This window comes from Pimephales promelas, chromosome 21, assembly GCF_988280905.1.
Source record: "Pimephales promelas chromosome 21, fPimPro1.hap1.1, whole genome shotgun sequence".
Classification (NCBI taxonomy): Eukaryota; Metazoa; Chordata; class Actinopteri; order Cypriniformes; family Leuciscidae; genus Pimephales; species Pimephales promelas.
The window spans coordinates 4,208,789-4,347,214 of NC_142789.1; the positions used below are offsets into that span (position 1 = coordinate 4,208,789).

Genomic DNA, 138,426 nt, shown 5'->3' on the forward strand with positions numbered 1-138,426 from the left:
TGTCCATTCTCTGAGATCGTTAGTTCTTGGATCATCCATCCTATGAAGAGAGAGAGGTGAGTTGATTAATTGCTGTGATGATAGAGTGAGTGTGCAGTGTCTGAAAGAGTGGAATAAACACGTGTGAAGATTTGCAAGAGTGATTTATGCGATGGATGAGATTGACCCATAACTTTGAAGATTCTTTCAAACTGATCTGTTCTCCTGCCTGTGCTCAAGTATATCAGAGCTGCTGAACTGAGTATTTCCTTCTGCTGTTGTCCAGTCCTGTGAGCGCAGAATGCAGAGTTAATGTTGACATCTTCGTCTGTGCTGAAGTATATCGGAGCTGCTGAACTGAGTATTTCCTCCTGCTGTTATCCATCCCTGTGAGTACACAATACAGAGTGAACATTGACATCTTCGTCTGTCCCCTCAGCTGTGTCCAGGTTTCTGAGATTGTGTGCATGGTGCGGAGGAGAAAAGCTCAATGCACCTTTATCTCCACCGTCCACGAGCACTGTCTCCCACACCAAAGAAAGTCCAGTCCCACTATTCCTCCCAACGACGCCATTCTATTACACACAGAACGAGAGCGAAGGCTGGTAAAGCACCCCGTTTCTGCTTCCCTCACTACCGACCGTCTCACCGTCAAATTCTGTTCCTTACAGGACGAAGGGAAGTCACTCTCTGTCTCACGAGTAGGGTTGGGTATCGGTTGGGTTTTATCCGATACCAGTACCTACTCTGTATTTTTTTAAACGGTTCCGGGGCCTAAACGGTTCTTGAAACGGTACTTAAGAAAACGAAACCGCACACACTTTGTCAAAAAAAATAATAATACCCCTTTATTTACAGGGCCAAACTGGACACAATATTAACTTACAATATAAATACAAGTAACATTTGGTAATAATAAATAAACCAATATAAAATAAAAGTTCATATTTACATAATATCAAATAAAACAATATTATATTAAACAATGTAATTATACTGGAGATTAATAGAGATTACTACCAAGGTAATATAATATCGACATGGCTACAGGTTTCCATGTTTTGTCTGCTTTAATTAAGTTATCTTGTCACTTACTATTTAAGCTCTTAGCCAGTTTGATATTTCGTTCCCACTGCGTCTTATAAGCAGCTTTGAGTATATGAAAGAGAACGTCTCTGTGTAACCCATGCTCTCTGAATAGGGAACGAGACGCTGCGTTCGCTGCCAAATATCTCGTGCTGCCGACAAGCTTCCTTTTTCGGCAGAGAACTCTGAGGAGCAGATGATGCGCGCGCTAATATAATATGACGACGTGAGCGTCAACACGGCACGAATGGTGATTCTTCTATATCCATAGACAATCGTTATTCTGACACGTAATTTTACACGTGAAATGCCAAACATTTCACGTGTACATTTCACGTGTGTTTAATCTCCTCGCTATCAGCAGACGTTCCGGGAGTCTCCCGCATATTGATAACTGCTCCCGGATGATCGCAAATTAGTTCAAATCTCCCGGAATCTAAGACAAAGAGAAGTCACTGTCTGTCCCACGAGCTTATGCGACGAGTCTGTTGACGAGGAAAGTCCTGGCCTGCCCCACGAGTCCACCCAGGGAGGGAGGTACTTACCTGAAGATCGGAACCATACCTACCAGGAATCCCTCCTCCTCATCCCTGTCTCTATCCCCTTTTAAATGTAATAAAAACTTACCTTTTAACCCCACTTCGGTTGTCCGCCTCTTGGTGTCCTCTGGTGTCTGCTCCTCCAGAGTGTGGTAAATAACCCTTGGCCTTAACCCCGGTGACATATGGACAAAGGATTACATGAAGGGAATGGATTAAATAAGGAGTTTAGAAGACAGCAAAAAAGCAGGAACAGAATGGAATATCTAAAAGAAGCAACAGTGGTCATGGATACTGGGCAATAAGGATATTGTTGAGGATTTTATCAAAGGAGTAACAGAGAAAGTGGACGTTGGAAAATTACTGGCAGTGAGGCCTAAACATGGCTTTAAGTATGAACTGACAATGACTGGTGTTGATGTCTGTGATATATTAATGGTTTGGAAATTAAAGCACAACTCTGCGAAGTAAGGAGGTAAGAGGCAAAAGAATTTACAGTTTCTTTCCTTCACCTGCCTGCGTATGTTGAGGATAAAACAATTGAGGACAAACTGAAAGCATGGGTTGTCACACCCATAGCAAAACTGAAGAGGAGGCTATATCCGGGGACATCGATTGCAGACGGCACAAGGAATGTCAAAGCCACTAGATGGTGCTCGACATGTAATTTTCACGTCCAGCGTCCCCAGAGGCCACAAGCTCCGCAGCACTTTCGCAAATTAAAGTCAACAAACAGTCAACCGGTCAGCCTCCCGTGTCTTTAGATTGTGTGTGCTTGTGCTTTTACTGTCTATAGTGCTTGCAGTGTATGAGGCGGGCCGGGCAACCTTGCCGCGCTTGATTCCCTCATAGCAGCCGGCTGAGAGAGAGCAAGCGGGGTGATCCCCGTGGGGATTATCATGTCTGTGAGTGAATGTGGGCGTGGGACAGCGGACACATTCACTGCACTGAAAACACCGTCGGCCAGAGCTGACTGTAACGTTATGTGTGTTGGTTTATTTTTACAGAAACCGTGGGACATGTGGTGTGTAATGTTAGTGTTGTGGGTACTACTGAGTCGTGGGCACGTTCACTACATTTAATGTAACGTTAACGTTATATTTGACATGAGCCGATTTTATTAGTGCGAGCCCTGCACTGAGGCGGGCTGTGTTTGTGTGTAGAAATGAACACTGGGCTGTGTGCATTTTATTACACTCATAACACCATCGGCTGTGGCCGGAATACCAGAAAATACTACACTGCTTATATGAATTTATCTGGGTTACCTTAGAAACGGCATTTGTGTGCAGGCAAGCGTCCGCATCGGTCGAGCACTCTTCCTCCTCCGTTAGCTCACGCCAGCGAGCGAAGCGAAAGCTGGACCAATGTGTTAATCCTCGTCGTGGCTTTTAATTTGTTACTCTCCCCTTTTCTTTTAATTTGTTACTCTCCCCTTTTCTTTTTTAGTTTCCTCTGATAAAACCGTTGCCTTCTTCCTTGTAGCTGTTGTTCGGCATGACGAAAACATACAGACGGCAATCAAACGCGAGTTGAGCACTAACGTTAGATTCTGAGGAAGTTGTGGGTGGTGGGGGAAGAGACGTATGCCGTAAAGCGGTCGAATTTTGTAGTTCTTTTTGTGCTCGGGTTCCTACCGGAAATCCGAAGATACAAAGTGCAAGTAAAAGCGATACAGACACCTTCAGGAGACGGCAGACCTCATTCAACCTATTGTAAGTCGATCTACCATCTCAATGGGTTTTGTTAATATATTATAAAGGTTGAAGAGTTCCACAGTGTGGCTTTAAAAAATATATTAAAGGGGTGATGAACTGAGAAATCTAATTTTCCTTGAGCTTTTGACATCTAAGAGGTCATCATATTATAAGAATATCCTGTAAGTTTCAGAACTGAAACGTCCTTGTTAGTCCAATAAAAGCTTTTATTGACACCAGGCTCAGCAAACGACTCGTTTTTCAAAGTGGGGAACTGTGATGTCAAAGAGGATAAAACACCACCCCCACAGAAGATGATCAACGCCTACTTCAACACGGCCGGTTTAGAACCGCCCGCTGATTCGCACATTACACACATAGCTAAATAATATAGGCCTACCAGAGTGAAACTCATTATAATATGCAAAACTGTTATCCACTCACAGCAGTGGGTGTTTACTTTCAAGTCTTCAATGCGAGACGCCCATAAAAACCGAGCGTTTTTGAGCTGGGATCAAAACTAGAAAATAGCCTATTACTTATTCATTTGAATGTTTTTTTAATGTAAAAACCAAGCGAACGTCATAAGTTGACCTCAGACAACAATATAAAAAAATTAAAAAGCCAGTTCAGACCCCTTTAATTTAATTAAACTGCATGACTGCAGACCAAGAGGTCCCCGGTTCAAATCCAGGTGCTCCTTTATCTTGTCCAAATCTGAATGTGGTCTTTGGTCCTGTTATGCTAGTCAAACACTACTTGACGGGTTCAAACTGTTTTTTTTTTTTTTTTTTTGGTTTTTGGCCATCTTTAGCAAATCCCAAAAGATTTCTCTGATCCTATAGGCTAAAATCTGAAGTCTTTCTTCGTTATTTTGACACGTTCACTAGTTACGTCTGACGAAATTCTGGTGGTTTTTAAATCTTATGTCAGAAGATTTGACTCGCAGTCCTGCAGTGTGAATTATTGTATGTGTCAAATTTTCTGTTTTTCAAGAAAAGCATGACCAAAATTAACATTAAAGATTTCTTTGTAGCCACCATTCAATTCTGTGTGTAATGCAGCTCACTGTGAACGTACATATTATTGATTGATGATGTAAAACTCCAGACAAGTTTTCTTGCATGCGTTCTTTTTAGCGTCTTTTGACTGTCGTGTCTGACATTAATGACTGAGATATTACAGTGTAACATGGCTTACATCGGGAATCATGTTCATACAGTCTAACAAGAAACAATTGTAAAGGACTATTATAAAACATACAGTGTGCACCCAGCTTTAGTTAAGGAAACAAGTTAATTTTATTATATTTTTCAAATAAAAGGTTTTAAGAGGTATTGAACAGTCATTGTAGGTATAGTTCAGTGGTTTGAATGCAGATAAAGAGGTCCTAGTTCAAATCTATTAGATCAAGAGTCATGATTCTTGTATGCTGTTAGGTACTGTATGATATGAACATGTATTTTCGCCCACAGGACTGCCGCTTACTAGATATTTTTCCCTTTTCACACCATTCTTTGTAAACCCTAGAAATGGTTGTGCGTGAAAATACCAGTAACTGAGCAGATTGTGAAATACTCAGACCGGCCCGTCTTACACCAACAACCATGCCACGCTCAAAATTGCTTAAATCACCTTTCTTTCCCATTCTGACATTCAGTTTGGATTTCAGGAGATTGTCTTGACCAGGACCACACCCCTAAATGCATTGAAGCAACTGTCATGAGATTGGTTGATTAGATCATTGCATTAATGAGAAATTGAACAGGTGTTCATACGGTGAGTGTGAGTGTATATGAACATGTATGTCCAAAAGATTGTAAGTTTGATCATATAAAAAAAAAGATATGTTGTGTTTTTTATGCAAATTATACGTCATTTCATTATGCACCATTTGCCCATGTTAACAAACAATTCAAAAAAGAAAAAAAAAACTTGTAATACATTTTTTGTTTGTCTTCTTGATGTCAGTAATTTTCATGGGCATATCTAAAAGTTAAAAATGTTACCCTTTCACAGTATGAAAAGGGAATATTTGGGTCTTTTTCGAAAATTTCCCCTAATGGGATTCTTTTTTATTTTTTGTGCCTTACTCAGGACATATTGAGGATACAAAATCCGTTGAATTTGCTTCTGTTGCAATTTGTTCTAGGTTGACCCCCATCTTGGCTTAAAGACTAATAGCCTATTCGAAATTAGAAAATATATTCGAAATATATTTTTAACAAAAATAATTACACCAGTAGATATGCAAGCCGCATTCTCTTCATCTTTTGGTTTAAATAGCTTACATAATTTGAGAATTTGACTCTCAAATAAAAACAAACGAACAAAAAATGAGCTGACTACTGTGGTAGTTCATTATACTGTCTCATGTATGCATTGAAGCGAAACGATGATAAGAAAGTATCTCTAAACGTCGAAATGACACCGGTTAAAGCAAAGAATCCTATTGGCCGAGAGAAAGGGATACGTTTCTCGATTGGTCCATCGCCCCCACCGCTTTGACTGACTCCGTCCTTTCTGTTCATCAAGTTTGGTTGAGTTGTTTGAGAGTTCATGTCAGACTTAAAGAAGCGTGAAAAACTCGCGCCTTCACACACATTATGAGCGGTGAGTTCATTTTATCCTATCTGAGTGTGTTAATCCGCTTTAATCATCATGCAGGACTACTGTTACTTGTTGGATTTTAATGCGATATTTATGTTGTCAAACACTGACATCGATTCGCCCAAAACACTAAATCATGTTGTTCGTAAGTGATCGTAAACAGCAACGGTCACCTCGTAATAGCTAACGTTAACGTTAATAGGAGCCATCTGAATGAGTTCGTCGTGAATTTGTTTGATTTTTTTGTTTTTGTTTTTTTTTTCTAGAGTGAGTGACCGTAATCTTGAGCTTGTTTGCTAAGTTTGGAAGTTGAGTTGATCATTACAGCGACCTACATTGAGTTATATAACACGACCGATGCTAAACAACGCTTAAAAGATCACGAAAGCTTGCGAATGGACGTTAGCGATTATGATGACGATGTTGATGACGATTTGGCGAATGATGAGTATTAAAGTTGTTTTAGTAAAGGAATATGGCCACTGGACGCGTGTCAGGACTCGTCGGCTAACTCATCTGATGATCCGTGAACACACTAGATAAAGACATGCAGCTTTGATGAGTTTGCACTGAGTTTGTTTATGTTGACTGTGTGTCAGATCAACAGCAGAATCAAATGGCCGCGCTGGTGGAGAACGACACGAGCTTCATTCAGAAGAGAAACTCCAGCACGTCTCAAGTAAGTGCTCAAGTTTGCCCTCGTGTAAGTTATTTCACAGCGTTATAACTGTTGACTTTGGAGTCAGCTGTGTTTGCTCGCTTGTTATAAATGTGCCTGTCCTCTATATCATGCAGTTTGTAAAGTTTGTAAATGAAGGCAGGTCTGATTGTGAAGTAATGCATTTCTGCCACTTCCTGCTGTGAAGGTTCACGGTGGATTGTGGGAGGGAAATGGGTGGATCAGGAAGAGAATCTACTTTTAAAACTGTCACTGAAAGTAAAACAAAAGCAATGCTTCTGCTCTGTGATTGGAGGTGAGATCAAGGACCCGTTCTTCGTACGTTGCTTTGAGACATCCAAGATAATATCATCGTGCTCATCATGATCCGGCTAATTGGGTTCTTCGAACTCTCCTGCCGGTTATGATTAGTATAGCTGGATTGAGTCATCTGAGATAACTGCGCGTTCTCGCGTTGGTTTAAAAGGGGACATGTATCGATAGCAGAAACAGTGATCAGAAACGCTGCTATTGGCTGTTCAGCATGGCCAAAGAACACGCCCAGTTTTTCTCCCAAGCAGAGCAAGCGCTTTTAATGGAAGGTTATACCGAATTTCAGTCTTTAATTAAAATGCCAGGGAACACCTCAAGGCGTGCAAAAGCCAGGAGAGAGTGCTGGCAAAAGTAGAAGACAAATTAAATGCGTTTGTGGTGCCCATGTTAGATGTTTTAATAACTTATTATTATTTTATTTTTATTTTCATAATTTCATAATTACTTTGTTCATTGTAATGTCAGAGTCACCACACTATTATAATGGACATGGTGAAAGTGAAGTACAATTTAAGTGATGGCCTTTAATTGATTTATACTTGCCTATGCCTATTATTTCTGACAGGAGTCCACATGTACAGAAAGGCCTACAGAAGAGTCTGCACACAGCAGTGATACAGGGGTGGGCAGTGTAGAGACAACTTTTCCTTTTTATTTGTTGCATGAGGCATGTGTGACACAAACGACACAGGATGAAATGCCTTCCCTAAATGAGTCTTCAACAGAAAATAGAGTATTTTGAAAACTAAAATCAGGGGGAGAAATAAAACTTGACTAAGAAAAAAAATGCACTAGAAATTTCAAAATAAAATTCAGAGTAAAATACACTATAACACAGAGTACTATTGCTGACCTTGCATAATATCTCTTTTAAAAAGATGACTGAATAACTGGCTTTTATTTACAAAGAACTATTGAAATAAAATATACATTTTTTAAATAATTATACATATTTTTTTTTTTCTTTTTCTGATGTTGGCAATGTTGTGTAATCTGGCACATGCAATGTCAGAGGCCCTGTCAGGTGCAACCCTCAGGCTTTTCAGACCCTGAAATCTTCCTGAAATCTAGTTGGCCAAAGGTCATTTCATTGTGTGCCCTTGTCCTAGAGCTGCATTGTAACTGGTCTGGGGTTTGGGTCAGGGAATGGGGACATAAAACACCTGTCTCCATGCAGGATCCTGTTGTAATCACCTGTATAATGGAAAAATGCAGTTCTCAGCATAAAGCCCCTTTCACACAGCGTGTTGATCCCGGGAAATTGCCAGAACGCCTTCTGTGTGAACGCAAACACGACCCGGGATTGATACCACGACTGATCCCGGGTTGGGGATCTAGTAACATTGCTGGGATCAGTCCCGGAACACGCGCTGTGTGAACAAAAGCCAGGACCAATGCCGTAAAGGGTGTGTCATTGTGATGACGCTCGTGCCATCGCGCGACTCTGTTGCTCTTAGAAGAAAGTTTGTGTTCGTCATCAACAAAGAAAGGACGAACAAATACCTGCAAACTGGAGCGAAACAGAGACCAGGAGCTCCTCACTATCCGCGCTGAAGCTGAGATCGCTCACCAGCTTTGTGGAACGGTATGAGCGTGTACATGTTTTCAACGCGTCCGTTATACGCCTCATCCTGACGTCATGTGTCTTCCCGGGATTTTCAACTACCTAATATTGATCTGTTTGATCTTCAGAAATGCGCTCTCCTCTCTGGAGGAAATATCACCACTCCGCTCACATTCTCTGGTGTGAGACAATGTGCATCTCCTGTTTTCTAATAGTTGATTGACAGCTTTTAGATGCATTATTGGAATCGACACTCTCTGGTTGAATGTGTCACCATGTGTGATGCCGTCTGAGCCTTGTCTCTAATTAGTCACGCGGTAATACCATATACCGCGGTAAAATAGGGAGGAGGTTTGACGGTATCAAAATTTGGATACCGCCCAAGCCTACTACTGATGCAGCCTCTGCAGTGCAGAAAAAATTGATTTGTTGATGCCGATTTCAATTAATTGGCAAGCAACACGCTTATTAAGGCTGTGGGATCGTGATAGTATTTTTTTTATATCCCTAATGTCTTATTCAAACAAAATTTATGGATTTTTTTTATTTTATTTCTTTGTTTTTTTTGTTAAAAAAAAAGTTTGCAATCAAATAAGCTACCTACACTGCATAAAGAATCTCTTATTTAAATGGTTTCTCCACTATTTGTGTACGTGCAGAACTCAATGAGCTTGTGCTGCACCAAAACTCCAGCAGTTTGAGTGGATTCTGACTTCATGTACTCAACAGACAAGTTTTATAAATGTTCGTTGTTGGACTTCAATTTTACCTTGAATTCTTCTTGTTTGAATGTCATTATGATAACGATTATTTTACATTTACAGGTAAAAGAAACAACAATAACATGTTTTCTGCATACAGAATGTTCTTCCTCTGAACATACAACCTTAACACTTGTTTCTTTGCTTTTTGTTTCTCTTTGTCAAAAATTATAGATGCAAATGATATATACCTTCATACCGCCCAGCTCTACATACATGGTTACAACATTTTATTTGTAATTATTGAAGTTCTGTTATTTAAAAAAAAAAAAGCTTGAGATGATGATAATATGAATGCATTGTAAATGTATAAATAAACTGAACTAGGTGACTTTAATTAAAAAAAAAAAACATTTTTAAACGGGCAATAACAATGATCTCCTAAATGGCTCAAAAGCATGTTTACCTCCCCAGGACTCGCAGCAGCCTTCACCTTTAGCGCTGTTAGCAGCCACCTGCAGTCGGATTGATGAAAATGACACTGTGGAACAACAGACACGGCAAAGCCAGGCACAGGACACACAGATCGAGCTCCAGCACCCTCATCTGTCACATGCCTCCAACGGCTGGCACATCATACCCGCAAGCTCTCAGCCTGCCACTAGCGCAACCTCTCCCTCGGAGGACAAAAGCAGACAGACTGGAGCTGTGGTGCAACCCCAGTATGTGATGGCGTCCTCACAAAACCTACAAAGTCAACAGGTGCTCACTGCCCTCTCTGGTGTGATGCCAAATATCCAGTATCAGGTGATCCCACAGTTTCAGACTGTAGATGGACAGCAGCTCCAGTTTGCTCAGACAGCTCAGGATGCGTCAAACCCAGCATCTGGGCAGTTTCAGCTCGTGTCCTCGCCTAATGGTAACCAGCAGCTCATCGCTGCCCCAGCTAACCGAGGTACTGGTGCTGGAAACATATTAACCGTCCCGGGCCTTTTCCAGCAAGCAATACCTCTGCAGAACATCAGTCTGGGTGGGGCTGTGCTTCCCAATCAGACACAGTTCCTCACCAACATGCCTGTTCCTCTGAATGCTAACATCACTCTTCTCCCGGTTAGCTCTGGTACACCTGTCGGACCTGGAGGTGATCCGAACGCTGGAGGAAATTTAGGAACATCTCAACAGCTTCTCCAGTGCACGTCGTCTACAACTCCAGTGGAGTATTGCACTACTTCTACCAGCACACGAACGGCCACGTCAGGCATCGTAACACTAACCCAGAGTAGCAAAGGAGACGCGGGAAAGCCCTTCCAGAACACGTCCGCCGCATCTGATAATCGGGACGGGCAGAAACAGTGTCAGGCACAGATCCTCATTCAGCCACAGCAGGTCCTGCAGACCGTTCAGCCCGGCTCGGTCTCGGCCGGAGGTCAGATGTTCGCAACACAGACTTTGTCTCAGGATGGAGTGCAAAATGTTCAGATCCAGACCATCGCAAACGGAAGCCCCATCCTGATCCGTACCGTGGGTCCGAACGGCCAGGTTAGCTGGCAGACCCTTCAGTTGCAGAGCCCCGCTAACGCCCAGATCACACTGGCTCAGGCTGGCGCACCAGGAACCATGCAGCTCTCTGGTCTTCAGACCATCAACTTGAACACGCTTGGCAGTGCAGGACTAATGCATCAGCTGCAAGGGGTTCCCATCACCATCTCCAATACAACAGGTTAGTCTGCTTTGCTTTTATTCGATTCTTTTTAGGGCTGCACGATTAATCGCAATGAAACCGCACACGATTTGGCAAAGGATGCGATTTATTTTATGCACAGCTTGTCAGTGTAGTACAGCTGATCAGTAGTAAATGCTGCTCCATCTGAACCCCAGAGGTCGTCTCACACACACACATATGCCAAATCATCTGAACACCAGAGGGCGTCTCTCTCTCACACGGCTCACACACACACACACCAAATTTGCCCCGCAGAAGTACAATAGTGCACATCATTCCATGAAAACTCTGTGGGCATCGTACTATCGCAGAAGATATAAATGCTTCGATTTATTTATTAAATGTTGTCTTGTTGGACAAAGAAGTTCATAAATAGGGTTGGGTATCGAGAATCGAGTATCGATTGGAACCGGGACTAACTTTTCATTTTTCCCGGAATCGTTCAAAAGTTAAAATTTCAATTCCTAGTTTCGATATTCACAGTCCGCCAAGCGGAAGAAGAAACAGCTGAACAACACCAAAGAAGAAGCGTCTTCCGGAAGTGTTGGCATAACCGCGCGAGTCGAACATGAGTAGCTTACGTTGGTGGTCCTAAGTGTGGCTTCACTTTTCTACAAATAACGAAATCTCGGCAAAATGCTAAATTTGTGACAGAAGGAGTATTTCCTTCAGAAATACCATTGGTTAGCAAGGTTAGCTAAACTTTTTTGACCCTGCCTCTTAAAAGAATCGGAACCGGAATCGAAACAAGGAATCGGAATCAGAATCGTTCAAATTCGAACGATACCCAACCCTATTCATAAATGCGTCTTATGTTTTGAAAGATGTTTGACGCGTGATGCTTGTGTAAATGCACATTATAAGTGACTCAAACTCGCAGTGCTTTCAGATGGAGCAGCGTTTTACAGAGCCGTACGTCACTGACTAGCTGAGCATAAAAAAATAATCGCAATCACATGAAATCGCGCTTAAACCGATTTGGATTAAACTCGTGCAGCCCTAATTCTTATGACAGGAACGCTGAGTGTCATTAAAATAGTACATTTCATTAAAAAGTCTAATATACAATTATAAAAAAGCTAATTTGAAATAAGACATAAAAAATGTGTTAATTAAAATGTGGTTTCGGTTTTCAGCCAAGTGCATCCAAAATTTTCCGTTTCGACCCAGAATGTTTTATTTTTCATTTAGGGGTGCAGCCTAGCAGAGGTCATGTTAGACTTCCGCTTTGTCCGTCATTTTGACGTAATCTGTTGTTACCAGTCATTTTAATTTTCATATTTTAATGATTATAAGAAATTGAATAGGCTCTGTTCACATTTTCAGTTTTATTCACAAACTTACAGGACAATAGGGTAGATTATGCATTTATTTATTTATTAAGAGAAAGTTGAACAGAGACTGTGGGTTTTCAGGTTCCATTTTGAATGTTTGTCCAATAAATAGCAAAAAGGTTTTTGATTGTTACTTTTGATATGAAACAAAGTCCCAGCTTTTAAATTCTGGCAATTTCATCACAAAATTCAAACAATACCATTTTGGCGGTAATGTGGTGTGAGATATCACTTTGGCACCTCAGTTCAAGCGAAGCAGAACGCAAGTATCCTTTCCTTTTTACTACGTTACAGAACAAAAAAAAAACATGAATGTACATCAGAAAATACATTGAAGTTTAACTTGCCGAAATCCGTATCATGTCTCTTGTGTAGAGTTTCAGCCGAAGAAAGACGTCAATAAACAGCGTGTAAACAATGTCTCACAACTCAGAAAAGCCGTTCGCTGTGTTTGTCATGTGTAGAGGTGTAATTTTTGCCGTTTGTTCCGCAGGTGAAGTGAGTGGTGCGGGTGGAGACGGTCTGGAGGACAACAATGTGATGGATGAGAATGTGGAGGGCAGCCCAACCGCCACCAGCAGACGCACGCGCAGGGAAGCCTGCACCTGCCCGTACTGCAAAGACGGAGAGGGACGGTACGGCTCAAGCTAACAATACTTTTATAACATCAAAGGCTTGTTCGCTTGCACAAAGTTTCAACATCCACTCCAATGGACCCTTCACTGGGAGTTTGATTGACAGGCAATCTGACTTATCATAATCTGCCATTTTTGTCTGACAAAGCAGTCACAGCGTTCCCGCAGATCCTTAAAAAGCCTTAAAAAGTCTTAAATTAGATTTTTTTTTTAAAAATAAGACCATAAAAAGTCTTATTTTTTCTTATGAAATGTCTTAAATTTTACTTTTAAGTCAAATGACACTTCGACTTAGTCATATCTAAATGTGTTCCAAATTAAAACTATCTAATTTGCGTACATATAATCTTTTTATTATTCTATTTTTGGATTTGCTTGTTCACGTGACAATTCGCATCACATTCGCGGCAGAATAACGTCTGTGTCCACCTGCACGCGAAAGAAGAAGAAAGTTGGGAAATGTCAGTTCAGTCGTAAGTTAAAGGGTTAGTTCACCCAAAAATGAAAATTAAGTCATTAATTATTCACCCCCATGCTGTACCAACCCCGTAAGATCTTCGTTCATCTTCGGAACACAAATGAAGATATTTTTGAATAAATTTGAGAGCTGGATAACTACCACATAGGCTCCTAAGATAATGACACTTGACAGCCCAGAAAGTCAATGAAGAAAATGTTTAAATATTCCATGTGACTGCAGTGGCTCAACTATAAGTTTATCAAGCGACAAGAATACTTTTTGTGCGAAAAAAACAAACAAAAATAACGACTTCATTCGACTATTCCTTTTCTTCCTTGTTGGCCAGAAACGAGACTTCAATAGATTTCCACGACGCATGCGTGAGAATTGCGATCTCCTTCAACTACTTCAGTTCAGTTCTCGCGCATGCGTCGTGGAAATGTAAAGTTTGTAATGTAGTGTAGAAATGTAGTTTCAAATGTAAAGTAAAACGTTAAAATTAGAAATAATTTCATATTTAAATATTGAATATTGATTTAAAAAAAAATCTCATAGCTTTATTTAAGGTGGCAAATATTGCACATTAATTAATCATTTCTGTCACTGCTGTGAACTGACCACTGCATAGAACATTAAAAATATGAATATCTTCGCGAGTCTGCTGTCAATCACAGGCCTAAACCAGCCATGGCACCAGCACAAAAACACAATCAGTAAAATATCATCTAATTATTATCAACAAAACGTTGAAAATATCGAGATATCTTTTTGTCAATATTGCACTCCCCTAATGTATGGTATTAATTTTGATTTCTTTAGGTCTTAAAGAGGTCTTAAAAAGCCTTAAATTCTTTTTTAAAAAGTGTGCAGGAACCCTGAGTGAGGAGAGTTTGTAGATTAACATTGGAGGATTTGAACTCATAAAACAATACTGATGTCTTTCCACGGTTAAACACATTCCTTCTTCTGCTCATCCATGTTTATTTGATGCTATAAATTAACTAGAAGGGCGAGGTGATCGTTTCACGAGGCTGTAGCGTTCTGTCAGAGACATTAATTAAACAGCCTCAAGATGGTATTTATTATTTAAATTTCATTAAAAAAATTACCAAATTTGAAAGTTGAGATTTTGTTTCGTATCAAAAGTAAGCTGGTCTGTCAGCGCATTGTCAGAGTTTCTAAATGTGTCCCTTTTTTTCTCTCTTATTGCAGCAATGACCCCACTAAGAAGAAACAGCACATCTGCCATATTCCTGGGTGTGCCAAGGTTTATGGGAAAACATCTCATCTACGGGCACACTTACGCTGGCACACAGGAGAGAGACCCTTCGTTTGTTCCTGGTCCTTCTGTGGGAAACGTTTCACACGCTCTGATGAGCTGCAGAGACACAAGAGGACACACACAGGTGAGTTTAGGATGATCCTGACACTGCTGTGTAATGAAGTTTGCTGTGCGTTTCGGTTCAAACATATTTTTGAATGTTTAACTGAGCGTGGAATACTGGACGGTATGACAATATATATTGATCTACAATATATATCGTCAATTAACTTTCCCCAGCAGCGTTTACTAAAAAAGTGCCCGCCAAAATTTTCTGATCTTGCTCAGAAAACTTCTGCAGCCCCTAAAATATATTCTTGTATTAATATGTAAATCTCTATTTATGTGGTTTATGTGGATTTTTGCTTGTTATTGGATTCAGAGATGCTGTGTTATTTCAGAAGATCTGTCACAGCGTCCCCTGTTGTATGATTGCTGGAAAAACGTATTAATGTCACATAAATGACAGAAAATCTCATCAATGGCATGCTAAAGTAAATGGAGATTGGGCTGTATTGTTACTGTATGTAAATATAGCCTTGGAGCTTGTAGGACAACTAAATTTTTATGCATTAGTGCAATAAAGAAATGGGGGATATGCTTAATATTAAAAATAGTCATTTAAAAAACTCATTAAGCCATGAAAGAAAGTTTCTGTACTAGCACACTCTCTGACAGGCATATGTGTCCTTCATAACCTAGCTGCCTGAACGGTCAAATACACACAATATTATCAATGTCCATCTTGACGAGTATTCAAATAATACAATTCTTTATTAGGTTAAAAGAAAAAAACTTAATCTGTGCTGTGCATTCTTAACATGGAAATGCTGTATAGCTGGAAATGTAAACTACCAGTCATTTTGGAATAATTACGTTTTTGAAAAATCTCTTCTCCCCCATGCTGCATTTATTCAAAAATACAGTAATACTTTGAAATATTTCAATTTGACACACAAAATTCTGTCATTATTTAAAATGTAAACTTGTTAAATGTGTTTTGCGGCTTTTTGTTTGAGCTTGGCTCATGATGTGATCTAGTTTATGGAGTTAATAAAGTAGGCAGGTGTGGATCGTGATATTGTCTTGATTTCAATAAAAAGCATTTGCATTTATCTTGGTTTATTATGGGCTTGTTTTCTGGCAATACGAATGAGCCGAGGCTTGTGCTGCTTTCCTTCTGGTTTTCCTACACAGCACACGTACAGAACAGAGACGCATCTCTGATGTGCATTTAAATACGTTAACAACTAGTTATTCTACAGTTTGGAGCTGTAGACCTCTAATGGTATTTTTGGTAATAAGTTTGTGACTACCTGAATTTTTCAAGAGTTAATTCGGGTCTAGAATGCAATTGTCAAACTACTAAACTTTGTGTACAGATTAGAATGAGATTAAGCTTTAAAAGGTGAACTGGCATCAGGGATGTATAATGAGTCGTTTGGCAGCTTGGTATCAATAAAAGATGATTTTAAATGCCATCAAGGAACTTTAGAGTTCTGAAACTTTCAGTATTTTTTATAGCAAAATGACCTCTTATATAAATGCATATATACAGTCAATTAAAAAAAATAATTCATACACCAGATATAATTTTAATATTTATTACAAGTGGCTGCCAGGACACTATAGTTAATTCATGTAAGTGAGGAGAGCAAAATAAAGTTAACTGTCAGTGACATTATATCAAAACATTCTTCATACAGTGACTACCAGTAAAATCTATAAAGAATTAGGACCAAAAATTATTCAGTCACTTTGAACTGATCATGTTTTGATGAGTGTGTTGTTTTTGTTTTTTTAACTGTTAATGCTCCTTTTTAAACCACACACTGAACAACATTAAGCATTGCTTGGTAATTGGTTAAGCTAAATTGGTTTTATCTAATTTAACAGTGGACAGATATTCAACTTAATTCATTTGTGAGAGTCTAACAGAAGGACGGACAAAACCAGTGAAATATCAACTGATTTGATAGCTCTGTGCATTTACTAAACCATAGTGAATAAACTGATAATATGAGAAATATTGAAGGTGTCTGAATAAATGTTGGTTTGACTATATTCCTGACCCCTTTAATGCTTTTATTTCACAAAGTAAGACTCAAGCCTGGCAAAAACCATGGTTTTGCACAGGTTCTTATTATAAACAAGGTGATTCAAAACCGTTAAACTTGCCCTTTGTCTGTTTACAGGTGAAAAGAAGTTCTCGTGCCCGGAGTGTCCCAAGCGGTTCATGCGCAGCGATCACTTGTCCAAGCACATCAAGACCCATATGAATAAGAAAGGATCTGCTGGCGCAGTGAGCGCCGCTGACACCACAGTCACGACCGCGAGCTCGGCTGACAGCTGTGCCACAGGTGACATGACCACCGACCAGCAGACGCTAGTTACTATGGGCACGCTGTCATCCGAGGGGTTCACGCGGTTAGAGCCCAGTGGCATCAATGTCATGCAAGTCACAGATCTGCACTCCATCAATCTGAATAGCAATGGCTATTAAGCACTTTGGGTGGCGCGAGTGCAGTGAGCATGTTGAGAGATCTGACTGGGAAGAATGAATGCACTGCAGTTTTTAGGCATTAAAACGGCGGTTCAGGCGCGGAGCCTCCAGTGAGCGACAGCCATGAAAAATGGTTTCACAGGGGATAGAAAGAGGTGTGATAGTGCACCTTAAAGGTGCTTGTTTACCTCGTCCTCTCTGAGACTCCAGCCTTTTTTGCATCCCTTCCGTGTATATTCTGAATCCAAGTTTTTTCAGCTTTCTTTTCCCTGGTTTTACCGATTCCCTGAACTGAAATTGTGGTGTGTCACGGTAAGCATCACTCCACAGGTCCACTTAACGTCATGATGTCAGGATATATTGGGTTACAATGCAACAACATAAACAGAAAGATTAAAAAAAAAAAAAAACTGTGTGAAAGTGATATCATAGTCATCTTTTTAATCTTTAATACCTTACTTACAAGCCATCATGCTTCCGTGTATTAATCACCGTAAATAAGATAAAAACAAAAAGATTTGAAGCTTTTTGTACATAAGTTATATTTTTTCTAAGTATGGAAAACTGCATATTCTGAAATTACCTTTGTTTTGTGAATGTATGAATTATGCAGTCTTAAATATCAGCATTTTTATATTATGTAGATGTTCCATAACTTTTTTTTTTTTTTGTATTGCTTTAGTTCTTTTGTCTTGATATACAAAACACATTTAAGTTACAGTAAATACATGCAGTTGAGTTGCTTAATGCTAATTGTCCCAGTTTTCTTGGTCACTGTGGTCTTAAACAGTCATGCTTTGTTTATAGGGAAAATGTTAACCAGTTAAAATACAAATGCCTTAAACCCTTTATTTAGAGAGGGCTCTTTTATGAGTTGGAGTTCAAGCCAAAGCTCTTCACTTTCCATTACATGTTAACTCAGGTGAATGTTACTCTTTTGGTGTTAAGCATTCATAATTATTAAATTAAGATGAACTTCATGAAGACTCCCAGCAGTTTTTTAATGCTTGCTTATTAAACGTTTAGTTCTAGTCCTTGATTCTGATTGGTCTATAGCCGTGTTTATTGATAACCACGGCTATAACCACTTCATCCAATGGTTCTATGTATCACTACACATCACCTCTAGCTAGCAACCGCTCTTGTCAACGTAAACTTATGTTTTCTCTATTTGATATTCTTCATTGAAGCTTCTTGTGTTGTGTGAGAGAGAGATCGAGTGAGCGAGTTTATTACCTGCATTTTGACATAGCATTTTCATTCAGGTCAGTCCTATGTTCATAATAAAAAAAATCCATTTGAATGTCCACTGCGATTTATATTGTCCTTTTAACAGTTAAGGGGTTTGACTTGCGCTGTCAGGCATGGGAAAGCATTTGTCAGTTGTCCGTGTTCAAGTTTCAGTCCTTTCTATATAAAAGTCTTTGCTACTGAGAGACTCACTGATAAAGACAATCTTTGCCGCCATCTAACGGCATAATAATTTGGTGTACTGTTTACGGTCAGAGACTATTTTTTTTTGTCAGTGGAAGGAAGGCTTTTAGTGATATTACTGAAGCATAACTGCATTCTACATTTGAAAATCCTCCCAGTACAAAGTCTGTTAGTTGCTCCTTTTCCCAGCTAACCTTTGTGCTGGTGATATGAAGTCGTAATGAAGCTCCGCTGTCTCGGTCAGCGGTGGATGTCCTACTACTGTTTCTCTAGATTTATGCTGTTTTCTAAGCATCTACAGAGAGACAAAACTTGAATGTTTTGTTGACATCCATCACAAAAATGAACATGCATAAGTACTTGTACTATGTACTTGGCTGTCTAGTGCGTCATGAGGTTATTTTGACCAGTGGAGGTTTGTTTCTGTAAAAAAATAATTGCGACTTTTTATCTCACAATTCTCGTTTCTCACAATTGAATTTCTTGTGGTTAATTAAAGGGATTCACCCAAAAATGAAAATAATGAAAATCATTGTCATTTATTCACCCTAAAGTGTCTTCTGTTAAAGACAAAAGAAGAAAAATGGGTAACCAGGTTAGACAGGTTTGGGACAACTTGAGGGTGGGTAAATGATGACAAAATTTTCATTTTTGGGTGAGCTATCCCTTTAAGTGCATAATCCGGGTATTTAAAGTGCATGTTTTTTTTTTTCTAAACACACTAATCATTATCAATGGCCTGAGGCCTCGAATAGTATGTGCAAATCCACATAGACACAGATTTTCCTAAAAATTGGCACCTCCTGAAAGTCTTATGAATCATGTTTACATTAATTGTTTGCAAGTAAAAGTTACAGTTGATAAAGCTAGAGAGAATTGACCATTTGAGCTCACATGTAGTCATTTTATAGCTTCATCTATCGATTCTAAAGCGTATTTATTTATATTACCATTTATTTATTTATTCATTTAAACTGTGCGTGAACATTTTTGATAAACTGAAAATGTGTGATCGAGTAATAATGAAATAATAATATCTAAATCATACAAAATTATTATTCTAAATAAACGTTATAAAAGCCAGACAAATTTGTCTTTAAAAAAAATTGCTGTGTGGTGACCTTTAATTTGGAGTAGGAACAGGAATGGCTTTATCCATGTCTCTTTTAATTTCACAAAGTACTGTTTAACTGGGTAAATTTATGTATAATTTTGAATGATATTACTCCTTAACTGTTCGTAATTAAATATTGATATAGCATCAATCAAACCTTTTTCTGCACTATATTGCCTGTAATTGATTTCAATATGAGTAAATAAGGCAGAGACACATTTTTTATTATTATTATTGTTTTTTTAATAACACACTTATGGATCTGTTTTGTGACTTAAGGGGAAAACAAATATTACATAAACTTACTATGTGGGGACCATTGTTGAATATTGATTATTTCCTGATGTCTACAGCATACACACATTTAAGAAGATATTGCATCAAAAAACTTTTGCATAGTCCCCATTGTGTTACAGGAATCTTATAATGTGCCAAAACTGATTGTGAAAAGAAACCAACTGATCCTCCAATATCATGCCATTATCAAAACATTATTTCAAAAACAATGATTTGCGTTTATATAATATATCCTGTTCCATAATACTTATGTGATGAAAAGTTATGCTTGACCACGATAAAAGGCAGAACATTACCTGATCATCAGACAGGTGACAGGTGAGGTCAGAGTCCGCGCTCGGTGACGTCACGCCGGTGATCATTGAGCGCGCGGAACGCGGAAGCGTGAGTCAGTCAGTCAGAGTCAGTGCACCAAAGTTTCCCGAGGAACAAGGTAGGCTATGTGGTCTAAACGTGTTATTTCGAAATACTAAATGCATGAAGTAGCTTTCGGAAATCGGCTTGCAAATCCTAAAAGAAGTATCTTTCAATGCGTTCCAGAGTTTGTAATTAGCCTATTACATTATTAATGATGTAAGCGGTTTCATGTAAAGTTGTAAACGGAGTGTCAGTGTGTTTGTGGGCTTCTTGACCTCTGAGGAGCTGCGGACAGTCCCTGTTTGTTCAGGAGGGTTTACGCTTTTATTTTACATACAGCAGACTGTGGGAGAGAGTTGTTGTTTGCACAGGGCGTTTTCCAGCTGAGATGAAGTGCTTCTCCTGTCCCGGATGTGTAGAACATGGAGTGCGCAGTTTCGAGGGAGCGAAGGAAGCTGACTGATCTCGCTGAAACTAAAGAAGATTTATTCGAATAAACGGTTGCATGTTGTTGTTTTTTAAATTTAATTATTAGTTGATTTTAAACTTATTTTACATCGTAAAACAATTTTGAAAATTGATGTTTATTATGTTTTACAACTTTTTTTATTTTTTTATTTTTTGAGATTAGCAGGTTTCCTCTTATCTTAATTACACTGTAAATGGTAACCCTGAGGTGCAAACTATATTAACAAATAACAAAACTGCAAATGGAAAGGGCAGAAGCCCCCATGACATGCTGGAATATATAAATTATAATTTACAAATTTGTTTCCTCAAATTAAAAAAATTCATGTGCACGATTTACTATTCCATTCCCTTGATTTGCTAGCCTATATCATGCACACTATTTATAATTCGAAGGAACAGATTAGTAGGCTAAAATGGTTCACACTATTTAGTAAATCAGGGGAACAGATCATTTGCGGGGCTCTATAAAGTCATATGTAGCCTAAGCAAAATGTACAAATCTTTGAAAGTAATATTGCTGTGTTTATTATAGCCTAAATGAGTTATCAATGCGCGTTATTTTAATGAATGTTCCTGGTAATCTTGAATCAGAATAACTTCACTTCACGCATGTCTCTCTGATGATGTGTTTACTAGCGCAAGGGCGGGGCAACCTGTCACTCACATGAGATCCACCAATAGCAAACCACAACCGTCCAATCAATTCCTCACAGACAAAATCAAGTCCCGCCCTACATTATTTTTTGTTTCAGAAGCCGGTTCATATGTCACTATAGACCTTATTCAGAGCAGCGCCATGACCGGTATGAAAGCGAGGCTGTGAGGGATAGACTTACCGTGTTTCCAATGGCATCCGCTGTAGAAAGCTGAATAAAGCTACTAGATTACTTACAATTTTTTTTTGTCAACCTAAATTTCTTGGAAAGATATTTTTCCAGTGTTTCATGAACAGAACAATCCGAAAACACATTAAATAACAATACAGCCCATTGAAGAGATGCAAGTCTATCCCTCACAGCCTCGCTTTCATTCTCATTAAAAATCAAAGATGGCGCTGCCGTGAATAAGACGTATAGGGAAGAAATTATCATCTGAACTTTCATCCACATTATAAATGCCAGGTAAAAGAAAGCATGTTGATTAGACGGATACAATCCATGGTGACACTGACACAGTTCCTCATGTGCATTGCATTGAGGTATACATTTTATTTGCACTTCAGGGCAACTATAGTAATAATCTTTTCATCAAACAGAATTGCAAAAGGTTTCTTTGTATGAAATACTAGTGTAAGTGTACAGTAACTACTTCAGGGGATTTTCACTGCTATCGCTTATTATTATTCAATATAACAATTAAAAAAAGTATTTCCTACAAAATGTTAAATGGCATTTATCTGAACTTAATTAAAAACTGCTTGTACTTTTACATCCAATCACCTTTAATCCGTGCTTATGGTTTTGGATGCTCTTATTGAAATGACGGCACAGATCGTGTGCAACTCATAACTCCAGTCTGACTGTTCACATATCCAAACGGTATTTGAATGTTTCTAGACCTTATCCGCATCTTAGGCTGTTTTAGACACCACTGGTGTAATGTATACAGCTATGATAAGCCAAATTTGTAGTAAATATCTGTTCAGCGCACATAACCGGTTTGAGGTGAAAGTGGTAAGTCTAGTGTTGGCTATACATGCATAAACGCACTATTGGAGGTTTACTTTTAAAGTTTGTCTTTCTTTTATTTGTTGCAGATCAGTTGCAGGAGACAAACATGTGGCCGAATCAAGGTGATTTTTGGTTTCACTTTTTCTCTGAGTTAATTCATTAAAGTCCCCCTTTAGTCAATAATTGTATCCTTTAAAACTCATCTTTGATCGGCAAAATTACATATTTAAACGTTTTTTTACTTAAAAAAATTCTTCTTGCCTTAAAATAGCTTGAATGCACGTCGACACCCTTGCCTCATTTAGTATACATGGTTCTATGAATATGAAAAAATAAGCCCCGCCTCCACTCACTCCCTCAGATCCACTGGTTGACGATCACACGTTGATCTGATTGGTTACAAGGTAGTTTGTGACGTCAGAAACACCAGCAATTTCAAACCGTGTTTTTGAGACTGCAGTTGAGAGAACACTCAGCAATGCTGTCAACTTATAAATTTACACATGGTTTGACTTAAAGCATATTAAAAACACCACATAGACATATAAACAACATTAAAAGCTGGATTTTCAACGCAACATTCATGTCTATGTTGGACCTCAATCCAGGTCACAGTCACAGGTAAGATACTGATAGTCAGTGTAATCCACTTTACCGGCTATTTAACTGAGTAAAAGAGGATAGACAAAACAAAAGGAAAATGCCTGAAATGGTCTTATATAATAATAAATACCCTTATATAAATAATGCATGCTAATATAATAAGTAATCATCCATAAAATTTGTTAATTTTTTTTAATCAGTAAGTTTGTCTTAATTAAAAAATTTAAAACGTAAACTAAGATCACTGTTTGTATTCTCATTCATTTACATTCATTTAGCAGGCGCTTTTATCCAAAGCGACTTACAAATGAGAACAATAGAAGCAGTGAAACAAACAATTTGCATGCTATGACCACTAGTTTAATCCATAGCAGTCCATACTCGCAGCAGCACAGCAGGTTTGTCATGCAAGAATAGTTAACGTTGCGTTTAGCAACAGTGAAGACTTTCATGATCTCAAAAAGGCAGATGCTGTGTTTTCACTAATGTGATGATGAGGTTAGCAGGATTCCTATAGTGGTGTCTGCCTTACATCAAACAAAACAGAGTTTTGTATTAAAGAGGACATATTAGGCCATTTTACAGTCTTGATGATGTTTTTGGGCTGTTTTCATGCTTGAATGTTCGAAAAACATTATTTTCCGCATATTTTACATTGTTGTAACTCCTCCCTTCCAGGTCTATCAGTAACACTGGGGTGTGTTTCTTAAAAGTGTTGTTGCCAACTATAGTCACAAATCTAGATTGTCACAAAAACCAGCACAGTTGAACGATTCTGTGTTTCCCGACACCATAGTTCTAACGAACATTCACAAACAGCATCGCAAAGTTGTGTGTTTGAAAAGACAGCTCTCGACCTGCGGTTAGATGCAGAGTTTCATGTTTGCATGGCATAGATCATGCTCTTGTTCATAACAAGTAACTGACATGCAATGCATTCTATATCTTTCATTCCAAATATAAACAATTTCCATTCTACATCTTTTAGTTTGTCGAGAATGTTTGTAAAGTGTGCATGTGCTCTGATGCTCTGGAGTTATACGCAAGTGAAACATCTGGACGTAAAGCTAAACAACAGAGAACAAAAATTGCCGAGTAGTCTTCATTATTTACACACCAATAATATGACATTAATTCGATCTAGAAGGCAAACCATATTTTCTTGTTGATGCATTCTATTTACACTAAGTTAAAATAGCTGCATTTTCTTTGCGATAGGCTGTGTAAATGGTTGTTAGATGCAATTTATTCGTATAAATAGTGGTAGATGCTATTTGCACTTCAGTGTTTTTGTACATCTGTTTGCAATAATAACATAGTGTAAATGAAAATATTAATTCAAATTATTGCATAAATACTGCCTTATTGGGACAATAAAGCCCTCCCTACACCTAACTGATTAACAATTTATTAAACTCACGTTAGGCTTTTTATTTCAAAATGTTGAATATTTGCTTGATTTCTATTCAAATGAAATGCCTTTCAGGTGTGATGTAAAAAGGGAGTGGAGTGAGTTCGGCCAAAGGCGGATTCAACTCGGGTCAATTTGCATAAAAGTTTTCTGCCATCCGACTTGCCTCTACGCTATTGGTACTGTTGACAATCCAGCATTTTCCTTAATTTTGTCTGGGCCAACTAGATGTCAGTGTGCGGAGTTAGTGTAAATAGTGCAAATAGATATTCTTTTAACTATATTGTTAAACCAACATGCTTCGAACAATGGATGTGGGGCAGTTACATTGCGTTTTAGGGAAATAGTGTTGACTAGCTAGTTACTTTCTCCAACAACGCATCGTACTAGCGGTCAGTGGTGGAATGTAACGAAGTACAAATACTTTGTTACTTTACTTAAGTACATTTTTCACGTATTTTTGCTTTACTTAAGTAGAATAAATAGTGCATACTTTTTACTTTTACTTTGTTACATTTTGCAGCAACTATTATACTTTCTACTCCACTACATTTCTACAACTTCTGTTACTTTTTCATTACATTTTCTGATCAGTTTTTCCCCTGACAAAACGTAATCTGACCGTCCGTTCGTTGCACGTTCGTTGCTCGCCAGTGACGTTTGGTTGCCATAGATACAGTATATCAACCCGGTTACACTAAATGCGTCTCGCACGCAGTGTGTTTATCGTGCAATTTATACCTGAAAATTTGTTTTTACGTGCATAGGAAACACACCGTGTGTAATATATGTTTGGTTAGGATTATGGCAAGCCAAGAGGTTCAGAATTACACCATAAATTAATCGCGTTTACTGCCAAACATAGTTATTAACATATAGTAAGGATAAGCATGGTGTGCATATTGCCTAATTGCAAGCTTGTTTCAGAAATGGTGACAACAATTTTGTTCTATCATTATTGAACATCATTATAGGAGTATTAGGTTGAATGAGTTAGAATTAAATGTTTTATTAATCATTAGAAAATAGTCATTAAGAGAATAAATTTTTATGCAAGTACTTTTACTTTTACTACTTAAAGTACATTTAAAATCAGGTACTTTTTACTTTTTACTTAAGTATGGTTGTCATTGTGTTACTTCTACTTTTACTAAAGTAAATATTTATCTGGTTATTTTTACTTAAGTACTGAGATTCAGTACTTCCTCCACCACTGCTAGCGGTAAAGCAACGAGTTATGAGAAACGTCCACTGATAATTTCCTGTCTCTATGAAGCCCCTCCTTCTGAAAAGCACACTGTGCTCTTATTTTTCGTTGGATCAGTGTGTTGTGATTGGTCGAGCGCTTCGAGTGCTTTGGGGAAATGTCCCGCCCCTTACCATTATCGCCAGTTTCAACACACTACTAACTAACATGTTTAGTTAGTAGTCCAACCAGGCCCTGCTGGTCAATATTGTGATGTGTTTGTTCATGGATGAACAATATTTGTGCTGAGCACAACATTTTGTGTGTGCTTATTTACTGAGAGATAGCAGGAAACCAACATTTAGAAATCAATACGTTCATATATCTGAAAGTTTTAAGCAAATTTTAGACTTTAGATTTAACTTTGTTTAATATAAATTTTGGTTAGTGTTCTGGTTAGTGTTCTGGTTCTGCCACTTGATTTTCAATGTAAAAAAAAATGGCCCTAAAGCAAAGCCAGTTGATACTAAACTCATTAAAGTTCTTTGAAAACTTTTTAGTTTTTAGAAACAAGATTTAAAGAAACAGTTTATGCAAACAATTTCCATTCGCTGTCCCATCACTGTTTTACTGTAAAGGATGTTCTTTCTTCCGTAAAACACTATTGAATGGCGGTTCTGCTTGTAGTGAAAGTGGATTATGATTTTTAAATGCCAATGCAGTGACATTTGTATTGACCACCATTATGATACTCTCTTTTTGAGCTTATCCTTTAAAATAATCCATTATCACTGTTTGAACAAACCTGCCTAGGGACATTCTCCTGTTGTGTTTCATGGAAGATTCATGTATCGATAGTCAATACTTACATGCTCATATCTGGCTTGCTGTGATACGCAGGACCTCCGGTTCAGCCGCCCAATCCTGCCTATCCGGGACCTCCAAACCCTGGATATCCAGGCATGCCTATCCCATCACACCCCGGACAGAACCCTGCCTATCCGCCTGGCATAAACCAGCCCAACACCATCCCGTACATGACCCCGAACCAACAGCCTTTCCCTCCCGGTCCGCAAGGCCCCTATCCTGGACCGGGGCAACAGTACCCCGGCCCCTATCCCGGAGCGGGGCAACCGTTCCCTGGACCTGGGCATCCGGGACCGTATCCCGGAGCTGGGCATCCATGCCCCGTCCCGGCTGGAATGAGTGTACCTGGTCATAAGAAACACAAAAAGATGAAAAAGATGAAGAAAGGGCATAAAGCTCATAAAGCTAACAAGGAACATAAACATATGAAACATGGCAAGGTAAGAGGCTGAATGTTCAGTGGATATAAATGTTATTACACCAGTAATGTCTAAACCCTTATTTGATAATTTCATGCAAAATAATTTTTTGCCAAAATCTGAACAATAGCCCCCCTCTCTCTCTCAATTCAATTCAATTCAATTCAAAGGGGCTTTATTGGCATGAAAGTTTTTCAAACAATGTTGCCAAAGCATATACAACATATACAAAAAATACTCTATACACATATATATACATATACATACACACACATATATATACATATACACACATATATATATATATACATATATATACACACATACACACATATATATGTATATATATATACACATACATGCACACACACACATAAACACTTAACACAATATTTGGATATATGTGTGTGTGTGTGTGTGTCAATCACTCATTCACTGCCCCTCAGGTTGTGGCATGTTTGAATATATTGGGCAGCAAGATAAGTTTTGTCTCCTTCTCCCAGGAGAAAGTTTAACTTAGAAATGTCATCCAGGTCTATGAAATTTGGGATTATATAGTTAAATTTGTTAAAGTAAAGGTCCCTTGTGTCTTTGAACGCTTCACATTTTAGGAGAAAGTGCATCTCCGTCTCAACCTCACCTGTCAAACAGTGATCACACGTTCTGTTTTCTTTTGGTTGCCACAATTTTTTGTGTCTTCCTGTTTCAATTGCCAGTTTGTGATCACTGAGCCTGTACCTGGTTAGGATCTGTCTCTGCTTTCTATCTCTGAAAGTAGAGAGATATTCTGCTAATTTATATTCTCTGTTTAGGGTCAGATAACATTCTAGTCTACTTTGGCTTTTAGTTTCTTCTTTCCAATGTTCCAGATAGGTTTCTTTGCATTGTGCTATGATTTGCTTGACTCTGATTGGTGTTTGGACGGCAGTGTTGTTCTGAGGCTGCTCAGACTGTCTCTGATGTGGGGCAGTTTGTCTTAGTACCAGTTGACATAGGGGACTCTTTTCTGGGCTCAGCTCCTGGGTTCGGAGGGCCTTGGAGTGAAGTGTGTTTTGGGGGCTGGATTTCAGGTGGTTAAAAAAGTTGAGTGTTCTCTTTTGGATGTTAATTATCAGGGGGTATCTGCCTAATTCTGCTCTGCATGCATTTGTTGGTGTGTTTCTGTGTACGTGTAGAATGTATCTGCAAAATTCTGCATGAAGAGATTCTGTTGGGTGTTTGTCCCAACGGGTATAGCTCTGATGACTGAGTGGACCCCATATTTCACTACCATATAGCGCAATGGGCTGGATGACACTGTCAAATATTTTAAGCCAGATTTTAATTGGAATTTGGAAGTTATAGAATTTTCTCTTAATTGCATGTATAGCTCTTCGAGCTTTTTCTTTTAGTTCATTCACTGCCATGTTGAAACTCCCTGATGCTGATATGGTTATACCAAGGTAGGTATAGCTCATGCTGTGTTCAATGACATCATTATTGATCTCTCTCTCTCTCTCTCTCTCTCTCTCTCGCGCTCTCTCTCTCTCTCTCTCTCTCTCTCTCTCTCTCTCTCTCTCTCTCTCTCTCTCTCTCTCTCTCTCTCTCTCTCGCTCTCTCTCTCTCTCTCTCTCTCTCATATATATATATATATATATATATATATATATATATATACACACACAGTCTTACTGCAGTGAACACATCAAACAAAAATAATTGAAATAGCCCAACACAACTTTTGTGGTTTCCCAAAATTGAACTGAAAATACAACTAAATTATTCTCTAAATTATTCAACCCCCTGAACAGAATCCCTCACAACTGCACAAATCTGCAAAACGGGTGTCGTTTTACTAATCAAAGGCTTCATTAGTTGCACCAGGTGTGCTTGAGTTAGAACATATGAAATATCTGGACTGGCTAGGTTTGTTTAATGTCACGTTTGACTGCATGTTAGAAATCGAAATTAACTTTTTAGACCATTAAGAATTCTACGTGGCATTGATTTAACAAGGTGCTGAAAGCATTCTTTAGAAATGTTGGCCCATATAGGTGGTTTGCAGTCACGTGATTGTGTTGAGGAGGGCAAGGAGTGAAGAGTGCAATGGACGTGATGGAGGAAAATCCGTACTGTACTACTTTAGAGGCTATTACAAGAGAAATGTACAAACAGAAAATCGAAACATATGTTGGACGTGATCCTTACGTTATGAAGAGGACCGATTTTCAACTGAATTGAGAGATTTGCCTTCCATCGAGGCTATAGATATCCGCAACTAACTCGCCTTGCAGACATACTTTGACTTTACAAAGTTCGCAAACTGGTACGTTACACGAACAGCCACATAAGTGTATTTAAACACCCGAATAATGTAATTATAAGCCGCATAAATAATGTATTAACTCACATTTGACTAAGTGATCACTGCACACACACACAGGCATTTTCCCATTCGGCTCCTCCCGACCGCAGACGTAGGTTTGCAAGGCATTTTTCCTGGTGTTTTTCTGTCAATTTCTTGTATTTCCCCCCTTATGAACAACAACTTTTGGCACACGATAAAAACTCCTCGTGGTTTGATCGATTTGAGCAACCATAAACGACGCAAAACATAGGCATTTTGAGTGTGTTTAGTGCTTCCTAATGTAGAAAATCACTTCCTGCCCTCCATCTGCTGTCCGCGTCATGGCAACGCAGTGGTGTGACGTCACGTGAAAACAAGCTATTGATAGGATAGCATCTTGCAGTTGATGGAGATTTGTGGGATGCACATCCGGTCAAAATGAACTTTTTAGACCATTAAGAGAAGATATCATCGCCTTCACAAACAAGGAACAGGATTCTACTAAATGTTACACCGTTGGAAGCATAGATCCCAAGTTAAACGAACAGTCGTTGCACTACCTGGACAGGGCTAAAAAAGAAAACTTTCAAAGGCTACAACTGGATATCTGAGAAGGCAGGTTCAGAAAAACCCTGTGACTGCAAAAGACCTGCAGCAAAACTTGGTGTCAACAGGCACTGAGGTTTTGGCTGCACAGTAAAGCGCGTAATAAACGCATACCCGAACTCCGAGACATGCACCACTACTGACCGAGAAGCAGATATTCAGATGGTAGAGTCAGAATTTGGTGTAAACAGAATGAGAACATGGATCCATCATGCCTTGTTACCACTGTGCAGGCTGGTGGTGGTGGTGTAATGGTTTGGGGGATGTTTTCTTGGCACACTTTAGGCCCCTTAGTGCCAATTGGTCATCGTTTAAATGCCACGGCCTACCTGAGCATTGTTTCTGACCATGTCCATCCCTTTATGGCCACCATGTACCCATCCTCAGCAATATTTTAAATATTTTTTAAAGAATGAAAGCAAGCATCAAATTGAAATCACAGTAAATACCTTTATATTGTTACAAAATATTATATTTGAAATAAATACTGTTCTTTTGAACTTTCTAGTCATCAAAGAATCCTGAAAAATAAAATGTATCAAGCAGCACAACTGTTTTCAACATTGATTATAATCATAAATGTTTCTTGAGCATCAAATCATCATATTAGAGTGATGAGATCTGTTGTCATTATTCAAACAGACAGCCAATGTGTTAACTTCTTAAACACAGTTCATCATGAAAGGTGGTTAGTTGGCTGCAGTGATGCTGAATTATTCTCTGTCTGAAATGCATTTTGTTTTGTCCTGTTTCAGCATTCGTCCAGCAGTAGCAGCAGTAGCAGCAGCAGCTCAGACTGAAGATCAGCTCCACTACATCATTCATGCACTAACACACAACTTAAATGCCTCTTTTTCTAATGAAAACCATGTCTAATTTCCAGTGTCAGGGCAATTGAGAGACAATTGCTCAAACCAGGAGCAATAAAATAGATAATCACATTATGTTTTAAATATACCTATAATATACCTAAATTTCTGTGAATCTGAATGCTTTTCTCAATCAATTACTTTTTACAAGGCAAAAAATAAATAAATAAATAAATAAATAAATAAAATCACATAATGCTTCCAGGCATGAATCTGCAACTGTTTATTTAACTGTGAAATGTGATTGACCATCTGACTGCTTTTGAAGAGAATTCTCTTCAGTTAATGAAACTACTTTGACATCATTTAGCATGTTTTAATTATTAACCTTTTACTGACAATTATACAATTATAGCCTAAATCAAACTTATTTAAAACTAAATGCTTGAATTTATCCATTTAGAAAAAAAAATGGTTGAGTTAACATTTTGTTTTCTAATAGTTTGACTCAATAATGCTTTTGCCGATTTTAAAAGATTTTTGAAACAGTGCCCATAATTTAATTATTATTTTTTGTACATTTCTTTGTGCTTTTTACTAGTCTAAGCAATCAACATGTGTTGATCAAAGTTGTTCAGGAATTTATGAAGCTGAAGTAGATCTTGTTAACATATCCATGAGTAATAAAGTAACGTGATGCATTTCAGACTGTAGACTCTCTAAAGTGTGTGTGAGAAATCATTGTTGAACTCCGCTGCATAATTGCTGTTGGTTTATAATGAGGCACTTAATGTGTTTCAATAAATAATATATTAAAGTCCACCTGTGGTAAAAATCCAGCTTTTAATGTGTGTGTCTCTGTGGTGTTTTTAATATGTTTTAAACACACAATGTGTAAATTCATAAGTCGACAGTGTTTTCTCCTTAAAACTGCAGTGAACCAAAGACAATCTCAAAAACACAGTTTGAAATCGCTGGTGTTTCTGACGTCACAAACTACCTTGTAACTAATCAAATCAACGTGTGAACGTCAACCTGTGGATCTCTGAGCTGAGCGAGTGAGTGGAGGCAGGGCTCATTTGCATATTCATAGAATGAGGCAAGGGTGTCGACATTCAAGATATTTTAAGGCATGAATAATTTTTTAGGTAGATGTTTTAATATTATTTTTTTGTGATCAAAGATGAGTTTTAAGTGATAAAATTATTGAGTAGAGGACTTGCTTGGAGTGCCTACCAGTTTTATCCATTTTTGTTTGCCAAATGTCTTTAATTACATTGCAATTAGTCAACAATCATAAGATTTACAAGGTGTTGTTATTTTTAAATGTAATAATTATTTTAATTAATGGGGTTATCATTTAATATTTCCATGGATTAAATCTACATTCTACACATCTTTGCTTTCAATAAGACTTAGAGGTTAAATGACTTATGACATCTTCAATTAAAATAAGGGCAAGAAAATATGTAAATATTCGTATATGGAAGTCAGAATAATTTTACCTTTCAGATAAATCTCTTACTCTGATTTGTCTGGTTGTTCGATGTTCAACTTGCACTGAACTTCGTGACGCACTTCCGTTTGTAACCGGTTATGTTTACTTTCAATGTAGCCTACTATAGCAAAAAAATAGTCTCTGACTGTAGTCAATGAGTTGAACAAACGCCACCTAAAATCAATGTCTGCAATAATTTTTAAAATGTTTGATATTTTTATTGACAGTGGGTTTAAACTCATGAATCAATGGTTTTTACTTGTTTTTTACCTGATATCTTTTCAGTGCTTTTCAGAGGTTTAAAGAGTTGTAGTTAAAAGTCTCTTATTGGTCTGATTAGCCAAGCTTTCCATTAAACAAACATTATGTAATACAAGCTATTTAATACAATAACACATTATACTGACAGGCTGATGATACTACCCTTTTTCTAAAAAATTCAGACCAAATTCCCTTGGCTCTTAATACTATTAAACAGTTCTCCAAGGCATCTGGGCTCGATCTCAATGAGGCCAAATGTGAATTCATGGCAATCAACAGTTCTCTGTTTCCAGTATATGTAATATCCAAGTTAAAGAGACAATAACATACCTTGGAATAGTAATCTCTAAAAACGTCAAACTCAGACGTGATTTCAACTTTTTGCCCATCATAGAGAAAGCTAAAAAAAGATTTAATCAATGGCTTCAGAGAGATTTATCTCTGAAAGGAAGGATTCTTCTCTCCAAGGCGGAAGGCATCTCACGTTTGACATACGCAGCTATTTCATTAGACCTTGATAGAGTAATGTGTAAAAAGATCGATCAACTACTAGGCTATGTAGTTTTGTACGGAAAAATAAGACACTTATATAAGAAAATCTGTGTTGTCCAATAGCATCAGTAAAGGTGGTCTTAATTTTGTTGATTTTGAAACTTTAAATAATACCTTTAAAATCATTTGGTTGAGAAATTACTTAGTGTTTGGAATAGTATGTCTTTTCTCAGGTGGGAGGTTTGAATTTTCTGTTGATGTGTGGCTATAACTTCAGCATTAAGATCCCTGTTGCTCTCTCTAATTTCCACAAACAAGCACTAGCGTGGTCTTTGATTTTCAAACACAATTTTTCTCCAACCAATTACTTCATTTGGAATAATAAGAATATTTGTTATAAACATAAGTCCTTATTTTTTGAAAGCTGGTTTAAGAATGGGATCAATCGGATTAGCCAATTATTTAATCAGGATGGTTACTTATCAAAAATTTCTCACTCACTATAATATCCCTGTTACTCCAAAACAGTTTGCTTCTGTATTTGGTGCTATCCCCAGTGGTGTTATTATGCTATTTAAAGGCCAGTTTTAACAGTTTTTTGACAAGTCTTGAATTACCTCTCTCCCAGATACGGCAGACACGTAGCCTATATAGGCAAGATATGTTTTAAATCGACACTAAAAAATAATAGAGGTATATTTGTCTTCTTTTTCTCAATGATTGTGTTTCCACTCCTCATGTTGTTTCAAAATGGAATGCGTTAGTGGAAGAGATTTCATGGAAGAAGGTTTGGACTCTCCCTAACAAGTAGCCTATTGGTAAATAAGGTCAAAGAGATTTCTTTTAAGCTTATTCGTCAATATTATCCTGTCAAAACGTTCATAGTGTCAAAATTTAAATTAAGTATAGATGTAAACTGTACTTTTTGTGATTCACAACCAGAGACTATCTTACATCTTTTACATCTTACAACTTTGGCAAGACATTTGCCAATTAATTGTAAACTATAGACTTTGTGCTTTACTTCAAAAATGTTCTGTTTGGGTTTTTCATTTTTGAGAAGCAATATGAGAATACTTTTTTCTTTGCAACTTAATTATTTTGCTTGCAATTTTATCCACAAATAAAACTATGAAATTTACCCCCAACTTTTCTCACTTTCAAGAAGACTAACCTCTTGTAAGGCTACTAAAACTGTGAATGTATGTTCATTTTTGATGTGTTTGTATAAAAAAGATAATATATATATATATATATATATATATATATATATATATATATATATTCTATTTTTATGTATTTTATTTTTTTAGTTAGTTTTTTTAAATTTTCTGTTTAAGTTAATATATATATATATATATATATATATATATATATATATACTTCAACAGAAGTTATATATATATATTAAAAATTCTGTTTAATAACTTCAACAGAAAATTTAAAAAAACTAACTAAAAAAATAAAATACATAAAAATAGAATATATATATATATATATATATATATATATATATATATATATATATATATATATATATATATTCTATATGTATAATATATTACATTTTATATATATATATATATATATATATATATATATATATATATATATATATATATATATATATAATAAAAAACATGTTATACTGACACTTCTTATGTTCATAGCATTTAATAGATTGCCAGCAGGAGTCGCCAGTGTGTCGCGTTCCGTTTTGAGCGATTCAAAACAGTGAATCATTTGGCGAAGCAAATGATTCGCTTAGTTTTTTCCCGACGCTTCACACGCCTGTCCAGTTGGTGGCGGTAATGCTGGTTCTCTAAGCGCTAAAAGACTCCGATAGGTGGATTACGAAGAAGAAGTTTATTTTCTTGATGAACGCGATCCGCTCCTGGACAGTCAAGAGAGCCGTCAGTCACGTTTTAATAAACCAATACCACCTGACGAAGAAGATGACGAAGATCGGGACTCATAACGGCACCTTTCACTGTGATGAAGTTCTGGCGTGTTTCTTTCTGCGACAGCTGCCGGAGTATAAGGTGCACTCACATGAACCACGCTTGAGTCAGACTGCATTCAGCACTAACTCTCTGAAGTCGCTCGGTCAGAGTAACTAACGTTAGCAGGGAAATTATGGGGATACAGACTCAAGATATTTTTTTTATAGACGTCTATGATACACAAGCATACCAATCAGATTGTATCGAACCCTTGACGTGTGTTGTGTTTTAGGTAATCTATGAACTAATGGTGTTTATCTTTTTATTTTCCTTATTTAACTTAGTCATTTTGTTTATATTTAGTATAGGGAAGGATGTTTTATGTAGAATGAATATTAATGTTTAAATGATGAGTGTTTGTGGTGGGTTGACGTTGCAGCTCTTCTCTCGTCAAGGACGAATTTCTCCCATTGGAGATTATAATAAAGTGCCTGACCTTACAGTTTTCTTTCCTCATTGTCAGGATGCAGAGGTCGTGCGCAGCAGAGACTCCTCAGTCCTGGCCGACTGTGATGTTGTGGTGGATGTTGGAGGACAGTTTGATCCCAGTCGGCATCTCTACGATCATCACCAGAGGTACACGTTTCATTCAGTCATTTTTATAAAAAAATGGTGGACATAGTTGTTTGTGCTGTGCACACTAGAAGTATTATTAATTGTAGGCAACAGTCATGAAAAAAATCATGAATATGTGATTGTTCATATATGTGTCACACATGCAGTAATATTAAAAGGTTACTTCACCAAAAAATTAAAATTCTGCTTTTAAATACTCGCCCTCATGTCATTCATCTTCAGAACACGAAGATGTTTTTTGTTGAAATGTGAGCGCTTTCTGTTCCTCCATTGACTCCATCTGCCACTTTGACATTTCAAAACGTTGATAAAGAGATAATTCATACATCATCATCACATCCAAACACATCAGTTGTGGTAAATTAAAGCTGAGTTGAGCTTCTGTAAGAACCATAATCAAATGGATTAGTTTTATGAAAACTTTATAAAATCTCAGATTTAATCAAAAATATCTTCATTTGTGTTATGAAGATGAGCGAAAGTCTTACGGGTTTGGAACGACACGAGGGTGTCTGTGTAATGTAGTGTTACAAATGTATTAAAATGTTTAATTTAGATTCCAATACAATATTATTTTATATTGAGAAAGTTCATAAAGGATGAGATCAGGAAATCTCTGCAAACGGTAGGAGTTTCCAGTAGGGCTGCACGTTTTCAGGTTTTTCATTAAAGGAGTAGTTCACTTTTAAAAAAACTTTTGCTGATAATTTACTCACCCCCATGTCATCCAAAATGTTCACGTCATTTTTTTCTTCAGTCGAAAAGAAATTAAGGTTTTTGATGAAAACATTGCAGGATTTTTCTCCATATAATGGACTTCAACGGGAACCAAATGGTTCAAGGTCCAAAAGACAGTTTCAGTGCAAACTGTTCAAAGGGCTTTAAACGATTCCAGACGATGAAAAAGATACGGGAAAAGATTCGAAAGTGAACTAACCCTTTAATGACAATTTTATTTTTGAGTGAAATTTTAAGGATGTAGTAGTAAAACAGGAAGAAAATTATCTTTTGATTTGGCCTGCGAGATGCGAGTGAGGATCAGCTGAATTCATCAGTGAGTGTGTGAATCTATGTTTCTTTTCAACAGATCTTTTGTAGAAAGCTTCCACAGCTTGTGTCCAGAGAAGCCCTGGGTGACGAAGCTGAGCTCGGCAGGTTTGGTTTATCTTCACTTTGGCAGACGAGTTCTTGCCGCACTGACGAAGATGGAGCAGGACGACACGCGACTGGAGGTGCTTTATGACAAGGTCAGTTAAACCTGAGCGCATCAAAGCAGAAATGATAAGCTTTATGAAATTCATCTGGAAATTACAATCAGACTCGCTCTTTAAACTAGACTTGATCAAGTGGCATTCACCAGATGTCGTATATATATTTGACCAATGTTTTTTTGCTTAATGGTGAAACCCAACTCCCCTACATGTTAAACTTATGTAATTAGATCATCCTGGACTTAATACAAGTAGAATACCTTTTTATTAAGTTGCCTCACTTAAAGGAGTAGTTAACTTTAAAAAAAAACTTTTGCTGATAATTTACTCACCCCCATGCCATCCAAGATGTCCATGTCTTTCTTTCTTCAGTCGAAAAGAAATTAAAGTTTTTGATGAAAACATTCCAGGATTTTTCTCCATATAATTTTCTGTCCACCAAATGGTTCAAGGTCCAAAAGACAGTTTCAGTGCAAACTGTTCAAAGGGCTTTAAAACGATTTCAGACGATGAATAAGGGTCTTATTAAGCGAAACGATCGCTCATTTAATGAAAATAATAACAAAGTTTAAGTTTGAGTCAATTTGTTTATTTCGTTCGTTGAATGAACCATATGACTTGAAAAAGATCCGTTTATTTTGATGAACGAGTTCGAACAGGAGAGTCACGAACGCACATCACAGAACAGAGCAAGACGCATTTGTGCTTATAAAACTTACATTTTGTTAATTATTTATTAAATGAGCCATCGTTTCGCTTGATAAGACCGTTATTCATCGTCTGGAATCGTTTAAAGCCCTTTGAACACTTTGCACTTATTTATTAAGATTATGCCTGGAAAGTGTTTGGATTTTTTTTTATCATGTTCATTTAAAAAATCTTGTATAATATGACTCGATGTTTTTGTTTGATTGGTCTTTATTGTATTTATATAATTGTATTTTTGTAATTTAAATTTTGTCATGAAAATAGCCTTGGATGCTGACATGGCACTTAATAAAACAATGTGAATCTTTAATAAAGCAGAAGTCAGATGTCCCTGTGTCCGACACCTGAAGTCTTCTGTTTCAGATGTATGAGAACTTTGTGGAGGAAGTGGACGCGGTGGATAACGGGATCTGTCAGCGTGACGGAGAGGCACGTTACTCGATCTCCACGACCCTCAGCGCTCGCGTCGGCTATCTCAACCCACACTGGAACAGCAAAGACCAGGACACCGAGGTATGCTGAGAACACACACACACATGGGGGGATCAACAATATTCTAATTTTTAATATGGGGTGTTCATAAGCTGTAAGCCATAATCATCAAAATATTAACTAATAAAGGCTTGAAATATTTGCATGTAATGAGCCTATATATAATATATTAGTTTCACCTTTTATGTTGAATTACTGAAATAAATGAACTTTTGCACGATATTCAAATTTTTCAAGATTCACCTGTATGTTTATCACAGGTTGATATGTTCACAAAAGTTTGTGTATGCAGTAAACTTGTGTCCATGAACGTGAATCTTTTGTGTGTGTTCTGTAGCAAAAAACAAATACACAATCACAGTTCAGTCCTTTACAGTGGTTTAGGTCAGGGCTCTGAAGTTCAAGCAATTTTATAATCATGTTAAGAATATCATTTGATAAAACCTTTTATGTCATAGAAGGCTTTCCATAAAGCCCTGGCTCTTGTTGGAGCCGAATTCCAGGACCGTTTGGACTTCTACATGAACGCCTGGCTCCCGGCGAGAGAGGTCGTGCGACAAGCTGTCCAGACGAGATACCAGGTGATTAATATCTGTGTGTTTGCAAGCCAGATTCACTTACACACGACTGCACTCGAGCGTCTGTCTCGGCTGTACTGTCAGAGCGTTGCATGATGAAACTAAGATCGTTTTTATTGTTGCGCCATCAGAGAATTAACTGGGGAAAAAAGCGGTGCATTTCCCAAACAATGGTGTAACTTGCTAGCCTGGCTGCGCCCGCCTACGCACTTCCGCTCAATTTCATTTTCCTTCAGTACTGTGTCTGGGACCGCTCCATATCCTTAGGTTTCCAGAAATCAATTTTTTGTAGGACCAATCAGCGAATAGAGGGAGTGGCTGAGAACGATGACGTTGATGTAGTGCGTCAGTTTGAGTACAGTAATGGCAGCGGAGAAAGACGTGAGAAAAGCTTTTCGGTTCGTTGTTGGAAAAGAAACTGCCGAATATACAGAATTTAAAGCCGGATTGTTATCGTCTAACCTCTTGTTGCACAACGGAGGACCAAGTGAAGGAGGCAGAAAGGTTGGAAGTTTGTGCTGGGCAGCTCGTGCACAATGACCGTGACATTTTGGACTTTAGCCTGGTGTTCGCGGTGTTCGGAAGCCCCGAGTCCTGGCTGCTAAACTATTGTTGAAGATCCGCTCAGGAGTCATGTCAGTCGCTCAGATTCCCAACAGTAAATTTACTGATTCTTGTGATGAATAGAACATTTTGAGCCCCTTTGTGCACTCGTGCAGGAGGTTGGTGTGTCAGTTTTACATGTTGTAAATCATACAAATTGGTTGTGATTTAAAAAAAAAAATTGTCATAAATAAAAATTTGAAAACCCATACTTTGGAGACTATATTTGATTTTCAGTTTTAGATGTCAATGGTTAATTTGTTTTAATAAAAAAAACAACTAAATGCCATATAAAAATGTACAAACACATACTTTGAAGACCATAATTAAGGTAATTAAGAAACAAAAATACGTAATATGAAAAATTGTTGTTTATTACACATCTGCAGACAGACTGATCATTCACTGTAACTTACAGCATTGACTAAATAATCACTGTCCTTCATGTCAAATATACATTTCGAATTAATAATTGTTCCTAGATTAACAAAACCTGCAGCTCTCGTTGACTGAAATCCTATTGTAAATTTAATCCTCTGATCATTCGGAGTTCGGACTTGTTGTTTCTTTTACTGTCTATGGTTGTTTCCAGCCGTTTCGGCGCATGACATACGTCACTCACGACCACACATTAGCGATTGGCTATGGCAGATCGTGAGTGACTCTGGGCAGATCCAATAGATTTGAACTTTAATAGTGAACCCGCCTACAAGGAAGGAAACGTTTCTCAATTGAGGGAGGCCAGACTCTCTGTACAAATGAAATGTATGTACGAGAGTCTGGTAGAACCAGGCTAGTAACTTGCTGCTTCAGATGAAATGAAATGAAATGAAATCATCTAGCTTGTCATGACTGTTTCCTGAAACCATTTTGTCACGTGTCAAAGATGCCGTCTAGAGTTCTTTGAATCAACACTTGGATGACGTTAAATGCCAGTTTCACTTTAATTATTAATTCTCCCAAGCTGGGAAAGTGCTAGGTGCCAAAAAATACAATAAAAACTTAAAAAAAAAAAAACTTGAACATACAAAAGAATAACCTTGGATCAGGTATTATGACGTAGAAACCTTTTCTAGCTTGACCACTTCCTGCTGTGAGCATTTAGGCCCCGTCCACACTACTGCGTTTTCGTTTAAAAACGGAGAATTAAAATGAATACGATCTCCGTCCACACCAGCGTTTTGTCTGCGTATTAGAATTGATCTCCGTCCACATTAAAACGACTGAAAACACAGATCACGTGACCATTCACCAACACTGGGCATGCGCGCGCCGGTGTAAACAGTGGTTGGCGAATCAGGGAATGACACGTCATGACTGATGACACCCAATCATAGAGCCGAGCGTAAGCCTCTGCGTCATCGTTTGTAAACTCCTACGTTTTGTCTCGTCCACACTAAAACGCCCTCCGGAGTTTCAAAACGCAGCTGCAGCGTTTCTAAACTTCTCCGTTTTAGGTCTTCGTTTTTCCCGTTTTAGTCTGGACGGGAGGTGCAAACGTAGCAAAAGGTCTCCGTTTTTAAACGAAAACGCAGTAGTGTGGACGGGGCCTTAGGTACTACCATTTCTCAGCAATCATAACATGGGAAATATCAAAACCATGAACATGTTTTAATGCTCAAATAACCCAATTTCATTCAACACACACGTTTAAATCATAGACTTAAAAAAAGATGGACGACGCCCCTTCGCTCTTTTCCATCAGAGAGAACTGAAGCCGCCAGTGTCTCGATATGACGCTGACATCTTGGAACTTGAGTCTGCGCACTTGCCCTTTTCAAGACCAGACATGCGCAGTCGTGAGCAGGAAGTAAAGCCGCAAAATCAAGGCCGCGCCCTCATTCTCGTGGAATCAAACGCAAGCAAACGCCCCGCACTTTCATTAAGTGTCTTCTGTCTGCTTCGTTCTTCTCCAATGATGTCTGCTGTTTGCAGAACCTCGTTAAAATAAGGTAAATACAACTACTAACCACATAATCAACATTATTAAAACAAGTCCGCTGGTGCTTCAGTGACTACCTCGCACAGAGAACCTGTCAATCATGATGTCAGAGCACCGTTTTTATCATCACATAACTAACTAAAAACAAACTTATTTTAAAAACAAACACTTGAAATTACAACAACGTGATAGAAACTACAGTAAATGACAGAAACTATCTTTGGAAAAAGGATATGTGAAGTGTAGTTGAATTGTTTAGTTGGTCTCGCGTCCCATTGAATAACATGGGGAGGCGGGGGTTATGAGCTATACTTGGACCGGCCACAGGGGGGCGATCGAGACGTTTTGGCTTCACTTTTGAGGGCTTGTGCGGCACGCTTGGTTTAAATACACAGCACACACCAATCAACCATTGTACACCAATACCTTAATCAAACAGTTTCACCCCTTACCCCCCATACTTGCTGTCTCCCACTCCCATAAGGCAACATAGCACATGTACAAAAAGCCTGAAAAAAGTCCATTCCGGTCTTTCACTCAAATCCAGATGGCCGCCACCATGTATGTTGATCCAGGTGATGGTCAACAGGTTAAAAATATCCATGAGGTTAGTGTTCAGGTGGCCAGTCTGAGCACAACGGTCTAGTTGTAGGTGTTTGGGTGAATGTGTGTGGAAGCCATCTCTCACTTTGCGGGTCCCTCAAGGTAAATAAAGATTTGATGTGTTCTGGTGATTCAAGGGGAACACAGGGAACAGAGGTCAGCTCTGTGACGTCGCTCAACCACGTTGGTTAATGGCGTCATGCAGGTTAATTAATGTTAGATATTTTGGTTTAAATTACAGACACCGCATCTGACGACTATTTCGAATTTCGCTTTATTTCCAGGTTCAATCATAGACTCGTTCTTACACACTAGAGCTCGTTCACACATGCACACTCTTCACACGCAACGCTTTAAATCTCTTGACAAACTAAAAGACGTTAATGACATTATTGTGTATTCTAGATTGCACTGAATGGCAGCTTGCTTATTTTGCCAGTTTTATTTAGTCCACATGTCATAAAAACTATAAACTCTGCTTCTAACCACTGGTCGAGATCTAGGTCTGTCGAACACACAGCTCTGCGAAGCTGTTTGCGAATATTCGTTGGAACGATGGTTTCGGGAAACGCACCTCAGCTCAACAGTCCTGTGTTAAAATAAATCGACTACCCAACAGACTCAAAGTTTATGACCCAAACCCAGAATTAGAAAGTAATTGTCATGGGTGGTGTTGTTCCCGTAGGTGGATCCGAGCGGGGAGATCGTGTTGCTGTCTCAGGGTGGCTGTCCCTGGAAAGAGCATCTGTTTTCCCTGGAGAAGGAGATGAAGGTGGACGTGCCCATTAAATTTGTGCTCTACACGGATCAGAACGAACACTGGAGAATCCAGTGTGTCCCGGCCGGACTGAACACCTTCCAGAACAGGTATGGCTTTTCCTGACGTCTTTGTGTCGTGCATCACTAATTGATTGTAAGTTTCCGCTGATGGTGCGTTGCATCTCTAGGTTGAGTATTTTGGAGGAATGGCGAGGTGTCCGGGACGAAGCGCTGTCCAAACTCAGTGGGATTCCTGGATGCATCTTCGTCCATGCCGGTGGTTTCATTGGAGGGAACGAGACGAAGGAGGGCGTTCTGGAAATGGCCAAAAGAACGCTTCAAACGGCACCCAAACCTTTACACAACAACTGACACACACCTGTAATTCACCTTCACGTCACACAGCTCTCATGAAAACCAATAAATCCAAAACTGTATTTTATTTATTGTTTGTATTCACTAAAAAAAAATGATGGATTTTTATATATATATATATATTATATATATATATATTATTTCTGCATCCTGTTCCTGTGCATCAGTGAAAAACAGCAACCTAGACATTTACGGTGATCTGCGCAACCGTTTATACAGATGATGAAAATACTGACCTAGTTTTTGCCCTAATAAACAGTTTGGTCATACAGAAGTTGGAAGGAGATATTTCTTCTGTAAATCGAGGAAAAGGAGTTTCCCTGCACATTCACTATATAAAATTCACTGCAGGAAAAAGTTCACGTGGCCGTCGTCAGATTTGGCAGATTTGACTTCAGTCGATTTCAGTGAGGCGTGGTGGTTTATGGCATGAGCAGCATCACTGAAGTTGTATTCTGGACCTGTGAATAAAACAGCAAAATAACAATAACATCTTCATTAGATACCTTAGATGAAGTTTGATTAATATGTACATACAGTAGCCTACTGGAAAAAAGTCTGGACCAATTACTATTTTTAAAAGAAGTTTTTTTTTTATTACGCTCTACAAGCCTGCATTTATTTGATCAAAAATACAGAACCCCCCCCCCCCCCCCCCCAAAAAAAAACAGGAATATTCAGCATGGATGTGTTAAATATATAAAAAGTGACAGTGAAGGATTTAAACAAAAGCGTTGCTTTGCACTCTAGTTGCAGTTCTGCAACACACTTACTCCTTTATGCAACACACTTGGTCCTTCATACTACACTCTATTTCATACATAAGACACTTTGTTCAAAAATGAAATCTCAGGGTGTAATTTGGAAAACACATGTATTCAAAATACAAAACACATTGGGTTATTCCAACCACTCAAATACTCACCCAAAGGCACTTAATTGCAAAACTGAACACCAATCAGCCAACTACAAAAAGCCCTCAGTTTAGCCATTTGAAGAACTTTGTAAGCATGGATAGAGGGAGGGAGAGCAAGAGGAAGAGGAGGTCAAGGTCGAAGAGGCCATGCACGGACTCTGATGATAAACTGTAAGATCAACTTTGGTGGACCATGTAATCAACCATGGCCTGACGATGAGGGAGGCTGGGCAGAGAGTCCAGCCACATTTACAAAAGCCACTTCACAGTGACATCTATAATACTGTAAGAAAATTCTGACTAGAAAACAGGTATGTCTTCACCTCTCTTCTACTCCACTCAGATGGTATTGACAGCACTGTACTGTATATCACATCAATGACTAGAAGACCTTTTGGGAGAGGACGCCAATGACTGTTCACACAACAGAAGGAACTCACCATTGTGGACCTAGTGAGGGCAGACAATGCCATCCGCCTCCACCAGAAAATACTTGCATACAGAACAGTGTTCAACAACATAAACCATGTGAGGATCACCACCATCAGACGCATCTTGGGAAAACACAGCATCACCATGAAGCAGCTCTACAGAGTCCCATTTTAGAGGAACAGTGACAAGGTCAAAGGACTTCGAGCTGAATATATGGGTAAGTGTAACTGTCCTTTACATGTACAATACAGTATTTGGTGAAATCCAGTACCAGCTGAATATGTACCATATCAGGACCACATGGATCCATTTGTAGAGCTACACAGGTATGTGATGGGGTGAGGGTTCTGTATGTGTAGCACTATAGTGCAGTAATATGCTCTATAGTGCATACAACAGCCAACATATACTCACATTTCTAGATGCTCTCCGTATGTATACTGTAATATATATAGTGTTATTTCTATTACAGTATTACAGTGTGTATATATATATATATATATATTGCTTTATCTGAATTTATCTTACTGCAATGTACAATATTGAGTAGGCCTGTTTGCTTTTTTGGTAGTTTGAAAATGTTCCTCCTGAAAATATGCCTTCTGAATAAACAGTCAAAATCAAAGACTGCAGTGTTTTATATAAAGTAGAATAGTGTGTTCCCTCTGATCTGAAAGTGTTAGCATATGGTGCAAGTATGTGTCATTTTGTCATCAGAGTTACATTTTGACAAAGGAATGTTAGGTTTTGATCGTAGAGTTTCAATTTGACACAGATGTGAACGGTATATTTTCCAGTGTTGTGTCACGTTTACTTATGTGTAGAGTTTTGGCACAATGAGCGAAATTTTGCAAAATGTGTTCAAGCAATGGGCAAAAACTGTAAGCACCATTTATAACATTTGATAATAAATCAGAATATTTTCTGAAGGATCACGTGTCACTAAATTCAGCTTTGCATAATATAAATATATTTTAAAGTATAGTAAAATAGGAAAACCATTATTTTAAATTTTAATAATATTTCACTATATATTATTTTTCTGTATTTTTGATCAAATAAATCCAGGCTTGCTGAGCAAAAGAGACTTCTTTCCAAATGAATGTACTTTTTAAGTAAAAATATACAACATTTAAAATAAAATGTTGTATAAACTAAAAGGTTAGGAATCATTTTTGTTTCAAGAGTTTTTTATTGGGGGTGGGGGGCCTCCAACATGAATATTTGCCTAGGGCCTCCAAATGTCTAGAACCGGCCCTGATGAGGAACACGATGTGACACACACGCGCGCGCACACACACACACGTCTCTTACTGTAATGTGACTTTCAGCTGCTCTTCAAAGAAATTCCAGAAGGTGTCAGGATTTCTCTCAAATTGTATCAATAAGTCCAGCAAGTCTTCATGTGTCCAGTTCCTCTGTGCTCTTCTGGGTTGTTTTCCCGGATGTCATTGAGTTTAAAGGATTAAAAATAAATGAACAAATAAATATGACCGTTTTAGCATCTCCCAGGTTGGGTCAGACCAATTCATCTCTAGTAAATGTGACAGCATGTTTATATATTTCATTTTGGCCTAGGGCTACTCACATTTGATATTATTATTTGCTTGTAAGTCTCCCGTGGACCAAATGGCTGCTGTCACAAGCTCTTGTCTGAGATGTCTCGGTTTCACTCCCTCAAACGTGAAACTTGCACTGAAACTGAAACTTACCATAATGACCTATTGGTTTTCATTAAACCGAGAGAAATGGGATTTTGTTTTATTGACGATCACTGAGAAATGGTCTGTTGTTTAAAATGCAAAAAAAAAAAACATTTATTATTTTCAAGGTGAAAAGGATTCATTTGCCTCGATCCACGCCGAAACAAAACGTCTAAATGTCACGTTTTTAATGAAGCAGCCTAAATGGTCCACTTTGGAAAACGTGTAGATGTCACGGTTGAACCCCCTCAAGCGTGAAACTTACACGTTTGCGTTAACACGCTCCAGTGGAGAGATACAAGTGTTGACCTATTCTACACGCAATCGCCTCTGCCATAACGACCTATTGGTTTTCATTAAACCAAGAAAAATTTAATTTTGTTTTATGTAGCCTACGATCACTGAGAAATGTTCTATTATTTAAAACGCAAAAAACATTTATTATTTTCAAGGTGAAAAGGATTCATTTGCCTTGATCCGCACCGAAGAAAACGTCTAAATGTCACGTTTTTAATGAAGCAGCCTAATGAGTAAAACGTGTAGATGTCCCGGTTTAACTGTGATAGTTTAAACTCAAAACCATAAATACGGCTATACTGCCCTCTTGTGTCAAATTATATTTCTATATTTATTTTTCCAACAAATAAAACCAAACCTAAATGCAAAAATGGATGATCTAGACCCTTCCAGAGCTGAGATATCAAAATTCAAAATTTCGACCCGAAAAAAACCCGACAGTGTTACCCCTTTCGTTTTTTTTCGTTTTCGGGCGAAAAATTAAGTTTCTCTAATCTTCTCAAAACTCTGGATTCTGATAGAGGGCTGTGAGACTTTGACCTGAGTGCAAAAATGGATGATCTAGACCCTTCCAGAGCTGAGATATCGAAATTCAAAATTTTGACCCGAAAAAAAAAACGACAGTGTTACCCCTTTCGTTTTTTTCGTTTTCGGGCGAAAAATTAAGTTTCTCTAATCTTCTCAAAACTCTGGATTCTGATAGAGGGCCACAAGACTTTGACCTGAGTGCAAAAATGGAGGCTCTAGACCCTTCCAGAGCTGAGAAATCGAAATTCAAAATTTCGACCGGAAAAAAAAAACGGCAGTGTTACCCCTTTCGTTTTTTCGTTTTTGGGCGAAAAATTAAGTTTCTCCAATCTTCTCAAAACTCTGGATTCTGATAGAGGGCCACGAGACTTTGACCTGAGTGCAAAAATGGATGATCTAGACCCTTCCAGAGCTGAGATATCAAAATTCAAAATTTCGACCCGAAAAAAAAACGACAGTGTTACCCCTTTCTTTTTTTTCGTTTTCGGGCGAAAAATTAAGTTTCTCTAATCTTCTCAAAACTCTGGATTCTGATAGAGGGCCACGAGACTTTGACCTGACTGCAAAAATGGAGGCTCTAGACCCTTCCAGAGCTGAGATATCGAAATTCAAAATTTCGACCCGAAAAAAAAAACGACAGTGTTACCCCTTTTGTTTTTTTTTTCATTTTCAGGCGAAAAATTAAGTTTCTCCAATCTTCTCAAAACTCTGGATTCTGATAGAGGGCCACGAGACTTTGACCTGAGTGCAAAAATGGAGGCTCTAGACCCTTCCAGAGCTGAGATATCGAAACTCAAAATTTCGACCCGAAAAAAAAACGAGTGTTACCCCTTTCGTTTTTTTTCGTTTTCAGGCGAAAAATTAAGTTTCTCTAATCTTCTCAAAACTCTGGATTCTGATAGGGGGCCACGAGACTTTGACCTGAGTGCAAAAATGGATGATCTAGACCCTTCCAGAGCTGAGATATCAAATTTCAAAATTTCGAGCCGAAAAAAAAAACGACAGTGTTACCCCTTTCGTTTTTTTTTTTCATTTTCGGGCGAAAAATTAAGTTTCTCCAATCTTTTCAAAACTCTGGATTCTGATAGAGGGCCACGAGACTTTGACCTGAGTGCAAAAATGGAGGCTCTAGACTCTTCCAGAGCTGAGATATCAAAATTCAAAATTTTGACCCGAAAAAAAAACGACAGTGTTACCCCTTTTGTTTTTTCCCGTTTTCGGGCAAAAAATTAAGTTTCTCTAATCTTCTCAAAACTCTGGATTCTGATAGAGGGCCACGAGACTTTGACCTGAGTGCAAAAATGGAGGCTCTAGACCCTTCCAGAGCTTAGATATCGAAATTCAAAATTTCGACCCGAAAAAAAAACGACAGTGTTACCCCTTTCGTTTTTTTTTCGTTTTCGGGCGAAAAATTAAGTTTCTCCAATCTTCTCAAAACTCTGGATTATGATAGAGGGTTGTGAGACTTTGACCTGAGTGCAAAAATGGATGATCTAGACCCTTCCAGAGCTGAGATATCAAAATTCAAAATTTCGACCCGAAAAAAAACAACAGTGTTACCCCTTTCGTTTTTTTTCGTTTTCGGGCGAAAAATAAGTTTCTCTAATCTCCTCAAAACTCTGGATTATGATAGAGGGCTGTGAGACTTTGACCTGAGTGCAAAAATGGATGATCTAGACTCTTCCAGACCTGAGATATCAAAATTCAAAATTTCGACCCGAAAAAAGCGACAGTTTTACCCCTTTCGTTTTTTTTCGTTTTCAGGCGAAAAATTAAGTTTCTCCAATCTTCTCAAAACTCCGGATTATGATAGAGGGCTGTGAGACTTTGACCTGAGTGCAAAAATGGAGTCTCTAGACCCTTCCAGAGCTGAGATATCGAAACTCAAAATTTCGACCCGAAAAAAAAACGACAGTGTTACCCCTTTCGTTTTTTTTCATTTTCGGGCGAAAAATTAAGTTTCTCCAATCTTTTCAAAACTCTGGATTCTGATAGAGGGCCACGAGACTTTGACCCCCCAAAAAAAACGTAAGGGGTACCACTGTCGTTTTTTTTTTCGGGCCGAATTTTTGAGTTTCGATATCTCAGCTCTGGAAGGGGCTAGAGCCTCCATTTTTGCACTCAGGTCTAAGTCTCATGGCCCTCTATCAGAATTTGGGAAGATTGGAGAAACTTAATTTTTCGCCCCCCCAAAAAAAAAAACGTAAGGGGTACCACTGTCGTTTTTTTTTTCGGGCCGAATTTTTGAGTTTTGATATCTCAGCTCTGGAAGGGGCTAGAGCCTCCATTTTTGCACTCAGGTCTAAGTCTCATGGCCATTTATCAGAATTTGGGAAGATTGGAGAAACGTAATTTTTCGCCCAAAAAAAAAACGTAAGGGGTACCACTGTCGTTTTTTTTTTTCGGGCCGAATTTTTGAGTTTCGATATCTCAGCTCTGGAAGGGGCTAGAGCCTCCATTTTTGCACTCAGGTCTAAGTCTCATGGCCCTCTATCAGAATTTGGGAAAATTGGAGAAACTTAATTTTTCGCCCAAAAAAAAAACGTAAGGGGTACCACTGTCGTTTTTTTTTTCGGGCCGAATTTTTGAGTTTCGATATCTCAGCTCTGTTAGGGGCTAGAGCCTCCATTTTTGCACTCAGGTCTAAGTCTCATGGCCCTCTATCAGAATCCAGAGTTTTGGGAAGATTGGAGAAACTTAATTTTTCGCCCAAAAAAAAAACGTAAGGGGTACCACTGTCGTTTTTTTTTTTTTCGGGCCGAATTTTTGAGTTTCGATATCTCAGCTCTGGAAGGGGCTAGAGCCTCCATTTTTGCACTCAGGTCTAAGTCTCATGGCCCTCTATCAGAATTTGGGAAGATTGGAGAAACTTAATTTTTCGCCCCCCAAAAAAACCGTAAGGGGTACCACTGTCGTTTTTTTTTCGGGCCGAATTTTTGAGTTTCGATATCTCAGCTCTGGAAGGGGCTAGAGCCTCCATTTTTGCACTCAGGTCTAAGTCTCATGGCCCTCTATCAGAATTTGGGAGATTGGAGAAACTTAATTTTTCGCCCAAAAAAAAAAGCGTAAGGGGTACCACTGTCGTTTTTTTTTCGGGCCGAATTTTTGAGTTTCGATATCTCAGCCCTGGAAGGGGCTAGAGCAGGGGTCACCAAACTTTTTTCTCTGGGGGCCACATTATCGTTCCTGACTGTGATGGGGGGCCGGGGCTATATAAAATAGAATTGTGTGACCAAGACCAAACTGACCACCAGCAGGCCTCATAGTAGAGATTACTAGCCTGGCACAGCCATATTTGTTTATCATTAATAGTTGTTTGCAAAAGTAGTAATCGAGTCTTCACACTTTGTTTTAATTTGAAATACCACAGATTTTCCATTTATTTATTTTCGAATACAAATAACATCAAACCTGTCAAGGTAAGAAACATCTGCCTAGTTGAGGTGAGTGGCACTGGTAAGGATGAATGAAAAATTATAAATTATAGGTAGGCCTGTTACTATTTATAATAATTGTGTACAGCACTTAATAAAGGTCAAATAAATAGGCCTATAAAATAAATAAATAAACATTGAAATTATAACAACAACATGAGTAATAGAACTAGTCAGCTCTTATGCCTATCCAGGTGAGCATGCTCAATAAACAACAAAATACCAAATGCAGACATGTTATTATTTTCCAAAAAGCAATTTAAAAAAATAGGCCATGACGACTTTTGGGATTGCCGGTTCAAGTAGTGGGGGGCAGAGGGGTTGGGGGGCCAGTCAAAGGGGTGTGGCGGGCCTGATTCGGCCCGCGGGCCTTAGTTTGGTGACCCATGGGCTAGAGCCTCCATTTTTGCACTCAGGTCTAAGTCTCATGGCCCTCTATCAGAATTTGGGAAAATTGGAGAAACTTAATTTTTCGCCCAAAAAAAAACGTAAGGGGTACCACTGTCGTTTTTTTTACGGGCCGAATTTTTGAGTTTCGATATCTCAGCTCTGGAAGGGGCTAGAGCCTCAATTTTTGCACTCAGGTCTAAGTCTCATGGCCCTCTATCAGAATTTGGGAAGATTGGAGAAACTTAATTTTTCGCCCAAAAAAAAACGTAAGGCGTACCACTGTCGTTTTTTTTTTCGGGCCGAATTTTTGAGTTTCGATATCTCAGCTCTGGAAGGGGCTAGAGCCTCCATTTTTGCACTCAGGTCTAAGTCTCATGGCCCTCTATCAGAATCCACAGTTTTGGGAAGATTGGAGAAACTTAATTTTTCGCCCAAAAAAAAAAAACGTAAGGGGTACCACTGTCGTTTTTTTTTCGGGCCGAATTTTTGAGTTTCAATATCTCAGCTCTGGAAGGGGCTAGAGCCTCCATTTTTGCACTCAGGTCTAAGTCTCATGGCCCTCTATCAGAATTTGGGAAGATTGGAGAAACTTAATTTTTCGCCCAAAAAAACACGTAAGGGGTACCACTGTCGTTTTTTTTTTTCGGGCCGAATTTTTGAGTTTCGATATCTCAGCTCTGGAAGGGGCTAGAGCCTCCATTTTTGCACTCAGGTCTAAGTCTCATGGCCCTCTATCAGAATTTGGGAAGATTGGAGAAACTTAATTTTTCGCCCAAAAAAAAAAACGTAAGGGGTACCACTGTCGTTTTTTTTTCAGGCCGAATTTTTGAGTTTCGATATCTCAGCTCTGGAAGGGGTTAGAGCCTCCATTTTTGCACTCAGGTCTAAGTCTCGTGGCCCTCTATCAGAATTTGGGAAGATTGGAGAAACTTAATTTTTCGCCCCAAAAAAAAAACGTAAGGGGTACCACTGTCGTTTTTTTTTCGGGCCGAATTTTTGAGTTTCGATATCTCAGCTCTGGAAGGTGCTAGAGCCTCCATTTTTGCACTCAGGTCTAAGTCTCATGGCCCCCTCTATCAGAATCCAGAGTTTTGGGAAGATTGGAGAAACTTAATTTTTCGCCCAAAAAAAAAAAACGTAAGGGGTACCACTGTCGTTTTGTTTTCGGGCCGAATTTTTGAGTTTCGATATCTCAGCTCTGGAAGGGGCTAGAGCCTCCATTTTTGCACTCAGGTCTAAGTCTCATGGCCCTCTATCAGAATTTGGGAAAATTGGAGAAACTTAATTTTTCGCCCCAAAAAAAACGTAAGGGGTACCACTGTCTTTTTTTTACGGGCCGAATTTTTGAGTTTCGATATCTCAGCTCTGGAAGGGGCTAGAGCCTCAATTTTTGCACTCAGGTCTAAGTCTCATGGCCCTCTATCAGAATTTGGGAAGATTGGAGAAACTTAATTTTTCGCCCCAAAAAAAAACGTAAGGGGTACCACTGTCGTTTTTTTTCGGGCCGAATTTTTGAGTTTCGATATCTCAGCTCTGGAAGGGGCTAGAGCCTCCATTTTTGCACTCAGGTCTAAGTCTCATGGCCCTCTATCAGAATCCAGAGTTTTGGGAAGATTGGAGAAACTTAATTTTTCGCCCAAAAAAAAAAAAACGTAAGGGGTACCACTGTCGTTTTTTTTTTCGGGCCGAATTTTTGAGTTTCAATATCTCAGCTCTGGAAGGGGCTAGAGCCTCCATTTTTGCACTCAGGTCTAAGTCTCATGGCCCTCTATCAGAATTTGGGAAGATTGGAGAAACTTAATTTTTCGCCCAAAAAAAAAACGTAAGGGGTACCACTGTCGTTTTTTTTTTTTCGGGCCGAATTTTTGAGTTTCGATATCTCAGCTCTGGAAGGGGCTAGAGCCTCCATTTTTGCACTCAGGTCTAAGTCTCATGGCCCTCTATCAGAATTTGGGAAGATTGGAGAAACTTAATTTTTCGCCCAAAAAAAAAACGTAAGGGGTACCACTGTCGTTTTTTTTTCAGGCCGAATTTTTGAGTTTCGATATCTCAGCTCTGGGAGGGGCTAGAGCCTCCATTTTTGCACTCAGGTCTAAGTCTCATGGCCCTCTATCAGAATTTGGGAAGATTGGAGAAACTTAATTTTTCGCCCCCAAAAAAAAACGTAAGGGGTACCACTGTCGTTTTTTTTTCGGGCCGAATTTTTGAGTTTCGATATCTCAGCTCTGGAAGGTGCTAGAGCCTCCATTTTTGCACTCAGGTCTAAGTCTCATGGCCCTCTATCAGAATCCAGAGTTTTGGGAAGATTGGAGAAACTTAATTTTTCGCCCAAAAAAAAAAAAACGTAAGGGGTACCACTGTCGTTTTTTTTTTTCGGGCCGAATTTTTGAGTTTCGATATCTCAGCTCTGGAAGGGGCTAGAGCCTCCATTTTTGCACTCAGGTCTAAGTCTCATGGCCCTCTATCAGAATCCAGAGTTTTGGGAAGATTGGAGAAACTTAATTTTTCGCCCAAAAAAAAAAAACGTAAGGGGTACCACTGTCGTTTTGTTTTCGGGCCGAATTTTTGAGTTTCGATATCTCAGATCTGGAAGGGGCTAGAGCCTCCATTTTTGCACTCAGGTCTAAGTCTCATGGCCCTCTATCAGAATCCAGAGTTTTGGGAAGATTGGAGAAACTTAATTTTTCGCCCAAAAAAAAACAAACGTAAGGGGTACCACTGTCGTTTTGTTTTCGGGCCGAATTTTTGAGTTTCGATATCTCAGCTCTGGAAGGGGCTAGAGCCTCCATTTTTGCACTCAGGTCTAAGTCTCATGGCCCTCTATCAGAATCCAGAGTTTTGGGAAGATTGGAGAAACTTAATTTTTCGCCCAAAAAAAAAAAACATAAGGGGTACCACTGTCGTTTTTTTTTCGGGCCGAATTTTTGAGTTTCAATATCTCAGCTCTGGAAGGGGCTAGAGCCTCCATTTTTGCACTCAGGTCTAAGTCTCATGGCCCTCTATCAGAATTTGGGAAGATTGGAGAAACTTAATTTTTCGCCCAAAAAAAAAACGTAAGGGGTACCACTGTCGTTTTTTTTTTTTTCGGGCCGAATTTTTGACTTTCGATATCTCAGCTCTGGAAGGGGCTAGAGCCTCCATTTTTGCACTCAGGTCTAAGTCTCATGGCCCTCTATCAGAATTTGGGAAGATTGGAGAAACTTAATTTTTCGCCCAAAAAAAAAACGTAAGGGGTACCACTGTCGTTTTTTTTTCAGGCCGAATTTTTGAGTTTCGATATCTCAGCTCTGGAAGGGGCTAGAGCCTCCATTTTTGCACTCAGGTCTAAGTCTCATGGCCCTCTATCAGAATTTGGGAAGATTGGAGAAACTTAATTTTTCGCCCCCAAAAAAAAACGTAAGGGGTACCACTGTCGTTTTTTTTTCGGGCCGAATTTTTGAGTTTCGATATCTCAGCTCTGGAAGGTGCTAGAGCCTCCATTTTTGCACTCAGGTCTAAGTCTCATGGCCCTCTATCAGAATCCAGAGTTTTGGGAAGATTGGAGAAACTTAATTTTTCGCCCAAAAAAAAAAAAACGTAAGGGGTACCACTGTCGTTTTTTTTTTTCGGGCCGAATTTTTGAGTTTCGATATCTCAGCTCTGGAAGGGGCTAGAGCCTCCATTTTTGCACTCAGGTCTAAGTCTCATGGCCCTCTATCAGAATCCAGAGTTTTGGGAAGATTGGAGAAACTTAATTTTTTGCCCCAAAAAAAAAACCGTAAGGGGTACCACTGTCGTTTTGTTTTCGGGCCGAATTTTTGAGTTTCGATATCTCAGCTCTGGAAGGGGCTAGAGCCTCCATTTTTTTTAGCACTCAGGTCTAAGTCTCATGGCCCTCTATCAGAATTTGGGAAAATTGGAGAAACTTAATTTTTTGCCCAAAAAAAACGTAAGGGGTACCACTGTCGTTTTTTTTACGGGCCGAATTTTTGAGTTTCGATATCTCAGCTCTGGAAGGGGCTAGAGCCTCAATTTTTGCACTCAGGTCTAAGTCTCATGGCCCTCTATCAGAATTTGGGAAGATTGGAGAAACTTAATTTTTCTCCCAAAAAAAAAAACGTAAGAGGTACCACTGTCGTTTTTTTTTCGGGCCGAATTTTTGAGTTTCGATATCTCAGCTCTGGAAGGGGCTAGAGCCTCCATTTTTGCACTCAGGTCTAAGTCTCATGGCCCTCTATCAGAATCCAGAGTTTTGGGAAGATTGGAGAAACTTAATTTTTCGCCCAAAAAAAACAAAAACGTAAGGGGTACCACTGTCGTTTTTTTTTCCGGGCCGAATTTTTGAGTTTCAATATCTCAGCTCTGGAAGGGGCTAGAGCCTCCATTTTTTTTTAGCATTCAGGTCTAAGTCTCATGGCCCTCTATCAGAATTTGGGAAGATTGGAGAAACTTAATTTTTCGCCCAAAAAAAAAACGTAAGGGGTACCACTGTCGTTTTTTTTTTTTCGGGCCGAATTTTTGAGTTTCGATATCTCAGCTCTGGAAGGGGCTAGAGCCTCAATTTTTGCACTCAGGTCTAAGTCTCATGGCCCTCTATCAGAATTTGGGAAGATTGGAGAAACTTAATTTTTCGCCCAAAAAAAAAACGTAAGGGGTACCACTGTCGTTTTTTTTCAGGCCGAATTTTTGAGTTTCGATATCTCAGCTCTGGAAGGGACTAGAGCCTCCATTTTTGCACTCAGGTCTAAGTCTCATGGCCCTCTATCAGAATTTGGGAAGATTGGAGAAACTTAATTTTTCGCCCCCAAAAAAAAAACGTAAGGGGTACCACTGTCGTTTTTTTTTCGGGCCGAATTTTTGAGTTTCGATATCTCAGCTCTGGAAGGTGCTAGAGCCTCCATTTTTGCACTCAGGTCTAAGTCTCATGGCCCTCTATCAGAATCCAGAGTTTTGGGAAGATTGGAGAAACTTAATTTTTCGCCCAAAAAAAAAAAAACGTAAGGGGTACCACTGTCGTTTTTTTTTTTTCGGGCTGAATTTTTGAGTTTCGATATCTCAGCTCTGGAAGGGGCTAGAGCCTCCATTTTTTGCACTCAGGTCTAAGTCTCATGGCCCTCTATCAGAATCCAGAGTTTTGGGAAGATTGGAGAAACTTAATTTTTCGCCCAAAAAAAAAAAAACGTAAGGGGTACCACTGTCGTTTTGTTTTCAGGCCGAATTTTTGAGTTTCGATATCTCAGCTCTGGAAGGGGCTAGAGCCTCCATTTTTGCACTCAGGTCTAAGTCTCATGGCCCTCTATCAGAATTTGGGAAGATTGGAGAAACTTAATTTTTCGCCCAAAAAATACGTAAGGGGTACCACTGTCGTTTTTTTTTTCGGGCCGAATTTTTGAGTTTCGATATCTCAGCTCTGGAAGGGGCTAGAGCCTCCATTTTTGCACTCAGGTCTAAGTCTCATGGCCCTCTATCAGAATTTGGGAGATTGGAGAAACTTAATTTTTCGCCCAAAAAAAAAGCGTAAGGGGTACCACTGTCGTTTTTTTTCGGGCCGAATTTTTGAGTTTCGATATCTCAGCTCTGGAAGGGGCTAGAGCCTCCATTGTTGCACTCAGGTCTAAGTCTCATGGCATTCTATCAGAATCCAGAGTTTTGGGAAGATTGGAGAAACTTAATTTTTCGCCCCAAAAAAAAAACGTAAGGGGTACCACTGTCGTTTTTTTTTTCGGGCCGAATTTTTGAGTTTCGATATCTCAGCTCTGGAAGGGGCTAGAGCCTCCATTTTTGCACTCAGGTCTAAGTCTCATGGCCCTCTACCAGAATTTGGGAAGATTGGAGAAACTTAATTTTTCGCCTCCCAAAAAAAACGTAAGGGGTACCACTGTCGTTTTTTTTTCGGGCCGAATTTTTGAGTTTCGATATCTCAGCTCTGGAAGGGGCTAGAGCCTCCATTTTTGCACTCAGGTCTAAGTCTCATGGCCCTCTACCAGAATTTGGGAAGATTGGAGAAACTTAATTTTTCGCCCCCCAAGAAAAACGTAAGGGGTACCACTGTCGTTTTTTTTTCGGGCCGAATTTTTGAGTTTCGATATCTCAGCTCTGGAAGGGGCTAGAGCCTCCATTTTTGCACTCAGGTCTAAGTCTCATGGCCCTCTATCAGAATCCAGAGTTTTGGTAAGATTGGAGAAACTTAATTTTTCGCCCAAAAAAAAAAAAAACGTAAGGGGTACCACTGTCGTTTTGTTTTCGGGCCGAATTTTTGAGTTTCAATATCTCAGCTCTGGAAGGGGCTAGAGCCTCCATTTTTGCACTCAGGTCTAAGTCTCATGGCCCTCTATCAGAATTTGGGAAGATTGGAGAAACTTAATTTTTCACCCAAAAAATACGTAAGGGGTACCACTGTCGTTTTTTTTTCGGGCCGAATTTTTGAGTTTCGATATCTCAGCTCTGGAAGGGGCTAGAGCCTCCATTTTTGCACTCAGGTCTAAGTCTCATGGCCCTCTATCAGAATTTGGGAGATTGGAGAAACTTAATTTTTCACCCAAAAAAAAAGCGTAAGGGGTACCACTGTCGTTTTTTTTTCGGGCCGAATTTTTGAGTTTCGATATCTCAGCTCTGGAAGGGGCTAGAGCCTCCATTTTTGCACTCAGGTCTAAGTCTCATGGCCCTCTATCAGAATTTGGGAAAATTGGAGAAACTTAATTTTTCGCCCAAAAAAAAAACGTAAGGGGTACCACTGTCGTTTTTTTTACGGGCCGAATTTTTGAGTTTCGATATCTCAGCTCTGGGAGGGGCTAGAGCCTCAATTTTTGGACTCAGGTCTAAGTCTCATGGCCCTCTATCAGAATTTGGGAAGATTGGAGAAACTTAATTTTTCGCCCAAAAAAAAAACGTAAGGGGTACCACTGTCGTTTTTTTTTTCGGGCCGAATTTTTGAGTTTCGATATCTCAGTTCTGGAAGGGGCTAGAGCCTCCATTGTTGCACTCAGGTCTAAGTCTCATGGCATTCTATCAGAATCCAGAGTTTTGGGAAGATTGGAGAAACTTAATTTTTCGCCCCAAAAAAAAACGTAAGGGGTACCACTGTCGTTTTTTTTTTCAGGCCGAATTTTTGAGTTTCGATATCTCAGCTCTGGAAGGGGCTAGAGCCTCCATTTTTGCACTCAGGTCTAAGTCTCATGGCCCTCTACCAGAATTTGGGAAGATTGGAGAAACTTAATTTTTCGCCCCCCAAAAAAAACGTAAGGGGTACCACTGTCGTTTGTTTTTCGGGCCGAATTTTTGAGTTTCGATATCTCAGCTCTGGAAGGGGCTAGAGCCTCCATTTTTGCACTCAGGTCTAAGTCTCATGGCCCTCTATCAGAATCCAGAGTTTTGGGAAGATTGGAGAAACTTAATTTTTCGCCCAAAAAAAAAACGTAAGGGGTACCACTGTCGTTTTTTTTTTCGGGCCGAATTTTTGAGTTTCGATATCTCAGCTCTGGAAGGGGCTAGAGCCTCCATTTTTGCACTCAGGTCTAAGTCTCATGGCCCTCTATCAGAATCCAGAGTTTTGGGAAGATTGGAGAAACTTAATTTTTCGCCCAAAAAAAAAAAAACCGTAAGGGGTACCACTGTCGTTTTTTTTTTCGGGCCGAATTTTTGAGTTTCGATATCTCAGCTCTGGAAGGGGCTAGAGCCTCCATTTTTGCACTCAGGTCTAAGTCTCATGGCCCTCTATCAGAATTTGGGAAGATTGGAGAAACTTAATTTTTCGCCCAAAAAAAAAACGTAAGGGGTACCACTGTCGTTTTTTTTTCGGGCCGAATTTTTGAGTTTCGATATCTCAGCTCTGGGAGGGGCTAGAGCCTCAATTTTTGCACTCAGGTCTAAGTCTCATGGCCCTCTATCAGAATTTGGGAAGATTGGAGAAACGTAATTTTTCGCCCCCCAAAAAAAACGTAAGGGGTACCACTGTCGTTTTTTTTTCGGGCCGAATTTTTGAGTTTCGATATCTCAGCTCTGGAAGGGGCTAGAGCCTCCATTTTTGCACTCAGGTCTAAGTCTCATGGCCCTCTATCAGAATCCAGAGTTTTGGGAAGATTGGAGAAACTTAATTTTTCGCCCAAAAAAAAAAAAACGTAAGGGGTACCACTGTCGTTTTTTTTTCCGGGCCGAATTTTTGAGTTTCAATATCTCAGCTCTGGAAGGGGCTAGAGCCTCCATTTTTTTTAGCATTCAGGTCTAAGTCTCATGGCCCTCTATCAGAATTTGGGAAGATTGGAGAAACTTAATTTTTCGCCCAAAAAAAAAACGTAAGGGGTACCACTGTCGTTTTTTTTTTTTCGGGCCGAATTTTTGAGTTTCGATATCTCAGCTCTGGAAGGGGCTAGAGCCTCAATTTTTGCACTCAGGTCTAAGTCTCATGGCCCTCTATCAGAATTTGGGAAGATTGGAGAAACTTAATTTTTCGCCCAAAAAAAAAACGTAAGGGGTACCACTGTCGTTTTTTTTCAGGCCGAATTTTTGAGTTTCGATATCTCAGCTCTGGAAGGGACTAGAGCCTCCATTTTTGCACTCAGGTCTAAGTCTCATGGCCCTCTATCAGAATTTGGGAAGATTGGAGAAACTTAATTTTTCGCCCCCCAAAAAAAAACGTAAGGGGTACCACTGTCGTTTTTTTTTCGGGCCGAATTTTTGAGTTTCGATATCTCAGCTCTGGAAGGTGCTAGAGCCTCCATTTTTGCACTCAGGTCTAAGTCTCATGGCCCTCTATCAGAATCCAGAGTTTTGGGAAGATTGGAGAAACTTAATTTTTCGCCCAAAAAAAAAAAACGTAAGGGGTACCACTGTCGTTTTTTTTTTTTCGGGCTGATTTTTTGAGTTTCGATATCTCAGCTCTGGAAGGGGCTAGAGCCTCCATTTTTTGCACTCAGGTCTAAGTCTCATGGCCCTCTATCAGAATCCAGAGTTTTGGGAAGATTGGAGAAACTTAATTTTTCGCCCAAAAAAAAAAAACGTAAGGGGTACCACTGTCGTTTTGTTTTCAGGCCGAATTTTTGAGTTTCGATATCTCAGCTCTGGAAGGGGCTAGAGCCTCCATTTTTGCACTCAGGTCTAAGTCTCATGGCCCTCTATCAGAATTTGGGAAGATTGGAGAAACTTAATTTTTCGCCCAAAAAATACGTAAGGGGTACCACTGTCGTTTTTTTTTTCGGGCCGAATTTTTGAGTTTCGATATCTCAGCTCTGGAAGGGGCTAGAGCCTCCATTTTTGCACTCAGGTCTAAGTCTCATGGCCCTCTATCAGAATTTGGGAGATTGGAGAAACTTAATTTTTCGCCCAAAAAAAAAGCGTAAGGGGTACCACTGTCGTTTTTTTTTCGGGCCGAATTTTTGAGTTTCGATATCTCAGCTCTGGAAGGGGCTAGAGCCTCCATTGTTGCACTCAGGTCTAAGTCTCATGGCATTCTATCAGAATCCAGAGTTTTGGGAAGATTGGAGAAACTTAATTTTTCGCCCCAAAAAAAAAACGTAAGGGGTACCACTGTCGTTTTTTTTTTCGGGCCGAATTTTTGAGTTTCGATATCTCAGCTCTGGAAGGGGCTAGAGCCTCCATTTTTGCACTCAGGTCTAAGTCTCATGGCCCTCTACCAGAATTTGGGAAGATTGGAGAAACTTAATTTTTCGCCTCCCAAAAAAAACGTAAGGGGTACCACTGTCGTTTTTTTTTCGGGCCGAATTTTTGAGTTTCGATATCTCAGCTCTGGAAGGGGCTAGAGCCTCCATTTTTGCACTCAGGTCTAAGTCTCATGGCCCTCTACCAGAATTTGGGAAGATTGGAGAAACTTAATTTTTCGCCTCCCAAAAAAAACGTAAGGGGTACCACTGTCGTTTTTTTTTCGGGCCGAATTTTTGAGTTTCGATATCTCAGCTCTGGAAGGGGCTAGAGCCTCCATTTTTGCACTCAGGTCTAAGTCTCATGGCCCTCTATCAGAATCCAGAGTTTTGGTAAGATTGGAGAAACTTAATTTTTCGCCCAAAAAAAAAAAAAACGTAAGGGGTACCACTGTCGTTTTGTTTTCGGGCCGAATTTTTGAGTTTCAATATCTCAGCTCTGGAAGGGGCTAGAGCCTCCATTTTTGCACTCAGGTCTAAGTCTCATGGCCCTCTATCAGAATTTGGGAAGATTGGAGAAACTTAATTTTTCACCCAAAAAATACGTAAGGGGTACCACTGTCGTTTTTTTTTCGGGCCGAATTTTTGAGTTTCGATATCTCAGCTCTGGAAGGGGCTAGAGCCTCCATTTTTGCACTCAGGTCTAAGTCTCATGGCCCTCTATCAGAATTTGGGAGATTGGAGAAACTTAATTTTTCACCCAAAAAAAAAGCGTAAGGGGTACCACTGTCGTTTTTTTTTCGGGCCGAATTTTTGAGTTTCGATATCTCAGCTCTGGAAGGGGCTAGAGCCTCCATTTTTGCACTCAGGTCTAAGTCTCATGGCCCTCTATCAGAATTTGGGAAAATTGGAGAAACTTAATTTTTCGCCCAAAAAAAAAACGTAAGGGGTACCACTGTCGTTTTTTTTACGGGCCGAATTTTTGAGTTTCGATATCTCAGCTCTGGGAGGGGCTAGAGCCTCAATTTTTGGACTCAGGTCTAAGTCTCATGGCCCTCTATCAGAATTTGGGAAGATTGGAGAAACTTAATTTTTCGCCCAAAAAAAAAACGTAAGGGGTACCACTGTCGTTTTTTTTTTCGGGCCGAATTTTTGAGTTTCGATATCTCAGTTCTGGAAGGGGCTAGAGCCTCCATTGTTGCACTCAGGTCTAAGTCTCATGGCATTCTATCAGAATCCAGAGTTTTGGGAAGATTGGAGAAACTTAATTTTTCGCCCCAAAAAAAAACGTAAGGGGTACCACTGTCGTTTTTTTTTTCAGGCCGAATTTTTGAGTTTCGATATCTCAGCTCTGGAAGGGGCTAGAGCCTCCATTTTTGCACTCAGGTCTAAGTCTCATGGCCCTCTACCAGAATTTTGGAAGATTGGAGAAACTTAATTTTTCGCCCCCCAAAAAAAACGTAAGGGGTACCACTGTCGTTTGTTTTTCGGGCCGAATTTTTGAGTTTCGATATCTCAGCTCTGGAAGGGGCTAGAGCCTCCATTTTTGCACTCAGGTCTAAGTCTCATGGCCCTCTATCAGAATCCAGAGTTTTGGGAAGATTGGAGAAACTTAATTTTTCGCCCAAAAAAAAAACGTAAGGGGTACCACTGTCGTTTTTTTTTTCGGGCCGAATTTTTGAGTTTCGATATCTCAGCTCTGGAAGGGGCTAGAGCCTCCATTTTTGCACTCAGGTCTAAGTCTCATGGCCCTCTATCAGAATCCAGAGTTTTGGGAAGATTGGAGAAACTTAATTTTTCGCCCAAAAAAAAAAAAAACCGTAAGGGGTACCACTGTCGTTTTTTTTTTCGGGCCGAATTTTTGAGTTTCGATATCTCAGCTCTGGAAGGGGCTAGAGCCTCCATTTTTGCACTCAGGTCTAAGTCTCATGGCCCTCTATCAGAATTTGGGAAGATTGGAGAAACTTAATTTTTCGCCCAAAAAAAAACCGTAAGGGGTACCACTGTCGTTTTTTTTTCGGGCCGAATTTTTGAGTTTCGATATCTCAGCTCTGGGAGGGGCTAGAGCCTCAATTTTTGCACTCAGGTCTAAGTCTCATGGCCCTCTATCAGAATTTGGGAAGATTGGAGAAACTTAATTTTTCGCCCAAAAAAAAAAAACGTAAGGGGTACCACTGTCGTTTTTTTTTTCGGGCCGAATTTTTGAGTTTCGATATCTCAGCTCTGGAAGGGGCTAGAGCCTCCATTTTTGCACTCAGGTCTAAGTCTCATGGCCCTCTACCAGAATTTGGGAAGATTGGAAAAACGTAATTTTTCGCCCCCCAAAAAAAACGTAAGGGGTACCACTGTCGTTTTTTTTTCGGGCCGAATTTTTGAGTTTCGATATCTCAGCTCTGGAAGGGGCTAGAGCCTCCATTTTTGCACTCAGGTCTAAGTCTCATGGCCCTCTATCAGAATCCAGAGTTTTGGGAAGATTGGAGAAACTTAATTTTTCGCCCCAAAAAAAAAAAACGTAAGGGGTACCACTGGCGTTTTTTTTTCGGGCCGAATTTTTGAGTTTCGATATCTCAGATCTGGAAGGGGCTAGAGTCTCCATTTTTGCACTCAGGTCTAAGTCTCATGGCCCTCTATCAGAATCCAGAGTTTTGGGAAGATTGGAGAAACTTAATTTTTCGCCCCCCCCAAAAAAAAACGTAAGTGTCGTTTTTTTTTTCGGGTCGAATTTTTGAGTTTCGATATCTCAGCTCTGGAAGGGGCTAGAGCCTCCATTTTTGCACTCAGGTCTAAGTCTCATGGCCCTCTATCAGAATTTGGGAAGATTGGAGAAACTTAATTTTTCGCCCAAAAAAAAAACGTAAGGGGTACCACTGTCGTTTTTTTTTTCGGGCCGAATTTTTGAGTTTCGATATCTCAGCTCTGGAAGGGGCTAGAGCCTCCATTTTTGCACTCAGGTCTAAGTCTCATGGCCCTCTATCAGAATTTGGGAAGATTGGAGAAACTTAATTTTTCGCCCAAAAAAAAAACGTAAGGGGTACCACTGTCGTTTTTTTTTTCGGGCCGAATTTTTGAGTTTCGATATCTCAGCTCTGGAAGGGGCTAGAGCCTCCATTTTTGCACTCAGGTCTAAGAATCATGGCCCTCTATCAGAATTTGGGAAGATTGGAGAAACTTAATTTTTCACCCCAAAAAAAAAACGTAAGGGGTACCACTGTCGTTTTTTTTTTTCGGGCCGAATTTTTGAGTTTCGATATCTCAGCTCTGGAAGGGGCTAGAGCCTCCATTTTTGCACTCAGGTCTAAGTCTCATGGCCCTCTACCAGAATTTGGGAAGATTGGAGAAACTTAATTTTTCGCCCCCCAAAAAAAACGTAAGGGGTACCACTGTCGTTTTTTTTTCGGGCCGAATTTTTGAGTTTCGATATCTCAGCTCTGGAAGGGGCTAGAGCCTCCATTTTTGCACTCAGGTCTAAGTCTCATGGCCCTCTATCAGAATCCAGAGTTTTGGGAAGATTGGAGAAACTTAATTTTTCGCCCAAAAAAAAAAAACCGTAAGGGGTACCCGTTTTTTTTTTCGGGCCGAATTTTTGAGTTTCGATATCTCAGCTCTGGAAGGGGCTAGAGCCTCCAATTTTGCACTCAGGTCTAAGTCTCATGGCCCTCTACCAGAATTTGGGAAGATTGGAGAAACTTAATTTTTTGCCCCCCAAGAAAAACGTAAGGGGTACCACTGTCGTTTTTTTTTTCGGGCCGAATTTTTGAGTTTCGATATCTCAGCTCTGGAAGGGGCTAGAGCCTCCATTTTTGCACTCAGGTCTAAGTCTCATTGCCCTCTATCAGAATTTGGGAAGATTGGAGAAACTTAATTTTTCGCCCAAAAAATACGTAAGGGGTACCACTGTCGTTTTTTTTTTCGGGCCGAATTTTTGAGTTTCGATATCTCAGCTCTGGAAGGGGCTAGAGCCTCCATTTTTGCACTCAGGTCTAAGTCTCATGGCCCTCTATCAGAATTTGGGAGATTGGAGAAACTTAATTTTTCGCCCAAAAAAAAAGCGTAAGGGGTACCACTGTCGTTTTTTTTTCGGGCCGAATTTTTGAGTTTCGATATCTCAGCTCTGGAAGGGGCTAGAGCCTCCATTTTTGCACTCAGGTCTAAGTCTCATGGCCCTCTATCAGAATTTGGGAGATTGGAGAAACTTAATTTTTCACCCAAAAAAAAAGCGTAAGGGGTACCACTGTCGTTTTTTTTTCGGGCCGAATTTTTGAGTTTCGATATCTCAGCTCTGGAAGGGGCTAGAGCCTCCATTTTTGCACTCAGGTCTAAGTCTCATGGCCCTCTATCAGAATTTGGGAAAATTGGAGAAACTTAATTTTTCGCCCAAAAAAAAAACGTAAGGGGTACCACTGTCGTTTTTTTTACGGGCCGAATTTTTGAGTTTCGATATCTCAGCTCTGGGAGGGGCTAGAGCCTCAATTTTTGGACTCAGGTCTAAGTCTCATGGCCCTCTATCAGAATTTGGGAAGATTGGAGAAACTTAATTTTTCGCCCAAAAAAAAAACGTAAGGGGTACCACTGTCGTTTTTTTTTTCGGGCCGAATTTTTGAGTTTCGATATCTCAGTTCTGGAAGGGGCTAGAGCCTCCATTGTTGCACTCAGGTCTAAGTCTCATGGCATTCTATCAGAATCCAGAGTTTTGGGAAGATTGGAGAAACTTAATTTTTCGCCCCAAAAAAAAACGTAAGGGGTACCACTGTCGTTTTTTTTTTCAGGCCGAATTTTTGAGTTTCGATATCTCAGCTCTGGAAGGGGCTAGAGCCTCCATTTTTGCACTCAGGTCTAAGTCTCATGGCCCTCTACCAGAATTTTGGAAGATTGGAGAAACTTAATTTTTCGCCCCCCAAAAAAAACGTAAGGGGTACCACTGTCGTTTGTTTTTCGGGCCGAATTTTTGAGTTTCGATATCTCAGCTCTGGAAGGGGCTAGAGCCTCCATTTTTGCACTCAGGTCTAAGTCTCATGGCCCTCTATCAGAATCCAGAGTTTTGGGAAGATTGGAGAAACTTAATTTTTCGCCCAAAAAAAAAACGTAAGGGGTACCACTGTCGTTTTTTTTTTCGGGCCGAATTTTTGAGTTTCGATATCTCAGCTCTGGAAGGGGCTAGAGCCTCCATTTTTGCACTCAGGTCTAAGTCTCATGGCCCTCTATCAGAATCCAGAGTTTTGGGAAGATTGGAGAAACTTAATTTTTCGCCCAAAAAAAAAAAAAACCGTAAGGGGTACCACTGTCGTTTTTTTTTTCGGGCCGAATTTTTGAGTTTCGATATCTCAGCTCTGGAAGGGGCTAGAGCCTCCATTTTTGCACTCAGGTCTAAGTCTCATGGCCCTCTATCAGAATTTGGGAAGATTGGAGAAACTTAATTTTTCGCCCAAAAAAAAACCGTAAGGGGTACCACTGTCGTTTTTTTTTCGGGCCGAATTTTTGAGTTTCGATATCTCAGCTCTGGGAGGGGCTAGAGCCTCAATTTTTGCACTCAGGTCTAAGTCTCATGGCCCTCTATCAGAATTTGGGAAGATTGGAGAAACTTAATTTTTCGCCCAAAAAAAAAAAACGTAAGGGGTACCACTGTCGTTTTTTTTTTCGGGCCGAATTTTTGAGTTTCGATATCTCAGCTCTGGAAGGGGCTAGAGCCTCCATTTTTGCACTCAGGTCTAAGTCTCATGGCCCTCTACCAGAATTTGGGAAGATTGGAAAAACGTAATTTTTCGCCCCCCAAAAAAAACGTAAGGGGTACCACTGTCGTTTTTTTTTCGGGCCGAATTTTTGAGTTTCGATATCTCAGCTCTGGAAGGGGCTAGAGCCTCCATTTTTGCACTCAGGTCTAAGTCTCATGGCCCTCTATCAGAATCCAGAGTTTTGGGAAGATTGGAGAAACTTAATTTTTCGCCCCAAAAAAAAAAAACGTAAGGGGTACCACTGGCGTTTTTTTTTCGGGCCGAATTTTTGAGTTTCGATATCTCAGATCTGGAAGGGGCTAGAGTCTCCATTTTTGCACTCAGGTCTAAGTCTCATGGCCCTCTATCAGAATCCAGAGTTTTGGGAAGATTGGAGAAACTTAATTTTTCGCCCCCCCCAAAAAAAAACGTAAGTGTCGTTTTTTTTTTCGGGTCGAATTTTTGAGTTTCGATATCTCAGCTCTGGAAGGGGCTAGAGCCTCCATTTTTGCACTCAGGTCTAAGTCTCATGGCCCTCTATCAGAATTTGGGAAGATTGGAGAAACTTAATTTTTCGCCCAAAAAAAAAACGTAAGGGGTACCACTGTCGTTTTTTTTTTCGGGCCGAATTTTTGAGTTTCGATATCTCAGCTCTGGAAGGGGCTAGAGCCTCCATTTTTGCACTCAGGTCTAAGTCTCATGGCCCTCTATCAGAATTTGGGAAGATTGGAGAAACTTAATTTTTCGCCCAAAAAAAAAACGTAAGGGGTACCACTGTCGTTTTTTTTTTCGGGCCGAATTTTTGAGTTTCGATATCTCAGCTCTGGAAGGGGCTAGAGCCTCCATTTTTGCACTCAGGTCTAAGAATCATGGCCCTCTATCAGAATTTGGGAAGATTGGAGAAACTTAATTTTTCACCCCAAAAAAAAAACGTAAGGGGTACCACTGTCGTTTTTTTTTTTCGGGCCGAATTTTTGAGTTTCGATATCTCAGCTCTGGAAGGGGCTAGAGCCTCCATTTTTGCACTCAGGTCTAAGTCTCATGGCCCTCTACCAGAATTTGGGAAGATTGGAGAAACTTAATTTTTCGCCCCCCAAAAAAAACGTAAGGGGTACCACTGTCGTTTTTTTTTCGGGCCGAATTTTTGAGTTTCGATATCTCAGCTCTGGAAGGGGCTAGAGCCTCCATTTTTGCACTCAGGTCTAAGTCTCATGGCCCTCTATCAGAATCCAGAGTTTTGGGAAGATTGGAGAAACTTAATTTTTCGCCCAAAAAAAAAAAACCGTAAGGGGTACCCGTTTTTTTTTTTCGGGCCGAATTTTTGAGTTTCGATATCTCAGCTCTGGAAGGGGCTAGAGCCTCCAATTTTGCACTCAGGTCTAAGTCTCATGGCCCTCTACCAGAATTTGGGAAGATTGGAGAAACTTAATTTTTTGCCCCCCAAGAAAAACGTAAGGGGTACCACTGTCGTTTTTTTTTTCGGGCCGAATTTTTGAGTTTCGATATCTCAGCTCTGGAAGGGGCTAGAGCCTCCATTTTTGCACTCAGGTCTAAGTCTCATTGCCCTCTATCAGAATTTGGGAAGATTGGAGAAACTTAATTTTTCGCCCAAAAAATACGTAAGGGGTACCACTGTCGTTTTTTTTTTCGGGCCGAATTTTTGAGTTTCGATATCTCAGCTCTGGAAGGGGCTAGAGCCTCCATTTTTGCACTCAGGTCTAAGTCTCATGGCCCTCTATCAGAATTTGGGAGATTGGAGAAACTTAATTTTTCGCCCAAAAAAAAAGCGTAAGGGGTACCACTGTCGTTTTTTTTTCGGGCCGAATTTTTGAGTTTCGATATCTCAGCTCTGGAAGGGGCTAGAGCCTCCATTTTTGCACTCAGGTCTAAGTCTCATGGCCCTCTATCAGAATTTGGGAAAATTGGAGAAACTTAATTTTTCGCCCAAAAAAAAAACGTAAGGGGTACCACTGTCGTTTTTTTTACGGGCTGAATTTTTGAGTTTCGATATCTCAGCTCTGGGAGGGGCTAGAGCCTCAATTTTTGCACTCAGGTCTAAGTCTCATGGCCCTCTATCAGAATTTGGGAAGATTGGAGAAACTTAATTTTTCGCCCAAAAAAAAAACGTAAGGGGTACCACTGTCGTTTTTTTTTTCGGGCCGAATTTTTGAGTTTCGATATCTCAGCTCTGGAAGGGGCTAGAGCCTCCATTGTTGCACTCAGGTCTAAGTCTCATGGCATTCTATCAGAATCCAGAGTTTTGGGAAGATTGGAGAAACTTAATTTTTCGCCCCCAAAAAAAAACGTAAGGGGTACCACTGTCGTTTTTTTTTTCGGGCCGAATTTTTGAGTTTCGATATCTCAGCTCTGGAAGGGGCTAGAGCCTCCATTTTTGCACTCAGGTCTAAGTCTCATGGCCCTCTACCAGAATTTGGGAAGATTGGAGAAACTTAATTTTTCGCCCCCCAAAAAAAACGTAAGGGGTACCACTGTCGTTTGTTTTTCGGGCCGAATTTTTGAGTTTCGATATCTCAGCTCTGGAAGGGGCTAGAGCCTCCATTTTTGCACTCAGGTCTAAGTCTCATGGCCCTCTATCAGAATCCAGAGTTTTGGGAAGATTGGAGAAACTTAATTTTTCGCCCAAAAAAAAAAAACGTAAGGGGTACCACTGTCGTTTTTTTTTTCGGGCCGAATTTTTGAGTTTCGATATCTCAGCTCTGGAAGGGGCTAGAGCCTCCATTTTTGCACTCAGGTCTAAGTCTCATGGCCCTCTACCAGAATTTGGGAGGATTGGAGAAACTTAATTTTTCGCCCCCCAAAAAAAACGTAAGGGGTACCACTGTCGTTTTTTTTTCGGGCCGAATTTTTGAGTTTCGATATCTCAGCTCTGGAAGGGGCTAGAGCCTCCATTTTTGCACTCAGGTCTAAGTCTCATGGCCCTCTATCAGAATCCAGAGTTTTGGGAAGATTGGAGAAACTTAATTTTTCGCCCCAAAAAAAAAAAACGTAAGGGGTACCACTGGCGTTTTTTTTTCGGGCCGAATTTTTGAGTTTCGATATCTCAGATCTGGAAGGGGCTAGAGTCTCCATTTTTGCACTCAGGTCTAAGTCTCATGGCCCTCTATCAGAATCCAGAGTTTTGGGAAGATTGGAGAAACTTAATTTTTCGCCCCCAAAAAAAAAAACGTAAGGGGTACCACTGTCGTTTTTTTTTTCGGGTCGAATTTTTGAGTTTCGATATCTCAGCTCTGGAAGGGGCTAGAGCCTCCATTTTTGCACTCAGGTCTAAGTCTCATGGCCCTCTATCAGAATTTGGGAAGATTGGAGAAACTTAATTTTTTGCCCAAAAAAAAACGTAAGGGGTACCACTGTCGTTTTTTTTTCGGGCCGAATTTTTGAGTTTCGATATCTCAGCTCTGGAAGGGGCTAGAGCCTCCATTTTTGCACTCAGGTCTAAGTCTCATGGCCCTCTATCAGAATTTGGGAAGATTGGAGAAACTTAATTTTTCGCCCAAAAAAAAAAACGTAAGGGGTACCACTGTCGTTTTTTTTTTCGGGCCGAATTTTTGAGTTTCGATATCTCAGCTCTGGAAGGGGCTAGAGCCTCTATTTTTGCACTCAGGTCTAAGAATCATGGCCCTCTATCAGAATTTGGAAAGATTGGAGAAACTTAATTTTTCGCCCCAAAAAAAAAACGTAAGGGGTACCACTGTCGTTTTTTTTCCGGCCGAATTTTTGAGTTTCGATATCTCAGCTCTGGAAGGGGCTAGAGCCTCCATTTTTGCACTCAGGTCTAAGTCTCATGGCCCTCTATCAGAATTTGGGAAGATTGGAGAAACTTAATTTTTCGCCCCAAAAAAAAAACGTAAGGGGTACCACTGTCGTTTTTTTTTCGGGCCGAATTTTTGAGTTTCGATATCTCAGCTCTGGAAGGGGCTAGAGCCTCCATTTTTGCACTCAGGTCTAAGTCTCATGGCCCTCTATCAGAATTTGGGAAGATTGGAGAAACTTAATTTTTCGCCCAAAAAAAAAAAACGTAAGGGGTACCACTGTCGTTTTTTTTTCGGGCCGAATTTTTGAGTTTCGATATCTCAGCTCTGGAAGGGGCTAGAGCCTCCATTTTTGCACTCAGGTCTAAGTCTCATGGCCCTCTATCAGAATCCAGAGTTTTGGGAAGATTGGAGAAACTTAATTTTTCGCCCAAAAAAAAAAACGTAAGGGGTACCACTGTCGTTTTTTTTTCGGGCCGAATTTTTGAGTTTCGATATCTCAGCTCTGGAAGGGGCTAGAGCCTCCATATTTGCACTCAGGTCTAAGTCTCATGGCCCTCTATCAGAATTTGGGAAGATTGGAGAAACTTAATTTTTCGCCCCAAAAAAAAACCGTAAGGGGTACCACTGTCGTTTTTTTTTCGGGCCGAATTTTTGAGTTTCGATATCTCAGCTCTGGAAGGGGCTAGAGCCTCCATTTTTGCACTCAGGTCTAAGTCTCATGGCCCTCTATCAGAATCCAGAGTTTTGGGAAGATTGGAGAAACTTAATTTTTCGCCCCCAAAAAAAAAAACGTAAGGGGTACCACTGTCGTTTTTTTTTCGGGCCGAATTTTTGAGTTTCGATATCTCAGCTCTGGAAGGGGCTAGAGCCTCCATTTTTGCACTCAGGTCTAAATCTCATGGCCCTCTATCAGAATTTGGGAAGATTGGAGAAACTTAATTTTTCGCCCCAAAAAAAAACGTAAGGGGTACCACTGTCGTTTTTTTTTTTCGGGCCGAATTTTTGAGTTTCGATATCTCAGCTCTGGAAGGGGCTAGAGCCTCCATTTTTGCACTCAGGTCTAAGTCTCATGGCCCTCTATCAGAATTTGGGAAGATTGGAGAAACTTAATTTTTCGCCCCAAAAAAAAAACGTAAGGGGTACCACTGTCGTTTTTTTTTCTGGCCGAATTTTTGAGTTTCGATATCTCAGCTATGGAAGGGGCTAGAGTCTCCATTTTTGCACTCAGGTCTAAGTCTCATGGCCCTCTATCAGAATCCAGAGTTTTGGGAAGATTGGAGAAACTTAATTTTTCGCCCCCAAAAAAAAAAACGTAAGGGGTACCACTGTCGTTTTTTTTTCGGGTCGAATTTTTGAGTTTCGATATCTCAGCTCTGGAAGGGGCTAGAGCCTCCATTTTTGCACTCAGGTCTAAGTCTCATGGCCCTCTATCAGAATTTGGGAAGATTGGAGAAACTTAATTTTTTGCCCAAAAAAAAAACGTAAGGGGTACCACTGTCGTTTTTTTTTTCTGGCCGAATTTTTGAGTTTCGATATCTCAGCTCTGGAAGGGGCTAGAGCCTCCATTTTTGCACTCAGGTCTAAGTCTCATGGCCCTCTATCAGAATTTGGGAAGATTGGAGAAACTTAATTTTTCGCCCAAAAAAAAAAACATAAGGGGTACCACTGTCGTTTTTTTTTTTCGGGCCGAATTTTTGAGTTTCGATATCTCAGCTCTGGAAGGGGCTAGAGCCTCCATTTTTGCACTCAGGTCTAAGAATCATGGCCCTCTATCAGAATTTGGGAAGATTGGAGAAACTTAATTTTTCGCCCCAAAAAAAAAACGTAAGGGGTACCACTGTCGTTTTTTTTTCGGGCCGAATTTTTGAGTTTCGATATCTCAGCTCTGGAAGGGGCTAGAGCCTCCATTTTTGCACTCAGGTCTAAGTCTCATGGCCCTCTATCAGAATTTGGGAAGATTGGAGAAACTTAATTTTTCGCCCAAAAAAAAAAACGTAAGGGGTACCACTGTCGTTTTTTTTTTCGGGCCGAATTTTTGAGTTTCGATATCTCAGCTCTGGAAGGGGCTAGAGCCTCCATTTTTGCACTCAGGTCTAAGTCTCATGGCCGTCTATCAAAATCCAGAGTTTTGGGAAGATTGGAGAAACTTAATTTTTCGCCCAAAAAAAAAAACGTAAGGGGTACCACTGTCGTTTTTTTTTCGGGCCGAATTTTTGAGTTTCGATATCTCAGCTCTGGAAGGGGCTAGAGCCTCCATTGTTGCACTCAGGTCTAAGTCTCATGGCATTCTATCAGAATCCAGAGTTTTGGGAAGATTGGAGAAACTTAATTTTTCGCCCCAAAAAAAAACGTAAGGGGTACCACTGTCGTTTTTTTTTTCGGGCCGAATTTTTGAGTTTCGATATCTCAGCTCTGGAAGGGGCTAGAGCCTCCATTTTTGCACTCAGGTCTAAGTCTCATGGCCCTCTACCAGAATTTGGGAAGATTGGAGAAACTTAATTTTTCGCCCCCCAAAAAAAACGTAAGGGGTACCACTGTCGTTTTTTTTTCGGGCCGAATTTTTGAGTTTCGATATCTCAGCTCTGGAAGGGGCTAGAGCCTCCATTTTTGCACTCAGGTCTAAGTCTCATGGCCCTCTACCAGAATTTGGGAAGATTGGAGAAACTTAATTTTTTGCCCAAAAAAAAACGTAAGGGGTACCACTGTCGTTTTTTTTTCGGGCCGAATTTTTGAGTTTCGATATCTCAGCTCTGGAAGGGGCTAGAGCCTCCATTTTTGCACTCAGGTCTAAGTCTCATGGCCCTCTATCAGAATTTGGGAAGATTGGAGAAACTTAATTTTTCGCCCAAAAAAAAAAACGTAAGGGGTACCACTGTCGTTTTTTTTTTTCGGGCCGAATTTTTGAGTTTCGATATCTCAGCTCTGGAAGGGGCTAGAGCCTCCATTTTTGCACTCAGGTCTAAGAATCATGGCCCTCTATCAGAATTTGGGAAGATTGGAGAAACTTAATTTTTCGCCCCAAAAAAAAAACGTAAGGGGTACCACTGTCGTTTTTTTTTCGGGCCGAATTTTTGAGTTTCGATATCTCAGCTCTGGAAGGGGCTAGAGCCTCCATTTTTGCACTCAGGTCTAAGTCTCATGGCCCTCTATCAGAATTTGGGAAGATTGGAGAAACGTAATTTTTCGCCCAAAAAAAAAAAACGTAAGGGGTACCACTGTCGTTTTTTTTCGGGCCGAATTTTTGAGTTTCGATATCTCAGCTCTGGAAGGGGCTAGAGCCTCCATTTTTGCACTCAGGTCTAAGTCTCATGGCCCTCTATCAGAATCCAGAGTTTTGGGAAGATTGGAGAAACTTAATTTTTCGCCCAAAAAAAAAAACGTAAGGGGTACCACTGTCGTTTTTTTTTCGGGCCGAATTTTTGAGTTTCGATATCTCAGCTCTGGAAGGGGCTAGAGCCTCCATATTTGCACTCAGGTCTAAGTCTCATGGCCCTCTATCAGAATTTGGGAAGATTGGAGAAACTAAATTTTTCGCCCCAAAAAAAAACCGTAAGGGGTACCACTGTCGTTTTTTTTTCGGGCCGAATTTTTGAGTTTCGATATCTCAGCTCTGGAAGGGGCTAGAGCCTCCATTTTTGCACTCAGGTCTAAGTCTCATGGCCCTCTATCAGAATCCAGAGTTTTGGGAAGATTGGAGAAACTTAATTTTTCGCCCCCAAAAAAAAAAACGTAAGGGGTACCACTGTCGTTTTTTTTTCGGGCCGAATTTTTGAGTTTCGATATCTCAGCTCTGGAAGGGGCTAGAGCCTCCATTTTTGCACTCAGGTCTAAATCTCATGGCCCTCTATCAGAATTTGGGAAGATTGGAGAAACTTAATTTTTCGCCCAAAAAAAAAACGTAAGGGGTACCACTGTCGTTTTTTTTTTCGGGCCGAATTTTTGAGTTTCGATATCTCAGCTCTGGAAGGGGCTAGAGCCTCCATTTTTGCACTCAGGTCTAAGTCTCATGGCCCTCTATCAGAATTTGGGAAGATTGGAGAAACTTAATTTTTCGCCCCAAAAAAAAAACGTAAGGGGTACCACTGTCGTTTTTTTTTCTGGCCGAATTTTTGAGTTTCGATATCTCAGCTATGGAAGGGGCTAGAGTCTCCATTTTTGCACTCAGGTCTAAGTCTCATGGCCCTCTATCAGAATCCAGAGTTTTGGGAAGATTGGAGAAACTTAATTTTTCGCCCCCAAAAAAAAAAACGTAAGGGGTACCACTGTCGTTTTTTTTTTCGGGTCGAATTTTTGAGTTTCGATATCTCAGCTCTGGAAGGGGCTAGAGCCTCCATTTTTGCACTCAGGTCTAAGTCTCATGGCCCTCTATCAGAATTTGGGAAGATTGGAGAAACTTAATTTTTTGCCCAAAAAAAAAAACGTAAGGGGTACCACTGTCGTTTTTTTTTTCGGGCCGAATTTTTGAGTTTCGATATCTCAGCTCTGGAAGGGGCTAGAGCCTCCATTTTTGCACTCAGGTCTAAGTCTCATGGCCCTCTATCAGAATTTGGGAAGATTGGAGAAACTTAATTTTTCGCCCAAAAAAAAAAACATAAGGGGTACCACTGTCGTTTTTTTTTTTCGGGCCGAATTTTTGAGTTTCGATATCTCAGCTCTGGAAGGGGCTAGAGCCTCCATTTTTGCACTCAGGTCTAAGAATCATGGCCCTCTATCAGAATTTGGGAAGATTGGAGAAACTTAATTTTTCGCCCCAAAAAAAAAACGTAAGGGGTACCACTGTCGTTTTTTTTTCGGGCCGAATTTTTGAGTTTCGATATCTCAGCTCTGGAAGGGGCTAGAGCCTCCATTTTTGCACTCAGGTCTAAGTCTCATGGCCCTCTATCAGAATTTGGGAAGATTGGAGAAACTTAATTTTTCGCCCAAAAAAAAAAACGTAAGGGGTACCACTGTCGTTTTTTTTTCGGGCCGAATTTTTGAGTTTCGATATCTCAGCTCTGGAAGGGGCTAGAGCCTCCATTTTTGCACTCAGGTCTAAGTCTCATGGCCGTCTATCAAAATCCAGAGTTTTGGGAAGATTGGAGAAACTTAATTTTTCGCCCAAAAAAAAAAACGTAAGGGGTACCACTGTCGTTTTTTTTTCGGGCCGAATTTTTGAGTTTCGATATCTCAGCTCTGGAAGGGGCTAGAGCCTCCATTTTTGCACTCAGGTCTAAGTCTCATGGCCCTCTATCAGAATTTGGGAAGATTGGAGAAACTTAATTTTTCGCCCCAAAAAAAAAACGTAAGGGGTACCACTGTCGTTTTTTTTTTCTGGCCGAATTTTTGAGTTTCGATATCTCAGCTCTGGAAGGGGCTAGAGTCTCCATTTTTGCACTCAGGTCTAAGTCTCATGGCCCTCTATCAGAATCCAGAGTTTTGGGAAGATTGGAGAAACTTAATTTTTCGCCCCAAAAAAAAAAACGTAAGGGGTACCACTGTCGTTTTTTTTTCGGGCCGAATTTTTGAGTTTCGATATCTCAGCTCTGGAAGGGGCTAGAGCCTCCATTGTTGCACTCAGGTCTAAGTCTCATGGCATTCTATCAGAATCCAGAGTTTTGGGAAGATTGGAGAAACTTAATTTTTCGCCCCAAAAAAAAAACGTAAGGGGTACCACTGTCGTTTTTTTTTTCGGGCCGAATTTTTGAGTTTCGATATCTCAGCTCTGGAAGGGGCTAGAGCCTCCATTTTTGCACTCAGGTCTAAGTCTCATGGCCCTCTACCAGAATTTGGGAAGATTGGAGAAACTTAATTTTTCGCCCCCCAAAAAAAACGTAAGGGGTACCACTGTCGTTTTTTTTTCGGGCCGAATTTTTGAGTTTCGATATCTCAGCTCTGGAAGGGGCTAGAGCCTCCATTTTTGCACTCAGGTCTAAGTCTCATGGCCCTCTACCAGAATTTGGGAAGATTGGAGAAACTTAATTTTTCGCCCCCCAAGAAAAACGTAAGGGGTACCACTGTCGTTTTTTTTTCGGGCCGAATTTTTGAGTTTCGATATCTCAGCTCTGGAAGGGGCTAGAGCCTCCATTTTTGCACTCAGGTCTAAGTCTCATGGCCCTCTATCAGAATCCAGAGTTTTGGTAAGATTGGAGAAACTTAATTTTTCGCCCAAAAAAAAAAAAAACGTAAGGGGTACCACTGTCGTTTTGTTTTCGGGCCGAATTTTTGAGTTTCGATATCTCAGCTCTGGAAGGGGCTAGAGCCTCCATTTTTGCACTCAGGTCTAAGTCTCATGGCCCTCTATCAGAATTTGGGAAGATTGGAGAAACTTAATTTTTCGCCCAAAAAATACGTAAGGGGTACCACTGTCGTTTTTTTTTCGGGCCGAATTTTTGAGTTTCGATATCTCAGCTCTGGAAGGGGCTAGAGCCTCCATTTTTGCACTCAGGTCTAAGTCTCATGGCCCTCTATCAGAATTTGGGAGATTGGAGAAACTTAATTTTTCGCCCAAAAAAAAAGCGTAAGGGGTACCACTGTCGTTTTTTTTTTCGGGCCGAATTTTTGAGTTTCGATATCTCAGCTCTGGAAGGGGCTAGAGCCTCCATTTTTGCACTCAGGTCTAAGTCTCATGGCCCTCTATCAGAATTTGGGAAAATTGGAGAAACTTAATTTTTCGCCCAAAAAAAAAACGTAAGGGGTACCACTGTCGTTTTTTTTACGGGCCGAATTTTTGAGTTTCGATATCTCAGCTCTGGGAGGGGCTAGAGCCTCAATTTTTGGACTCAGGTCTAAGTCTCATGGCCCTCTATCAGAATTTGGGAAGATTGGAGAAACTTAATTTTTCGCCCAAAAAAAAACGTAAGGGGTACCACTGTCGTTTTTTTTTTTCGGGCCGAATTTTTGAGTTTCGATATCTCAGCTCTGGAAGGGGCTAGAGCCTCCATTGTTGCACTCAGGTCTAAGTCTCATGGCATTCTATCAGAATCCAGAGTTTTGGGAAGATTGGAGAAACTTAATTTTTCGCCCCAAAAAAAAACGTAAGGGGTACCACTGTCGTTTTTTTTTTCAGGCCGAATTTTTGAGTTTCGATATCTCAGCTCTGGAAGGGGCTAGAGCCTCCATTTTTGCACTCAGGTCTAAGTCTCATGGCCCTCTACCAGAATTTGGGAAGATTGGAGAAACTTAATTTTTCGCCCCCCAAAAAAAACGTAAGGGGTACCACTGTCGTTTGTTTTTCGGGCCGAATTTTTGAGTTTCGATATCTCAGCTCTGGAAGGGGCTAGAGCCTCCATTTTTGCACTCAGGTCTAAGTCTCATGGCCCTCTATCAGAATTTGGGAAGATTGGAGAAACTTAATTTTTCGCCCAAAAAAAAAACGTAAGGGGTACCACTGTCGTTTTTTTTTCGGGCCGAATTTTTGAGTTTCGATATCTCAGCTCTGGAAGGGGCTAGAGCCTCCATTTTTGCACTCAGGTCTAAGTCTCATGGCCCTCTATCAGAATTTGGGAAGATTGGAGAAACTTAATTTTTCGCCCAAAAAAAAAAAACGTAAGGGGTACCACTGTCGTTTTTTTTTTCGGGCCGAATTTTTGAGTTTCGATATCTCAGCTCTGGAAGGGGCTAGAGCCTCCATTTTTGCACTCAGGTCTAAGTCTCATGGCCCTCTACCAGAATTTGGGAAGATTGGAAAAACTTAATTTTTCGCCCCCCAAAAAAAACGTAAGGGGTACCACTGTCGTTTTTTTTTCGGGCCGAATTTTTGAGTTTCGATATCTCAGCTCTGGAAGGGGCTAGAGCCTCCATTTTTGCACTCAGGTCTAAGTCTCATGGCCCTCTATCAGAATCCAGAGTTTTGGGAAGATTGGAGAAACTTAATTTTTCGCCCCAAAAAAAAAAAACGTAAGGGGTACCACTGGCGTTTTTTTTTCGGGCCGAATTTTTGAGTTTCGATATCTCAGATCTGGAAGGGGCTAGAGTCTCCATTTTTGCACTCAGGTCTAAGTCTCATGGCCCTCTATCAGAATACAGAGTTTTGGGAAGATTGGAGAAACTTAATTTTTCGCCCCCCCCAAAAAAAAACGTAAGGGGTACCACTGTCGTTTTTTTTTTCGGGTCGAATTTTTGAGTTTCGATATCTCAGCTCTGGAAGGGGCTAGAGCCTCCATTTTTGCACTCAGGTCTAAGTCTCATGGCCCTCTATCAGAATTTGGGAAGATTGGAGAAACTTAATTTTTCGCCCGAAAAAAAAACGTAAGGGGTACCACTGTCGTTTTTTTTTTCGGGCCGAATTTTTGAGTTTCGATATCTCAGCTCTGGAAGGCGCTAGAGCCTCCATTTTTGCACTCAGGTCTAAGTCTCATGGCCCTCTATCAGAATTTGGGAAGATTGGAGAAACTTAATTTTTCGCCCAAAAAAAAAACGTAAGGGGTACCACTGTCGTTTTTTTTTTCGGGCCGAATTTTTGAGTTTCGATATCTCAGCTCTGGAAGGGGCTAGAGCCTCCATTTTTGCACTCAGGTCTAAGAATCATGGCCCTCTATCAGAATTTGGGAAGATTGGAGAAACTTAATTTTTCGCCCCAAAAAAAAAACGTAAGGGGTACCACTGTCGTTTTTTTTTTTCGGGCCGAATTTTTGAGTTTCGATATCTCAGCTCTGGAAGGGGCTAGAGCCTCCATTTTTGCACTCAGGTCTAAGTCTCATGGCCCTCTACCAGAATTTGGGAAGATTGGAGAAACTTAATTTTTCGCCCCCCAAAAAAAACGTAAGGGGTACCACTGTCGTTTTTTTTTCGGGCCGAATTTTTGAGTTTCGATATCTCAGCTCTGGAAGGGGCTAGAGCCTCCATTTTTGCACTCAGGTCTAAGTCTCATGGCCCTCTATCAGAATCCAGAGTTTTGGGAAGATTGGAGAAACTTAATTTTTCGCCCAAAAAAAAAAACCGTAAGGGGTACCACTGTCGTTTTTTTTTTTCGGGCCGAATTTTTGAGTTTCGATATCTCAGCTCTGGAAGGGGCTAGAGCCTCCAATTTTGCACTCAGGTCTAAGTCTCATGGCCCTCTACCAGAATTTGGGAAGATTGGAGAAACTTAATTTTTCGCCCCCCAAGAAAAACGTAAGGGGTACCACTGTCGTTTTTTTTTTCGGGCCGAATTTTTGAGTTTCGATATCTCAGCTCTGGAAGGGGCTAGAGCCTCCATTTTTGCACTCAGGTCTAAGTCTCATGGCCCTCTATCAGAATTTGGGAAGATTGGAGAAACTTAATTTTTCGCCCAAAAAATACGTAAGGGGTACCACTGTCGTTTTTTTTTTCGGGCCGAATTTTTGAGTTTCGATATCTCAGCTCTGGAAGGGGCTAGAGCCTCCATTTTTGCACTCAGGTCTAAGTCTCATGGCCCTCTATCAGAATTTGGGAGATTGGAGAAACTTAATTTTTCGCCCAAAAAAAAAGCGTAAGGGGTACCACTGTCGTTTTTTTTTTCGGGCCGAATTTTTGAGTTTCGATATCTCAGCTCTGGAAGGGGCTAGAGCCTCCATTTTTGCACTCAGGTCTAAGTCTCATGGCCCTCTATCAGAATTTGGGAAAATTGGAGAAACTTAATTTTTCGCCCAAAAAAAAAACGTAAGGGGTACCACTGTCGTTTTTTTTACGGGCCGAATTTTTGAGTTTCGATATCTCAGCTCTGGGAGGGGCTAGAGCCTCAATTTTTGCACTCAGGTCTAAGTCTCATGGCCCTCTATCAGAATTTGGGAAGATTGGAGAAACTTAATTTTTCGCCCAAAAAAAAAAACGTAAGGGGTACCACTGTCGTTTTTTTTTTTCGGGCCGAATTTTTGAGTTTCGATATCTCAGCTCTGGAAGGGGCTAGAGCCTCCATTGTTGCACTCAGGTCTAAGTCTCATGGCATTCTATCAGAATCCAGAGTTTTGGGAAGATTGGAGAAACTTAATTTTTCGCCCCCAAAAAAAAACGTAAGGGGTACCACTGTCGTTTTTTTTTTCGGGCCGAATTTTTGAGTTTCGATATCTCAGCTCTGGAAGGGGCTAGAGCCTCCATTTTTGCACTCAGGTCTAAGTCTCATGGCCCTCTACCAGAATTTGGGAAGATTGGAGAAACTTAATTTTTCGCCCCCCAAAAAAAACGTAAGGGGTACCACTGTCGTTTGTTTTTCGGGCCGAATTTTTGAGTTTCGATATCTCAGCTCTGGAAGGGGCTAGAGCCTCCATTTTTGCACTCAGGTCTAAGTCTCATGGCCCTCTATCAGAATCCAGAGTTTTGGGAAGATTGGAGAAACTTAATTTTTCGCCCAAAAAAAAAAAACGTAAGGGGTACCACTGTCGTTTTTTTTTTCGGGCCGAATTTTTGAGTTTCGATATCTCAGCTCTGGAAGGGGCTAGAGCCTCCATTTTTGCACTCAGGTCTAAGTCTCATGGCCCTCTACCAGAATTTGGGAAGATTGGAGAAACTTAATTTTTCGCCCCCCAAAAAAAACGTAAGGGGTACCACTGTCGTTTTTTTTTCGGGCCGAATTTTTGAGTTTCGATATCTCAGCTCTGGAAGGGGCTAGAGCCTCCATTTTTGCACTCAGGTCTAAGTCTCATGGCCCTCTATCAGAATCCAGAGTTTTGGGAAGATTGGAGAAACTTAATTTTTCGCCCCAAAAAAAAAAAACGTAAGGGGTACCACTGGCGTTTTTTTTTCGGGCTGAATTTTTGAGTTTCGATATCTCAGATCTGGAAGGGGCTAGAGTCTCCATTTTTGCACTCAGGTCTAAGTCTCATGGCCCTCTATCAGAATCCAGAGTTTTGGGAAGATTGGAGAAACTTAATTTTTCGCCCCCAAAAAAAAAAACGTAAGGGGTACCACTGTCGTTTTTTTTTTCGGGTCGAATTTTTGAGTTTTGATATCTCAGCTCTGGAAGGGGCTAGAGCCTCCATTTTTGCACTCAGGTCTAAGTCTCATGGCCCTCTATCAGAATTTGGGAAGATTGGAGAAACTTAATTTTTTGCCCAAAAAAAAAAACGTAAGGGGTACCACTGTCGTTTTTTTTTCGGGCCGAATTTTTGAGTTTCGATATCTCAGCTCTGGAAGGGGCTAGAGCCTCCATTTTTGCACTCAGGTCTAAGTCTCATGGCCCTCTATCAGAATTTGGGAAGATTGGAGAAACTTAATTTTTCGCCCAAAAAAAAAAACGTAAGGGGTACCACTGTCGTTTTTTTTTTCGGGCCGAATTTTTGAGTTTCGATATCTCAGCTCTGGAAGGGGCTAGAGCCTCCATTTTTGCACTCAGGTCTAAGAATCATGGCCCTCTATCAGAATTTGGGAAGATTGGAGAAACTTAATTTTTCGCCCCAAAAAAAAAACGTAAGGGGTACCACTGTCGTTTTTTTTTCGGGCCGAATTTTTGAGTTTCGATATCTCAGCTCTGGAAGGGGCTAGAGCCTCCATTTTTGCACTCAGGTCTAAGTCTCATGGCCCTCTATCAGAATTTGGGAAGATTGGAGAAACTTAATTTTTCGCCCAAAAAAAAAAACGTAAGGGGTACCACTGTCGTTTTTTTTTCGGGCCGAATTTTTGAGTTTCGATATCTCAGCTCTGGAAGGGGCTAGAGCCTCAATTTTTGCACTCAGGTCTAAGTCTCATGGCCCTCTATCAGAATCCAGAGTTTTGGGAAGATTGGAGAAACTTAATTTTTCGCCCAAAAAAAAAAACGTAAGGGGTACCACTGTCGTTTTTTTTTCGGGCCGAATTTTTGAGTTTCGATATATCAGCTCTGGAAGGGGCTAGAGCCTCCATTTTTGCACTCAGGTCTAAGTCTCATGGCCCTCTATCAGAATTTGGGAAGATTGGAGAAACTTAATTTTTCGCCCCAAAAAAAAAACGTAAGGGGTACCACTGTCGTTTTTTTTTTCTGGCCGAATTTTTGAGTTTCGATATCTCAGCTCTGGAAGGGGCTAGAGTCTCCATTTTTGCACTCAGGTCTAAGTCTCATGGCCCTCTATCAGAATCCAGAGTTTTGGGAAGATTGGAGAAACTTAATTTTTCGCCCCAAAAAAAAAAAAACGTAAGGGGTACCACTTTCGTTTTTTTTTCGGGCCGAATTTTTGAGTTTCGATATCTCAGCTCTGGAAGGGGCTAGAGCCTCCATTTTTGCACTCAGGTCTAAATCTCATGGCCCTCTATCAGAATTTGGGAAGATTGGAGAAACTTAATTTTTCGCCCAAAAAAAAAAACGTAAGGGGTACCACTGTCGTTTTTTTTTCGGGCCGAATTTTTGAGTTTCGATATCTCAGCTCTGGAAGGGGCTAGAGCCTCCATTTTTGCACTCAGGTCTAAGTCTCATGGCCCTCTATCAGAATTTGGGAAGATTGGAGAAACTTAATTTTTCGCCCCCAAAAAAAAACGTAAGGGGTACCACTGTCGTTTTTTTTTCTGGACGAATTTTTGAGTTTCGATATCTCAGCTCTGGAAGGGGCTAGAGTCTCCATTTTTGCACTCAGGTCTAAGTCTCATGGCCCTCTATCAGAATTTGGGAAGATTGGAGAAACTTAATTTTTCGCCCCAAAAAAAAAACGTAAGGGGTACCACTGTCGTTTTTTTTTCGGGCCGAATTTTTGAGTTTCGATATCTCAGCTCTGGAAGGGGCTAGAGCCTCCATTTTTGCACTCAGGTCTAAGTCTCATGGCCCTCTATCAGAATTTGGGAAGATTGGAGAAACTTAATTTTTCGCCCAAAAAAAAAAACGTAAGGGGTACCACTGTCGTTTTTTTTTCGGGCCGAATTTTTGAGTTTCGATATCTCAGCTCTGGAAGGGGCTAGAGCCTCCATTTTTGCACTCAGGTCTAAGTCTCATGGCCCTCTATCAGAATCCAGAGTTTTGGGAAGATTGGAGAAACTTAATTTTTCGCCCAAAAAAAAAAACGTAAGGGGTACCACTGTCTTTTTTTCGGGCCGAATTTTTGAGTTTCGATATCTCAGCTCTGGAAGGGGCTAGAGCCTCCATATTTGCACTCAGGTCTAAGTCTCATGGCCCTCTATCAGAATTTGGGAAGATTGGAGAAACTTAATTTTTCGCCCCAAAAAAAAAACGTAAGGGGTACCACTGTCGTTTTTTTTTCTGGCCGAATTTTTGAGTTTCGATATCTCAGCTCTGGAAGGGGCTAGAGTCTCCATTTTTGCACTCAGGTCTAAGTCTCATGGCCCTCTATCAGAATCCAGAGTTTTGGGAAGATTGGAGAAACTTATTTTTCGCCCCCCAAAAAAAAAACGTAAGGGGTACCACTGTCGTTTTTTTTTCGGGCCGAATTTTTGAGTTTCGATATCTCAGCTCTGGAAGGGGCTAGAGCCTCCATTTTTGCACTCAGGTCTAAATCTCATGGCCCTCTATCAGAATTTGGGAAGATTGGAGAAACTTAATTTTTCGCCCCAAAAAAAACCGTAAGGGGTACCACTGTCGTTTTTTTTTTCGGGCCGAATTTTTGAGTTTCGATATCTCAGCTCTGGAAGGGGCTAGAGCCTCCATTTTTGCACTCAGGTCTAAGTCTCATGGCCCTCTATCAGAATTTGGGAAGATTGGAGAAACTTAATTTTTCGCCCCAAAAAAAAAACGTAAGGGGTACCACTGTCGTTTTTTTTTCTGGCCGAATTTTTGAGTTGCGATATCTCAGCTATGGAAGGGGCTAGAGTCTCCATTTTTGCACTCAGGTCTAAGTCTCATGGCCCTCTATCAGAATCCAGAGTTTTGGGAAGATTGGAGAAACTTAATTTTTCGCCCCCAAAAAAAAAAACGTAAGGGGTACCACTGTCGTTTTTTTTTTCGGGTCGAATTTTTGAGTTTCGATATCTCAGCTCTGGAAGGGGCTAGAGCCTCCATTTTTGCACTCAGGTCTAAGTCTCATGGCCCTCTATCAGAATTTGGGAAGATTGGAGAAACTTAATTTTTTGCCCAAAAAAAAAACGTAAGGGGTACCACTGTCGTTTTTTTTTCGGGCCGAATTTTTGAGTTTCGATATCTCAGCTCTGGAAGGGGCTAGAGCCTCCATTTTTGCACTCAGGTCTAAGTCTCATGGCCCTCTATCAGAATTTGGGAAGATTGGAGAAACTTAATTTTTCGCCCAAAAAAAAAAACATAAGGGGTACCACTGTCGTTTTTTTTTTTCGGGCCGAATTTTTGAGTTTCGATATCTCAGCTCTGGAAGGGGCTAGAGCCTCCATTTTTGCACTCAGGTCTAAGAATCATGGCCCTCTATCAGAATTTGGGAAGATTGGAGAAACTTAATTTTTCGCCCCAAAAAAAAAACGTAAGGGGTACCACTGTCGTTTTTTTTTCGGGCCGAATATTTGAGTTTCGATATCTCAGCTCTGGAAGGGGCTAGAGCCTCCATTTTTGCACTCAGGTCTAAGTCTCATGGCCCTCTATCAGAATTTGGGAAGATTGGAGAAACTTAATTTTTCGCCCAAAAAAAAAAACGTAAGGGGTACCACTGTCGTTTTTTTTTCGGGCCGAATTTTTGAGTTTCGATATCTCAGCTCTGGAAGGGGCTAGAGCCTCCATTTTTGCACTCAGGTCTAAGTCTCATGGCCCTCTATCAAAATCCAGAGTTTTGGGAAGATTGGAGAAACTTAATTTTTCGCCCCAAAAAAAAAACGTAAGGGGTACCACTGTCGTTTTTTTTTCGGGCCGAATTTTTGAGTTTCGATATCTCAGCTCTGGAAGGGGCTAGAGCCTCCATTTTTGCACTCAGGTCTAAGTCTCATGGCCCTCTATCAGAATTTGGGAAGATTGGAGAAACTTAATTTTTCGCCCCAAAAAAAAAACGTAAGGGGTACCACTGTCGTTTTTTTTTTCTGGCCGAATTTTTGAGTTTCGATATCTCAGCTCTGGAAGGGGCTAGAGTCTCCATTTTTGCACTCAGGTCTAAGTCTCATGGCCCTCTATCAGAATCCAGAGTTTTGGGAAGATTGGAGAAACTTAATTTTTCGCCCCAAAAAAAAAAAACGTAAGGGGTACCACTGTCGTTTTTTTTTCGGGCCGAATTTTTGAGTTTCGATATCTCAGCTCTGGAAGGGGCTAGAGCCTCCATTTTTGCACTCAGGTCTAAATCTCATGGCCCTCTATCAGAATTTGGGAAGATTGGAGAAACTTAATTTTTCGCCCAAAAAAAAAAACGTAAGGGGTACCACTGTCGTTTTTTTTTCGGGCCGAATTTTTGAGTTTCGATATCTCAGCTCTGGAAGGGGCTAGAGCCTCCATTTTTGCACTCAGGTCTAAGTCTCATGGCCCTCTATCAGAATTTGGGAAGATTGGAGAAACTTAATTTTTCGCCCCCAAAAAAAAACGTAAGGGGTACCACTGTCGTTTTTTTTTCTGGACGAATTTTTGAGTTTCGATATCTCAGCTCTGGAAGGGGCTAGAGTCTCCATTTTTGCACTCAGGTCTAAGTCTCATGGCCCTCTATCAGAATTTGGGAAGATTGGAGAAACTTAATTTTTCGCCCCAAAAAAAAAACGTAAGGGGTACCACTGTCGTTTTTTTTTCGGGCCGAATTTTTGAGTTTCGATATCTCAGCTCTGGAAGGGGCTAGAGCCTCCATTTTTGCACTCAGGTCTAAGTCTCATGGCCCTCTATCAGAATTTAGGAAGATTGGAGAAACTTAATTTTTCGCCCAAAAAAAAAAACGTAAGGGGTACCACTGTCGTTTTTTTTTCGGGCCGAATTTTTGAGTTTCGATATCTCAGCTCTGGAAGGGGCTAGAGCCTCCATTTTTGCACTCAGGTCTAAGTCTCATGGCCCTCTATCAGAATCCAGAGTTTTGGGAAGATTGGAGAAACTTAATTTTTCGCCCAAAAAAAAAAACGTAAGGGGTACCACTGTCGTTTTTTTTTCGGGCCGAATTTTTGAGTTTCGATATCTCAGCTCTGGAAGGGGCTAGAGCCTCCATATTTGCACTCAGGTCTAAGTCTCATGGCCCTCTATCAGAATTTGGGAAGATTGGAGAAACTTAATTTTTCGCCCCAAAAAAAAAACGTAAGGGGTACCACTGTCGTTTTTTTTTCTGGCCGAATTTTTGAGTTTCGATATCTCAGCTCTGGAAGGGGCTAGAGTCTCCATTTTTGCACTCAGGTCTAAGTCTCATGGCCCTCTATCAGAATCCAGAGTTTTGGGAAGATTGGAGAAACTTAATTTTTCGCCCCCAAAAAAAAAAAACGTAAGGGGTACCACTGTCGTTTTTTTTTCGGGCCGAATTTTTGAGTTTCGATATCTCAGCTCTGGAAGGGGCTAGAGCCTCCATTTTTGCACTCAGGTCTAAATCTCATGGCCCTCTATCAGAATTTGGGAAGATTGGAGAAACTTAATTTTTCGCCCAAAAAAAAAACGTAAGGGGTACCACTGTCGTTTTTTTTTTCGGGCCGAATTTTTGAGTTTCGATATCTCAGCTCTGGAAGGGGCTAGAGCCTCCATTTTTGCACTCAGGTCTAAGTCTCATGGCCCTCTATCAGAATTTGGGAAGATTGGAGAAACTTAATTTTTCGCCCCAAAAAAAAACGTAAGGGGTACCACTGTCGTTTTTTTTTCTGGCCGAATTTTTGAGTTTCGATATCTCAGCTATGGAAGGGGCTAGAGTCTCCATTTTTGCACTCAGGTCTAAGTCTCATGGCCCTCTATCAGAATCCAGAGTTTTGGGAAGATTGGAGAAACTTAATTTTTCGCCCCCCAAAAAAAAAACGTAAGGGGTACCACTGTCGTTTTTTTTTTCGGGTCGAATTTTTGAGTTTCGATATCTCAGCTCTGGAAGGGGCTAGAGCCTCCATTTTTGCACTCAGGTCTAAGTCTCATGGCCCTCTATCAGAATTTGGGAAGATTGGTGAAACTTAATTTTTTGCCCAAAAAAAAAACGTAAGGGGTACCACTGTCGTTTTTTTTTCGGGCCGAATTTTTGAGTTTCGATATCTCAGCTCTGGAAGGGGCTAGAGCCTCCATTTTTGCACTCAGGTCTAAGTCTCATGGCCCTCTATCAGAATTTGGGAAGATTGGAGAAACTTAATTTTTCGCCCAAAAAAAAAAACATAAGGGGTACCACTGTCGTTTTTTTTTTCGGGCCGAATTTTTGAGTTTCGATATCTCAGCTCTGGAAGGGGCTAGAGCCTCCATTTTTGCACTCAGGTCTAAGAATCATGGCCCTCTATCAGAATTTGGGAAGATTGGAGAAACTTAATTTTTCGCCCCAAAAAAAAAACGTAAGGGGTACCACTGTCGTTTTTTTTTCGGGCCGAATTTTTGAGTTTCGATATCTCAGCTCTGGAAGGGGCTAGAGCCTCCATTTTTGCACTCAGGTCTAAGTCTCATGGCCCTCTATCAGAATTTGGGAAGATTGGAGAAACTTAATTTTTCGCCCAAAAAAAAAAACGTAAGGGGTACCACTGTCGTTTTTTTTTCGGGCCGAATTTTTGAGTTTCGATATCTCAGCTCTGGAAGGGGCTAGAGCCTCCATTTTTGCACTCAGGTCTAAGTCTCATGGCCCTCTATCAAAATCCAGAGTTTTGGGAAGATTGGAGAAACTTAATTTTTCGCCCAAAAAAAAAAACGTAAGGGGTACCACTGTCGTTTTTTTTTCGGGCCGAATTTTTGAGTTTCGATATCTCAGCTCTGGAAGGGGCTAGAGCCTCCATTTTTGCACTCAGGTCTAAGTCTCATGGCCCTCTATCAGAATTTGGGAAGATTGGAGAAACTTAATTTTTCGCCCCAAAAAAAAAACGTAAGGGGTACCACTGTCGTTTTTTTTTTCTGGCCGAATTTTTGAGTTTCGATATCTCAGCTCTGGAAGGGGCTAGAGTCTCCATTTTTGCACTCAGGTCTAAGTCTCATGGCCCTCTATCAGAATCCAGAGTTTTGGGAAGATTGGAGAAACTTAATTTTTCGCCCCAAAAAAAAAAAACGTAAGGGGTACCACTGTCGTTTTTTTTTCGGGCCGAATTTTTGAGTTTCGATATCTCAGCTCTGGAAGGGACTAGAGCCTCCATTTTTGCACTCAGGTCTAAATCTCATGGCCCTCTATCAGAATTTGGGAAGATTGGAGAAACTTAATTTTTCGCCCAAAAAAAAAAACGTAAGGGGTACCACTGTCGTTTTTTTTTCGGGCCGAATTTTTGAGTTTCGATATCTCAGCTCTGGAAGGGGCTAGAGCCTCCATTTTTGCACTCAGGTCTAAGTCTCATGGCCCTCTATCAGAATTTGGGAAGATTGGAGAAACTTAATTTTTCGCCCCAAAAAAAAAACGTAAGGGGTACCACTGTCGTTTTTTTTTCTGGACGAATTTTTGAGTTTCGATATCTCAGCTCTGGAAGGGGCTAGAGTCTCCATTTTTGCACTCAGGTCTAAGTCTCATGGCCCTCTATCAGAATTTGGGAAGATTGGAGAAACTTAATTTTTCGCCCCAAAAAAAAAACGTAAGGGGTACCACTGTCGTTTTTTTTTCGGGCCGAATTTTTGAGTTTCGATATCTCAGCTCTGGAAGGGGCTAGAGCCTCCATTTTTGCACTCAGGTCTAAGTCTCATGGCCCTCTATCAGAATTTGGGAAGATTGGAGAAACTTAATTTTTCGCCCAAAAAAAAAAACGTAAGGGGTACCACTGTCGTTTTTTTTTCGGGCCGAATTTTTGAGTTTCGATATCTCAGCTCTGGAAGGGGCTAGAGCCTCCATTTTTGCACTCAGGTCTAAGTCTCATGGCCCTCTATCAGAATCCAGAGTTTTGGGAAGATTGGAGAAACTTAATTTTTCGCCCAAAAAAAAAAACGTAAGGGGTACCACTGTCGTTTTTTTTTCGGGCCGAATTTTTGAGTTTCGATATCTCAGCTCTGGAAGGGGCTAGAGCCTCCATATTTGCACTCAGGTCTAAGTCTCATGGCCCTCTATCAGAATTTGGGAAGATTGGAGAAACTTAATTTTTCGCCCCAAAAAAAAACGTAAGGGGTACCACTGTCGTTTTTTTTTCTGGCCGAATTTTTGAGTTTCGATATCTCAGCTCTGGAAGGGGCTAGAGTCTCCATTTTTGCACTCAGGTCTAAGTCTCATGGCCCTCTATCAGAATCCAGAGTTTTGGGAAGATTGGAGAAACTTAATTTTTCGCCCCAAAAAAAAAAAACGTAAGGGGTACCACTGTCGTTTTTTTTTCGGGCCGAATTTTTGAGTTTCGATATCTCAGCTCTGGAAGGGGCTAGAGCCTCCATTTTTGCACTCAGGTCTAAATCTCATGGCCCTCTATCAGAATTTGGGAAGATTGGAGAAACTTAATTTTTCGCCCAAAAAAAAAAACGTAAGGGGTACCACTGTCGTTTTTTTTTCGGGCCGAATTTTTGAGTTTCGATATCTCAGCTCTGGAAGGGGCTAGAGCCTCCATTTTTGCACTCAGGTCTAAGTCTCATGGCCCTCTATCAGAATTTGGGAAGATTGGAGAAACTTAATTTTTCGCCCCCCAAAAAAAACGTAAGGGGTACCACTGTCGTTTTTTTTTCTGGACGAATTTTTGAGTTTCGATATCTCAGCTCTGGAAGGGGCTAGAGTCTCCATTTTTGCACTCAGGTCTAAGTCTCATGGCCCTCTATCAGAATTTGGGAAGATTGGAGAAACTTAATTTTTCGCCCCAAAAAAAAAACGTAAGGGGTACCACTGTCGTTTTTTTTTCGGGCCGAATTTTTGAGTTTCGATATCTCAGCTCTGGAAGGGGCTAGAGCCTCCATTTTTGCACTCAGGTCTAAGTCTCATGGCCCTCTATCAGAATTTGGGAAGATTGGAGAAACTTAATTTTTCGCCCAAAAAAAAAAACGTAAGGGGTACCACTGTCGTTTTTTTTTCGGGCCGAATTTTTGAGTTTCGATATCTCAGCTCTGGAAGGGGCTAGAGCCTCCATTTTTGCACTCAGGTCTAAGTCTCATGGCCCTCTATCAGAATCCAGAGTTTTGGGAAGATTGGAGAAACTTAATTTTTCGCCCAAAAAAAAAAACGTAAGGGGTACCACTGTCGTTTTTTTTTCGGGCCGAATTTTTGAGTTTCGATATCTCAGCTCTGGAAGGGGCTAGAGCCTCCATATTTGCACTCAGGTCTAAGTCTCATGGCCCTCTATCAGAATTTGGGAAGATTGGAGAAACTTAATTTTTCGCCCCAAAAAAAAAACGTAAGGGGTACCACTGTCGTTTTTTTTTCTGGCCGAATTTTTGAGTTTCGATATCTCAGCTCTGGAAGGGGCTAGAGTCTCCATTTTTGCACTCAGGTCTAAGTCTCATGGCCCTCTATCAGAATCCAGAGTTTTGGGAAGATTGGAGAAACTTAATTTTTCGCCCCCAAAAAAAAAAACGTAAGGGGTACCACTGTCGTTTTTTTTTCGGGCCGAATTTTTGAGTTTCGATATCTCAGCTCTGGAAGGGGCTAGAGCCTCCATTTTTGCACTCAGGTCTAAATCTCATGGCCCTCTATCAGAATTTGGGAAGATTGGAGAAACTTAATTTTTCGCCCAAAAAAAAAATGTAAGGGGTACCACTGTCGTTTTTTTTTTCGGGCCGAATTTTTGAGTTTCGATATCTCAGCTCTGGAAGGGGCTAGAGCCTCCATTTTTGCACTCAGGTCTAAGTCTCATGGCCCTCTATCAGAATTTGGGAAGATTGGAGAAACTTAATTTTTCGCCCCAAAAAAAAAACGTAAGGGGTACCACTGTCGTTTTTTTTTCTGGCCGAATTTTTGAGTTTCGATATCTCAGCTATGGAAGGGGCTAGAGTCTCCATTTTTGCACTCAGGTCTAAGTCTCATGGCCCTCTATCAGAATCCAGAGTTTTGGGAAGATTGGAGAAACTTAATTTTTCGCCCCCCAAAAAAAAAACGTAAGGGGTACCACTGTCGTTTTTTTTTTCGGGTCGAATTTTTGAGTTTCGATATCTCAGCTCTGGAAGGGGCTAGAGCCTCCATTTTTGCACTCAGGTCTAAGTCTCATGGCCCTCTATCAGAATTTGGGAAGATTGGTGAAACTTAATTTTTTGCCCAAAAAAAAAACGTAAGGGGTACCACTGTCGTTTTTTTTTCGGGCCGAATTTTTGAGTTTCGATATCTCAGCTCTGGAAGGGGCTAGAGCCTCCATTTTTGCACTCAGGTCTAAGTCTCATGGCCCTCTATCAGAATTTGGGAAGATTGGTGAAACTTAATTTTTTGCCCAAAAAAAAAACGTAAGGGGTACCACTGTCGTTTTTTTTTCGGGCCGAATTTTTGAGTTTCGATATCTCAGCTCTGGAAGGGGCTAGAGCCTCCATTTTTGCACTCAGGTCTAAGTCTCATGGCCCTCTATCAGAATTTGGGAAGATTGGAGAAACTTAATTTTTCGCCCAAAAAAAAAAACATAAGGGGTACCACTGTCGTTTTTTTTTTCGGGCCGAATTTTTGAGTTTCGATATCTCAGCTCTGGAAGGGGCTAGAGCCTCCATTTTTGCACTCAGGTCTAAGAATCATGGCCCTCTATCAGAATTTGGGAAGATTGGAGAAACTTAATTTTTCGCCCCAAAAAAAAAACGTAAGGGGTACCACTGTCGTTTTTTTTTCGGGCCGAATTTTTGAGTTTCGATATCTCAGCTCTGGAAGGGGCTAGAGCCTCCATTTTTGCACTCAGGTCTAAGTCTCATGGCCCTCTATCAGAATTTGGGAAGATTGGAGAAACTTAATTTTTCGCCCAAAAAAAAAAACGTAAGGGGTACCACTGTCGTTTTTTTTTCGGGCCGAATTTTTGAGTTTCGATATCTCAGCTCTGGAAGGGGCTAGAGCCTCCATTTTTGCACTCAGGTCTAAGTCTCATGGCCCTCTATCAAAATCCAGAGTTTTGGGAAGATTGGAGAAACTTAATTTTTCGCCCAAAAAAAAAAACGTAAGGGGTACCACTGTCGTTTTTTTTTCGGGCCGAATTTTTGAGTTTCGATATCTCAGCTCTGGAAGGGGCTAGAGCCTCCATTTTTGCACTCAGGTCTAAGTCTCATGGCCCTCTATCAGAATTTGGGAAGATTGGAGAAACTTAATTTTTCGCCCCAAAAAAAAACGTAAGGGGTACCACTGTCGTTTTTATTTTCTGGCCGAATTTTTGAGTTTCGATATCTCAGCTCTGGAAGGGGCTAGAGTCTCCATTTTTGCACTCAGGTCTAAGTCTCATGGCCCTCTATCAGAATCCAGAGTTTTGGGAAGATTGGAGAAACTTAATTTTTCGCCCCAAAAAAAAAAAACGTAAGGGGTACCACTGTCGTTTTTTTTTCGGGCCGAATTTTTGAGTTTCGATATCTCAGCTCTGGAAGGGGCTAGAGCCTCCATTTTTGCACTCAGGTCTAAATCTCATGGCCCTCTATCAGAATTTGGGAAGATTGGAGAAACTTAATTTTTCGCCCAAAAAAAAAAAACGTAAGGGGTACCACTGTCGTTTTTTTTTCGGGCCGAATTTTTGAGTTTCGACATCTCAGCTCTGGAAGGGGCTAGAGCCTCCATTTTTGCACTCAGGTCTAAGTCTCATGGCCCTCTATCAGAATTTGGGAAGATTGGAGAAACTTAATTTTTCGCCCCAAAAAAAAAAACGTAAGGGGTACCACTGTCGTTTTTTTTTCTGGACGAATTTTTGAGTTTCGATATCTCAGCTCTGGAAGGGGCTAGAGTCTCCATTTTTGCACTCAGGTCTAAGTCTCATGGCCCTCTATCAGAATTTGGGAAGATTGGAGAAACTTAATTTTTCGCCCCAAAAAAAAAACGTAAGGGGTACCACTGTCGTTTTTTTTTCGGGCCGAATTTTTGAGTTTCGATATCTCAGCTCTGGAAGGGGCTAGAGCCTCCATTTTTGCACTCAGGTCTAAGTCTCATGGCCCTCTATCAGAATTTGGGAAGATTGGAGAAACTTAATTTTTCGCCCAAAAAAAAAAACGTAAGGGGTACCACTGTCGTTTTTTTTTCGGGCCGAATTTTTGAGTTTCGATATCTCAGCTCTGGAAGGGGCTAGAGCCTCCATTTTTGCACTCAGGTCTAAGTCTCATGGCCCTCTATCAGAATCCAGAGTTTTGGGAAGATTGGAGAAACTTAATTTTTCGCCCAAAAAAAAAAACGTAAGGGGTACCACTGTCGTTTTTTTTTCGGGCCGAATTTTTGAGTTTCGATATCTCAGCTCTGGAAGGGGCTAGAGCCTCCATATTTGCACTCAGGTCTAAGTCTCATGGCCCTCTATCAGAATTTGGGAAGATTGGAGAAACTTAATTTTTCGCCCCAAAAAAAAAACGTAAGGGGTACCACTGTCGTTTTTTTTTCTGGCCGAATTTTTGAGTTTCGATATCTCAGCTCTGGAAGGGGCTAGAGTCTCCATTTTTGCACTCAGGTCTAAGTCTCATGGCCCTCTATCAGAATCCAGAGTTTTGGGAAGATTGGAGAAACTTAATTTTTCGCCCCCAAAAAAAAAAACGTAAGGGGTACCACTGTCGTTTTTTTTTCGGGCCGAATTTTTGAGTTTCGATATCTCAGCTCTGGAAGGGGCTAGAGCCTCCATTTTTGCACTCAGGTCTAAATCTCATGGCCCTCTATCAGAATTTGGGAAGATTGGAGAAACTTAATTTTTCGCCCAAAAAAAAAACGTAAGGGGTACCACTGTCGTTTTTTTTTTCGGGCCGAATTTTTGAGTTTCGATATCTCAGCTCTGGAAGGGGCTAGAGCCTCCATTTTTGCACTCAGGTCTAAGTCTCATGACCCTCTATCAGAATTTGGGAAGATTGGAGAAACTTAATTTTTCGCCCCAAAAAAAAAACGTAAGGGGTACCACTGTCGTTTTTTTTTCTGGCCGAATTTTTGAGTTTCGATATCTCAGCTATGGAAGGGGCTAGAGTCTCCATTTTTGCACTCAGGTCTAAGTCTCATGGCCCTCTATCAGAATCCAGAGTTTTGGGAAGATTGGAGAAACTTAATTTTTCGCCCAAAAAAAAAAACGTAAGGGGTACCACTGTCGTTTTTTTTTCGGGCCGAATTTTTGAGTTTCGATATCTCAGCTCTGGAAGGGGCTAGAGCCTCCATTTTTGCACTCAGGTCTAAATCTCATGGCCCTTTATCAGAATTTGGGAAGATTGGAGAAACTTAATTTTTCGCCCAAAAAAAAAAACGTAAGGGGTACCACTGTCGTTTTTTTTTCGGGCCGAATTTTTGAGTTTCGATATCTCAGCTCTGGAAGGGGCTAGAGCCTCCATTTTTGCACTCAGGTCTAAGTCTCATGGCCCTCTATCAGAATTTGGGAAGATTGGAGAAACTTAATTTTTCGCCCCAAAAAAAAACGTAAGGGGTACCACTGTCGTTTTTTTTTCTGGCCGAATTTTTGAGTTTCGATATCTCAGCTCTGGAAGGGGCTAGAGTCTCCATTTTTGCACTCAGGTCTAAGTCTCATGGCCCTCTATCAGAATCCAGAGTTTTGGGAAGATTGGAGAAACTTAATTTTTCGCCCCAAAAAAAAAAAACGTAAGGGGTACCACTGTCGTTTTTTTTTTCGGGCCGAATTTTTGAGTTTCGATATCTCAGCTCTGGAAGGGGCTAGAGCCTCCATTTTTGCACTCAGGTCTAAATCTCATGGCCCTCTATCAGAATTTGGGAAGATTGGAGAAACTTAATTTTTCGCCCAAAAAAAAAAACGTAAGGGGTACCACTGTCGTTTTTTTTTCGGGCCGAATTTTTGAGTTTCGATATCTCAGCTCTGGAAGGGGCTAGAGCCTCCATTTTTGCACTCAGGTCTAAGTCTCATGGCCCTCTATCAGAATTTGGGAAGATTGGAGAAACTTAATTTTTCGCCCAAAAAAAAAACGTAAGGGGAAAAATTAAGTTTCTCCAATCTTCCCAAAACTCTGGATTCTGATAGAGGGCCATGAGACTTAGACCTGAGTGCAAAAATGGAGACTCTAGCCCCTTCCAGAGCTGAGATATCGAAACTCAAAAATTCGGCCAGAAAAAAAAACGACAGTGGTACCCCTTACGTTTTTTTTTGGGGGGCGAAAAATTAAGTTTCTCCAATCTTCCCAAATTCTGATAGAGGGCCATGATTCTTAGACCTGAGTGCAAAAATGGAGGCTCTAGCCCCTTCCAGAGCTGAGATATCGAAACTCAAAAATTCGGCCCGAAAAAAAAACGACAGTGGTACCCCTTACGTTTTTTTTTGGGCGAAAAATTAAGTTTCTCCAATCTTCCCAAATTCTGATAGAGGGCCATGAGACTTAGACCTGAGTGCAAAAATGGAGGCTCTAGCCCCTTCCAGAGCTGAGATATCGAAACTCAAAAATTCGGCCCGAAAAAAAAACGACAGTGGTACCCCTTACGTTTTTTTTTGGGGGGCGAAAAATTAAGTTTCTCCAATCTTCCCAAATTCTGATAGAGGGCCATGATTCTTAGACCTGAGTGCAAAAATGGAGGCTCTAGCCCCTTCCAGAGCTGAGATATCGAAACTCAAAAATTCGGCCAGAAAAAAAAACGACAGTGGTACCCCTTACGTTTTTTTTTGGGGGGCGAAAAATTAAGTTTCTCCAATCTTCCCAAATTCTGATAGAGGGCCATGATTCTTAGACCTGAGTGCAAAAATGGAGGCTCTAGCCCCTTCCAGAGCTGAGATATCGAAACTCAAAAATTCGGCCCGAAAAAAAAAACGACAGTGGTACCCCTTACGTTTTTTTTGGGGGGGGGCGAAAAATTAAGTTTCTCCAATCTTCCCAAATTCATATAGAGGGCCATGAGACTTAGACCTGAGTGCAAAAATGGAGGCTCTAGCCCCTTCCAGAGCTGAGATATCGAAACTCAAAAATTCGGCCCGAAAAAAAAACGACAGTGGTACCCCTTACGTTTTTTTTTTTGGGCGAAAAATTTATTTTCTCCAATCTTCCCAAATTCTGATAGAGGGCCATGAGACTTAGACCTGAGTGCAAAAATGGAGGCTCTAGCCCCTTCCAGAGCTGAGATATCGAAACTCAAAAAATCGGCCCGAAAAAAAAACGACAGTGGTACCCCTTACGTTTTTTTTTTTGGGCGAAAAATTAAGTTTCTCCAATCTTCCTAAAACTCTGGATTATTATTGAGGGCCATGAGACTTAGACCTGAGTGCAAAAATGGAGGCTCTAGCCCCTTCCAGAGCTGAGATATCGAAACTCAAAAAATCGGCCCGAAAAAAAAACGACAGTGGTACCCCTTACGTTTTTTTTTTTGGGCGAAAAATTAAGTTTCTCCAATCTTCCTAAAACTCTGGATTATTATTGAGGGCCATGAGACTTAGACCTGAGTGCAAAAATGGAGGCTCTAGCCCCTTCCAGAGCTGAGATATCGAAACTCAAAAATTCGGCCCAAAAAAAAAACGACAGTGGTACCCCTTACGTTTTTTTTTTTGGGCGAAAAATTAAGTTTCTCCAATCTTCCTAAAACTCTGGATTATTATTGAGGGCCATGAGACTTAGACCTGAGTGCAAAAATGGAGGCTCTAGCCCCTTCCAGAGCTGAGATATCGAAACTCAAAAATTCGGCCCGAAAAAAAAACAACAGTGGTACCCCTTACGTTTTTTTTTTTGGGCGAAAAATTAAGTTTCTCCAATCTTCCCAAATTCTGATAGAGGGCCATGAGACTTAGACCTGAGTGCAAAAATGGAGGCTCTAGCCCCTTCCAGAGCTGAGATATCGAAACTCAAAAATTCGGCCCGAAAAAAAAAGCGACAGTGGTACCCCTTACGTTTTTTTTTTGGGCGAAAAATTAAATTTCTCCAATCTTCCCAAATTCTGATAGAGGGCCATGAGACTTAGACCTGAGTGCAAAAATGGAGGCTCTAGCCCCTTCCAGAGCTGAGATATCGAAACTCAAAAATTCGGCCCGAAAAAAAAAACGACACTGGTACCCCTTACGTTTTTTTTGGAGGGGGCGAAAAATTAAGTTTCTCCAATCTTCCCAAATTCTGATAGAGGGCCATGAGACTTAGACCTGAGTGCAAAAATGGAGGCTCTAGCCCCTTCCAGAGCTGAGATATCGAAACTCAAAAATTCGGCCCGAAAAAAAAAACGACAGTGGTACCCCTTACGTTTTTTTTTTGGGCGAAAAATTTATTTTCTCCAATCTTCCCAAAACTCTGGATTCTGATAGAGGGCCATGAGACTTAGACCTGAGTGCAAAAATGGAGACTCTAGCCCCTTCCAGAGCTGAGATATCGAAACTCAAAAATTCGGCCAGAAAAAAAAAACGACAGTGGTACCCCTTACGTTTTTTTTTTGGGGCGAAAAATTAAGTTTCTCCAATCTTCCCAAATTCTGATAGAGGGCCATGAGACTTAGACCTGAGTGCAAAAATGGAGGCTCTAGCCCCTTCCAGAGCTGAGATATCGAAACTCAAAAATTCGGCCCGAAAAAAAAAACGACAGTGGTACCCCTTACGTTTTTTTTTTTGGGTGAAAAATTAAGTTTCTCCAATCTTCCCAAAACTCTGGATTCTGATAGAGGGCCATGAGACTTAGACCTGAGTGCAAAAATGGAGACTCTAGCCCCTTCCAGAGCTGAGATATCGAAACTCAAAAATTCGGCCCGAAAAAAAAAACGACAGTGGTACCCCTTACATTTTTTTTTTTGGGCGAAAAATTAAGTTTCTCCAATCTTCCCAAAACTCTGGATTCTGATAGAGGGCCATGAGACTTAGACCTGAGTGCAAAAATGGAGGCTCTAGCCCCTTCCAGAGCTGAGATATCGAAACTCAAAAATTCGGCCCGAAAAAAAAACGACAGTGGTACCCCTTACGTTTTTTTTTTTGGGCGAAAAATTAAGTTTCTCCAATCTTCCCAAATTCTGATAGAGGGCCATGATTCTTAGACCTGAGTGCAAAAATGGAGGCTCTAGCCCCTTCCAGAGCTGAGATATCGAAACTCAAAAATTCGGCCCGAAAAAAAAAACGACAGTGGTACCCCTTACGTTTTTTTTTTTTGGGCGAAAAATTAAGTTTCTCCAATCTTCCCAAATTCTGATAGAGGGCCATGAGACTTAGACCTGAGTGCAAAAATGGAGGCTCTAGCCCCTTCCAGAGCTGAGATATCGAAACTCAAAAATTCGGCCCGAAAAAAAAAACGACAGTGGTACCCCTTACGTTTTTTTTTTGGGCGAAAAATTAAGTTTCTCCAATCTTCCCAAAACTCTGGATTCTGATAGAGGGCCATGAGACTTAGACCTGAGTGCAAAAATGGAGGCTCTAGCCCCTTCCAGAGCTGAGATATCGAAACTCAAAAATTCGGCCCGAAAAAAAAAACGACAGTGGTACCCCTTACGTTTTTTTTTGGGGGGCGAAAAATTAAGTTTCTCCAATCTTCCCAAAACTCTGGATTCTGATAGAGGGCCATGAGACTTAGACCTGAGTGCAAAAATGGAGACTCTAGTCCCTTCCAGAGCTGAGATATCGAAACTCAAAAATTCGGCCAGAAAAAAAAAACGACAGTGGTACCCCTTACGTTTTTTTTTTGGGGCGAAAAATTAAGTTTCTCCAATCTTCCCAAATTCTGATAGAGGGCCATGAGACTTAGACCTGAGTGCAAAAATGGAGGCTCTAGCCCCTTCCAGAGCTGAGATATCGAAACTCAAAAATTCGGCCCGAAAAAAAACCGACAGTGGTACCCCTTACGTTTTTTTTTTTGGGCGAAAAATTAAGTTTCTCCAATCTTCCCAAAACTCTGGATTCTGATAGAGGGCCATGAGACTTAGATCTGAGTGCAAAAATGGAGGCTCTAGCCCCTTCCAGAGCTGAGATATCGAAACTCAAAAATTCGGCCGGAAAAAAAAACGACAGTGGTACCCCTTACGTTTTTTTTTTTGGGCGAAAAATTAAGTTTCTCCAATCTTCCCAAAACTCTGGATTCTGATAGAGGGCCATGAGACTTAGACCTGAGTGCAAAAATGGAGGCTCTAGCCCCTTCCAGAGCTGAGATATCGAAACTCAAAAATTCGGCCCGAAAAAAAAAACGACAGTGGTACCCCTTACGTTTTTTTTTTGGGCGAAAAATTAAGTTTCTCCAATCTTCCCAAATTCTGATAGAGGGCCATGAGACTTAGACCTGAGTGCAAAAATGGAGGCTCTAGCCCCTTCCAGAGCTGAGATATCGAAACTCAAAAATTCGGCCCGAAAAAAAAATGACAGTGGTACCCCTTACGTTTTTTTTTTTTGGGGCGAAAAATTAAGTTTCTCCAATCTTCCCAAATTCTGATAGAGGGCCATGAGACTTAGACCTGAGTGCAAAAATGGAGGCTCTAGCCCCTTCCAGAGCTGAGATATCGAAACTCAAAAATTCGGCCCGAAAAAAAAAACGACAGTGGTACCCCTTACGTTTTTTTTTTTGGGCGAAAAATTAAGTTTCTCCAATCTTCCCAAATTCTGATAGAGGGCCATGAGACTTAGACCTGAGTGCAAAAATGGAGGCTCTAGCCCCTCCCAGAGCTGAGATATCGAAACTCAAAAATTCGGCCTGAAAAAAAAAACGACAGTGGTACCCCTTACGTTTTTTTTTGGGGGCCAAAAATTAAGTTTCTCCAATCTTCCCAAATTCTGATAGAGGGCCATGATTCTTAGACCTGAGTGCAAAAATGGAGGCTCTAGCCCCTTCCAGAGCTGAGATATCGAAACTCAAAAATTCGGGCCGAAAAAAAAACGACAGTGGTACCCCTTACGTTTTTTTTTTGGGCGAAAAATTAAGTTTCTCCAATCTTCCCAAATTCTGATAGAGGGCCATGAGACTTAGACCTGAGTGCAAAAATGGAGGCTCTAGCCCCTTCCAGAGCTGAGATATCGAAACTCAAAAATTCGACCCGAAAAAAAAACGACAGTGGTACCCCTTACGTTTTTTTTTTTGGGGCGAAAAATTAAGTTTCTCCAATCTTCCCAAAACTCTGGATTCTGATAGAGGGCCATGAGACTTAGACCTGAGTGCAAAAATTGAGACTCTAGCCCCTTCCAGATCTGAGATATCGAAACTCAAAAATTCGGCCCGAAAAAAAAAAACGACAGTGGTACCCCTTACGTTTTTTTTGGGGGGGGGGGCGAAAAATTAAGTTTCTCCAATCTTCCCAAATTCTGATAGAGGGCCATGAGACTTAGACCTGAGTGCAAAAATGGAGGCTCTAGCCCCTTCCAGAGCTGAGATATCGAAACTCAAAAATTCGGCCCGAAAAAAAAAACGACAGTGGTACCCCTTACGTTTTTTTTTTGGGGCGAAAAATGTATTTTCTCCAATCTTCCCAAATTCTGATAGAGGGCCATGAGACTTAGACCTGAGTGCAAAAATGGAGGCTCTAGCCCCTTCCAGAGCTGAGATATCGAAACTCAAAAATTCGGCCCGAAAAAAAAACGACAGTGGTACCCCTTACGTTTTTTTTTTTTTGGGCGAAAAATTAAGTTTCTCCAATCTTCCCAAAACTCTGGATTCTGATAGAGGGCCATGAGACTTAGACCTGAGTGCAAAAATGGAGGCTCTAGCCCCTTCCAGAGCTGAGATATCGAAACTCAAAAATTCGGCCCGAAAAAAAAAACGACAGTGGTACCCCTTACGTTTTTTTTTTTGGGCGAAAAATTAAGTTTCTCCAATCTTCCCAAATTCTGATAGAGGGCCATGAGACTTAGACCTGAGTGCAAAAATGGAGGCTCTAGCCCCTTCCAGAGCTGAGATATCGAAACTCAAAAATTCGGCCCGAAAAAAAAAACGACAGTGGTACCCCTTACGTTTTTTTTTTTGGGGCCAAAAATTAAGTTTCTCCAATCTTCCCAAATTCTGATAGAGGGCCATGATTCTTAGACCTGAGTGCAAAAATGGAGGCTCTAGCCCCTTCCAGAGCTGAGATATCGAAACTCAAAAATTCGGCCCGAATAAAAAAACGACAGTGGTACCCCTTACGTTTTTTTTTTTTGGGCGAAAAATTAAGTTTCTCCAATCTTCCCAAATTCTGATAGAGGGCCATGAGACTTAGACCTGAGTGCAAAAATGGAGGCTCTAGCCCCTTCCAGAGCTGAGATATCGAAACTCAAAAATTCGGCCCGAAAAAAAAACGACAGTGGTACCCCTTACGTTTTTTTTTTGGGCGAAAAATTAAGTTTCTCCAATCTTCCCAAATTCTGATAGAGGGCCATGAGACTTAGACCTGAGTGCAAAAATGGAGGCTCTAGCCCCTTCCAGAGCTGAGATATCGAAACTCAAAAATTCGACCCGAAAAAAAAACGACAGTGGTACCCCTTACGTTTTTTTTTTTGGGCGAAAAATTTATTTTCTCCAATCTTCCCAAATTCTGATAGAGGGCCATGAGACTTAGACCTGAGTGCAAAAATGGAGGCTCTAGCCCCTTCCAGAGCTGAGATATCGAAACTCAAAAATTCGGCCCGAAAAAAAAAACGACAGTGGTACCCCTTACGTTTTTTTTTTTTGGGCGAAAAATTAAGTTTCTCCAATCTTCCCAAATTCTGATAGAGGGCCATGAGACTTAGACCTGAGTGCAAAAATGGAGGCTCTAGCCCCTTCCAGAGCTGAGATATCGAAACTCAAAAATTCGGCCCGAAAAAAAAACGACAGTGGTACCCCTTACGTTTTTTTTTTGGGCGAAAAATTAAGTTTCTCCAATCTTCCCAAATTCTGATAGAGGGCCATGAGACTTAGACCTGAGTGCAAAAATGGAGGCTCTAGCCCCTTCCAGAGCTGAGATATCGAAACTCAAAAATTCGGCCCGAAAAAAAAACGACAGTGGTACCCCTTACGTTTTTTTTTTTGGGCGAAAAATTAAGTTTCTCCAATCTTCCCAAATTCTGATAGAGGGCCATGAGACTTAGACCTGAGTGCAAAAATGGAGGCTCTAGCCCCTTCCAGAGCTGAGATATCGAAACTCAAAAATTCGGCCCGAAAAAAAAAAACGACAGTGGTACCCCTTACGTTTTTTTTTTTTTTTGGGCGAAAAATTAAGTTTCTCCAATCTTCCCAAATTCTGATAGAGGGCCATGAGACTTAGACCTGAGTGCAAAAATGGAGACTCTAGCCCCTTCCAGAGCTGAGATATCGAAACTCAAAAATTCGGCCCGAAAAAAAAACGACAGTGGTACCCCTTACGTTTTTTTTTGGGGCGAAAAATTAAGTTTCTCCAATCTTCCCAAAACTCTGGATTCTGATAGAGGGCCATGAGACTTAGACCTGAGTGCAAAAATGGAGACTCTAGCCCCTTCCAGAGCTGAGATATCGAAACTCAAAAATTCGGCCAGAAAAAAAAAACGACAGTGGTACCCCTTACGTTTTTTTTTTTGGGGCGAAAAATTAAGTTTCTCCAATCTTCCCAAATTCTGATAGAGGGCCATGATTCTTAGACCTGAGTGCAAAAATGGAGGCTCTAGCCCCTTCCAGAGCTGAGATATCGAAACTCAAAAATTCGGCCCGAAAAAAAAAACGACAGTGGTACCCCTTACGTTTTTTTTTTTTGGGCGAAAAATTAAGTTTCTCCAATCTTCCCAAATTCTGATAGAGGGCCATGAGACTTAGACCTGAGTGCAAAAATGGAGGCTCTAGCCCCTTCCAGAGCTGAGATATCGAAAATCAAAAATTCGGCCCGAAAAAAAAACGACAGTGGTACCCCTTACGTTTTTTTTTGGGGCGAAAAATTAAGTTTCTCCAATCTTCCCAAATTCTGATAGAGGGCCATGAGACTTAGACCTGAGTGCAAAAATGGAGGCTCTAGTCCCTTCCAGAGCTGAGATATCGAAACTCAAAAATTCGGCCCGAAAAAAAAACGACAGTGGTAACCCTTACGTTTTTTTTTTTGGGGCGAAAAATTTATTTTCTCCAATCTTCCCAAATTCTGATAGAGGGCCATGAGACTTAGACCTGAGTGCAAAAATGGAGGCTCTAGCCCCTTCCAGAGCTGAGATATCGAAACTCAAAAATTCGGCCCGAAAAAAAAAACGACAGTGGTACCCCTTACGTTTTTTTTTTTTTTTGGGCGAAAAATTAAGTTTCTCCAATCTTCCCAAATTCTGATAGAGGGCCATGAGACTTAGACCTGAGTGCAAAAATGGAGGTTCTAGCCCCTTCCAGAGCTGAGATATCGAAACTCAAAAATTCGGCCCGAAAAAAAAACGACAGTGGTACCCCTTACGTTTTTTTTTTTTGGGCGAAAAATTTATTTTCTCCAATCTTCCCAAAACTCTGGATTATTATTGAGGGCCATGAGACTTAGACCTGAGTGCAAAAATGGAGGCTCTAGCCCCTTCCAGAGCTGAGATATCGAAACTCAAAAATTCGGCCCGAAAAAAAAACGACAGTGGTACCCCTTACGTTTTTTTTTGGGGGCGAAAAATTAAGTTTCTCCAATCTTCCCAAATTCTGATAGAGGGCCATGAGACTTAGACCTGAGTGCAAAAATGGAGGCTCTAGCCCCTTCCAGAGCTGAGATATCGAAACTCAAAAATTCGGCCCGAAAAAAAAAGCGACAGTGGTACCCCTTACGTTTTTTTTTTTGGGCGAAAAATTTAATTTCTCCAATCTTCCCAAATTCTGATAGAGGGCCATGAGACTTAGACCTGAGTGCAAAAATGGAGGCTCTAGCCCCTTCCAGAGCTGAGATATCGAAACTCAAAAATTCGGCCCGAAAAAAAAAACGACAGTGGTACCCCTTACGTTTTTTTTTTGGGCGAAAAATTAAGTTTCTCCAATCTTCCCAAATTCTGATAGAGGGCCATGAGACTTAGACCTGAGTGCAAAAATGGAGGCTCTAGCCCCTTCCAGAGCTGAGATATCGAAACTCAAAAATTCGGCCTGAAAAAAAAACGACAGTGGTACCCCTTACGTTTTTTTTTTTTTTTGGGCGAAAAATTAAGTTTCTCCAATCTTCCCAAATTCTGATAGAGGGCCATGAGACTTAGACCTGAGTGCAAAAATGGAGGCTCTAGCCCCTTCCAGAGCTGAGATATCGAAACTCAAAAATTCGGCCCGAAAAAAAAACGACAGTGGTACCCCTTACGTTTTTTTTTGGGGCGAAAAATTAAGTTTCTCCAATCTTCCCAAAACTCTGGATTCTGATAGAGGGCCATGAGACTTAGACCTGAGTGCAAAAATGGAGACTCTAGCCCCTTCCAGAGCTGAGATATCGAAACTCAAAAATTCGGCCAGAAAAAAAAAACGACAGTGGTACCCCTTACGTTTTTTTTTTTTGGGGCGAAAAATTAAGTTTCTCCAATCTTCCCAAATTCTGATAGAGGGCCATGAGACTTAGACCTGAGTGCAAAAATGGAGGCTCTAGCCCCTTCCAGAGCTGAGATATCGAAACTCAAAAATTCGGCCAGAAAAAAAAACGACAGTGGTACCCCTTACGTTTTTTTTTTTGGGGCGAAAAATTAAGTTTCTCCAATCTTCCCAAATTCTGATAGAGGGCCATGAGACTTAGACCTGAGTGCAAAAATGGAGGCTCTAGCCCCTTCCAGAGCTGAGATATCGAAACTCAAAAATTCGGCCCGAAAAAAAAACGACAGTGGTACCCCTTACGTTTTTTTTTTTTGGGCGAAAAATTAAGTTTCTCCAATCTTCCCAAAACTCTGGATTCTGATAGAGGGCCATGAGACTTAGACCTGAGTGCAAAAATGGAGGCTCTAGCCCCTTCCAGAGCTGAGATATCGAAACTCAAAAATTGGGCCCGAAAAAAAAACGACAGTGGTACCCCTTACGTTTTTTTTTTGGGGCGAAAAATTAAGTTTCTCCAATCTTCCCAAAACTCTGGATTCTGATAGAGGGCCATGAGACTTAGACCTGAGTGCAAAAATGGAGACTCTAGCCCCTTCCAGAGCTGAGATATCGAAACTCAAAAATTCGGCCAGAAAAAAAAAACGACAGTGGTACCCCTTACGTTTTTTTTTTGGGGCGAAAAATTAAGTTTCTCCAATCTTCCCAAATTCTGATAGAGGGCCATGATTCTTAGACCTGAGTGCAAAAATGGAGGCTCTAGCCCCTTCCAGAGCTGAGATATCGAAACTCAAAAATTCGGCCCGAAAAAAAAAACGACAGTGGTACCCCTTACGTTTTTTTTTTTTGGGCGAAAAATTAAGTTTCTCCAATCTTCCCAAATTCTGATAGAGGGCCATGAGACTTAGACCTGAGTGCAAAAATGGAGGCTCTAGCCCCTTCCAGAGCTGAGATATCGAAAATCAAAAATTCGGCCCGAAAAAAAAACGACAGTGGTACCCCTTACGTTTTTTTTTGGGGCGAAAAATTAAGTTTCTCCAATCTTCCCAAATTCTGATAGAGGGCCATGAGACTTAGACCTGAGTGCAAAAATGGAGGCTCTAGCCCCTTCCAGAGCTGAGATATCGAAACTCAAAAATTCGGCCCGAAAAAAAAAAACGACAGTGGTAACCCTTACGTTTTTTTTTTGGGGCGAAAAATTTATTTTCTCCAATCTTCCCAAATTCTGATAGAGGGCCATGAGACTTAGACCTGAGTGCAAAAATGGAGGCTCTAGCCCCTTCCAGAGCTGAGATATCGAAACTCAAAAATTCGGCCCGAAAAAAAAAACGACAGTGGTACCCCTTACGTTTTTTTTTTTTTTGGGCGAAAAATTAAGTTTCTCCAATCTTCCCAAATTCTGATAGAGGGCCATGAGACTTAGACCTGAGTGCAAAAATGGAGGTTCTAGCCCCTTCCAGAGCTGAGATATCGAAACTCAAAAATTCGGCCCGAAAAAAAAAACGACAGTGGTACCCCTTACGTTTTTTTTTTGGGCGAAAAATTTATTTTCTCCAATCTTCCCAAAACTCTGGATTATTATTGAGGGCCATGAGACTTAGACCTGAGTGCAAAAATGGAGGCTCTAGCCCCTTCCAGAGCTGAGATATCGAAACTCAAAAATTCGGCCCGAAAAAAAAACGACAGTGGTACCCCTTACGTTTTTTTTTTGGGGCGAAAAATTAAGTTTCTCCAATCTTCCCAAATTCTGATAGAGGGCCATGAGACTTAGACCTGAGTGCAAAAATGGAGGCTCTAGCCCCTTCCAGAGCTGAGATATCGAAACTCAAAAATTCGGCCCGAAAAAAAAAGCGACAGTGGTACCCCTTACGTTTTTTTTTTTGGGCGAAAAATTTAATTTCTCCAATCTTCCCAAATTCTGATAGAGGGCCATGAGACTTAGACCTGAGTGCAAAAATGGAGGCTCTAGCCCCTTCCAGAGCTGAGATATCGAAACTCAAAAATTCGGCCCGAAAAAAAAACGACAGTGGTACCCCTTACGTTTTTTTTTTTGGGCGAAAAATTAAGTTTCTCCAATCTTCCCAAATTCTGATAGAGGGCCATGAGACTTAGACCTGAGTGCAAAAATGGAGGCTCTAGCCCCTTCCAGAGCTGAGATATCGAAACTCAAAAATTCGGCCCGAAAAAAAAACGACAGTGGTACCCCTTACGTTTTTTTTTTTTGGGCGAAAAATTAAGTTTCTCCAATCTTCCCAAAACTCTGGATTCTGATAGAGGGCCATGAGACTTAGACCTGAGTGCAAAAATGGAGGCTCTAGCCCCTTCCAGAGCTGAGATATCGAAACTCAAAAATTCGGCCTGAAAAAAAAACGACAGTGGTACCCCTTACGTTTTTTTTTTTTTTGGGCGAAAAATTAAGTTTCTCCAATCTTCCCAAATTCTGATAGAGGGCCATGAGACTTAGACCTGAGTGCAAAAATGGAGGCTCTAGCCCCTTCCAGAGCTGAGATATCGAAACTCAAAAATTCGGCCCGAAAAAAAAACGACAGTGGTACCCCTTACGTTTTTTTTTGGGGCGAAAAATTAAGTTTCTCCAATCTTCCCAAAACTCTGGATTCTGATAGAGGGCCATGAGACTTAGACCTGAGTGCAAAAATGGAGACTCTAGCCCCTTCCAGGGCTGAGATATCGAAACTCAAAAATTCGGCCAGAAAAAAAAAACGACAGTGGTACCCCTTACGTTTTTTTTTTTTGGGGCGAAAAATTAAGTTTCTCCAATCTTCCCAAATTCTGATAGAGGGCCATGAGACTTAGACCTGAGTGCAAAAATGGAGGCTCTAGCCCCTTCCAGAGCTGAGATATCGAAACTCAAAAATTCGGCCAGAAAAAAAAACGACAGTGGTACCCCTTACGTTTTTTTTTTTTGGGGCGAAAAATTAAGTTTCTCCAATCTTCCCAAATTCTGATAGAGGGCCATGAGACTTAGACCTGAGTGCAAAAATGGAGGCTCTAGCCCCTTCCAGAGCTGAGATATCGAAACTCAAAAATTCGGCCCGAAAAAAAAACGACAGTGGTACCCCTTACGTTTTTTTTTTTTGGGCGAAAAATTAAGTTTCTCCAATCTTCCCAAAACTCTGGATTCTGATAGAGGGCCATGAGACTTAGACCTGAGTGCAAAAATGGAGGCTCTAGCCCCTTCCAGAGCTGAGATATCGAAACTCAAAAATTCGGCCCGAAAAAAAAAGCGACAGTGGTACCCCTTACGTTTTTTTTTTTGGGCGAAAAATTTAATTTCTCCAATCTTCCCAAATTCTGATAGAGGGCCATGAGACTTAGACCTGAGTGCAAAAATGGAGGCTCTAGCCCCTTCCAGAGCTGAGATATCGAAACTCAAAAATTCGGCCCGAAAAAAAAAAACGACAGTGGTACCCCTTACGTTTTTTTTTTTTTTGGGCGAAAAATTAAGTTTCTCCAATCTTCCCAAATTCTGATAGAGGGCCATGAGACTTAGACCTGAGTGCAAAAATGGAGGTTCTAGCCCCTTCCAGAGCTGAGATATCGAAACTCAAAAATTCGGCCCGAAAAAAAAAACGACAGTGGTACCCCTTACGTTTTTTTTTTTGGGGCGAAAAATTTATTTTCTCCAATCTTCCCAAAACTCTGGATTATTATTGAGGGCCATGAGACTTAGACCTGAGTGCAAAAATGGAGGCTCTAGCCCCTTCCAGAGCTGAGATATCGAAACTCAAAAATTCGGCCCGAAAAAAAAACGACAGTGGTACCCCTTACGTTTTTTTTTGGGGGCGAAAAATTAAGTTTCTCCAATCTTCCCAAATTCTGATAGAGGGCCATGAGACTTAGACCTGAGTGCAAAAATGGAGGCTCTAGCCCCTTCCAGAGCTGAGATATCGAAACTCAAAAATTCGGCCCGAAAAAAAAACGACAGTGGTACCCCTTACGTTTTTTTTTTTGGGCGAAAAATTAAGTTTCTCCAATCTTCCCAAAACTCTGGATTATTATTGAGGGCCATGCGACTTAGACCTGAGTGCAAAAATGGAGGCTCTAGCCCCTTCCAGAGCTGAGATATCGAAACTCAAAAATTCGACCCGAAAAAAAAACGACAGTGGTACCCCTTACGTTTTTTTTTTTGGGGCGAAAAATTAAGTTTCTCCAATCTTCCCAAAACTCTGGATTCTGATAGAGGGCCATGAGACTTAGACCTGAGTGCAAAAATGGAGACTCTAGCCCCTTCCAGATCTGAGATATCGAAACTCAAAAATTCGGCCCGAAAAAAAAAAACGACAGTGGTACCCCTTACGTTTTTTTTGGGGGGGGCGAAAAATTAAGTTTCTCCAATCTTCCCAAATTCTGATAGAGGGCCATGAGACTTAGACCTGAGTGCAAAAATGGAGGCTCTAGCCCCTTCCAGAGCTGAGATATCGAAACTCAAAAATTCGGCCCGAAAAAAAAACGACAGTGGTACCCCTTACGTTTTTTTTTTGGGCGAAAAATTTATTTTCTCCAATCTTCCCAAATTCTGATAGAGGGCCATGAGACTTAGACCTGAGTGCAAAAATGGAGGCTCTAGCCCCTTCCAGAGCTGAGATATCGAAACTCAAAAATTCGGACCGAAAAAAAACGACAGTGGTACCCCTTACGTTTTTTTTTTTGGGCGAAAAATTAAGTTTCTCCAATCTTCCCAAAACTCTGGATTATTATTGAGGGCCATGAGACTTAGACCTGAGTGCAAAAATGGAGGCTCTAGCCCCTTCCAGAGCTGAGATATCGAAACTCAAAAATTCGGCCCGAAAAAAAACGACAGTGGTACCCCTTACGTTTTTTTTTTGGGGCGAAAAATTAAGTTTCTCCAATCTTCCCAAAACTCTGGATTCTGATAGAGGGCCATGAGACTTAGACCTGAGTGCAAAAATGGAGACTCTAGCCCCTTCCAGAGCTGAGATATCGAAACTCAAAAATTCGGCCAGAAAAAAAAACGACAGTGGTACCCCTTACGTTTTTTTTTTGGGGCGAAAATTTAAGTTTCTCCAATCTTCCCAAATTCTGATAGAGGGCCATGATTCTTAGACCTGAGTGCAAAAATGGAGGCTCTAGCCCCTTCCAGAGCTGAGATATCGAAACTCAAAAATTCGGCCCGAAAAAAAAAACGACAGTGGTACCCCTTACGTTTTTTTTTTTGGGCGAAAAATTAAGTTTCTCCAATCTTCCCAAATTCTGATAGAGGGCCATGAGACTTAGACCTGAGTGCAAAAATGGAGGCTCTAGCCCCTTCCAGAGCTGAGATATCGAAACTCAAAAATTCGGCCCGAAAAAAAAACGACAGTGGTACCCCTTACGTTTTTTTTTTGGGCGAAAAATTAAGTTTCTCCAATCTTCCCAAATTCTGATAGAGGGCCATGAGACTTAGACCTGAGTGCAAAAATGGAGGCTCTAGCCCCTTCCAGAGCTGAGATATCGAAACTCAAAAATTCGGCCCGAAAAAAAAACGACAGTGGTACCCCTTACGTTTTTTTTTTTGGGCGAAAAATTAAGTTTCTCCAATCTTCCCAAATTCTGATAGAGGGCCATGAGACTTAGACCTGAGTGCAAAAATGGAGGCTCTAGCCCCTTCCAGAGCTGAGATATCGAAACTCAAAAATTCGGCCCGAAAAAAAAACGACAGTGGTACCCCTTACGTTTTTTTTTTTGGGCGAAAAATTAAGTTTCTCCAATCTTCCCAAAACTCCGGATTCTGATAGAGGGCCATGAGACTTAGACCTGAGTGCAAAAATGGAGGCTCTAGCCCCTTCCAGAGCTGAGATATCGAAACTCAAAAATTCGGCCCGAAAAAAAAATGACAGTGGTACCCCTTACGTTTTTTTTTTTTTTGGGCGAAAAATTAAGTTTCTCCAATCTTCCCAAATTCTGATAGAGGGCCATGAGACTTAGACCTGAGTGCAAAAATGGAGGCTCTAGCCCCTTCCAGAGCTGAGATATCGAAACTCAAAAATTCGGCCCGAAAAAAAAACGACAGTGGTACCCCTTACGTTTTTTTTTTGGGGCGAAAAATTAAGTTTCTCCAATCTTCCCAAAACTCTGGATTCTGATAGAGGGCCATGAGACTTAGACCTGAGTGCAAAAATGGAGACTCTAGCCCCTTCCAGAGCTGAGATATCGAAACTCAAAAATTCGGCCAGAAAAAAAAACGACAGTGGTACCCCTTACGGTTTTTTTTTTGGGGCGAAAAATTAAGTTTCTCCAATCTTCCCAAATTCTGATAGAGGGCCATGATTCTTAGACCTGAGTGCAAAAATGGAGGCTCTAGCCCCTTCCAGAGCTGAGATATCGAAACTCAAAAATTCGGCCCGAAAAAAAAAACGACAGTGGTACCCCTTACGTTTTTTTTTTTTGGGCGAAAAATTAAGTTTCTCCAATCTTCCCAAATTCTGATATAGGGCCATGAGACTTAGACCTGAGTGCAAAAATGGAGGCTCTAGCCCCTTCCAGAGCTGAGATATCGAAAATCAAAAATTCGGCCCGAAAAAAAAACGACAGTGGTACCCCTTACGTTTTTTTTTTTTGGGCGAAAAATTAAGTTTCTCCAATCTTCCCAAATTCTGATAGAGGGCCATGAGACTTAGACCTGAGTGCAAAAATGGAGGCTCTAGCCCCTTCCAGAGCTGAGATATCGAAACTCAAAAATTCGGCCCGAAAAAAAAACGACAGTGGTACCCCTTACGTTTTTTTTTTTGGGCGAAAAATTAAGTTTCTCCAATCTTCCCAAATTCTGATAGAGGGCCATGAGACTTAGACCTGAGTGCAAAAATGGAGGCTCTAGCCCCTTCCAGAGCTGAGATATCGAAACTCAAAAATTCGGCCCGAAAAAAAAACGACAGTGGTACCCCTTACGTTTTTTTTTTGGGGCGAAAAATTAAGTTTCTCCAATCTTCCCAAAACTCTGGATTCTGATAGAGGGCCATGAGACTTAGACCTGAGTGCAAAAATGGAGACTCTAGCCCCTTCCAGAGCTGAGATATCGAAACTCAAAAATTCGGCCAGAAAAAAAAACGACAGTGGTACCCCTTACGTTTTTTTTTTTGGGGCGAAAAATTAAGTTTCTCCAATCTTCCCAAATTCTGATAGAGGGCCATGATTCTTAGACCTGAGTGCAAAAATGGAGGCTCTAGCCCCTTCCAGAGCTGAGATATCGAAACTCAAAAATTCGGCCCGAAAAAAAAAACGACAGTGGTACCCCTTACGTTTTTTTTTTTGGGCGAAAAATTAAGTTTCTCCAATCTTCCCAAATTCTGATAGAGGGCCATGAGACTTAGACCTGAGTGCAAAAATGGAGGCTCTAGCCCCTTCCAGAGCTGAGATATCGAAAATCAAAAAATCGGCCCGAAAAAAAAACGACAGTGGTACCCCTTACGTTTTTTTTTGGGGCGAAAAATTAAGTTTCTCCAATCTTCCCAAATTCTGATAGAGGGCCATGAGACTTAGACCTGAGTGCAAAAATGGAGGCTCTAGCCCCTTCCAGAGCTGAGATATCGAAACTCAAAAATTCGGCCCGAAAAAAAAAACGACAGTGGTAACCCTTACGTTTTTTTTTTTGGGGCGAAAAATTTATTTTCTCCAATCTTCCCAAATTCTGATAGAGGGCCATGAGACTTAGACCTGAGTGCAAAAATGGAGGCTCTAGCCCCTTCCAGAGCTGAGATATCGAAACTCAAAAATTCGGCCCGAAAAAAAAAAACGACAGTGGTACCCCTTACGTTTTTTTTTTTTTTTGGGCGAAAAATTAAGTTTCTCCAATCTTCCCAAATTCTGATAGAGGGCCATGAGACTTAGACCTGAGTGCAAAAATGGAGGTTCTAGCCCCTTCCAGAGCTGAGATATCGAAACTCAAAAATTCGGCCCGAAAAAAAAACGACAGTGGTACCCCTTACGTTTTTTTTTTTGGGCGAAAAATTTATTTTCTCCAATCTTCCCAAAACTCTGGATTATTATTGAGGGCCATGAGACTTAGACCTGAGTGCAAAAATGGAGGCTCTAGCCCCTTCCAGAGCTGAGATATCGAAACTCAAAAATTCGGCCCGAAAAAAAAACGACAGTGGTACCCCTTACGTTTTTTTTGGGGGGCGAAAAATTAAGTTTCTCCAATCTTCCCAAATTCTGATAGAGGGCCATGAGACTTAGACCTGAGTGCAAAAATGGAGGCTCTAGCCCCTTCCAGAGCTGAGATATCGAAACTCAAAAATTCGGCCCGAAAAAAAAAGCGACAGTGGTACCCCTTACGTTTTTTTTTTTGGGCGAAAAATTTAATTTCTCCAATCTTCCCAAATTCTGATAGAGGGCCATGAGACTTAGACCTGAGTGCAAAAATGGAGGCTCTAGCCCCTTCCAGAGCTGAGATATCGAAACTCAAAAATTCGGCCCGAAAAAAAAAACGACAGTGGTACCCCTTACGTTTTTTTTTTGGGCGAAAAATTAAGTTTCTCCAATCTTCCCAAATTCTGATAGAGGGCCATGAGACTTAGACCTGAGTGCAAAAATGGAGGCTCTAGCCCCTTCCAGAGCTGAGATATCGAAACTCAAAAATTCGGCCTGAAAAAAAAACGACAGTGGTACCCCTTACGTTTTTTTTTTTTTTGGGCGAAAAATTAAGTTTCTCCAATCTTCCCAAATTCTGATAGAGGGCCATGAGACTTAGACCTGAGTGCAAAAATGGAGGCTCTAGCCCCTTCCAGAGCTGAGATATCGAAACTCAAAAATTCGGCCCGAAAAAAAAACGACAGTGGTACCCCTTACGTTTTTTTTTGGGGCGAAAAATTAAGTTTCTCCAATCTTCCCAAAACTCTGGATTCTGATAGAGGGCCATGAGACTTAGACCTGAGTGCAAAAATGGAGACTCTAGCCCCTTCCAGAGCTGAGATATCGAAACTCAAAAATTCGGCCAGAAAAAAAAAACGACAGTGGTACCCCTTACGTTTTTTTTTTTGGGGCGAAAAATTAAGTTTCTCCAATCTTCCCAAATTCTGATAGAGGGCCATGAGACTTAGACCTGAGTGCAAAAATGGAGGCTCTAGCCCCTTCCAGAGCTGAGATATCGAAACTCAAAAATTCGGCCAGAAAAAAAAACGACAGTGGTACCCCTTACGTTTTTTTTTTTGGGGCGAAAAATTAAGTTTCTCCAATCTTCCCAAATTCTGATAGAGGGCCATGAGACTTAGACCTGAGTGCAAAAATGGAGGCTCTAGCCCCTTCCAGAGCTGAGATATCGAAACTCAAAAATTCGGCCCGAAAAAAAAACGACAGTGGTACCCCTTACGTTTTTTTTTTTTGGGCGAAAAATTAAGTTTCTCCAATCTTCCCAAAACTCTGGATTCTGATAGAGGGCCATGAGACTTAGACCTGAGTGCAAAAATGGAGGCTCTAGCCCCTTCCAGAGCTGAGATATCGAAACTCAAAAATTGGGCCCGAAAAAAAAACGACAGTGGTACCCCTTACGTTTTTTTTTTGGGGCGAAAAATTAAGTTTCTCCAATCTTCCCAAAACTCTGGATTCTGATAGAGGGCCATGAGACTTAGACCTGAGTGCAAAAATGGAGACTCTAGCCCCTTCCAGAGCTGAGATATCGAAACTCAAAAATTCGGCCAGAAAAAAAAAAAGACAGTGGTACCCCTTACGTTTTTTTTTTGGGGCGAAAAATTAAGTTTCTCCAATCTTCCCAAATTCTGATAGAGGGCCATGATTCTTAGACCTGAGTGCAAAAATGGAGGCTCTAGCCCCTTCCAGAGCTGAGATATCGAAACTCAAAAATTCGGCCCGAAAAAAAAAACGACAGTGGTACCCCTTACGTTTTTTTTTTTTGGGCGAAAAATTAAGTTTCTCCAATCTTCCCAAATTCTGATAGAGGGCCATGAGACTTAGACCTGAGTGCAAAAATGGAGGCTCTAGCCCCTTCCAGAGCTGAGATATCGAAAATCAAAAATTCGGCCCGAAAAAAAAACGACAGTGGTACCCCTTACGTTTTTTTTTGGGGCGAAAAATTAAGTTTCTCCAATCTTCCCAAATTCTGATAGAGGGCCATGAGACTTAGACCTGAGTGCAAAAATGGAGGCTCTAGCCCCTTCCAGAGCTGAGATATCGAAACTCAAAAATTCGGCCCGAAAAAAAAAAACGACAGTGGTAACCCTTACGTTTTTTTTTTGGGGCGAAAAATTTATTTTCTCCAATCTTCCCAAATTCTGATAGAGGGCCATGAGACTTAGACCTGAGTGCAAAAATGGAGGCTCTAGCCCCTTCCAGAGCTGAGATATCGAAACTCAAAAATTCGGCCCGAAAAAAAAAACGACAGTGGTACCCCTTACGTTTTTTTTTTTTTTTGGGCGAAAAATTAAGTTTCTCCAATCTTCCCAAATTCTGATAGAGGGCCATGAGACTTAGACCTGAGTGCAAAAATGGAGGTTCTAGCCCCTTCCAGAGCTGAGATATCGAAACTCAAAAATTCGGCCCGAAAAAAAAAACGACAGTGGTACCCCTTACGTTTTTTTTTTTGGGCGAAAAATTTATTTTCTCCAATCTTCCCAAAACTCTGGATTATTATTGAGGGCCATGAGACTTAGACCTGAGTGCAAAAATGGAGGCTCTAGCCCCTTCCAGAGCTGAGATATCGAAACTCAAAAATTCGGCCCGAAAAAAAAACGACAGTGGTACCCCTTACGTTTTTTTTTTGGGGCGAAAAATTAAGTTTCTCCAATCTTCCCAAATTCTGATAGAGGGCCATGAGACTTAGACCTGAGTGCAAAAATGGAGGCTCTAGCCCCTTCCAGAGCTGAGATATCGAAACTCAAAAATTCGGCCCGAAAAAAAAAGCGACAGTGGTACCCCTTACGTTTTTTTTTTTGGGCGAAAAATTTAATTTCTCCAATCTTCCCAAATTCTGATAGAGGGCCATGAGACTTAGACCTGAGTGCAAAAATGGAGGCTCTAGCCCCTTCCAGAGCTGAGATATCGAAACTCAAAAATTCGGCCCGAAAAAAAAACGACAGTGGTACCCCTTACGTTTTTTTTTTTGGGCGAAAAATTAAGTTTCTCCAATCTTCCCAAATTCTGATAGAGGGCCATGAGACTTAGACCTGAGTGCAAAAATGGAGGCTCTAGCCCCTTCCAGAGCTGAGATATCGAAACTCAAAAATTCGGCCCGAAAAAAAAACGACAGTGGTACCCCTTACGTTTTTTTTTTTTGGGCGAAAAATTAAGTTTCTCCAATCTTCCCAAAACTCTGGATTCTGATAGAGGGCCATGAGACTTAGACCTGAGTGCAAAAATGGAGGCTCTAGCCCCTTCCAGAGCTGAGATATCGAAACTCAAAAATTCGGCCTGAAAAAAAAACGACAGTGGTACCCCTTACGTTTTTTTTTTTTTTGGGCGAAAAATTAAGTTTCTCCAATCTTCCCAAATTCTGATAGAGGGCCATGAGACTTAGACCTGAGTGCAAAAATGGAGGCTCTAGCCCCTTCCAGAGCTGAGATATCGAAACTCAAAAATTCGGCCCGAAAAAAAAACGACAGTGGTACCCCTTACGTTTTTTTTTGGGGCGAAAAATTAAGTTTCTCCAATCTTCCCAAAACTCTGGATTCTGATAGAGGGCCATGAGACTTAGACCTGAGTGCAAAAATGGAGACTCTAGCCCCTTCCAGGGCTGAGATATCGAAACTCAAAAATTCGGCCAGAAAAAAAAAACGACAGTGGTACCCCTTACGTTTTTTTTTTTTGGGGCGAAAAATTAAGTTTCTCCAATCTTCCCAAATTCTGATAGAGGGCCATGAGACTTAGACCTGAGTGCAAAAATGGAGGCTCTAGCCCCTTCCAGAGCTGAGATATCGAAACTCAAAAATTCGGCCAGAAAAAAAAACGACAGTGGTACCCCTTACGTTTTTTTTTTTTGGGGCGAAAAATTAAGTTTCTCCAATCTTCCCAAATTCTGATAGAGGGCCATGAGACTTAGACCTGAGTGCAAAAATGGAGGCTCTAGCCCCTTCCAGAGCTGAGATATCGAAACTCAAAAATTCGGCCCGAAAAAAAAACGACAGTGGTACCCCTTACGTTTTTTTTTTTTGGGCGAAAAATTAAGTTTCTCCAATCTTCCCAAAACTCTGGATTCTGATAGAGGGCCATGAGACTTAGACCTGAGTGCAAAAATGGAGGCTCTAGCCCCTTCCAGAGCTGAGATATCGAAACTCAAAAATTCGGCCCGAAAAAAAAAGCGACAGTGGTACCCCTTACGTTTTTTTTTTTGGGCGAAAAATTTAATTTCTCCAATCTTCCCAAATTCTGATAGAGGGCCATGAGACTTAGACCTGAGTGCAAAAATGGAGGCTCTAGCCCCTTCCAGAGCTGAGATATCGAAACTCAAAAATTCGGCCCGAAAAAAAAAAACGACAGTGGTACCCCTTACGTTTTTTTTTTTTTTGGGCGAAAAATTAAGTTTCTCCAATCTTCCCAAATTCTGATAGAGGGCCATGAGACTTAGACCTGAGTGCAAAAATGGAGGTTCTAGCCCCTTCCAGAGCTGAGATATCGAAACTCAAAAATTCGGCCCGAAAAAAAAAACGACAGTGGTACCCCTTACGTTTTTTTTTTTTGGGCGAAAAATTTATTTTCTCCAATCTTCCCAAAACTCTGGATTATTATTGAGGGCCATGAGACTTAGACCTGAGTGCAAAAATGGAGGCTCTAGCCCCTTCCAGAGCTGAGATATCGAAACTCAAAAATTCGGCCAGAAAAAAAAACGACAGTGGTACCCCTTACGTTTTTTTTTTTGGGGCGAAAAATTAAGTTTCTCCAATCTTCCCAAATTCTGATAGAGGGCCATGATTCTTAGACCTGAGTGCAAAAATGGAGGCTCTAGCCCCTTCCAGAGCTGAGATATCGAAACTCAAAAATTCGGCCCGAAAAAAAAAACGACAGTGGTACCCCTTACGTTTTTTTTTTTGGGCGAAAAATTAAGTTTCTCCAATCTTCCCAAATTCTGATAGAGGGCCATGAGACTTAGACCTGAGTGCAAAAATGGAGGCTCTAGCCCCTTCCAGAGCTGAGATATCGAAAATCAAAAAATCGGCCCGAAAAAAAAACGACAGTGGTACCCCTTACGTTTTTTTTTGGGGCGAAAAATTAAGTTTCTCCAATCTTCCCAAATTCTGATAGAGGGCCATGAGACTTAGACCTGAGTGCAAAAATGGAGGCTCTAGCCCCTTCCAGAGCTGAGATATCGAAACTCAAAAATTCGGCCCGAAAAAAAAAACGACAGTGGTAACCCTTACGTTTTTTTTTTTGGGGCGAAAAATTTATTTTCTCCAATCTTCCCAAATTCTGATAGAGGGCCATGAGACTTAGACCTGAGTGCAAAAATGGAGGCTCTAGCCCCTTCCAGAGCTGAGATATCGAAACTCAAAAATTCGGCCCGAAAAAAAAAAACGACAGTGGTACCCCTTACGTTTTTTTTTTTTTTGGGCGAAAAATTAAGTTTCTCCAATCTTCCCAAATTCTGATAGAGGGCCATGAGACTTAGACCTGAGTGCAAAAATGGAGGTTCTAGCCCCTTCCAGAGCTGAGATATCGAAACTCAAAAATTCGGCCCGAAAAAAAAACGACAGTGGTACCCCTTACGTTTTTTTTTTTTGGGCGAAAAATTTATTTTCTCCAATCTTCCCAAAACTCTGGATTATTATTGAGGGCCATGAGACTTAGACCTGAGTGCAAAAATGGAGGCTCTAGCCCCTTCCAGAGCTGAGATATCGAAACTCAAAAATTCGGCCCGAAAAAAAAACGACAGTGGTACCCCTTACGTTTTTTTTGGGGGGCGAAAAATTAAGTTTCTCCAATCTTCCCAAATTCTGATAGAGGGCCATGAGACTTAGACCTGAGTGCAAAAATGGAGGCTCTAGCCCCTTCCAGAGCTGAGATATCGAAACTCAAAAATTCGGCCCGAAAAAAAAAGCGACAGTGGTACCCCTTACGTTTTTTTTTTTGGGCGAAAAATTTAATTTCTCCAATCTTCCCAAATTCTGATAGAGGGCCATGAGACTTAGACCTGAGTGCAAAAATGGAGGCTCTAGCCCCTTCCAGAGCTGAGATATCGAAACTCAAAAATTCGGCCCGAAAAAAAAAACGACAGTGGTACCCCTTACGTTTTTTTTTTGGGCGAAAAATTAAGTTTCTCCAATCTTCCCAAATTCTGATAGAGGGCCATGAGACTTAGACCTGAGTGCAAAAATGGAGGCTCTAGCCCCTTCCAGAGCTGAGATATCGAAACTCAAAAATTCGGCCTGAAAAAAAAACGACAGTGGTACCCCTTACGTTTTTTTTTTTTTTGGGCGAAAAATTAAGTTTCTCCAATCTTCCCAAATTCTGATAGAGGGCCATGAGACTTAGACCTGAGTGCAAAAATGGAGGCTCTAGCCCCTTCCAGAGCTGAGATATCGAAACTCAAAAATTCGGCCCGAAAAAAAAACGACAGTGGTACCCCTTACGTTTTTTTTTGGGGCGAAAAATTAAGTTTCTCCAATCTTCCCAAAACTCTGGATTCTGATAGAGGGCCATGAGACTTAGACCTGAGTGCAAAAATGGAGACTCTAGCCCCTTCCAGAGCTGAGATATCGAAACTCAAAAATTCGGCCAGAAAAAAAAAACGACAGTGGTACCCCTTACGTTTTTTTTTTTGGGGCGAAAAATTAAGTTTCTCCAATCTTCCCAAATTCTGATAGAGGGCCATGAGACTTAGACCTGAGTGCAAAAATGGAGGCTCTAGCCCCTTCCAGAGCTGAGATATCGAAACTCAAAAATTCGGCCAGAAAAAAAAACGACAGTGGTACCCCTTACGTTTTTTTTTTTGGGGCGAAAAATTAAGTTTCTCCAATCTTCCCAAATTCTGATAGAGGGCCATGAGACTTAGACCTGAGTGCAAAAATGGAGGCTCTAGCCCCTTCCAGAGCTGAGATATCGAAACTCAAAAATTCGGCCCGAAAAAAAAACGACAGTGGTACCCCTTACGTTTTTTTTTTTTGGGCGAAAAATTAAGTTTCTCCAATCTTCCCAAAACTCTGGATTCTGATAGAGGGCCATGAGACTTAGACCTGAGTGCAAAAATGGAGGCTCTAGCCCCTTCCAGAGCTGAGATATCGAAACTCAAAAATTGGGCCCGAAAAAAAAACGACAGTGGTACCCCTTACGTTTTTTTTTTGGGGCGAAAAATTAAGTTTCTCCAATCTTCCCAAAACTCTGGATTCTGATAGAGGGCCATGAGACTTAGACCTGAGTGCAAAAATGGAGACTCTAGCCCCTTCCAGAGCTGAGATATCGAAACTCAAAAATTCGGCCAGAAAAAAAAAAGACAGTGGTACCCCTTACGTTTTTTTTTTGGGGCGAAAAATTAAGTTTCTCCAATCTTCCCAAATTCTGATAGAGGGCCATGATTCTTAGACCTGAGTGCAAAAATGGAGGCTCTAGCCCCTTCCAGAGCTGAGATATCGAAACTCAAAAATTCGGCCCGAAAAAAAAAACGACAGTGGTACCCCTTACGTTTTTTTTTTGGGCGAAAAATTAAGTTTCTCCAATCTTCCCAAATTCTGATAGAGGGCCATGAGACTTAGACCTGAGTGCAAAAATGGAGGCTCTAGCCCCTTCCAGAGCTGAGATATCGAAACTCAAAAATTCGGCCCGAAAAAAAAAGCGACAGTGGTACCCCTTACGTTTTTTTTTTTGGGCGAAAAATTTAATTTCTCCAATCTTCCCAAATTCTGATAGAGGGCCATGAGACTTAGACCTGAGTGCAAAAATGGAGGCTCTAGCCCCTTCCAGAGCTGAGATATCGAAACTCAAAAATTCGGCCCGAAAAAAAAAAACGACAGTGGTACCCCTTACGTTTTTTTTTTTTTTTGGGCGAAAAATTAAGTTTCTCCAATCTTCCCAAATTCTGATAGAGGGCCATGAGACTTAGACCTGAGTGCAAAAATGGAGGTTCTAGCCCCTTCCAGAGCTGAGATATCGAAACTCAAAAATTCGGCCCGAAAAAAAAAACGACAGTGGTACCCCTTACGTTTTTTTTTTTTGGGCGAAAAATTTATTTTCTCCAATCTTCCCAAAACTCTGGATTATTATTGAGGGCCATGAGACTTAGACCTGAGTGCAAAAATGGAGGCTCTAGCCCCTTCCAGAGCTGAGATATCGAAACTCAAAAATTCGGCCCGAAAAAAAAACGACAGTGGTACCCCTTACGTTTTTTTTTGGGGGCGAAAAATTAAGTTTCTCCAATCTTCCCAAATTCTGATAGAGGGCCATGAGACTTAGACCTGAGTGCAAAAATGGAGGCTCTAGCCCCTTCCAGAGCTGAGATATCGAAACTCAAAAATTCGGCCCGAAAAAAAAAAGCGACAGTGGTACCCCTTACGTTTTTTTTTTGGGCGAAAAATTTAATTTCTCCAATCTTCCCAAATTCTGATAGAGGGCCATGAGACTTAGACCTGAGTGCAAAAATGGAGGCTCTAGCCCCTTCCAGAGCTGAGATATCGAAACTCAAAAATTCGGCCTGAAAAAAAAACGACAGTGGTACCCCTTACGTTTTTTTTTTTTGGGCGAAAAATTAAGTTTCTCCAATCTTCCCAAATTCTGATAGAGGGCCATGAGACTTAGACCTGAGTGCAAAAATGGAGGCTCTAGCCCCTTCCAGAGCTGAGATATCGAAACTCAAAAATTCGGCCCGAAAAAAAAACGACAGTGGTACCCCTTACGTTTTTTTTTGGGGCGAAAAATTAAGTTTCTCCAATCTTCCCAAAACTCTGGATTCTGATAGAGGGCCATGAGACTTAGACCTGAGTGCAAAAATGGAGACTCTAGCCCCTTCCAGAGCTGAGATATCGAAACTCAAAAATTCGGCCAGAAAAAAAAAACGACAGTGGTACCCCTTACGTTTTTTTTTTTTGGGGCGAAAAATTAAGTTTCTCCAATCTTCCCAAATTCTGATAGAGGGCCATGAGACTTAGACCTGAGTGCAAAAATGGAGGCTCTAGCCCCTTCCAGAGCTGAGATATCGAAACTCAAAAATTCGGCCAGAAAAAAAAACGACAGTGGTACCCCTTACGTTTTTTTTTTTGGGGCGAAAAATTAAGTTTCTCCAATCTTCCCAAATTCTGATAGAGGGCCATGAGACTTAGACCTGAGTGCAAAAATTGAGGCTCTAGCCCCTTCCAGAGCTGAGATATCGAAACTCAAAAATTCGGCCCGAAAAAAAAACGACAGTGGTACCCCTTACGTTTTTTTTTTTTGGGCGAAAAATTAAGTTTCTCCAATCTTCCCAAAACTCTGGATTCTGATAGAGGGCCATGAGACTTAGACCTGAGTGCAAAAATGGAGGCTCTAGCCCCTTCCAGAGCTGAGATATCGAAACTCAAAAATTGGGCCCGAAAAAAAAACGACAGTGGTACCCCTTACGTTTTTTTTTTGGGGCGAAAAATTAAGTTTCTCCAATCTTCCCAAAACTCTGGATTCTGATAGAGGGCCATGAGACTTAGACCTGAGTGCAAAAATGGAGACTCTAGCCCCTTCCAGAGCTGAGATATCGAAACTCAAAAATTCGGCCAGAAAAAAAAAACGACAGTGGTACCCCTTACGTTTTTTTTTTGGGGCGAAAAATTAAGTTTCTCCAATCTTCCCAAATTCTGATAGAGGGCCATGATTCTTAGACCTGAGTGCAAAAATGGAGGCTCTAGCCCCTTCCAGAGCTGAGATATCGAAACTCAAAAATTCGGCCCGAAAAAAAAAACGACAGTGGTACCCCTTACGTTTTTTTTTTTTGGGCGAAAAATTAAGTTTCTCCAATCTTCCCAAATTCTGATAGAGGGCCATGAGACTTAGACCTGAGTGCAAAAATGGAGGCTCTAGCCCCTTCCAGAGCTGAGATATCGAAAATCAAAAATTCGGCCCGAAAAAAAAACGACAGTGGTACCCCTTACGTTTTTTTTTGGGGCGAAAAATTAAGTTTCTCCAATCTTCCCAAATTCTGATAGAGGGCCATGAGACTTAGACCTGAGTGCAAAAATGGAGGCTCTAGCCCCTTCCAGAGCTGAGATATCGAAACTCAAAAATTCGGCCCGAAAAAAAAAAACGACAGTGGTAACCCTTACGTTTTTTTTTTGGGGCGAAAAATTTATTTTCTCCAATCTTCCCAAATTCTGATAGAGGGCCATGAGACTCTGACCTGAGTGCAAAAATGGAGGCTCTAGCCCCTTCCAGAGCTGAGATATCGAAACTCAAAAATTCGGCCCGAAAAAAAAAAACGACAGTGGTACCCCTTACGTTTTTTTTTTTTTTTGGGCGAAAAATTAAGTTTCTCCAATCTTCCCAAATTCTGATAGAGGGCCATGAGACTTAGACCTGAGTGCAAAAATGGAGGTTCTAGCCCCTTCCAGAGCTGAGATATCGAAACTCAAAAATTCGGCCCGAAAAAAAAAACGACAGTGGTACCCCTTACGTTTTTTTTTTTGGGCGAAAAATTTATTTTCTCCAATCTTCCCAAAACTCTGGATTATTATTGAGGGCCATGAGACTTAGACCTGAGTGCAAAAATGGAGGCTCTAGCCCCTTCCAGAGCTGAGATATCGAAACTCAAAAATTCGGCCCGAAAAAAAAACGACAGTGGTACCCCTTACGTTTTTTTTTTGGGGCGAAAAATTAAGTTTCTCCAATCTTCCCAAATTCTGATAGAGGGCCATGAGACTTAGACCTGAGTGCAAAAATGGAGGCTCTAGCCCCTTCCAGAGCTGAGATATCGAAACTCAAAAATTCGGCCCGAAAAAAAAAGCGACAGTGGTACCCCTTACGTTTTTTTTTTTGGGCGAAAAATTTAATTTCTCCAATCTTCCCAAATTCTGATAGAGGGCCATGAGACTTAGACCTGAGTGCAAAAATGGAGGCTCTAGCCCCTTCCAGAGCTGAGATATCGAAACTCAAAAATTCGGCCCGAAAAAAAAACGACAGTGGTACCCCTTACGTTTTTTTTTTTGGGCGAAAAATTAAGTTTCTCCAATCTTCCCAAATTCTGATAGAGGGCCATGAGACTTAGACCTGAGTGCAAAAATGGAGGCTCTAGCCCCTTCCAGAGCTGAGATATCGAAACTCAAAAATTCGGCCCGAAAAAAAAACGACAGTGGTACCCCTTACGTTTTTTTTTTTTGGGCGAAAAATTAAGTTTCTCCAATCTTCCCAAAACTCTGGATTCTGATAGAGGGCCATGAGACTTAGACCTGAGTGCAAAAATGGAGGCTCTAGCCCCTTCCAGAGCTGAGATATCGAAACTCAAAAATTCGGCCTGAAAAAAAAACGACAGTGGTACCCCTTACGTTTTTTTTTTTTTTGGGCGAAAAATTAAGTTTCTCCAATCTTCCCAAATTCTGATAGAGGGCCATGAGACTTAGACCTGAGTGCAAAAATGGAGGCTCTAGCCCCTTCCAGAGCTGAGATATCGAAACTCAAAAATTCGGCCCGAAAAAAAAACGACAGTGGTACCCCTTACGTTTTTTTTTTGGGGCGAAAAATTAAGTTTCTCCAATCTTCCCAAAACTCTGGATTCTGATAGAGGGCCATGAGACTTAGACCTGAGTGCAAAAATGGAGACTCTAGCCCCTTCCAGGGCTGACATATCGAAACTCAAAAATTCGGCCAGAAAAAAAAAACGACAGTGGTACCCCTTACGTTTTTTTTTTTTGGGGCGAAAAATTAAGTTTCTCCAATCTTCCCAAATTCTGATAGAGGGCCATGAGACTTAGACCTGAGTGCAAAAATGGAGGCTCTAGCCCCTTCCAGAGCTGAGATATCGAAACTCAAAAATTCGGCCAGAAAAAAAAACGACAGTGGTACCCCTTACGTTTTTTTTTTTTTGGGGCGAAAAATTAAGTTTCTCCAATCTTCCCAAATTCTGATAGAGGGCCATGAGACTTAGACCTGAGTGCAAAAATGGAGGCTCTAGCCCCTTCCAGAGCTGAGATATCGAAACTCAAAAATTCGGCCCGAAAAAAAAACGACAGTGGTACCCCTTACGTTTTTTTTTTTGGGCGAAAAATTAAGTTTCTCCAATCTTCCCAAAACTCTGGATTCTGATAGAGGGCCATGAGACTTAGACCTGAGTGCAAAAATGGAGGCTCTAGCCCCTTCCAGAGCTGAGATATCGAAACTCAAAAATTCGTCCTGAAAAAAAAACGACAGTGGTACCCCTTACGTTTTTTTTTTTTTGGGCGAAAAATTAAGTTTCTCCAATCTTCCCAAATTCTGATAGAGGGCCATGAGACTTAGACCTGAGTGCAAAAATGGAGGCTCTAGCCCCTTCCAGAGCTGAGATATCGAAACTCAAAAATTCGGCCCGAAAAAAAAACGACAGTGGTACCCCTTACGTTTTTTTTTTGGGGCGAAAAATTAAGTTTCTCCAATCTTCCCAAAACTCTGGATTCTGATAGAGGGCCATGAGACTTAGACCTGAGTGCAAAAATGGAGACTCTAGCCCCTTCCAGAGCTGAGATATCGAAACTCAAAAATTCGGCCAGAAAAAAAAAACGACAGTGGTACCCCTTACGTTTTTTTTTTTGGGGCGAAAAATTAAGTTTCTCCAATCTTCCCAAATTCTGATAGAGGGCCATGATTCTTAGACCTGAGTGCAAAAATGGAGGCTCTAGCCCCTTCCAGAGCTGAGATATCGAAACTCAAAAATTCGGCCCGAAAAAAAAAACGACAGTGGTACCCCTTACGTTTTTTTTTTTTGGGCGAAAAATTAAGTTTCTCCAATCTTCCCAAATTCTGATAGAGGGCCATGAGACTTAGACCTGAGTGCAAAAATGGAGGCTCTAGCCCCTTCCAGAGCTGAGATATCGAAAATCAAAAATTCGGCCCGAAAAAAAAACGACAGTGGTACCCCTTACGTTTTTTTTTGGGGCGAAAAATTAAGTTTCTCCAATCTTCCCAAATTCTGATAGAGGGCCATGAGACTTAGACCTGAGTCCAAAAATGGAGGCTCTAGCCCCTTCCAGAGCTGAGATATCGAAACTCAAAAATTCGGCCCGAAAAAAAAAACGACAGTGGTAACCCTTACGTTTTTTTTTTTGGGGCGAAAAATTTATTTTCTCCAATCTTCCCAAATTCTGATAGAGGGCCATGAGACTTAGACCTGAGTGCAAAAATGGAGGCTCTAGCCCCTTCCAGAGCTGAGATATCGAAACTCAAAAATTCGGCCCGAAAAAAAAAACGACAGTGGTACCCCTTACGTTTTTTTTTTTTTTTGGTCGAAAAATTAAGTTTCTCCAATCTTCCCAAATTCTGATAGAGGGCCATGAGACTTAGACCTGAGTGCAAAAATGGAGGTTCTAGCCCCTTCCAGAGCTGAGATATCGAAACTCAAAAATTCGGCCCGAAAAAAAAAACGACAGTGGTACCCCTTACGTTTTTTTTTTGGGCGAAAAATTTATTTTCTCCAATCTTCCCAAAACTCTGGATTATTATTGAGGGCCATGAGACTTAGACCTGAGTGCAAAAATGGAGGCTCTAGCCCCTTCCAGAGCTGAGATATCGAAACTCAAAAATTCGGCCCGAAAAAAAAACGACATTGGTACCCCTTACGTTTTTTTTTTGGGGGCGAAAAATTAAGTTTCTCCAATCTTCCCAAATTCTGATAGAGGGCCATGAGACTTAGACCTGAGTGCAAAAATGGAGGCTCTAGCCCCTTCCAGAGCTGAGATATCGAAACTCAAAAATTCGGCCCGAAAAAAAAAGCGACAGTGGTACCCCTTACGTTTTTTTTTTGGGCGAAAAATTAAATTTCTCCAATCTTCCCAAATTCTGATAGAGGGCCATGAGACTTAGACCTGAGTGAAAAAATGGAGGCTCTAGCCCCTTCCAGAGCTGAGATATCGAAACTCAAAAATTCGGCCCGAAAAAAAAAACGACAGTGGTATCCCTTACGTTTTTTTTTTGGGCGAAAAATTACGTTTCTCCAATCTTCCCAAATTCTAGTAGAGGGCCATGAGACTTAGACCTGAGTGCAAAAATGGAGGCTCTAGCCCCTTCCAGAGCTGAGATATCGAAACTCAAAAATTCGGCCCGAAAAAAAAAACCGACAGTGGTACCCCTTACGTTTTTTTTTTGGGGCGAAAAATTAAGTTTCTCCAATCTTCCCAAATTCTGATAGAGGGCCATGAGACTTAGACCTGAGTGCAAAAATGGAGGCTCTAGCCCCTTCCAGAGCTGAGATATCGAAACTCAAAAATTCGGCCCGAAAAAAAACCGACAGTGGTACCCCTTACGTTTTTTTTTTTGGGCGAAAAATTAAGTTTCTCCAATCTTCCCAAAACTCTGGATTCTGATAGAGGGCCATGAGACTTAGACTTGAGTGCAAAAATGGAGACTCTAGCCCCTTCCAGAGCTGAGATATCGAAACTCAAAAATTCGGCCAGAAAAAAAAACGACAGTGGTACCCCTTACGTTTTTTTTTGGGGGCGAAAAATTAAGTTTCTCCAATCTTCCCAAATTCTGATAGAGGGCCATGAGACTTAGACCTGAGTGCAAAAATGGAGGCTGTAGCCCCTTCCAGAGCTGAGATATCGAAACTCAAAAATTCGGCCCGAAAAAAAAAAACGACAGTGGTACCCCTTACGTTTTTTTTTTGGGCGAAAAATTAAGTTTCTCCAATCTTCCCAAATTCTAATAGAGGGCCATGAGACTTAGACCTGAGTGCAAAAATGGAGGCTCTAGCCCCTTCCAGAGCTGAGATATCGAAACTCAAAAATTCGGCCCGAAAAAAAAACGACAGTGGTACCCCTTACGTTTTTTTTTTTTGGGCGAAAAATTAAGTTTCTCCAATCTTCCCAAATTCTGATAGAGGGCCATGACACTTAGACCTGAGTGCAAAAATGGAGGCTCTAGCCCCTTCCAGAGCTGAGATATCGAAACTCAAAAATTCGGCCCGAAAAAAAAACGACAGTGGTACCCCTTACGTTTTTTTTTTGGGGCGAAAAATTAAGTTTCTCCAATCTTCCCAAATTCTGATAGAGGGCCATGAGACTTAGACCTGAGTGCAAAAATGGAGGCTCTAGCCCCTTCCAGAGCTGAGATATCGAAACTCAAAAATTCGGCCCGAAAAAAAAAACGACAGTGGTACCCCTTACGTTTTTTTTTTTTTGGGCGAAAAATTAAGTTTCTCCAATCTTCCCAAAACTCTGGATTCTGATAGAGGGCCATGAGACTTAGACTTGAGTGCAAAAATGGAGACTCTAGCCCCTTCCAGAGCTGAGATATCGAAACTCAAAAATTCGGCCAGAAAAAAAAACGACAGTGGTACCCCTTACGTTTTTTTGGGGGGGCGAAAAATTAAGTTTCTCCAATCTTCCCAAATTCTGATAGAGGGCCATGAGACTTAGACCTGAGTGCAAAAATGGAGGCTGTAGCCCCTTCCAGAGCTGAGATATCGAAACTCAAAAATTCGGCCCGAAAAAAAAAAAACGACAGTGGTACCCCTTACGTTTTTTTTTTGGGCGAAAAATTAAGTTTCTCCAATCTTCCCAAATTCTGATAGAGGGCCATGAGACTTAGACCTGAGTGCAAAAATGGAGGCTCTAGCCCCTTCCAGAGCTGAGATATCGAAACTCAAAAATTCGGCCCGAAAAAAAAAACGACAGTGGTACCCCTTACGTTTTTTTTTTGGGCGAAAAATTTATTTTCTCCAATCTTCCCAAATTCTGATAGAGGGCCATGAGACTTAGACCTGAGTGCAAAAATGGAGGCTCTAGCCCCTTCCAGAGCTGAGATATCGAAACTCAAAAATTCGGCCCGAAAAAAAAACGACAGTGGTACCCCTTACGTTTTTTTTTTTTGGGCGAAAAATTAAGTTTCTCCAATCTTCCCAAAACTCTGGATTCTGATAGAGGGCCATGAGACTTAGACCTGAGTGCAAAAATGGAGGCTCTAGCCCCTTCCAGAGCTGAGATATCGAAACTCAAAAATTCGGCCCGAAAAAAAAACGATAGTGGTACCCCTTACGTTTTTTTTTTTTGGGCGAAAAATTAAGTTTCTCCAATCTTCCCAAATTCTGATAGAGGGCCATGAGACTTAGACCTGAGTGCAAAAATGGAGGCTCTAGCCCCTTCCAGAGCTGAGATATCGAAACTCAAAAAATCGGCCCGAAAAAAAAACGACAGTGGTACCCCTTACGTTTTTTTTTTTGGGCGAAAAATTAAGTTTCTCCAATCTTCCTAAAACTCTGGATTATTATTGAGGGCCATGAGACTTAGACCTGAGTGCAAAAATGGAGGCTCTAGCCCCTTCCAGAGCTGAGATATCGAAACTCAAAAATTCGGCCCGAAAAAAAAACGACAGTGGTACCCCTTACGTTTTTTTTTTGGGCGAAAAATTAAGTTTCTCCAATCTTCCTAAAACTCTGGATTATTATTGAGGGCCATGAGACTTATACCTGAGTGCAAAAATGGAGGCTCTAGCCCCTTCCAGAGCTGAGATATCGAAACTCAAAAATTCGGCCCGAAAAAAAAACGACAGTGGTACCCCTTACGTTTTTTTTTTGGGGGGCGAAAAATTAAGTTTCTCCAATCTTCCCAAATTCTGATAGAGGGCCATGAGACTTAGACCTGAGTGCAAAAATGGAGGCTCTAGCCCCTTCCAGAGCTGAGATATCGAAACTCAAAAATTCGGCCCGAAAAAAAAAGCGACAGTGGTACCCCTTACGTTTTTTTTTTGGGCGAAAAATTAAATTTCTCCAATCTTCCCAAATTCTGATAGAGGGCCATGAGACTTAGACCTGAGTGCAAAAATGGAGGCTCTAGCCCCTTCCAGAGCTGAGATATCGAAACTCAAAAATTCGGCCCGAAAAAAAAAACGACAGTGGTACCCCTTACGTTTTTTTTTTGGGCGAAAAATTAAGTTTCTCCAATCTTCCCAAATTCTAGTAGAGGGCCATGAGACTTAGACCTGAGTGCAAAAATGGAGGCTCTAGCCCCTTCCAGAGCTGAGATATCGAAACTCAAAAATTCGGCCCGAAAAAAAAACGACAGTGGTACCCCTTACGTTTTTTTTTTTTGGGCGAAAAATTAAGTTTCTCCAATCTTCCCAAATTCTGATAGAGGGCCATGAGACTTAGACCTGAGTGCAAAAATGGAGGCTCTAGCCCCTTCCAGAGCTGAGATATCGAAACTCAAAAATTCGGCCCGAAAAAAAAACCGACAGTGGTACCCCTTACGTTTTTTTTTTTTGGGCGAAAAATTAAGTTTCTCCAATCTTCCCAAAACTCTGGATTCTGATAGAGGGCCATGAGACTTAGACTTGAGTGCAAAAATGGAGACTCTAGCCCCTTCCAGAGCTGAGATATCGAAACTCAAAAATTCGGCCAGAAAAAAAAAACGACAGTGGTACCCCTTACGTTTTTTTTTGGGGGCGAAAAATTAAGTTTCTCCAATCTTCCCAAATTCTGATAGAGGGCCATGAGACTTAGACCTGAGTGCAAAAATGGAGGCTGTAGCCCCTTCCAGAGCTGAGATATCGAAACTCAAAAATTCGGCCCGAAAAAAAAAAACGACAGTGGTACCCCTTACGTTTTTTTTTTTGGGCGAAAAATTAAGTTTCTCCAATCTTCCCAAATTCTAATAGAGGGCCATGAGACTTAGACCTGAGTGCAAAAATGGAGGCTCTAGCCCCTTCCAGAGCTGAGATATCGAAACTCAAAAATTCGGCCCGAAAAAAAAACGACAGTGGTACCCCTTACGTTTTTTTTTTTTGGGCGAAAAATTAAGTTTCTCCAATCTTCCCAAATTCTGATAGAGGGCCATGACACTTAGACCTGAGTGCAAAAATGGAGGCTCTAGCCCCTTCCAGAGCTGAGATATCGAAACTCAAAAATTCGGCCCGAAAAAAAAACGACAGTGGTACCCCTTACGTTTTTTTTTGGGGGCGAAAAATTAAGTTTCTCCAATCTTCCCAAATTCTGATAGAGGGCCATGAGACTTAGACCTGAGTGCAAAAATGGAGGCTCTAGCCCCTCCCAGAGCTGAGATATCGAAACTCAAAAATTCGGCCCGAAAAAAAAAACGACAGTGGTACCCCTTACGTTTTTTTTTTTTGGGCGAAAAATTAAGTTTCTCCAATCTTCCCAAAACTCTGGATTCTGATAGAGGGCCATGAGACTTAGACTTGAGTGCAAAAATGGAGACTCTAGCCCCTTCCAGAGCTGAGATATCGAAACTCAAAAATTCGGCCAGAAAAAAAAACGACAGTGGTACCCCTTACGTTTTTTTTGGGGGGCGAAAAATTAAGTTTCTCCAATCTTCCCAAATTCTGATAGAGGGCCATGAGACTTAGACCTGAGTGCAAAAATGGAGGCTGTAGCCCCTTCCAGAGCTGAGATATCGAAACTCAAAAATTCGGCCCGAAAAAAAAAAAACGACAGTGGTACCCCTTACGTTTTTTTTTTGGGCGAAAAATTAAGTTTCTCCAATCTTCCCAAATTCTGATAGAGGGCCATGAGACTTAGACCTGAGTGCAAAAATGGAGGCTCTAGCCCCTTCCAGAGCTGAGATATCGAAACTCAAAAATTCGGCCCGAAAAAAAAAACGACAGTGGTACCCCTTACGTTTTTTTTTTGGGCGAAAAATTTATTTTCTCCAATCTTCCCAAATTCTGATAGAGGGCCATGAGACTTAGACCTGAGTGCAAAAATGGAGGCTCTAGCCCCTTCCAGAGCTGAGATATCGAAACTCAAAAATTCGGCCCGAAAAAAAAACGACAGTGGTACCCCTTACGTTTTTTTTTTTTGGGCGAAAAATTAAGTTTCTCCAATCTTCCCAAAACTCTGGATTCTGATAGAGGGCCATGAGACTTAGACCTGAGTGCAAAAATGGAGGCTCTAGCCCCTTCCAGAGCTGAGATATCGAAACTCAAAAATTCGGCCCGAAAAAAAAACGATAGTGGTACCCCTTACGTTTTTTTTTTTTGGGCGAAAAATTAAGTTTCTCCAATCTTCCCAAATTCTGATAGAGGGCCATGAGACTTAGACCTGAGTGCAAAAATGGAGGCTCTAGCCCCTTCCAGAGCTGAGATATCGAAACTCAAAAAATCGGCCCGAAAAAAAAACGACAGTGGTACCCCTTACGTTTTTTTTTTTGGGCGAAAAATTAAGTTTCTCCAATCTTCCTAAAACTCTGGATTATTATTGAGGGCCATGAGACTTAGACCTGAGTGCAAAAATGGAGGCTCTAGCCCCTTCCAGAGCTGAGATATCGAAACTCAAAAATTCGGCCCGAAAAAAAAACGACAGTGGTACCCCTTACGTTTTTTTTTTTGGGCGAAAAATTAAGTTTCTCCAATCTTCCTAAAACTCTGGATTATTATTGAGGGCCATGAGACTTATACCTGAGTGCAAAAATGGAGGCTCTAGCCCCTTCCAGAGCTGAGATATCGAAACTCAAAAATTCGGCCAGAAAAAAAAAACGACAGTGGTACCCCTTACGTTTTTTTTTTTGGGGCGAAAAATTAAGTTTCTCCAATCTTCCCAAATTCTGATAGAGGGCCATGAGACTTAGACCTGAGTGCAAAAATGGAGGCTCTAGCCCCTTCCAGAGCTGAGATATCGAAACTCAAAAATTCGGCCCGAAAAAAAAACGACAGTGGTACCCCTTACGTTTTTTTTTTTGGGCGAAAAATTAAGTTTCTCCAATCTTCCCAAAACTCTGGATTCTGATAGAGGGCCATGAGACTTAGACCTGAGTGCAAAAATGGAGGCTCTAGCCCCTTCCAGAGCTGAGATATCGAAACTCAAAAATTCGGCCCGAAAAAAAAAACGACAGTGGTACCCCTTACGGTTTTTTTTTTTGGGCGAAAAATTAAGTTTCTCCAATCTTCCCAAAACTCTGGATTCTGATAGAGGGCCATGAGACTTAGACCTGAGTGCAAAAATGGAGGCTCTAGCCCCTTCCAGAGCTGAGATATCGAAACTCAAAAATTCGGCCCGAAAAAAAAACGACAGTGGTACCCCTTACGTTTTTTTTTTTGGGCGAAAAATTAAGTTTCTCCAATCTTCCCAAATTCTGATAGAGGGCCATGATTCTTAGACCTGAGTGCAAAAATGGAGGCTCTAGCCCCTTCCAGAGCTGAGATATCGAAACTCAAAAATTCGGCCCGAAAAAAAAAAACGACAGTGGTACCCCTTACGTTTTTTTTTTTTGGGCGAAAAATTAAGTTTCTCCAATCTTCCCAAATTCTGATAGAGGGCCATGAGACTTAGACCTGAGTGCAAAAATGGAGGCTCTAGCCCCTTCCAGAGCTGAGATATCGAAACTCAAAAATTCGGCCCGAAAAAAAAAACGACAGTGGTACCCCTTACGTTTTTTTTTTGGGTGAAAAATTAAGTTTCTCCAATCTTCCCAAAACTCTGGATTCTGATAGAGGGCCATGAGACTTAGACCTGAGTGCAAAAATGGAGACTCTAGCCCCTTCCAGAGCTGAGATATCGAAACTCAAAAATTCGGCCCGAAAAAAAAACGACAGTGGTACCCCTTACGTTTTTTTTTTTGGGGCGAAAAATTAAGTTTCTCCAATCTTCCCAAATTCTGATAGAGGGCCATGAGACTTAGACCTGAGTGCAAAAATGGAGGCTGTAGCCCCTTCCAGAGCTGAGATATCGAAACTCAAAAATTCGGCCCGAAAAAAAAAAACGACAGTGGTACCCCTTACGTTTTTTTTTTTGGGCGAAAAATTAAGTTTCTCCAATCTTCCCAAATTCTGATAGAGGGCCATGAGACTTAGACCTGAGTGCAAAAATGGAGGCTCTAGCCCCTTCCAGAGCTGAGATATCGAAACTCAAAAATTCGGCCCGAAAAAAAAACGACAGTGGTACCCCTTACGTTTTTTTTTTTGGGCGAAAAATTAAGTTTCTCCAATCTTCCCAAATTCTGATAGAGGGCCATGAGACTTAGACCTTAGTGCAAAAATGGAGGCTCTAGCCCCTTCCAGAGCTGAGATATCGAAACTCAAAAATTCGGCCCGAAAAAAAAAACGACAGTGGTACCCCTTACGTTTTTTTTTGGGGGGGGCGAAAAATTAAGTTTCTCCAATCTTCCCAAAACTCTGGATTCTGATAGAGGGCCATGAGACTTAGACCTGAGTGCAAAAATGGAGACTCTAGTCCCTTCCAGAGCTGAGATATCGAAACTCAAAAATTCGGCCAGAAAAAAAAAACGACAGTGGTACCCCTTACGTTTTTTTTTTTGGGCGAAAAATTAAGTTTCTCCAATCTTCCCAAATTCTGATAGAGGGCCATGAGACTTAGACCTGAGTGCAAAAATGGAGGCTCTAGCCCCTTCCAGAGCTGAGATATCGAAACTCAAAAATTCGGCCCGAAAAAAAAACGACAGTGGTACCCCTTACGTTTTTTTTTTTTGGGCGAAAAATTAAGTTTCTCCAATCTTCCCAAAACTCTGGATTCTGATAGAGGGCCATGAGACTTAGACCTGAGTGCAAAAATGGAGGCTCTAGCCCCTTCCAGAGCTGAGATATCGAAACTCAAAAATTCGGCCCGAAAAAAAAAACGACAGTGGTACCCCTTACGTTTTTTTTTTTTGGGCGAAAAATTAAGTTTCTCCAATCTTCCCAAAACTCTGGATTCTGATAGAGGGCCATGAGACTTAGACCTGAGTGCAAAAATGGAGACTCTAGCCCCTTCCAGAGCTGAGATATCGAAACTCAAAAATTCGGCCAGAAAAAAAAACGACAGTGGTACCCCTTACGTTTTTTTTTTTGGGGCGAAAAATTAAGTTTCTCCAATCTTCCCAAATTCTGATAGAGGGCCATGAGACTTAGACCTGAGTGCAAAAATGGAGGCTCTAGCCCCTTCCAGAGCTGAGATATCGAAACTCAAAAATTCGGCCCGAAAAAAAAACGACAGTGGTACCCCTTACGTTTTTTTTTTTTGGGCGAAAAATTAAGTTTCTCCAATCTTCCCAAAACTCTGGATTCTGATAGAGGGCCATGAGACTTAGACCTGAGTGCAAAAATGGAGGCTCTAGCCCCTTCCAGAGCTGAGATATCGAAACTCAAAAATTCGGCCCGAAAAAAAAAACGACAGTGGTACCCCTTACGGTTTTTTTTGGGGGCGAAAAATTAAGTTTCTCCAATCTTCCCAAATTCTGATAGAGGGCCATAAGACTTAGACCTGAGTGCAAAAATGGAGGCTCTAGCCCCTTCCAGAGCTGAGATATCGAAACTCAAAAATTCGGCCCGAAAAAAAAAACGACAGTGGTACCCCTTACGTTTTTTTTTTTTGGGGCCAAAAATTAAGTTTCTCCAATCTTCCCAAATTCTGATAGAGGGCCATGATTCTTAGACCTGAGTGCAAAAATGGAGGCTCTAGCCCCTTCCAGAGCTGAGATATCGAAACTCAAAAATTCGGCCCGAATAAAAAAACGACAGTGGTACCCCTTACGTTTTTTTTTTTGGGGCGAAAAATTAAGTTTCTCCAATCTTCCCAAATTCTGATAGAGGGCCATGCGACTTAGACCTGAGTGCAAAAATGGAGGCTCTAGCCCCTTCCAGAGCTGAGATATCGAAACTCAAAAATTCGGCCCGAAAAAAAAACGACAGTGGTACCCCTTACGTTTTTTTTTGGGGCGAAAAATTAAGTTTCTCCAATCTTCCCAAATTCTGATAGAGGGCCATGAGACTTAGACCTGAGTGCAAAAATGGAGGCTCTAGCCCCTTCCAGAGCTGAGATATCGAAACTCAAAAATTCGACCCGAAAAAAAAACGACAGTGGTACCCCTTACGTTTTTTTTTTTGGGGCGAAAAATTAAGTTTCTCCAATCTTCCCAAAACTCTGGATTCTGATAGAGGGCCATGAGACTTAGACCTGAGTGCAAAAATGGAGACTAAAGCCCCTTCCAGATCTGAGATATCGAAACTCAAAAATTCGGCCCGAAAAAAAAAACGACAGTGGTACCCCTTACGTTTTTTTTGGGGGGGGGGCGAAAAATTAAGTTTCTCCAATCTTCCCAAATTCTGATAGAGGGCCATGAGACTTAGACCTGAGTGCAAAAATGGAGACTCTAGCCCCTTCCAGAGCTGAGATATCGAAACTCAAAAATTCGGCCAGAAAAAAAAACGACAGTGGTACCCCTTACGTTTTTTTTTTTGGGCGAAAAATTTATTTTCTCCAATCTTCCCAAATTCTGATAGAGGGCCATGAGACTTAGACCTGAGTGCAAAAATGGAGGCTCTAGCCCCTTCCAGAGCTGAGATATCGAAACTCAAAAATTCCGCCCGAAAAAAAACCGACAGTGGTACCCCTTACGTTTTTTTTTTTTGGGCGAAAAATTAAGTTTCTCCAATCTTCCCAAATTCTGATAGAGGGCCATGAGACTTAGACCTGAGTGCAAAAATGGAGGCTCTAACCCCTTCCAGAGCTGAGATATCGAAACTCAAAAATTCGGCCCGAAAAAAAACGTAAGTGGTACCCCTTACGTTTTTTTTTGGGGCGAAAAATTAAGTTTCTCCAATCTTCCCAAAACTCTGGATTATTATTGAGGGCCATGCGACTTAGACCTGAGTGCAAAAATGGAGGCTCTAGCCCCTTCCAGAGCTGAGATATCGAAACTCAAAAATTCGACCCGAAAAAAAAAACGACAGTGGTACCCCTTACGTTTTTTTTTTTGGGGCGAAAAATTAAGTTTCTCCAATCTTCCCAAAACTCTGGATTCTGATAGAGGGCCATGAGACTTAGACCTGAGTGCAAAAATGGAGACTCTAGCCCCTTCCAGATCTGAGATATCGAAACTCAAAAATTCGGCCCGAAAAAAAAAACGACAGTGGTACCCCTTACGTTTTTTTTGGGGGGGGGCGAAAAATTAAGTTTCTCCAATCTTCCCAAATTCTGATAGAGGGCCATGAGACTTAGACCTGAGTGCAAAAATGGAGGCTCTAGCCCCTTCCAGAGCTGAGATATCGAAACTCAAAAATTCGGCCCGAAAAAAAAACGACAGTGGTACCCCTTACGTTTTTTTTTTGGGCGAAAAATTTATTTTCTCCAATCTTCCCAAATTCTGATAGAGGGCCATGAGACTTAGACCTGAGTGCAAAAATGGAGGCTCTAGCCCCTTCCAGAGCTGAGATATCGAAACTCAAAAATTCGGCCCGAAAAAAAACGACAGTGGTACCCCTTACGTTTTTTTTTTTGGGCGAAAAATTAAGTTTCTCCAATCTTCCCAAAACTCTGGATTATTATTGAGGGCCATGAGACTTAGACCTGAGTGCAAAAATGGAGGCTCTAGCCCCTTCCAGAGCTGAGATATCGAAACTCAAAAATTCGGCCCGAAAAAAAAACGACAGTGGTACCCCTTACGTTTTTTTTTTGGGGCGAAAAATTAAGTTTCTCCAATCTTCCCAAAACTCTGGATTCTGATAGAGGGCCATGAGACTTAGACCTGAGTGCAAAAATGGAGACTCTAGCCCCTTCCAGAGCTGAGATATCGAAACTCAAAAATTCGGCCAGAAAAAAAAAACGACAGTGGTACCCCTTACGTTTTTTTTTTTGGGGCGAAAAATTAAGTTTCTCCAATCTTCCCAAATTCTGATAGAGGGCCATGATTCTTAGACCTGAGTGCAAAAATGGAGGCTCTAGCCCCTTCCAGAGCTGAGATATCGAAACTCAAAAATTCGGCCCGAAAAAAAAAACGACAGTGGTACCCCTTACGTTTTTTTTTTTTGGGCGAAAAATTAAGTTTCTCCAATCTTCCCAAATTCTGATAGAGGGCCATGAGACTTAGACCTGAGTGCAAAAATGGAGGCTCTAGCCCCTTCCAGAGCTGAGATATCGAAACTCAAAAATTCGGCCCGAAAAAAAAACGACAGTGGTACCCCTTACGTTTTTTTTTTGGGCGAAAAATTAAGTTTCTCCAATCTTCCCAAATTCTGATAGAGGGCCATGAGACTTAGACCTGAGTGCAAAAATGGAGGCTCTAGCCCCTTCCAGAGCTGAGATATCGAAACTCAAAAATTCGGCCCGAAAAAAAAACGACAGTGGTACCCCTTACGTTTTTTTTTTTGGGCGAAAAATTAAGTTTCTCCAATCTTCCCAAATTCTGATAGAGGGCCATGAGACTTAGACCTGAGTGCAAAAATGGAGGCTCTAGCCCCTTCCAGAGCTGAGATATCGAAACTCAAAAATTCGGCCCGAAAAAAAAACGACAGTGGTACCCCTTACGTTTTTTTTTTTGGGCGAAAAATTAAGTTTCTCCAATCTTCCCAAAACTCTGGATTCTGATAGAGGGCCATGAGACTTAGACCTGAGTGCAAAAATGGAGGCTCTAGCCCCTTCCAGAGCTGAGATATCGAAACTCAAAAATTCGGCCCGAAAAAAAAACGACAGTGGTACCCCTTACGTTTTTTTTTTTTTTGGGCGAAAAATTAAGTTTCTCCAATCTTCCCAAATTCTGATAGAGGGCCATGAGACTTAGACCTGAGTGCAAAAATGGAGGCTCTAGCCCCTTCCAGAGCTGAGATATCGAAACTCAAAAATTCGGCCCGAAAAAAAAACGACAGTGGTACCCCTTACGTTTTTTTTTTTGGGCGAAAAATTTATTTTCTCCAATCTTCCCAAATTCTGATAGAGGGCCATGAGACTTAGACCTGAGTGCAAAAATGGAGGCTCTAGCCCCTTCCAGAGCTGAGATATCGAAACTCAAAAATTCGGCCCGAAAAAAAAACGACAGTGGTACCCCTTACGTTTTTTTTTTGGGCGAAAAATTAAGTTTCTCCAATCTTCCCAAAACTCTGGATTATTATTGAGGGCCATGAGACTTAGACCTGAGTGCAAAAATGGAGGCTCTAGCCCCTTCCAGAGCTGAGATATAGAAACTCAAAAATTCGGCCCGAAAAAAAAACGACAGTGGTACCCCTTACGTTTTTTTTTTTTGGGCGAAAAATTAAGTTTCTCCAATCTTCCCAAATTCTGATAGAGGGCCATGAGACTTAGACCTGAGTGCAAAAATGGAGGCTCTAGACCCTTCCAGAGCTGAGATATCGAAACTCAAAAATTCGGCCCGAAAAAAAAACGACAGTGGTACCCCTTACGTTTTTTTTTTTGGGGCGAAAAATTAAGTTTCTCCAATCTTCCCAAATTCTGATAGAGGGCCATGAGACTTAGACCTGAGTGCAAAAATGGAGGCTCTAGCCCCTTCCAGAGCTGAGATATCGAAACTCAAAAATTCGGCCCGAAAAAAAAACGACAGTGGTACCCCTTACGTTTTTTTTTGGGGGCGAAAAATTAAGTTTCTCCAATCTTCCCAAAACTCTGGATTCTGATAGAGGGCCATGAGACTTAGACCTGAGTGCAAAAATGGAGACTCTAGCCCCTTCCAGAGCTGAGATATCGAAACTCAAAAATTCGGCCAGAAAAAAAAAACGACAGTGGTACCCCTTACGTTTTTTTTTTTGGGGCGAAAAATTAAGTTTCTCCAATCTTCCCAAATTCTGATAGAGGGCCATGATTCTTAGACCTGAGTGCAAAAATGGAGGCTCTAGCCCCTTCCAGAGCTGAGATATCGAAACTCAAAAATTCGGCCCGAAAAAAA

The 138,426-nt window shown here is 40.8% G+C and overlaps 3 protein-coding genes across 6 annotated transcripts; all 3 read left to right on the top strand.

Moving 5' to 3' along the window:
* Positions 1–5,758: 5,758 nt before the first annotated feature.
* sp1 (sp1 transcription factor) lies at positions 5,759–18,123 on the top strand. Of its 3 annotated transcripts, XM_039678801.2 has the most exons (7): positions 5,759–5,914; positions 6,511–6,590; positions 9,402–9,446; positions 9,642–10,887; positions 12,718–12,859; positions 14,532–14,725; positions 16,836–18,123. In XM_039678801.2, the coding sequence occupies exons 1-7, from the start codon at positions 5,908–5,910 to the stop codon at positions 17,141–17,143; spliced, it is 2,022 nt and encodes a 673-aa protein (XP_039534735.1). In that variant the 5' UTR covers positions 5,759–5,907; the 3' UTR covers positions 17,144–18,123. The 3 variants fall into 3 exon arrangements, with proteins under 3 accessions (XP_039534735.1, XP_039534736.1, XP_088981017.1); XM_039678802.2 differs by lacking the exon at positions 9,402–9,446 and having other exon boundaries at positions 5,760–5,914; XM_089124891.1 differs by lacking the exon at positions 5,759–5,914 and having other exon boundaries at positions 6,533–6,590.
* Positions 18,124–20,311: 2,188 nt separating this feature from the next.
* On the top strand, positions 20,312–30,986 carry prr13 (proline rich 13). Its single transcript, XM_039679034.2, has 4 exons — positions 20,312–20,421; positions 22,573–22,608; positions 26,587–26,993; positions 30,660–30,986. The coding sequence occupies exons 2-4, from the start codon at positions 22,593–22,595 to the stop codon at positions 30,702–30,704; spliced, it is 468 nt and encodes a 155-aa protein (XP_039534968.2). The 5' UTR covers positions 20,312–20,421; positions 22,573–22,592; the 3' UTR covers positions 30,705–30,986.
* Positions 30,987–34,783: 3,797 nt separating this feature from the next.
* On the top strand, positions 34,784–42,881 carry myg1 (myg1 exonuclease). Of its 2 annotated transcripts, none has more exons than XM_039679006.2 (7): positions 34,784–35,006; positions 35,431–35,543; positions 36,631–36,790; positions 37,826–37,975; positions 38,413–38,535; positions 42,366–42,547; positions 42,628–42,881. In XM_039679006.2, the coding sequence occupies exons 1-7, from the start codon at positions 34,842–34,844 to the stop codon at positions 42,809–42,811; spliced, it is 1,077 nt and encodes a 358-aa protein (XP_039534940.2). In that variant the 5' UTR covers positions 34,784–34,841; the 3' UTR covers positions 42,812–42,881. The 2 variants fall into 2 exon arrangements, with proteins under 2 accessions (XP_039534940.2, XP_039534941.2); XM_039679007.2 differs by having other exon boundaries at positions 34,796–35,006; positions 38,416–38,535.
* Positions 42,882–138,426: the final 95,545 nt, after the last annotated feature.

What these genes read in the sequence shown, in the direction of transcription:
- sp1 (XM_039678801.2), top strand. An exon ending in GAAACTCCAGCACGTCTCAA is followed by an intron (nt 6,591 to 9,401) that starts GTAAGTGCTCAA and finishes CAAAAATTATAG; the next exon opens with ATGCAAATGATATATACCTT. An exon ending in ACACAAGAGGACACACACAG is followed by an intron (nt 14,726 to 16,835) that starts GTGAGTTTAGGA and finishes GTCTGTTTACAG; the next exon opens with GTGAAAAGAAGTTCTCGTGC.
- prr13 (XM_039679034.2), top strand. An exon ending in AACATATGAAACATGGCAAG is followed by an intron (nt 26,994 to 30,659) that starts GTAAGAGGCTGA and finishes GTCCTGTTTCAG; the next exon opens with CATTCGTCCAGCAGTAGCAG.
- myg1 (XM_039679006.2), top strand. Translation starts at nt 34,842, where the DNA reads ATGAACGCGATCCGCTCCTGGACAGTCAAGAGAGCCGTCAGTCACGTT. An exon ending in GCAAAGACCAGGACACCGAG is followed by an intron (nt 37,976 to 38,412) that starts GTATGCTGAGAA and finishes TTTATGTCATAG; the next exon opens with AAGGCTTTCCATAAAGCCCT. An exon ending in CTGAACACCTTCCAGAACAG is followed by an intron (nt 42,548 to 42,627) that starts GTATGGCTTTTC and finishes TTGCATCTCTAG; the next exon opens with GTTGAGTATTTTGGAGGAAT.